The sequence below is a fragment of the Emydura macquarii genome, unplaced genomic scaffold (genome assembly GCF_026122565.2).
Source record: "Emydura macquarii macquarii isolate MOO-44397 ecotype Brisbane River unplaced genomic scaffold, CSIRO-AGI_Emac_v2 contig_1253, whole genome shotgun sequence".
Lineage (NCBI taxonomy): Eukaryota > Metazoa > Chordata > Testudines > Chelidae > Emydura > Emydura macquarii.
In genome coordinates this window covers 98191103-98335281 of record NW_027131390.1, presented here as the reverse complement: position 1 = coordinate 98335281, position 144179 = coordinate 98191103, and the positions used below count along the sequence as shown (strand labels likewise).

Below are 144179 nucleotides of genomic sequence, written 5' to 3'. Positions count from 1 at the left end.
TCCCTAGCAGCAGCTGGGGGCTTGCATAGGCTTAGTCCCCAGGTGGTTGGTGGGGGGGTCCCAGGAAAACTCCCTCCTTTCACTTGGAAAGTTGGGGTGGAGGTGGCCCCTCTGTGCAATGGGGGGGACGTAGCTGTGGGGAGAGGAGGGGCTCACCTCATGGGCAGTGCAGCCAACCCCGCCAGGGAGAAGGGGGAAAGATCTGCCCCCTGCCTCTCTGGGCTCCTGGGCCCTTACAAGGTGGTGGGTCAGGACTGCACGGGGCAGGGCAAGGGGAACTAAGGCCACCAGCTGATTTACTGCTGGGAGTTGCCGCAGGACAGGCACCGAGTAAAGAACCCAGTGCCAGCACCTCTGCCTCCAGGTGACTTGGGGAGTAGGGCTTTATTACTCCCCGTCCCCACAGCAGCAGAGGGAGTGAAGCCACCTGGAGGCTTTCCTCAGCGCTTTTCCTGATCCTGTGGTGGTTCCCAGTGGTAAATCAGCTGCTGGCTTTGGCTTCCCCCGCCCCACGTGGTCCTACCCACGTGGAGAGCCCCTCCTCACCCCACAGCACTGTCCCCCCTCGCGCGGAGGGACCAATCCCACCCCAGCTCTCAGGGGAGAGGGTGAAGAGGCACGAACGGCGGGCAAGGGAGCCTCCAACCGAGCAAGAGCGGGACTTGGGGTGGAGAAGGGGTGTAGCATCGGTGGGGTGGAGCGGGAGCTTCCAGTGGCGGCTGTTTGGGGAGGCTTAGCCTCCGCAGGCTTATTACACCCACCGCCTGTGCATAATCCTAACTACAGCTATGAAATGATGGAGTCTATATTCGCTATTACCATTCAAGAAACAAATCTTGGAGTAATTGTGGGTCGTTCTCTGAAAACATCTGCTCAATGTGCAGTGGTGGTCAAAAAACCGAACCAAATGTTAGGAAGCATTAGGAAAGGGAAAGAAAAGATTGCCACTATGTAAATCCACGGTACACTCACACTTGAAAACAGCATGCAGTTCTCGTTGCCGCACCTCAAAAAAGAAGTATTAGAACTGAAAAAGGTACAGAGAAGGCAACACAATTGATTAAGGGTATGGCACAGATTAAAAAGATTGGGACATTTCACCTGGAAAAGAGATGACTAAGGAGTTATATAATAGAGCAGTAGTTCTCAATCTTTTTGGGTTCAGGACCCATTTGTAAATGTTTATGGCCTATAATGACCCAGTAAATAGTGTGGGGGTGGAGGCCCGGAGGTGTTTTTGATCACATCCTGTCCCCTGGGGGGTGGGTTGGGTCCTCTCCGGCACTCATTCCACAGTGGTGGCTCCTGCAGCTCCTGGGCTGTGGGGCTGGCTGGGCTTGGATCTCCGCTTTAGGCATTGCAACCACCACTGTTGCAGCACTTCTCAGGTTTGGCCCCACCCTCCCTACTGGACCAAATTAGTGTGAGTGGAGTTGTGACCTGGCTCATGGGGTTGCAGTGCCACTCAATCAAATCTGGCCTACCCAAACTTCCATCATCATGACAGCTAGGCTAAACCTGTGTGGTGCTGGGACCCCAGAGGTTGCAGTGCCTGGAGCAGGGAGAAGAGCCCAGCCAGCCTCATAGGATAGGCACCACAGGAGTTGCCACACCACCCTTTGAATTATTCTGGCAACCCAGTTTTCAGTCCCAACCCAGGGGTTGAGAAACCCTGTGACAGAGGTCTATAAAATCATGACTGGTGTGGAGAAAGTGGAGAAAGAAGTGTTATTTACTTCTTCACATAACTCAAGACCCAGGGATCACCCAAAAAAATTAATAGGCAGCAGATTTAAAACAAACAAAAAGAAGTACTTTTTCACACAATGCACAGTCAACCTGTCGAACTCGTTGCCAGGGGATGTTAGGAAGGCCAAAACGAAAACCGGGTTCAAAAAAGAATTAGATAAGCTCATGGGGGATAGGTCCATCAATGGCTACTAGCCAAAATGTTCAGGGATGCAGCCCCATGCTCTGGGTGTCCATAGCCTCCGACTGCCAAACGCTGGAACTGGACAACAGATCACTCAATGAATGTCTGCCTTCTCTCTGAAGCACTGGGCATTGGCCACTGTTGGAAGACAGAGTACTGGGCTAGATGGACCATTGGTCTGACCCATATGGACATTGTTATGTTCTTCTGTCCCTAGCTATTAGCTCCTCACTTTCACTTGCATAACATTTATATTAGTCCTTTTAAAAAATGCAAGTGTCTCCCTGTGTCAGATTCACTTTCTTGTTGATTTGCTTGCCCAAAGCAGAGATAGTCCAGAGCTTTTTGTGTTCTGGTTTGGATCTATCATGTTTGAAGAGAGTCAGATGTAACAGATCCAAGTCAGAACACAGACAGCTGTGGCCCATCCTGCACGAGTGAATGGGTTATGGGAACAGTTTATTCCTGAGATCCTTGAAGCAGCAAGTGACCACATATCTTCCGGTGCTCCATTGATTTGCCATACTTGATTGTGCAATGCTTCCACTGTATCCATTTTAGTGTATTTCTGTGAATTTGCAGTGATGAACAAGGTGTAAAAACCTATATAGATGAAATAGGTTAGATTCGATTCAAATTCATGAAGGTGAGCTACTGAGATTTTGAAGACTGGTGTTCTGCTATTTCAAAAATGATGATTTTATGTATTTTTAGTAAAGTATTGTGCAGTGCTCTGAGTACCTTAAAAATGTGGTTGGGGCCAGTAACGTGACTGAGCTTAAACGTGGGAAAACAGAGTTTACCCACTTCTCATTTGGGGAATGTGGAGTTTAGTTTGGGTTAGTTTATCCACTTCTCTTTTTACCACTACATCATTGAGTGGGTCCTTGTAAATAAGATGAATGCTGCAATTATTAAATATAAGGTATTACTGAGAGACTGTGTTGGAGCTAAAATGACCAGTCTGCAACTTGATAGTTATGGGAGCTATAAACTGGTGGAGTAAGTCAGCTGGTCTAGTAACAAAAGACATGTCTTACAACAAGGGTGAAATTTCCCCCTGTGCAAAAGGACAGCCTATGGCACATGCACCACTTCAGTCATAATTCGGCTTATCTAGCGCACAGGCCTTATACAGACACTCTGCGTAAAGGTGAATTTGTCTCCAGGTATTTTTCTCCAAGTGACCAGGTGCCATTAACAAAAAATTATTCTTACAATCAAACAGAAAGAAAAACAAATCAGGCTATAACCCATTCCTGTAGCGAATTGATGTGGTCTTCTGCAGCCTCAAAGACCGCTGTCCACCAGATAGCTGTTCTTATTGAGTTTCCTAGGTTCCTTCTAAATGTCTGATTGGAACTTCAGTCACCAGCCCTTGCCTGTACATGTGTGTGATCTCTGAGGAGGGAATTAACTTCTTGCTTGCTGGAAAGCAATTATGGGTTCTTCAGCCTGTTACAATGATTTATGTTGATTTTCTGAAGGCTTCGACAGATCTTATTTCCAGAATGATCAGAAATGTGTACAAGCCCGAATCTGTTTGTACCGGCATTTCTTCAAGAAATCAGATATATTTGCTTGACCCTTTGAGAATTTGGCCACAAGGATTTGGGACTGGAAAAAAGGAAAATCTCCCATTGCTACAGTGAACAAATCTTTTACATTTTAAATGGTGTGTTATCATTTACAACTTTATAAACTGCAGTTCTTCAGTTCAGAAAGGTGATGTGTGTGCTCACAGGGGTGGGGGCCATCTTTTTGTTATATGCGTGTGTAGGGCCAAGCACACAAGGGACCTCTAATTGCTGCTACTATTTCTATAGGACAGGATTGTGAACCCCTTAGTCACTTTGGTGAGCAGTTACTCACATGAGTAGTCTCCTGAAGCCAGTGCTCACCAACTGGCTCACCATCTGGCCCCTAACAAATAATTATAGTAACAAATTCCTGCTGCTATTTAGTTTTTCTAATACTTGTAAGGTGCTCAGATACTATGGTGACGGGTGTGATATGAAATACAGATAGGTTGGATTTGAAAATTAGATAATAATAATAGTATCAGATAGGTAACTATAGGATAACTATTTTGAGGAATTCAGATGTGATCGAATGATCCACCTTTCCATCCTTTAAAATTGCATATGCCATTTACAACCTCACTTGGTCAAGCGATTTCACTTGTTGTGTGTTCAGCTAAATGTTAAATGTGATGTCATCCAGCACTGCTCCATCACTGGTTGAGAACCCAGCCAGAAAGACATATGAGATTTTTCTTTGTGACATTTCCATCTATAGATATGTATGAATGGGTAGAACTAACCTTTTGTAATACCCACAATTTTCTGTAGTTCTAATTTTTATTGTGCCTGCTGCTTGAAAGATGATAAGACTTATTCATAGAATTCACACTCCAGTGGCTTGATAAATATATAACATGCTGAAAAGGTGTTTCTTGGTGCAGTGCCTGTTATTCATCAGGTCTCAGTTTTCCTTGCATTTGGTACTGAGGTGGGTTTTTTATTATTATTATTATTATTTGACATTTTTGGCTGACTTCTTTCATCCTTCCCCTACCAATAGCCACACACACAAAAAAAAAAAAAAAATGCTTGAGACAAGTGAAACTAAATGTGGCATGACAAAAAATAAGTTTATATTCTTTTATTATATTATCTCTTATTCCCTATCTGACAAATTAGGAGAGAACATTGTCAAGTGATATTCTATATCAAGCGCAATGCTTATTCGTTATTTTCCTTTGACCTTCTGCCTTAGAAAATTAATTCACTTGAGCTGTTCACACATAGAACATTAAGGAAAAAATAATGTTAGCACTCGTGAATATAATCTCTGCTGGAAAGCTGGGCAATTATTCAAAGGTCTAATCTTATCTCTTCTTTCATTTTTATATGGCAAGCCTACATTTAAAAGCACTAGATATACCATGCTACTGCCTTGCACTTCCAAACCACAGTAAATAAATGATGCTAAGTGCCACCAAGAGTGAAAGAGCTTATAATGAGAAGTGTGAGTAGACATGTGCCCCATTCATCATTCTGTTCAGTCCTATATTGGGGCTCTTTTTATCAGCAGTATTCATAGCAATGTCATCACCTCTGGTATAAATCTTCTGTCAGTGTCTGTCGTCCTGATGCCCCATTAAACTCATGCTTTCACATAATCACTGAATGACCTTTGGATGTCTTTCATTAACCTCTGACCTGAACCCTGCTGGCTTCTCGTTGGTAGGTAAATCTGTAACATGACATTTGCTTATGACTCTACATTTATCCTTGCTTAATATTTGGGCCTTTCATATTTTTGTTCTGAAGCTAAGATATAGTTGGTATCTCAGAAAATAATGGGTCTTTTTCTTGGATCTAAAGCCTTGAAACAAAATATTTTCAGTAATAACATGACCTAAGTGTCCACTAATAGCTTTTCTGACATTTTCCACTGGTGGTTACTGAATCCGATTAATCCTATTAATTGTAAATTGAAGCAAGGTTTTAGTCTCACAAATAATATGCTCTTTTCTGACAAAAGTTCATTTTCTCTCAGATATTTTTGTCTTGCTTTGTTCCGCTAATGAGACTCGGAACTGATTAATTAAAACTAAATTGTGCAGCTGTGACACAGCTCAGCCTAAAAGTTCTGCCTTTAAAAAGAGGAAAGTCTGCCTTTTGCACAGTTCAGTGATTTGGGAGGAGAAAAGTTTTGATCTACTAAACTCAGCATGGATTTGTAAGCAGGACCTCCTGAGCTCTCATCATCACTCTGCCACTATTTTGGTGTCTCGGTTATCCCATCTGTAAAATGGGGTGTTATAAAAATTATTTACAGTGAAATTCTATTCTATAAAACGATTACATAGAAATGGAATCTACATACTCAGCAGATCTCCTCCTGTTGTGTATTCAGATACATGCAGACAAAAATAAGCTTTAACTTCTTTTTATTCCTATTAACCCCCTAGAGCCGGCCCAGATAAGAGTGAGCAGGATTCTATTTCTTCTTGTATATCATCAACAGAATGGTTTACTAAGGGCAGGTCTACATTGGGCACTACATCACCATAGCTTCGTCTCTCAGGGATGTTGAAAATTCACATCCGTGAGAGACGTAGCTATGTGGACCTAAGCCCCAGTGTATACAACGTTAGATTGACTGAAGAATTCTTCCATCAACCTACCTATCACTTCTTGGGGAGGTGGATTACCTAGGCCTAGGGAGAACCCCTCCTGTCAGTTTAGGTAGAGTCTACACTGAAGTGCTGTAGTGGTTTAAGTGTAGATATATCCTTAGGCCCAGATCCTTAAAAGATATTTAAGTGTCTAACTCAATTGATTTCAATGAGATTTAGGTGCCTAAATACCTTTGAGGAACTAGGCCTAAATTCCTAGCAATTACATCTCTTTGAACCCATTGAACAAAGGTACCCCCCATCAACTTGCCTCCTGCAAGGATGGGAGGGGAGTGGCTATACTATGTGACTGTCTGGAGGCAGCATAATTATGGCCCCATGTGGCTGTGGGTGACTTTGACACTGGCTATCAGTGACTGTGAGTGGTACTGGGTGAATGTTTTTAGGTGCAGTTTCTCTGTGGGGATGTAGAAGAGAGGGACTAGATATTGCAGCAGAAGCAATGGGAATAGAAGACATGGAGTATGGGGAAAGGGTGAAAGAAGTCATGTGGGGGGGAATGGAGTTTTGCTTGAGGGCCCATCCACAAGTCAGTCTGCTTCTGATATCATTTTTTGAATGTCCATGGAACAAAAACAGGGCGCACAGAGGGCTGAAGCAAATTCATTTAAAAAGCTGAGTGAATATTCTTAGAATGACTTTTGCATTTTTTTTCTGCTGAGAATATAAGACTGTAAATCATCCTTTGAGCAACAAAATAGGGGGACTACCAACAAACTTCTAAGATTATAGTCATCCTTCTCCCTGCCCCACCCTCAGCTCTGAAAGGCACCTGTCACCGTGAGAGCCAAGCAGGTTTCAATGGAAGATAGGGTTGTTATTTATTATAAATTATTATTTTGATTTATTCATTAATGTATTTGTTTAGTTCCGACAATGTGCCCTGAAATATATAGTGCACACAAAACAAAAGAGTCCATGTTATGCATGTTTTACAGTCTAGAAGGTTAAAGGGACATACCAATAATTTTTTTGCATTTTTCTCTCTGTTTGTACTACATCCCCATAACGCAAATAATTTGTTGTTTTGTGTTTTAGTGTGAGGATCTCTGTTCACAGGTAGAGGGTACATTTCACTTCAACTCATGACTAAGCACCATCAAGATGCTGGAGGAGTCAGGGCCTGGGATGGGGGAGATGATTAATGATGGGGTTTTTTTTTAGTTTACTGCATTCTGTTGTGACTTTTTTGTCTTTCTTCTCTGTGTTTTCATCATTTCTACGTTCTTTCTCCTTTTCACCCATGCTTGCATATTTTTCATTTCACATAGGGTCAATAGTCCAGTTTAAATATTCAGTACATAATAAAATATCGGAAACAAATTATTTAGATGTCTAGAATAATTGTCATGAATTGTGGTTTGCAAACAGACTTTTGTCAGCAGACTGACAAAAGCAAAAGCCTAGTTCCCTACCAATCAGCTAAAGGAACAATTCTGTTAACACTCTGTTATGCAAAAACCAATTAATGCCAACTGGCAAGGGGGTGCAAAGGGGTTAAAGGAATCTCCTGGGTCTGGCATGTACACTCTAGTTCACCAAAAACTCTCATGTGAGATCTCCAATGAAAGCTGGTGTCACATTGGTCATCAATATGTATGAAATGGAAGAGTTCTTTATGTATACTGAAAATATGTTCTTCGAGTCTGTATCTGGAGGATTTCATCACCCAAAAAGGTGAAAACAGGTTTTCTGTCAGATAAGAGATGTTTATTCCTTTATCTGTTTACATGTAAATTGAATATTATCCTGTTCACAGTGGGTCACCAATCATCAGTCTGAAGTGAATGAAAAGGAAAGATTGTGAGGACTTCAGGGGCAAAAAAAAAAAAGGAGGAGAAAAGCAGAGGGTGCCAGGGAGGGAACCCTATCTAGCTGTATACATCAAAGGCCAAATCCTTTTCATACAGGATATACTATATCCATACAGATATACTATATGCATACTGTCCACACTAACATCAGTGAGAGAGGATGTGAGTACATCAATGCGTACAAAATTTGGCATAGGGGCTGACACAGTCCTGAGCTTCTTACTCATTCAGATATTCCACTCCCTAAGTAAGGAGTTCAAGATTGGGCCATTGTTAATTATTGGTATTATTTTATTATCCAGTGTTACTGGTGTGCTAGACATGTATGTAAGCCAGATTTAGACATCTACTGCAATTGAGTTTACTGGCTAGCCAGACAATGCAGAGACATAAGAAACATCAGGAAGTCACAAAAGCGGTGTGACGGAATGGGGAAGTTTAGCACGTGTCTTCCTAGTTTCATGGGTTTTATTCGGATTAAAATATAAATTTAGCTAAGATTTTCAATTGTCTAATTTGTACACCCTCATCTGAGATGCTAGATAAGTACGGAGGTGGCTAGCCTGAGTCATCACGCGTGCCACTGTGGGCACATTATTTTTAGTGTGGTAGCTCAAGGAAAGTTAGCACGTGTATGTTTACCTGGGCTGGGAATTTGGAAGAAGTGTGTTTTAAGGAGGAATTTAAAAAGTGGAGGCATGGCTTGGTGGGGGAAGGGGGAGCGGGCTGATCTCTTTGAGGTCAGTGGAAAGACACCTATTGACTTTAAAAGGCTTTTGAGTAGGCTCTGAGGGAAAGAACATGTCTTGGGATAGCGGGTGATGGAGAAGAAGGCCTGGAGAGGAGAGCAGAGACACAAATGGGCGGTTAGTAATGAGGTCCACAGTGAGCAGCTGAGCACATTAATGGGAATAAAGACATCATATTTCCATAAATGACCATTAGTTTTCTGCAAATGTTTTTTGAAATGTAAAGAGTGATTTTCACCTTCCCAAATCATCTTGGAAATCCTCCTTTGTGTAATCTTGAAAACGCTCGAGACAACTCACTGGCAGCAAATGTTGTCAGATGGCCAAAGTGGCAGAGAACTATGCTGTCTAAAATGATTTTGGGGGGCATAACTGAAGGGCAAGTCAAGAACACTGCACCAGCATTGGAGCTTTTCTAAAAGAGGTGTTGCCAGCCTCTGTAGGGAGAACTGGATAATTTATAGGTTAACATTTTCTTTTTATGTGAATAGCATTTTTTCTCATTTATAGTTAATTACGTTAAGCATGCATAGGGAGTGAGAGAGGAAAGTCTTTCAGAGACGATCTAAATGATTAGTAATTTGAATAAAGTTAAAAGAAACCTCTAAAAGATGTAGCTCTGGCATATATTAAATATGTCCCTGTAACAAGCGTATGCATCAGATAGGAGTTTTAAAGAATCTTACATTAATTATAACACCAACATAAAAAGATGTAGAGCAGCTTTTACTGATTTAGCCTGTTCGTTCTTTTAACAAGTAACTATTAGACTTTTCTAGAACAGTAGAGGATTTTTTTCTTCATTTCTCAGGTTTATATATTTTGCACACATTTCCAGTCCCAGGCATTGTAGCTCAGACACAGGATCAGTTAAGGTGAATTGCAAAGCAAAGATGAAATCTTTGAAATCCTCTTGACACTTCCTGGTTTGTTGAACATATTTCAGATTGATTCTATGGCTCAGTCTATGCACTGGTTTTACTCATATCGGTTTACAAACCAATGTATTTAAACAAGGGTAAACTCCTGTATGGACACTTTTATATCAGTTTATAAATGGCTTATAGCAGTATAGCTTGTGTTGATACATTTAAATTGATTTGCGTTAAACCAGTACAAATTGTGTGTGTGGTCAAGGTCTATGATATTAAAAATGCATGGATGGTGTGGGTTACAATGAGACAGTATTTCAGTGGCATGTTTTGGGATGTCTACAGTCAGATAGGAAGCACCAAGCGAACTTCACAGGGGGAGGGGGGGGACTCTTTTTAAAAAGTTAGTTAAAACATATTTCTGTGCCGAATACCCTCCAGAGACTGATTAGTGGAGATACTCAGCACAGAAATCTTTAATTCTATTTTCATTTTACTCTGCAATTCACCTTTAAGCCACAGTGAGAGCAGCAGCCTATCTGAGGAACCTTAGTGCAGGCCTCCTTTCCCAGTAATTAAAGCTGAAATCATCCCAGCTGGGTCAAGTGGATAAGCCCCCAGAGCAGCTCTGGCAGCACTGGCCTGCCAGCATCTTTAGCCTTCTCCAGCCTCGGCTAGCTAAGCTAACTATAAATGGGAAGGTGAGGAGGAGGGCAGAGGCTGAAATGCACCAGCCACTCACTGCCAGGAGAACTGAGCTTCGGACTATAATTAAGGCACCTGATGGAGGGAAGGGAGGAGTCTTACCTCATAGAATTTATTGATTTATTAGCTGCTAGTTTTCTCAAATTCATTCCCTTGTGTCCCACCCTCCTTTTCCCCCCAAATAAAGTTCTCTATTTTTTTTAACCCCTGGACTCGGTGTTTACGAGTGAGGAAGTATTGCCCATCAAGATGGTGTGTACAGTTTCCCAGATTTCTGGGTGGGGACCTGAGCCAGTGTTAGTTAAATCTTTAAAGAAACCCCTAGAAAATTGAACCCACCCAGCCCTTTTTGCTGCCATCAGCGCCTGGCAGAAGGGTTAGGAAGAGGTGAGTAAGAACGATCATCTCTGTTCTACTGATGGGGACAATAAGGTACAGAAAGTTTGAATGATTTGCGCAGTATCACACAGTGAGGCAGTGGTGGGTCTGAGAATAGAACAGAAGTCTTGTGACTCGTGGCCAAATCAAACTTCTTCTCTCAGAAGCCAAATATCTCATAACTTTAAGCCAAAGAGATATTTTCACACATAGTTGTTCAGGAGGAACAATGGTGGATACAATGCAACCTGTTTACAGCAAGCTTGGATAAATATGTTGTGATCCAGTAGCCTGAATATAGGACCAGAAGCCAGGACTTTCTGAGTTCTGTTTCTGGCTGTTTTCCTAACTTCATTGATGGCTGTCAACAAATCATTTAGTAATACAACAGCACTTTTCCCTCTCTATTATGATCCTTGGGCAGTTCTTTAACCCATGTTACAGCCACTGTACTTGGAGAACCCACACCCCAAAAACCCTGGGGCAGGGGCAATGCCAGAGGTGAGGCTGGGGCCAGGAAGAGGCAAGTGTGTAACTACAGACATTTTCTGTGCCATCAGCACCCATAGGACAGCCAAGGGAGGTAGTCATAACTGGGCAATCCTGCTTAAATTACACCGAGGGTCATTTCAGCTCCCAGAGCAGCCTGGAATCAGGAAGGTGTGAAGTTCCTAGAAGGGGAACTTTGCTGCTGTGTAATCCTTATCCGTTATCTGGCAGCCCTTTCCTGTGATGCAACCTGGAGAGAACTGAACCAGGTCAGAAGAGAGGGATGGCTCTGCAGTTAGATGCAAATGCGTTCCTGATTTCCCCAAGCATCTCTGCAGATTGGGTTCTCTGTCCCCCTCTGCTACAGCTTTGGGGTGACAGCAGCCCATAAATCTCCTGTGCTGGTGTGAGAGAGGGGGGAACAGGCTTGGCAATCCTCACTGGTCAAAACAAGAACAAACTCTTGGTGGAGGAAGCAGGGGAGTTATGCTCAGTCACTCTCTTCCTCATTTTTGCCCCAATAAGCTTGTCCTCTCCATGGCTGATGGCCCCCTTACCAAGCTGTCAGATGGAACATATCTCTTTGGGACAGTCAGCCCAATTGGTTTCCCTGGCCGTCATTGGGTTAGGAAAATACTCTAGATTTGGACTGTCTCTCCTAACCACAACCCCAGCACCCTGAGGGCCTTGGCAGCTGAAAGTGTGGGGGTGGAGTCTGCCCACAGTGATTGGCACTCCAAGGCTACCTCCAAGGGCAGTTCTTCATGGTACCATTCCCCAAATGGATCTTGCAGGTCCGGTGGAATCCATGCCAGCGGATGCACCTGGACCTGTCTCATAGTGATATTTTTCTGTGAAAATAATGACTTCACTGTAAGAAGGTGCCAGCATATTAAAAAAGTAAGAGGGAAAGCATTTTTCATGGTGAACACTTGCTGTCAATATGGATAATGAGTTACTTGCTGCTAGTTCCTTTCTTTTCTGGTACTAAACGGCCCATAGACATTTGTGAAAAGTAGATATTATTCAGCTATTTGTGAGCAGCTTGCATACACTCGTAGTGCAGGGTCATTGCATCTCTAATTTTTTTTTCCTTCGGGCAGGTGGCCTAACAGCATAGCAGCTGATCCTCCTTTTTAAAATTTAATTTTAATTGAATGCACTGCTAGAGATGCCTTAAATTGACTCTTTTTGTTTAAATTTCCTAGGGGAGCTTGCCCCAAGACCTCTATTCTAGTGATAACTTATTCTGGCCAATGGAGCCAGTGTATATTTATTGTATATCTCTTCACTCTTTCTCCGGCTTCTGTTACTATGAGCACTGCGGTTGCTCATGACTAGAAAATTACTCAAGTGTGAACTGTTTCACTGTCTGTCACTTTCCTCATTAGGCTAGTGAGAAAATGTATCTATGACTCTGTCACACAGTCCTCATTAGGTTAGCAGCATATTGGGCTCATTTCTTCTTTTAAAGAGGGTTGCAGGAAAATGGTTGTTTAGTTGATGCTCCTAAGTAATAACTGTAAATAGCAAAAGCAGGGCTCAACTTATTCCTCCCTGAAATAATTGTGGTGTTTGCACTGTCTGACTAACGGAATTGTCACTATTAGAGGGTTTGCGGGAGGATGAGTAATCTCATTTCTTATTCTGAGAGGACGTAGAGGTAGATGCTTGAAGTAAAGGGTATTAACTGAGCATACAGGACCAGAGTAGTACCTACATTTGGCATCTGCTTCTCCTTTTTGTTTATACCAGAATAAATCTGGAGTAACGCCACTGAAGTCAATGCATTTTCACCTGTGGTAGATTGATATGAGTGAGACGAGAGTCAGGCCTAACGGGTGTAAATCTAGTGGAGCCAGGAACTGCTGAGTTCTAAGCCCCTGTTTCACTTTGGGACAGATTCAGCCAACATTGTACAGCCACATATAATGTACAGTTCTCTGCATCAGTTGTGCCCCAGAAGGAATTGTCCCTAAAAGAGGACTGGATCGAGATACTACTGCCGCCAGACATCCCATTGGGTTTCTGCTGGGAGAGGTGATGTGCTGAATTAGCACATGCCTTCTCTCTGACTAATGCTCCTTACTTTTAAGAATATTTTGGCTCCTTAGTTCCCCATCAAAGTAAAGGTAAACTTGCTCTGCTGTCCACCTTGGGGAAACCTGAGCTGAAATGGGCCCAATGATTCCTGTGTGCTTTAAAAAGATGCTTAGCTATCGCTGTGCCTGGATTTCCTTAGTTGAAAAATTGGGAAAAGAGCAATGCTAAAGTCTTGTCTACAATTTTAGCCCTCAGAGCTACATCAACTTATCTCCACCCATGCAGGCACCTAGGATGGACATGCTGCACTGGTGTAAACTGTGACTTATACCATTTAAGCTGTACTTGTTCAAATCACAGTTTACACTGGTGCACTATCTCAACGCTAGCTGTTCGCTCTGGTGTAACTACAATGGTAACTAAAAACAGCAGTACAAACAAAGCCTATTTTACCAAGTTTCTGGCTGTTAGGATTAGTAAGTGAAAGTTTGTAAAGCATTTGGCATATGAAGGATATTAAGCTGCCATTAGGAAACTTGCTTTTGTGATTTCCTTTTGATGTCCCATTTATGATTTCTATATTTTCTAATTTTTATTCATGGGGACAAAGAAGTGTAATCTAGATTGCACAATGACATATGCAGTCTTGACACACTTGATAAAAACATGTAAGGCAATTTCAAGGTGCCACATCAGACTTGCACTGTTGATGATCCATTTTTGTTCTGCCATATAAACATTCTTTCATTTGCATTTATGTAGAGCACTGGTGATACACTGTGGCTGACTAAATTCATAGCAGATGTGTGTCTCTTAGAGATAAGATTATGATAAATCTTATGGCCTCTTTCCTTATTTAAAGTTGATATTAGACTCAAAATTAAACTGGATATCAAGTATTTGACTTGTTCTGCATATACTCTAATACTTTATACATATGAGTCTTCTAATTATCTGCATTTACAAATTCAGAGACAATTAGCCCTGAAACTGCTAGAAATGTGGATAAAATTAAAAGATCCTATTTCCTTCCTAGTTTGAGTATAACTCCCTTTGTGATTTGAAGGCCAAGGTGAACAGAACAGTGAGATCAGATAGTTCAGGGTACTATTACTGGGAAATAGAAATTTACCTCCTAGACTGGTGGTTCAAACATTAAATCTGTAAGTGGTTGATTTGTGTTGGTGGGATAAATTTCTGTGCAGATCAGAGGGAATGGCTATCCACATTACAAGAAACCCCACCATTTGAAGAATTGGTGATCTCAGCAGAAGCCCTTCACTGAATAGGCATGTAACACAAACTCCTTCCTAACTAGAGCGTGTTCCTTTATGTGCCAGTTGGGGTATGTTGATGAATAGGGAAGTTTGCATTGCCACCATCTGCTCTGTACCTGTAGTGTGGATAACTGAGGTGACTTGTCTCCATCTGCTTTCACTAGCGCTAAATTCACTGAAGACTGGGCTATGAACCCACTCTGGTGAACAGTTTCTCACATAAGTAGTCCCATTCCTCACCAATGTGAGTAAGAGGTTCACAATCAGGTTCAAGTTCAGAATAGCCTGAAATCAAACTTTAGCTATTACTTTTCCTGTAGGTATAATTCTGTTTCAAACACACAAAGTTTCCAGGAAAATAATTCATTTATAACAAAGTTATTTGCTCCACCCATCCCCCCAACTTGCTACTCATTCTTTATTAATGCCTAGGCACAGAGAATTGGGTTTTCTCCATTCTGACTGCTAGTTAAGGGGATTCTGGGAGTCTTTAGAAGCAATTAGCATGAAAAGAACTTGACTCCTGTCCAGAGGTGACATCATTAACACAAAACAAAAAGTGCAACTCTTCAAAATGCTTGTAAGGTTACATGCTTTTTCTTTATTCATTAAACAATGCATAATTAACCATCACCCCAAATGTACACAGTGGTAGTTTAAAAAAAAAAAGACTGAATCACTTTTTCCTTACAGGCTTATACAAGTTAATTTTGATAATTTTCATGTAATTAAAGGCAACCCTGACATATGATGGAAGACCAAAGAAGGTTTTCCCACACAATGATGCCTCCTGAACTAATTTTTTCTATACAGCAACATTCTCACAAAGAGATACTGGTTTTCTGGTCATAATTACCTTTGGACTAGACCATTCAAAGGACTGCAGACAGTACCAATCATTTTGTTTTTATTTTTTGTATTACAGCTAGGAGGAGCCAACAATAGATAATTTGGACTGTTAGTGTGTATAAACAATCAAAAGCTTCTGCAATAAAAAAAGTAAATAAGTAACAGCATAGCATAAAGATGTGTACAAAAAGTCTTGAACTGTCGTCCCGCTCGTGTGTATGTAACCTACTTTATAGAACCATATCTTTAGCCGACTAAGTAATTAATTGTTATTGATTAGCTCTGCCCACTGTTCCAATATCAGACATTATTGAAATAATCTCCATATCCTTCATTAAACATGCATCTGTTTTCTTGGGAATGCATTTTTAAACAAGAAGTGTTATTTGAATATTATTGGTTTCACTGGTTGTTCAGGCACTTAGTACTGTGGTTGACCAATCTGTCATAGTTAATCAACTCTCATCTCTTAACACTGGCTGCAGTTATCAATGAGGTGAGGATTAATATTCTGGGCGAAACAGATGATAAATCATTTGTATATAATTAGTGTACAGCAAGGTTACAGCTGACATGAATTTTTATCTTAATTATGAGAGAAATTTGTTCCATTAATTTAATTTAGTTTGCATGAGTGGCTAGACACCTAACAAAGTTAATCTTACACCTGTCATTACAACATTAAGGAGAGTCTCATTTTCAAGCTGTAGACACAGATACTCTAAGCATATAAGGATAATGTTGCTCATTCTGATTCAAAAATAGATGATTGTAGACAGAAGATGTAGAGGCTTCTCTTTTTAAAGTCATCCCAAAGGATTTATGTGAGAATACAAAGGAGATTCAAATCATGTTGCCAGTGTGTTCAATATTACTTCTATTCTTCCTTCTAAACTAGGCACAAAGCACTTACACACAAGAAAAGAGGGATATTTTGTTTTTTAATTACATATAAATAAATAAACTGGAGGATATTTGACATTGTGAAATACCGTTGTATGACATGATATGTAAACAGATATTTGTATTAAAGGCAATGGATGAAGAAATATGAACTGCCTAGTCTCTAACCCTCATGTTTATCTGAAAAAGAATAATTCATAACTTAATCTACTGGTAAATGGTAATTATGCAGGCATTCCCCAGGTTTCAGCACATTGAATAAACCTAAATCCTGTACTAATTATCCAAGCAACTATTAAGTCTGATAAATCATACATGATTGATAGATAAGATGGGGCTTTTTGAGTAGCAGGATATGGAGTTAGTTAGTTATTTTGCTAATAATTTACCAAGAACATAAATGAATAAAAGGCTAGTTTTGGTGTCCCTTATGAGAATGTTTATCTTTATAGATTTGTTGATTATAGTTATAATCAACTTGGCTATATGAGTTTGCAAAAAAGAAAACTCACTACCTAAGTCTTTTATACCTGATGAGATGATACAAAGCAGATGCTCAAATGTAACTGAAAATGGCATTCTGCACCAGCACAAGTACAAAATACGTATTTGTAAGACAAGCCACAGTCTCCTTCACATTTGCAGTATAAAAATAACCCTTGAACAGAAACATTAATTGAACAGTAACTCAGATTAATGTTTTGTAATATTAGTTCACAATTATTACTCTCAGGTAGGGTCAAGAAGTATATAGTTGGATATTCACAAAGAAATGACTGATTTAAAAACAAAGAGCTCTAATGGAATTCAATAGTGCTTTTCAGTCATTCTACTTGGCATCTCTATTACCTGAAATGATTCACAGTCCATTATGGGAGCTTCCATGCTAATAGAATGTCTATCTTCTGTAATACAGACACATCAAGGCACTAACTGAGAATCTGTCACAATGAATTTCATCTAGATTTCACTTCATCTCTTCATGGACTGTAAAATTTGCTCTTGTACAATGCCTAAATTTACTGTGGGTAATTGAGAGAGATCTATAGATGCAGCACTAGTATAAAGCAGTTTTCCAAAGATCTATTGTAAATTGTGTAGATTTGGTTCAGTTGGGAAAAGATTATGAAGTGCTGAACATCAGTCTTTGATAATTAAATGTTTTGGTGAGCTCTGAAAATATTTTGAATGGATCATGGTGGATAGAAAAGTCAAAATGTATCTTTCATAGCTGAGAAGGTAATGCAGAAAGTTTTCTGAAATTTAAGAAACTTAAAGGGGCTAACAAATGAGTTTGAACACAGGCTTCATTACCTTTTGTAAGGCTTATGAATCATATCAAGCAGACATATGATTTCTTTTATCTGTCTTGCGTTTATAAAGTGCAATGTGGGATATCACCCACAAAATCTGGCCTCCTATAGTTCTTTGGAAAATCTTTCATCAAAATTGAAGGTAACTCAATTTTGCTTTTGAAATTGAGATTATTACCCCTAACTAAAGATGCTGCTATTAAGTTATGTGCATGGATTGTTGATAAAGAATTAAAATAATATTTAATGCATGGCTCATTTTTTTCCCAATGAATACTTAATACACTGCTCATAAAGTATATACATTGAGCATTTTCAAACCATATTTTTTAATTTTACGTGTTCCCATCAAAAACTAAACCGAATTATTGGCTGCCCTTAACAATCATAGACTTTAATATTTGTTAGCCCAATTAGAATTGTGATATATTCTATAGCTTTTTTCCTAAGCCACAAACTGAATAATAGCATCATGCTTCAGTGCAAGTGAAGTGATCTCAGCCTTTACATTAGGAGAAAATCAGAATGGTATGACTGCAGTTCATTACTGAAATAGGTAACTGATGAACTGAAAAGACAAAGGGCATTGTTAAATGAAATGTCATTATTAGAGCTGCTCATGTTTAACAAATGTACTGCAAGTTAATTCAGTGGTGTTTTCTACAAAGTTCTCTGCAGAATATTCACCATTCATTATTTTTACATTCTTTGCATGTCTGACATAGTTTTTAATTTCTTTAAGGAAAGAGTCAACTAAATACTAACTAAAGAGCAACTAAAGCAATGCAAGGAATGTCCAAGGTTTAATTCCCGCGCTGATGTTATTTTCACTTAATAGGCCCCAAAACATGTGCCTGGTTTTTTACTGTATTTATTTAAGGATTCAACAAACAGAACTGTTTTAGGGCCCAATCCCATCTGCACTGAACAAAATGGAAGTGTTACCACTGGTTTTAATGGGAGCAGGATCCAGCCTTTAGACTGCTGTTCAGTAGTCCATTCCTGTTCAGCAAAGCACTGAACAAGGTGCTTAACCTCAGGCAAGCATTTAAGTGCTTTGTGGAACTGGGGCCTTAAAGTCTAAACATAAACTTTTACCTTATATTTGGAGATGTACAAATGTGATATTCTAATGTTCAATACAAATTCTATTACACCTTCAGCATCTGTAGGAAACGATTTGCATTGCTCTGAGGCTGATAAAAATAATTTATGGACCTCAATATTTTTCACAATAAGAAAGGACCTCAGCTTTTGGTAGTCTCGGGTAGTTAGCGAAGCTTTTCTGCTACATTTATGGATTTACTTGAGCTACATATTCCTCAACCTGGATTTTAGATTTATTGGCAGATACATAAGTCACAGTAAATAACCTAAAATGCAGTTGAGGCTCTGTACATTTTGTGCATGGGCTGATTGACAGATTAAGAAGAGCTGCTCCTTCACAAGTGATTGAAACTGGATGCGCTGCTTGTTATAAATATGTCTAGCAGCATGTCATGCACATTTTTTAAACAAAGATACTCCTGTTACAGCAAGATTAAAAGCGTATACGAAACATGATATGTATAGATACAAACTTGAAAAGAAAATATGTAGTTATGCATGCTAAGAGAAGGGCAATCAAATCTTGAGAGTGATGCTGAATCCCTTACTCTTGCAAGCGGTCCCATTGGCCTGGGACTTCACTCAGGAGTAATGCTGCAGAATCCAGCCCCTCAGACTTCAGGGCAAAAAATGATCCAAATAAGGGTCAAGAAGGATTTTTTCTGTCCTGTCTAAGCATTTACACCATTTTCATCACCATATCATCTGAGGGCCTGATCATACCCCATTGATGTCAATGGGAGTCTTTTCATTGACTTCAATGGGTTTTAGAAACAGATCCCCAGTGTCTGATCTCCATAGTATCTGAGTCTCTCAGCTGCAGTACTGCATAATTATCTAGGCGTATTATGGGGGTAGGATAGCGTTCAGTTTCCTCTTCATTATTAGGTACTGGCCACTAATGTATGCAGGATGCTGAACTGGATGGGCCAGTGTTCTGAATTGAACTATTGTTACTTATATATCCAGTCGTACCAATCTGTAACTAACATACTAATGAAATCAAGCAGGATTTCAGCATAGTGATCGATCAATCAAATTACCTTAAAGGGAAGACAAAATCTGACTTTTTCAGTTTGGATTTTAAAAGATTCAGAATAATCTCATTGCTCTTGTTGTTTTAAATCAAGTTGTTAATTTTTCTTGCACTTTTGTGGCTTTAACCCAGTTCTTATTTGGCATCTTAAAAAAGGTTTATAGCATCCCAGGCCGATAAACTTATATTTTTAAATACTTATACAGATAGTACAAACTATTTGAAAAATGAATTGAAAATGCACTGTCTTGAAACTGAGCTTCATCCTAACATGGTCAGATATTGGTTTAAAATGGAAATATTTACAGACCATTAACAGTATCCCAGTCAGAAATGTTCTGATGGTGCATTAGCAGAATAATATGACTCTGACTAAATGACTTTCCATTAAGCAATACTTGCTGGTACTATCACATGCCTACTTCATCCCAGTGATGATCAATACACTGGACATGAACTTTTTACTTTGTGAATATGCATCAAGATCTACTCAGGGTACGTAGCAGCAGTACAATTTAGAAGGAGAAATAAATTTGCTTTGTATTTTCATCCATTTGCTTAACTTCGGCGCCATCTGTTGTTGACACAGAGAAATAATTCAACAGAATCTTAGAAAATGCCATGGCATATGCAAGATATGACAGAATTATTTTTAAGCTTCCCATGTTTAAATGTCATTGTAAATGATGGGATAGAAACTCTCTCTCCATATGTATTTGTCCCAAGGCGCACTGTGTGACTGCTACCGTTATTAGATATTTTTAAAATAGCTTCAGAGACACTAAGAAATTGGGCCAGCTCCCTATTTCCAAGGAGCTGATAGGCTAAGTGAGACCATGTGTCTGTTGCTCTTTTTTGTTTGTTTGGTTGGGGTTTTTTTTGAGGCATTCAAGCACACTTTGTTGTCTTGAAAAATATAAAATGTATTATTTCCATTGCCTCAAATTTGTAGAAGGATATGCAGAATAGACAACAGTTAGGGTCAAATGAGAAACCTATCTAAAAAGAAATTCAAACTATCTGGTTTTCAGCCAAGAATATGAAAGCGGTCCTAATGGTTAAAAGTATTCTGTCACCTTCAGGTGCAGTTAGAGACAGGAAAGAGACTGTAAAAGTGATCCTTCACTTCTGCTTCATGTGTACGTTCACCCTTCTCATCTGATGCTTTATATATTCTTTGACCACATTAAGGGCCTGATCCAAAGCCCATTGAAGTCCATAGAAGTGTTTCCACTGAGTTCAGTAGGCTTTGAATCCAGCTCAAAGAACTATTGTTGATGTGCTAGCTAAGACAATGCTATAAGACTAACCAAATTCCAAGCTTGGGAGATAAATCTGATGGCCTGCAACGGTGTTGAAGGTTTCCCATTACCTCCCCCTTAAATGACAGCATTACACAATTATTTACAGTCTTTATTGGTATTTTAGTCTTCCTCTGCGACACCAGGTGTGGGATGCTACCAGAAGCAAGTTACTAGACTAAATGAACCATATTGAGCTCACGTGGTAACTTCTACTACCTGTTTAATTTACTTAGAAATTTTAGATTCTGAAGAGCTTAATAGTCAATAAAGTTGTAAAAAAGCAAGATATACTCTATCCCACCTCGTGCGCCAGCAACAAAGCTGTGAGCTCATTCCTGAGCTCAGAATCTTTGTCACCACTGATGATAACTGATGAGCTATAAGGCAGAAAGAACAGAGCTTGATTTTCAGATACTATGTTGTGCCACAGTACTGGTAGAAAAAAAATTGTTTTGCCTTGTAAACTGAGAAAATTTTATATGGAAGTCAGTGAAGACATGTAAATATGGAGCACCAACATCTTACTTTTCCTACTAGAGTGACCTTTTAAGAGCAAGCAACTCTTTATGGGAAATTACACTGTGATTTTGGTTCCTCCTTTGCCCTGAGTCATGTTCTGATTGGCAAGCTTCAAGGGGTTTATTAGAGATCATACTCCTGTTTGGATTCCCTACAAGTTCTTTTACACCATGATACAGGTCATTTACAGAACAAAATACATATCTTAGATATGTTAAATGAAAGAGGTTAGGCCTCTCTCCTGATCCCAACCTTACCTTCTTATTTTCTTTAATTTTTAATTTGGGTTTACAATAGAATTGTAGCTCTGGCCCTAATTCCTTTGGTACATTGGGCAAGTCAGTTAATTTCTTCTGTGCCTCAGAGTCTCTTGCATGTCTGGAAATCCACCTCTTCTGGGTTATCTACCCGGCATTTATGTAGGCAATCTACACAACAGTGACCTCCTTAGTCTGGTACCTGACTCCAGAAGTTCTGCCTCCACTGACAAGTTCACAGCTAGCCCCAAAGTTTCGGCTCCCCTTCCTGGCTTAACAGTCTTTATCGCTTAACTACTTATGCCTCTACTGACCACTTCATTTTGGAGCCTTCTAGTCCTCTTCATTTGCCCGCTGCTGCAGACAGATGCTATCTTTCTCTCTTGCACATAGCACCGGCCTTTTCTCTCTGAACAACTGAGATCTTTCACGTCCTGCTCTCAGCACAACAGCACCAGTTTTCCCCGCTGCACGTACTTCCATGTCTCCTTAGGCTGCCTTCTGGTTTTTAGGTTTGCTCTTCCCTTTCACTTCCGAGACACCTCCTAAAGTGGTTCCTGGACGGGATTCTCACCCCTCCTGACATACCTTGTGGAAGTAGCAGGTACAGCCTGCTCTCTCCTGCTTCCCAAATCCAGTGCCAGTGTGGATGGCCCTGCCCAGGCCTTCTCCTACCAGTCATGGGAGAAGCACAGCAGGAGAAGGACAGACAAAAGACAAAGACAAAATGGGTGGTCAGAGTCCTGAGAATATATGCACTGTTTCTTTAAACCTATAGGAGGAAGGGGTCAGAGGAAGGTTCTAGTCAGAAGCTCTACAGAGAAGCACAGAGAGCATGTCTCTAAGCTTGGTAGAACAGTAAGGAGGATAAAAGCATATCTGTCTGACCGTGGAAGGTATAGTCTGCAAATTAACTGGTGCAACTGTATTTTCCTCACTAGAAGAAGATATTGGATTCCAATTAGTTCTGCTCCATGCTGACTGCCAACCTGACAATTTATATAATGCCATTGGAGGATATTGCTTTCATTGCCTATCCTCTGGCTTCCCAAACACACCAGAATCCTTCCGAATGAAAAGGAGTGAAATTCTGCTAAGCATCCCTGCATGCCGTAGAAGTTGATATGTTTGGCATTTTCATTTATGGAAAATCTAATGGAGAAAAGCAATATATGTATATGGTAGCTGTCAAGCTGTCAGGAGTGGCTCAAGAGCATGAGGACCTCAGGGCAGACTCTTCCAAACCCAGGGCACAAACCCCGACATGGTTGTAAGCTCTATACTGAGATTTCACCAGCCTAGCATGAAGTGTGAACTCCTCAGGCACGATAACAGCCTTATCATGGAGTCACAGGAAGTCCCCTTGGGTACTTCAGTTTATCTTGCCACCTACACAAGCTTGCTTTTGTGATAGATGGTCCCTTAGACTAAAAATCACAATATTCAGGTTACTCCCAGTCCCAAAGGAGGAGTCAGTTACCTTAGGTCAATTGCACCTTAGATCCTACATCAAAGACAATGCTTGTAGCCAGTGCTACAATGAAGTAATTAATGATTTAGATACTAAGAAAAAGAAATGAGTTATTTACAAGGTTAAAGCAGGCAAACACTCACACATAAATGAGTTAGTCTTAGGTTTCAAAAAGTGCTAGACTGTTCCATAATAAGAAAGCTCTATATGTCCTTTAGAACTACCCAGGCCAAGCACTGGGGATCTTTTGTTTATGCTTAGTAATCCTTGCCTTTCAGAGTCCAAGCAGCATAAAGAGGCAGTTTCTTCCTTTCAGGGATTTTTATTTCCTTCTCCCAGAGTTCAAGCTGATGGGATGAGTCCTCTTGCATGTCTCCTCTTCATGGATGGGGTGGGGGGGAAGCAATAAACAAAGTCTTTTATGCTCTGATGTTACACAATGGTTTGTCTGGTGTCTATGAACCTTCTTTTGTTGGGCAGAAAACAAACTAATGGCAAATATTTCACACTTGGTAATGTGTCTCTCCTGACTGTAGGGGTTACAGTTTAAAAGCAAACATTTTTGCAATCATAGAGCAAACGCATAAATATTACCTTATAACATGGGATATAGATATAAGTGAGATTACCGTATGAAGCAATTTACAAGCATTTCATAAAGTCTAAACACATCTCTATAAAACTATTACCTATTTTAACAATACTAACACACAAGTGTGCCAGACTGGTTTCCAGTTATGCATTTGTCCGTGTTCAGCTGAGGCCTCGGGACCTTGGCATGAGCATCTTCTCTTGCTTTCCATTATGTACAAAGGTAGAGGTGATTTCAAATGTGGAGGCTGGAGTGGGTGGTTGAGTTCTTTTCTATACTATCTGTCCCCGTACAGCCTTCCCCCTACCTATCACTACCACAAACAACAAGTAAACATATTGGCTGGATATCTCTGCTAAAATAATCAGCAGTGAAATAGCTGATGACATTTTAATTGACATCATTAGACCTCTGAGTTATCACCCACTGAGAAGAAGAGGAGCAGTTCACTCCACTCCACTTTCAGGACAATGGTTTTATATTGTTTGAACACTCACAGACATCATGGCACAGTCTTATACTGAGTGAGAATCATGTGGGTTAATGACTTATTTTATTAAATGAAAGCTTAGATTCTGGTCCAATATCATGTGATAACTAAAAAAACCTGGCAATTATGGGGCAATTTTTATGAATGTTTGGTCACATTATACATAGAGCCTTAGTTAACACCCAGATAAGGAACTTTTTCAGTTCACCTGTTTCGAATTTGTACCCAATTTTTGGCTGGTTTTACTGAGATGAAAAGACTTGACAAAACTTTCAAATCCACACAAATCAAGACCCATGAAAACCAGTCCTTTGCATGAACCAAAATTCCACAAAGTATTTTCTTAACTATTGGAATAATTAGCTCTACATTGATTCTTAACTAAACTCAAGTTAGTTTGATGTTGAATGGGCTGGAGTATCACAGTAAAAAAAAGAACCTTTTCAGGCAAGCAATGTATTTTATTTGTCATCAATACTCAGTTCAATTTATGCTGAAATTAACTATGATTTGCAAATAACTGTCAGTTCGGCATCTGTCCTTATTTCCAATGTCTGAATAGACAGGGTAATGAAAGTTAATTTGTTTTTCTTAGTAATTGCTTCTGAAGAATATGAGAGTCTTTGAAAAGAACATTATGCCAAGCTTTTCAAAAATCACCAGAAAAGAGAAGGCTTGGATCACAGGCAGAAAATCCTTGATATGTCCAATATAATGAAACTTGGACTTCATTTCATGGAGCCCATAAAATCTGTTCCATTGTCTCAAAAAAAAAAGAAAAAGGCCTACAACAGTTCAGAGAACATTTGAATCAAAATTATGAGAAGCATTATCCAGGATTTTCCCAGTGATTACAAGGAAGGGATGGGGTAAGGCCAACCTCAATGTAGGTATTTATATTTAACAAGCACACCTGCTCACTCCTCTCTGTGCATTGCATATGTAAAGCCTCACAGTTGTATCACAAACATATCTTAAAATAAAAGCTGTCTCCTGAAAAAAAACAGTCCCACTCCAAACAGAACCAGTCTAATCCCTGAAAGCAACAGCATATTGTCATGACTGGGGCCATCAGGTAGACTGATCCATGGCTATTGTTCTTAGTGGATGAGTAAGTTTTGACTCTCAGGAAGACATGCTGTGTTGTTATCAGTTTTGGGTTCTGCAAGATTCTGTGCAGAGGTAGTTGCAGGAGCGAGGATGCTGTGTGAGCTGCAGGGTAGTTTGCTCTCTGCCTTGGGCTCTGATTAGAGGCAATTGTTGAGATAGAGTTACTCCCTGGTAGCCAGGAATTGGTGCTGGGCTGAGAGTCCTAGAAGGACGGATTGCCCTACATACTTTGGGATGGTCTCATGTCGGGTCTGGTATATATGGGTAAATAAAGCAAGTTACATTTTGAGTAGGCTCAGATTCTGCATCACTGATTTCTCCTTCATTGGGAAGCTGACCTTCAAGGCCCTAGGAGCTCTGAAGAAGTGACACTGGTGTCAAAATAGGGGACTGGAGTCAGAGGAAGGACAAACAATATATCAGTGCTAATATTATCTGCAAAGAAATTAAAACATGAGTGAGTGAGGAAAAGGATGAACCTAGGTAAAGTCTAAACCCATGTCTCTTGTTTAAAAAGGTGATAATATGCATATCTCCTCTACTTTTAAAAGCTTAGTTCAAAGCCACTCAATGGCCTATTGTGAAATCTAGCTAGTATTACTTCCTCCTCAGAGCTTCAGAGAAATCTTAAAGTATTATTCTGTTTGGAAAAGTGACCAGAAAAATAGCACTACGGGGTTCCATGTTTACTGTCTTTCAGTGACTCTAGGTCAAATTTGCTTAGTCTAAAAATAAAAAGATGTTTCTTCTAATTGCCAGCACCATACACTCAGCCTGGGACCAGGAAGTCAAGCTGGGTTCTTTCCGGCTTACATAGCCTCACCATTAATCTTGACCAAATTGAGGTGGACTATGGATGTAGTTATGGTGCAATTGTTTTAGTTTTCTACAACCCTGTGAAATTCCTTCAATTGGGATTTAGATATTTGTTTTGTGGCTGATGTGTGAGTGAGAAAATAACTTATCTCACTTTCCCATAGCTGTATTAGCTCTTCACTTACAACAGGCAGAAAGGTAATAACTTATTTTTGTCACTAGAGTCAATAGGTGTCATGCTGAATACCCACAGGGAGCAGATCCATTGAGTTGCTATTTTTACCACTTTTCTGATTATATTCATACTTTAAGGTGAAACATTAACAAGGATTCCACCTTGACCATGTGGTCATTAAAGATCAGGTAGCACATTTAGAAGAGCAGGTGTATTAACACCAGTATCCTGAACAAATTCCAGCATGGATAATTACTTTGGAACAGAGCATACCTGAAGCAGGAACTCTCTGGGGATGGATTTAAGTGAAGTACCATCTCCATAACACCCACCTAACCTTATACCCAAAAGGAGCCCCTCAGCTGTGCAGCAGAGAGGAATGAAAGCCAACATTTTCACATGACTAGAGATGTTGGATGCATATGGTTTTGGGTGCCCAGCTGGAGACTCCTTAAAGGGGGCCTTAATTTCAAACAGAGGACACAATCCTTCCTGAAAATCAGGCCCCTCTAAGGTTTCTTCATTTGGGCATCCTAAAACTGAGCCACCTGAAATCACTAATCACTTGAAAATCCTGGCTGTGGCATTTAAGTGACTTGCCTAATGTTATGCAGGCAGAACCAGGAATTGAACCTATATCTCCTCAGGTCTAGTCAAGTGTCTTAACTGCAAGAACAACCTGCTTCTCCTGCACCAGCCAGGCTGCCATGAGATGTGAGCCCAATGAAACCACATGGAGAGTCAACCATCCATGGGGATAGTTATAGCTTTCACAGACCTGGATGAGGTGGGTCTCCTTCCTAGCAGAACCTCAAGATCTTCAGCTATATGCTGGCTCAACCACTGTATAGTCTGCAGGCCTTCAAGACACTCCAGCTTTCTAGGCATCCAAGGAGATCCAGATTACTGCACCTGCTTAAGGAAGGAGTCATCCTCTCAGCCCAGAGCTGGCTATTACGATCACCCCCCTCACTGCAAAAAGAAGCTTCTTTCATTCCCCTTTCAGTTACTTCCTTCTCCTTTATCTATGTTTGTCTGATTGTGTCTGATCTGGAATAAAATTAACAGCTTGGTGCCGGATCTAAGAATGTTTGTGTTGTAAGCCAGTTAATGTGTCCATCTTTAATAGAAGGATGCAAAAAAGGGTCCAGTCTCGACTGCACCTCCTGAATGCCACTGATGGTTGCTGGGGTAGTCAGCATTTGAGGCCATTTCTGATTCCTACCAGGGCACTATTGCTTACAACACTTACCAGGCTGCTTGATGGTATGCGCCGGTCAGCTGCAACCTATAATGCAGTCATAACCATAATAGGTCTGCAGCTTTTTCATTTTACAGTGCACAGAGTCCTGATCTCCCAGATGGGAATGTACATCATAGCATCTGGATGAATTGAATAGCTGCACACCAGATAGGATGCCTAAAATGTTATGAGACAGCAAAGTCGTCAACGTATCCATGAGGAGGCTGGAGACAATTATGGAGAACAGACATTTCTCAGAGTTGCAATTCAAAATGACAACTGAGTAGCAGAAGAGGAAGAGGAGTAAATGAGTGGAAGGGAAGATGATGCTGTATCTGAGAGCCCTCCCCATTCCAGAAATCCAGTTAAAACCTACCGCAAGAATCTGGAAGAGTCTGGTAGAATTTAGGGAATGAAAAGAGTTAAAGTGATCTCTGCTGATGTTGCTACATTATCAAATATAACAACAGGCTCATTTGGGGCCTGACCCAAAATCCACTGACTTCAATGGTTTGGATCAGACCATTACAGCCTGATCCAGCTTTGACTGAGATCAGTGACAAAACTCACTGGGTATAATCCTGACCCCTTTGAAGTCAATGGCAAAATTCCACTAACATCAAAGGGCCCAGAATTTCATCCACAGTACCTTCAGTGGTACAGGGTCAGGATTAAACACTAAACAAGCTGGGGGGAAATACTACTATAATTTAATGCTAAAAATGAAGACGATTCATTTCATGTGCAGATATAAAGGGCCTGATCCAAGCCCAATAAAAGCACGGCAAGTCTTTCGACTGACTTTCATTGGATGGTTCCCAAAGTGTGTAGACATGACATTTCAATTTATATTATACATAAAAAACCACTGTACAGTGTCATCAATAAAAAGCCATTGTTCTGGGCTCTTATGGAGATTGTTCCCTTTCTATGTCTCACATCGGCCTATTACTGAACACTTTATAGCATCGTGCACTTTGGTCCCATTCCCATGAAAATGAATCTCATGACAATATCATGGCTCAAGAACCTGTTTCCAGCTTGATGTCTCATTTCAATAGCTAAACTACAGCTGCGCTGGCCATTGGCTCGAAAGGCCCAGTTTTAACCATTTGTGTTTGTTTTGTTTTTTGGTTTCAATGGTTTTACCTATAGCAAACAAATTACAGCTTTCCATGAGTAGAAAAAAGAAAGTTTGTATTACTCTGGAAGCATGTTTGCATCTGGGGCTGCATAACAGTTGTCTGCAGCTCTAATTAAAGCATGACTTGTGCTTATACCTGTGCTCAGACTGAGCCAGTCTGGCATATTTTTGCTTTTATTTGTATAGTTTTGATCACTCTGTCATGGCTGTAGTCTTTATAGACTGCCTTGTGTGTACAGCATTGTCCTCTACTGGATGAAACAGGGCAGGCATAATCGGTTTCCACTATTGCTACTTTAGCTACCTGCACATAGAAGCCTGTTGTGTGGGGTTTGTCTATAATAATGTGATGTGTATGCAAAGCAACATGAAGGATCAGGGACTTGGGCGGGTTTCATTAGAAAGGAAATATCATTATCACTTATTTTGTTTATGAAGATCCTAGTTGGCTGGGAAAGCCACACCAAAGTCTCAGTATTGTGGACTGGATTAGCACCCCCACAGGAACATATTTTAGATGCGAGTCCTGTAAATATTTATGCACCTGCTTAACTTTACTCCTATAAGAGTAAGTAATCATGTCTCAGGAGTAAAGTTAAGCAGATGAATGCTTTCAGCACCAGGGCCTTAGATATCAGTGTTTGAAAGCTGTCGCGCAGTCTGGAGTGGCTCACGACTATGAGTGCCTACCTCAGGGCAGACTGTTAGAAACCAAGGGCAGATACCCCAGAATGGCAGTGTGTTCTATAATCAAATTTCACCAAGCCAGTGACAAATCTGAACTCCTGGATCAGTGTACCAGTCTTAGCATGGAGTCACAGACAGTCCCCTTTGACTCTCCAGTCTATCTTACCATCCAGACAAACTGGACTTTGCGATAAAAGGTCACTAAAACCAAAAATCATACCACGTTAGGTTGCTCCCAGTCCGAAGAGACCAGTCACTTATCCCAGATCAATTGGTATTCTAGATCTTACACCAAAAACAACGCTGGTAGCCAATTCTATAGTAAACTAACTAAAGGTTTATTAACTAAGAAAAGGAAATGAGAGTAACTGAGAGGTTAAAACAGGTAAAGTATATGTACAGGTGAGTTACAGTTTGTAATTCCAAATGATGGCAGTGGTATAATAAACTGCCGGTTTTACAAAAATCTTTTCAGCATTCCCAGATTGTCTCTTTAAAAAACAAAAACAAAACAAAAAAACCCAAACAAACAAACAAAAAAAAACAGGGGATCTCTGCTTTGCATCTGGTACACTTCCCTGTAAGTCCAAACAGTCCAGAGATAAAGGATCTTTCCTTCACTCCATTCTTATAGTTTCTTCTCACAGAAAAGAAGCAGACAGTGTCACTATCTACATGGGCTTTTCCTTTGATGACAGAGAGTGAGGAATGCATTTAGAGTCTTTGACCTTCATCAAACACAATGACCACTTGCTTTGAAACTAGCACTTTTCTGTTAAAGTTCTTCATTTACATTCCACAGGCTCTCTTCCTGTTGGATGGGTTATTCAGGGTAGGTCTACATTAGAAATGAAAAGCGACCTGTATTAGGTCAACTTACAGCCACCACAGAAATGACTGTGGTGGTTCATGTCCACTCTACCCTCCTTCAGTCTGTGATGCGCATCCTCACCAGGAGCGCTTCCACCGACTTAAGAGGGGCAGTGTGGGTGGCTGAGAGCTCTGCTGGCAGTTCTTCCTGGGAGTCCGGCTATCTTACAAGCTCCTGGGTTTCCAGCGGGCTGCCCCTCCACTTCCTGTTCCCAGAAGAGAATGGAGGAAGCAGCCTGGGCTTCTCATCCCCAGAGAGCAGAGTCTAGCTCACAGAGCTGTGAAATTGACAAGGTTGGGGGAAGGGCCACCTAGGCTTCTTGCCTGGAGGGGTCTAGCTGCCCAGCTCACCAGGGAAGCACCTTGGCTTTCTTGTCAATTTCACGTCAATCTAAGGGACAATATCTACAGAGACACTGTGTCCATCCTAACTACACCAACATAAACCTTACATCTCTTGTGGAGGTGGAGTTATCATGTCGGTGTAGTAGGGCACTCATATCAGATGGAGGAAGGCTGTAGTGTAGACAATGACATAATTAGGTTGACATAAACCGCTTTATGTAGACCTAACTGTGTAGGGTAGACCAGCCCTCTGTTACAGGGGTATACACAATGTAAATTGTGCTCTTATAACAGGATACAGATAAGTGAAAACAATGCAACTAACATCCCATTAGTTTACATGAATTTTAAACACCAAATACACTCTTATACCTTTGATAATTACTTTGTTCTAATGTACAAGTGAGTTGACCTGGGGCTTCAGCATGAGCTGGCTGGTCTGCCAGTGTCACAAAAGCTACCTTGTAAAGTCCCAAGCCTGCATACACAAATTTAACTTTACTACCAGGAGTAAATCCCATGATTTCAAAGAACTACTTCCGATAGTGAAATTAAGCAGGTGCAGAATCAGGCCCTAAGGCTCTAATTCAGCAAAATACTTGAAAGTAAATTTAAGCACGAGTAGCCCCATCCCTGTTAAAAAAAAAATCACCTAACCCTGTGTTAAGTACATTCTTCAACCCCACTGAAGTTAAGTGCTTCGCTGAACAGGGCTGGATTTAAGCAGGTACTTAGATATTTTGCTGCTTCAGGTCCTAAAGCCCCAGCCTGCAATGAAGCTAATAGGTGCAGTGGTTTCGAGCACGGGGCTTATATTTGGGGAAGAAAATCGGTGGCACGCTTTTAAGTTTTAAACTCCCATTGGTAATGTATTAACTAACAAGACTACATTACTGGCAATGAACACTACGGCGTAGCATTACCAGCAGCAACAGTGAGACACACTTGGGTTCGGGGAGCTTTTGCACCAGACAAAAAAATCGGGAGAAGCAGTTGTGTTTACAAAAAGATGTATTTGCACTGCTTTCCACACGTTCCCACAAATGCTTTTAAGCAGCAACGCAACCCGCAGCTAAATGCAAAGCGGAGGGAAACCCCGGATTCCCCAGAGGCTGAGGCTAATGCACACTGAAGGGGCAGGGAACAAATAACATGGGGGAGGTGGTTCTAGCTCTCCCTACGATTAACATGCCCTCTGCGGCAACCGTGCTCAGCAGGATGGAACCCTCCCTGGCTCCGGCTCAGCTCGCGCAGTAACCGTTCCAAGCGATCACATGACACGCCTCCTCGCCTGGCTGTCACCCCTCAGCGCCCGCCCCCTCTCGCAGCGAATGGCACAGCCCGAACGTGCTTGCGCGAGCCGAGGCGAACAATTGGGCGAAAGCGGGGTGGGGGGGAAGGAGCAGAGGTCGTGGAGTAGGGGCGGGGTGGGAACGGTGGAACATCCCGCCCGTGGCAGGCAGCCTGCGTGGGGGCGGGGGTTGGCTGGAGGGGAAGGAGAGGGGGTGACAGGAGCAGCAGCCGCCGCCGCCGCGAGCCGGCTGGAGAGCCGCGGCGATGAGCGCCCCCAAGGGCCACGGGTACCAGGCTCCACAAGAGGTACGGCCCGGCCCCGCCCCGCCCTGCCTGGCGCTGACGCCCCCCAGCAGCGCGGCAGAGGGCGCGGGGTGCCGCCCCTTGGCCCCCTGCCGCCGCGGCTGCAACGGCGCGCCGGGCTGCGGGGCCCAGCCCCGGCGTGGGCTTGCTCCCTGTGGGGCCACAGGCGCAGGGCCTCATCCGGCGGCCTCGTTGCCCGCGGGACCCCGCCCGCCGTTACGGGCCGGGCACAGCCCCAGCCTGCTGGGACGGTTTCTGCCTCCCCCTATCCCCGAGGCCTCGGGGCTGGAGGCTCCGAGCCTGGCGTGGCCGGCCCGGCGGGGAGCGCTGGGGTTTGTGCTTTGGCCTCAGGGCCGGGTGCTGGGGCGTGGGGGACGAGGGGCTGGGCACTGGGGAGGTGTCTGGAGGGATGGGCTGGCCCAGCTCAGAGGGGCTAAGGCCCGCCCTGGCTAGGTTGTCCCCTGGCTCCAGCCCTCTGGCCCACCTATGGTTAGATCTCAGTAGTGTAGGGACGGAGGCTGGGCCCATTTCTGAGTGTATAATATACAAATTAAGCACTGGTTTATAGGGTCCCAGGGCTGAGCCCTAGCATCCACACCAGTTATGAAAGTAAAAAAATGGTTTGAGCTCTGGCACCTCTTTCATTGCAAATTCAGCGCTAATATAAACATAAAATATTAAGAGGCTTCCAGACTGTAAAGAGGTTAAACCCTTATATTGCTACTAAAATTGAACACTTGGAGACACTTTGGCCTTGTAGATTGTCTTAATACTGCAAAGGCAGCCACGTCCAGCTTTGCTTCCCTTTTCTTGCATTAAAAAGAGGCAGGATGTTTCTTGCCATTTGAGCATAAGGCATGGAACCAAATTAAGCCCTTGGGAATTCTAGTCCTAGCTCTTTAGCAGATCTTCTGTAAGGCTTCGAAAAGTCATGGAAATTCTCGTTGCTTCAAATTTCCTACTTGTAAAATGGAAGTAACAACATTTATTACACAGGAGTGTTGTGTGAATTCATTAGTTAATGTTTGCACAGTGCTTTGGAAATAAAAAAGCTTTGTATAAGTGCTCAGTATTAGTGTTGTTAGGGTCCCACTCTGAAAATTGTTTTTGTTTTGTTTGTTTTAAAGAAAACTGTGGAATCCCACACAGATTTATTTGTTACCATCTTCATACAAAGTTTGTGAAAACATACATTTTGTACGAGCCCTAGAGTTGACAGAAATATGCAAAACACAGTATGTTACCTGTGCTGTGGCAATAGGTACCCAGATGGTTTGCATTTACTTTAAGAACAGTTGGGACAGGGAGATCAAATGAAGAGCAGGAACAGAGGTAGGCTTTCTCAAACAGGACAAAACATTTCACATTAAAGCCATCTAGAAACACATTAAGTACTTGTCTAATGTTTTTCCATGTGGGCAACTGCTGTAATTGCCGTAAAGATGTTATCAGATTGCAAATGGAATGGAAGTGTGCGAGAGAATATCTCTCTATTAACATACATGTGGTCTATATTAAGAAAAAAATTGGGAAAGTTTATTTGGAGTTCTAATGTTGGGTGGTTGGAGAAGGAGAGTAAATACAGTATTTTAAAATTAGGGTTAATTTTGTGTTGTCTGTTTGTTAGGTTGAAACCAGAGAAGATGAAGAACAAAACATCAAACTGATTGAAATTTTGGAGTTGCTGGTGGCAGCTGGGTATTTCAGGGCAAGAATCAAAGGGTTATCGCCCTTTGACAAGGTGAGACTATTAATTAATTGGACATATGTTTAGTAAATACACTAAACTGGTTTTCAAATTAAGCTTAATAATTCCAGGTTATAAGGAGGAGGGGAGATCAGCAGCAAATAGTTATTTTTATTATTTATATAGTGCCACTAATGTAGTGAAGAAACCAGCAAAACGGAATCTGTATCCCAGGGAACTAAGGCCCCCAGTCCTGCATTTATGCATATGTGTAGTCTTGTTGACTTCAGTGGGACTATTTGCATGCATAAAGCTAAACACATACATAACTATTTGCAGAATAAGGACCTAAAATTCTGAAGTGGGTGTGTGTGGAATCTAGCTCCATGTATCGCTCCTGACCACAACTAGAGTTTCATGGCTAAATTTGTTTAATATAAAATGTTTGTCTTGTGACACTATAATTGTGAAAGGTACTATTCATTCTGAAAATGAGGAGTAAAGGGGCAAGTTGAAAGAAGGTTAAGGAAGTTATTTAGCTGGGGGTGTTTCATGGAAGAATGGAACAACTTATCTGACCCTTCCCAAAAGATTTCCAGTGACAGTCCAAAAACAGCTTCATTAGGTGATTCTGTGGAAAGGCAATTATAGGGACCTTCATGCTCAAAGACGGAAAGTAAATCATGCTGTACAGAGTATATGCCTAAAGAGGTCTCTTGGTTGGTTTAACATTTGACTTGATGATAAATCCCTGAAACATGCTTTGAAAATGCATCCCTTGTGGTTATGGCAGAGCCTTTGAGAATGGGCTCTTTCATTTCTCTCAATAGTTTGCTTGTACATAGTATAGTCATACTGCCCTATAAACCTTTGGCTTAGTAAAACTGCAAGCTATTATATTTATAGGACCTACGGTGTTCAAAACACTTTATAGGCACAAACATAACTATGCCTAACTAAGGGAGATTACCTAAGGTCCTGTTCCTATAACTGGATCTGTGGAAATGGACATTTCAATGCTACTCACAAACATCCAGTTGTTGGACTGACCGCTTATATCCTGATCTTTCTATGGGGTAACTTACATACATAATGTTTGCAGGCTGTTATGGTTTGGAAGACTTTTTGTTAGTTGTTTGGTGGTTAACAAACAAATACAAATTAATAAACAAATACTGTTGTTATAAAAATACCTCCCCTTCTACCCACTGTCACATTGGACAGTCAGCTATGAGAAACAAACCAGGCACTAATATACAAAGATTATTTCATAACCATGCTGTGTGTTTATTATATTAGAGAGGCAGTGTAGTGTAGTGGAAAGGGTACTGGACTGGAAATCAGGAAACCTGGGTTCTATTTATGTTCTGCCGCTGACCTGCTGAGAGACCTTGGATAAGTCACTTCACCTCTCTGTGCCTGTTACCCCTTCTTCTCTTTGTCTGTTGTGTGTTTAGGTCGCAATCTTGCAAATGCCTATACATGGTTAACTTTAAGTATGTGAGTAGACCCTTTGAAATCAAAGAGACTGCCCTGGTATATGAAGTTGAGCATGTGCATAAATGTTAGAAGGATTGGGGCCTAAGATTGAGACTTCTTTGGGTCAGGGGCTTTCTGTCTGTTTGTGTAGTGCCTAGCATGTTAGGGGCTTTTGTGTGCTACTTCTAATGCAAATAATAATCATAAAAGAATAACAGTGGAAAAACTTGGATTAGGTAAATGAGGACACATATTTCAATCCTGGTTTGTTGAGTTTTTACAGCTCATGATCTCTAAAACAACCACTTCATCACTTTTTAAAAATCTTTAATCCGTTCTTCATGGTTGACACTGTGCTTGGGTTTTCATCTACTTGCATGTCAGAGAACTCTGTGTCTCAAGAAAATTAGGAAATTAAGTTTAGAAAATAATATGAAACATCACAAACTGTGATCCTGTGTTTCTTTTCTCTTAACTATATGCTGATAGGATATTAGATGGCATTTGAATTGTGCTGGATTGGAGGTGAAGAGCGAGACCAAACATGGAGCTATTGATTGGCTTTATATAATATTTATTTGAAAAATTCCTCCCTTGAACGCACAGTGAAAATAACCATATTTTTGTTCATTTGTAGGTGGTTGGGGGCATGACTTGGTGCATCACTACTTGCAGCTTTGACATTGATGTTGATCTATTGTTTCAGGAAAACTCTACAATTGGTCAGAAAATGTAAGTTAGTAAAGTAGGAACCATGGTTTGGTTTTTCATATTGTAAACAATTTGATATAAATCACTGTCATGTTTATACATATGACACCTGTACAAGGGATTAGTTTTACTAAGGAATTTCCTGTTTTAGGATACCACTTCCCAGGGAATGTGTTTAGTATAATTCAGTTCTCTGTCTCTTGGAAGACCGGTTAACTAGTTGTCTGTTGCTGAAGACAAATTTAACTGTAAATCGCCTTTGGTCCTCTTTTGTGGTCTCAAATTCAGAATTGCAAACATTAGCCAATAAAATCTACAGCATGACATTGTAGCCTAAGCCTTTGTGAGAGGGAAGATAGACACGAGTACTCCGAACTGTGGATGAAGGGAGGATGGAGAGCATTCACATAGTAGACAGAGCCCAAAGAGCCCTCCTTCCTGCTGCTACCACCTTGTATAGACAGCACTTGGTTGCCAGCCAGCTAGTCCTTGCATCATGGAAGGTTGTAAGTTTAGTCAATGGCAGCTCTCCTTAGAAGGGGAGTGCAACGTTTCTAAAGTGCAGTATGTTTCTTGATAAGCCTGGGGTATTGTAGACCACAGTTTAAAACTTCAGGAGGTGACTAAGGAAGAACAATGCCAAATTTAAATTGCATTAAAAGCCCATTTTCCCATTTCAGATAAGTGGAACATAGCATCAGCTACTGTATCTGCCTTTATGTTCCCCTGTTGATTTTAAGTGATGTTTACAATTATGTTTTACTTTTAAAAACATATTATTTTTCTCCCCTGTTCCTAAATGTCTACACCACCAAGGGAAATGAGCTCTCTTAAGTACTCTTAAGTGCACAAAAGAAACAGAAAATAGAGATGAAGATATTTTTTCCTCTATTCTCTGTTATAACAATCTTAGGTGTTAGTTTTGATAATAGCAGGTCAAAAATTCAGTTGTGTCTTTAAAAGAAAATATCACACTTTATGCATTCCTTTTAATGAAAATATTTTAGCTGATTTTTTTTCAAATATTTTAATTCAGAGAAAGACATTTGAATTTAAACATTCCCCTGGAGTATTTGGAATTCAAAAAATAAAGCACTGTGCTAGGCTACAAGAATCAAAGTGAAACTTAATGGTCTGTTTTCATTGTTCCAGCTGAAGGAAATGCAAAAGTTAAACTGAGAAAATTACAGAAATTGTTATAACAAAGTACTATTTTGATGTTTAATAATCTAAGGTTAGTAGTAGCAAAATAAGGGAATTTGTTTTTAAAATATATTGAGGGTTTTTTTAAACTGTTAGTATCTCCATGCAGATCTCAGAGTGATGATAATAGGATTTAATTAGCAAGTATTCTCTTGATGTTGTCCAGTGCACATTTTGCCAGCTCTTTAATTATACAATGTTCTAATATGAAATCTTGGGTCAACTGTTATAAATGTTATCAAAATAAGTATGGAAGCATAATTAGCATCACAGTTACGTTTGTTACATGATTTCTTGACACTCTGTGGGACAAAAATACTTTAAACGGATTGCATGTGCTCTTGGTTGTGCAAAGAAGGAATACTATTGCATCCCATTATCACATTGACATAGTGGAAATTACATCATATGGTGAGTCGTCTATAAGAGTAATTACAAAATTTTCATTCAGCTATTTCTCTTCTCATCAACATTGGCTGTTCAAGCACTATCCCCAGTTTCTTGATCTTTTCTCTCTTCATCCCCTTCTCTCCCATCCTTCTGGGCAATTTTCCTTTAAAACATCAGCAGCTCTTTAGGGTGATAATCTACGTCACTGAAATCAGTGTCTGGACACTTTTTCTTTGGGGAAAATAATTTTATCACATCAGTGACTCTCTTAAGTTATCTGTAAAAGTTGACTTCCTGAGCATCAGCACCAATTAATTGTAAGTCAACTTAACATTTTGTGGTCAGGAAAGAATACTTTATTCTGAAATCCATGACAAAACTCCTGTTAATTCAGTGGGTATAATATTGAACCCCGGGAGAGATATCCCCATGCTATCTTTCACTTTAACAGCACTTTTATGAGCTGCAGAATGACATGGTTTCTCAGCAAACTGGATTATATATACTCCAGCTGATTGGACATAGTACATGTAAAGCAGCATTCTTGGTAGCTGTTTCACTTTCACAATATTCTAGCTACTTCACTGTTTTTGTAGGAGCAGGCTCTTAATTAGTAACAGCAGCAGATCCATTAAGCCACTTTTAAGCTCCAGATTTTTCATCCTGAAGTTGAACTTTGTTCAAAGTTAGTCTTTCTGGCTTTGAGCAGTTAAACGTATGTGCATGGTAAACAGAAACATATGCATAAAATAGATATCCGTCATGGGTATGCGTGCACTCCGTCTGATCAGCTTTAAGATATTTTAAATTTTGATACTGAGTAATGGTCATTAAGAAACAAGCAATAGGCTTTTTTTATTTTAAAAAATACAACTTCACTGCTGTGCTCCTGGGAGGTTGACTTTTTTCCAGCATGTTATATCCAATTTCAGCCACTAGAGGGCACTTTCAAACTACTAAGTCTTTTGGAAATTAGAGAACAGAGGTGGGTGAGATAATCTTTTATTACCTCACCCACCTTGTCTCTCTAATATCCTGGAATCAACATGGCTACAGCTACATTGCATATTTAGGAAATGTCATTCTTTAAAACTTAAACAATTACATTTTATACACTTTGATATTTTTCTTTTAAAATAGTGCCTTAACTGAGAAAATTGTATCGGTCTTACCAAAAATGAAGTGCCCCCATCGTTTGGAGCCGCATCAGATCCAGGGACTGGATTTCATTCACATATTCCCTGTTGTACAGGTAAGAGTTTTGCTGTGCATCACTTTTTTTTTTTTTTTTTGAACAAAACAAAAACCTTAAAACTCACATAGTACTGTTAATACCTCGGTGATTGCTGGACTTTATACCTTCTGCAAGTTTGTTCTTCTTGGGAATGAAGTAGAAGGTTAAAAACTTTTTTTTAAGGGTAAATACTTTAAAAGACCAGGACATCTTTATACAAAATGGAATTCTAAAGCACACATGAAGAACAAATTGTCTGGATTACCTACATCACACTGAGCTGGATTCTGCTCGCAGTAGTGTCTGCCAGTTGGAAATCTTGCTTTAGGATCGGCTGGTGTGTGTATTTGAGCCCATACAGGGTCCTGGTGAAGTCAGATATTTCTTGCAAAGTGTAATAAAGATATGGAATAAATTATGAGCAAAGTGACTAAAAACAGAGGGTATAAATGAGATCAAAAGACACCCAGTTTGTTTAAAAAAGAAAAAAAGAGTGGTAGGGATCTGAGTAGTGTGAGGAGAAAGAGGAAAGGAAAGATTTAAAAATGGGGGAGGGGAGGAGTCAGCCTGCTTCTGTTAAGAAATATTTTAATGATGAACAGCAAAGGGAAAATAAGGGCTGGTGTACACTACCCAGTTAGGTCGACATAAGGCATCCTGGGCAGTTCCTACTTCCCCTCCCTTCCACCTCGCTCCCAACTGATGGCTGGGACAAGAAGCCCAGGTGTCTTCGGACCCTGCTGGGAGCGGGGCAGCTTTGTCAATTTCACGACTCATTGAGCCATGAAATGAAAAGACTGTCTGGATACTGGACAAGGGGGTGGGGAGGGGAGCAGCCTGAGCAGCTGGGACCCCACTCCCAGTCGGGAGTGGAGTCATCATCAGGAGTCATGGCAGCTGGGACTCCGCTCCAGACCGGGAGCTGGGGGAGGCGAGAGTTGGGGGGCAGCTGGGCAGCAGTCCAGCCCTGGCTCTCAGTTCTCCACACTGTCCCTCCTCAGTAGGTGGAAGTGCTCCTGATGAAGATGCGCATGGCCAACAGAAGGAGGGTAGTGTGTACCTCAACCTCCATAGTAATTCCTGCGGTGGCTGTAAGTCAATCTAACATAGGTCCACTTAGGGCTGTAGCATAGACATGTCCTAAGAAACTAGTATCAGCAACAGTGATGCCTTTCTTGGTCAGCAGAGGAATTGAGATAATGCAACAGGCTTTTAGTGGAAGAATTTAGCACTAAGGGTTTAGTCCAAAGGCCACTGTATAAAGTGGAAAGACTACTGTGGACTTCGGGCATTGAGTCAGGTCCAAACTGTTGTTGATGCTGGTGGGTATGGGAATTCAGGACCTCAGTCTTTCTGCACAAGATTTTATTTCCACCAACAACCACTTTAAAATAATGATATTTGACACAGACAATTGGATAAGCTTGTCTCCATGAGAAAACAGAAACTGTCCTCTTAAAATGAACAGTTGAGAAACAAACCTCTTTTTATTTCTATACATATATGTACAGTACCTCTGGATTTCAGTGTATTTCAGAATTATGTGGCTACTAGGGGTGTTCCTGATCAGTGTTTAACCAAGTTTAAGAAAACTTTCTCATTAAAAAGAAATGTTTTTTGTTTTGCTTTGTTTTTTGAACACACATGCATTGATTTTCAAGCTTGTGCATAGTCCCTTGTGGACTTCTGGCTACTCTGAATACCAATGTCTTTCCATCACACACAGCCAGGATGCTGTACCCTTTCATCTCACATGGGGATCTAGCTGTCTTTTATCTCTGGTGGACTGCTGTAGGTGAGATCGCATGCCAGCTACAGTTTCTGTGTGGCCTGCCACCTTGCTTAGACAAACTGTGTAGAGCACATCTCCTAGGCACTATACATGTGATAGTGACTCCCTATCCAGTTCTCTCAATCAAATTCAAAATCCTGATTCTTGTCCGTGAACCCCTGAATGGATCAGTCCCTAGTTATTTGAGAGTCAGCTTTCTTCCCCTCACTTGTGTTGTGACAGCTATGATAGATGAGGATACAACAGGTGACAATCTCAAGGGTTCAGTGGCAGGGAATTCTGCAGCCAGGGTCCTACCAATGGAGATCAGAATGAGTCTGCCTCTTTCCTTGTTCAGGATGTAGTGTTTTTCTTCTTCTCTGAAAGGGATTCAAGCAAAAACCTGGCAAGCAGAAATCATGCTGTTCTTTCGAATAAGCACATCTATGTGTGTGTGATGGATGCATTAGAAATGTACAAATAAGGAAAAGTAGATCTTGTTCTGGAAAGAATGTTTAGGGTTAAAATATTTCAACTCCCTCACCAATACTTGGCCAACTTGTTACCTCCCACCCACCCTCATAGACCCATAGTTGTAGTATCACACACAAAACTATAGTCCAGACAGAGTTCTGGACTCCTTTTAAAATCTCTGCTTTCAGTAGTTTGATAACACAATTGCATCACCTTAAACTGATCTGTTGTGCAGACTCTCAGCTGTACCCAATGTTTATCCTTTTAAAATGTTAAAATCTATTTATTGTGTGCATATTTAAATGTCAAAAATAGATTTAATAGCTTCAGTGTTTTTACTGGCACTTGGTCCTTCGTGAGCAGCAGTTGGGGTGAGGGTACATATTTACAGCTGAGTCAGAATTCCTGTAAAATGAGGAATTTATGGTGGAAAATCTGAAGTGCAAAAAGTCCACATAGTGCAGAGATTGCTAATGAGCCTGTAGTTCTCACTTTTGGCAGTTGCAGGTTTGGGGCTGCATCCCTGTCTCAGCTAATAGCCATTTGATGGATCTATCCTCCATGAATTTATCTAATTCTTTTCTAACCCATTTATACTTTTGGCCTTCACAACATCCCCTAGCAACAAGTTCCACAGGTTGAATGTTCATTGTGTGAAGAAGTACTTCCTTGTGTATTAAATCTGCTCTCTATTAATTTAACTGGGTGATCTTTAGTTCCTGTGTGTTATGATGTGGCAAATAAAACTGTTCGTTTTTCTCCACACCAGTCATGATTTTATAGACTTTGACTAAGGGGAGATACGATAGTCTCGTTTCTAAAATGAACAGTCCCTATCTTTTTAATCTTTCCTGATATGGAAACTGTTCCATTCCCCAATGACTTTTGCTGCTCTTCTCTACTTTTTCCAATTCTAATGTATCTTTTGTTGAGATGGGGTGACCAGAACTGCCCACAGTATTCAAGGTTTGGATGTACCATGGATTTATATCGTTTCATTATGGTATTTTCTGTCTTTCAATCACTTTTCTAATGGTTCCTAATATTCTATTAGACTTTTTGACTGTCACTGTATGTTGTGCAGGTATTTTCAGGGAACTATTCACAAAAGATCTTTCTTGAATGGTAACAATTAAAATAGACCCCATCATTTTATATGTATAGTTGGGATTATTTTTTCCAGTGTGCATTACTTTGTACCTAGCAACATTGGATTTCATCTGCCATTTTGTTGCCCAGGCACCTTATTTTGTCAGATCTCATTGCAAGTCTTTGCAGTCAGTTTTGGACTTAACTATCTAGAGAATTTTGTATCCTAAGCAAACTTTGCCACATCAGTGTTTATCCCCTTTTCCTGATAATTTATGAGTATGTTGAACACCACAGATCCCACTACAAATCCTTAGAGGACCCTGCTATTTACTTCTGTTCATTGAAAGAACTGACCATTTATTCCTACCCTCTGTCTCCTATCTTTTAACCAATTACTGATCCATGAGAGGACCTTCCTTCTTATCCCATGACTTCTTATTGCTGTGTTGACTTCTCCAACATATCGTGTTTATCTGTGTGTCTGATATTTTTGTTCTTTACTATAGTTTCAACCAATTTGCCTGCTTTAACGCTTACCAACCTATGATTGCCTCTGGAGCCTTCTTAAAAATCAGCATTACGTTAGCTGCTCTCCAGTCATCTGGTACAGAGACTAATTTAAGTGATAGATTATATACCACAGTTAGTTTACAGACCTTCGGTTAATGCATCTGTTTGTAAGAGCTAATGCAGTCTTTTAGTACAATTTCATTCCTTAATGATAGAATTATTATTGCACCATCAACACAAGCAATAGAAGAGTTTTCCATTCCACCTTTGGTCTAGCCATAAAGCACTGAGACTTTTGGTCAATGCAGTGCAGAACTTGTAGGATCAGAGCCTTAGATACTTTAAGGAGTAACCAGTGTTAGTCATGTCACTTAATGGATTACTGGAAGGTACTTGGACACCATGGTGATAAAGTTGGTATAAGAATCTATAGAGAATAGAACTTACTATATATCAAATGTTAATTTTTGTGTACTAGGCTTAGATAATCAAGAAATAGGATGAGTAGGGTAATTCGTTAATATTTTCAAAGCATTAGATTCTTAAATCTCATTGAATATTATATGGAAGGTTGGTTAGTGTACCAACATGTCCTTATGGTGTCCATCAAATATTGCCATCATTTCTAAATCTAAGACACTGTGTAGATATCATGCTGTCTGGAGAGGCTCATGACTGTGCCTACCTCAGGCAAACTGGTGGAGCCCCAAACTGGTGATATGTTCTATAATTAGATTTCACCAACCTACTACCAAATGTGAACTCCCAGAATACTACAGTAGTCTTATACTGGAGTTACAGACAGCGCCTTAGACACTTTAGTCTATCTTGCCACCCAGGCTAGCTGGACTATTATTTCTTAACACAGTGTACTGTCAACCTGTGGAACTCCTTGCCAGAGGATGTTGTGAAGGTCAAGACTATAATGGGTTTCAAAAAAAAAAACAACAGGTCCATTGATGATGATTAGCCAGGATAGACAGGGATTGCTGTTTGCCAGAGACTGGGTCTCAGCAACAGGATGGATCACTTGATAATTACCTGTTCTGTTCATTCCCTCTGAAGCACCTGGCATTGGTCACTGTCGAAAGACGGGACACTGGGCTAGATGGACCATTGGTCTGACTCAATATGTCTCTTCTTATGTTCTTATAAATGGTCACTTACACCAAAAATCACAAATATTCTATGTCACACCCAGTCTCAAAAGACCAGTTGCTCACCCAGGTTGATTTGCAACCAAGATCTCTCATCAAAGACAGTGCTGGTAGCCAATTCTACAGTAAACTAAAGGTGTATTAGCTAGGAAAAAGTAATGAGTTATTGAGAGATTAGAGCAGGTATAATATACGTGAGTCAGTCTATAATTCCAAATGATAGCAGAGACGTAGTAATCTGCCAATTTCCCAAAGGGGTCTCAGGGCTACTCAGAATAACTCTCAAGGTATGTAAACACTGGTCAGATCGATTTATCCGGATCGACTGAGCAGAAATGAAGACCCGCACAATCGATCTGGAAGTCGATTCAATTAAACCACCTCTTCAAAAGGCGTAGTGCTACGTTGACGGGAACACATTTCCCGATGGCGCAGCGCATTGGAGATGGCGCGCTAAAAGGAAGTTATGAAGTCGACAGGAGTTACACAAGCTACTCTGTTACCAGGGGACATACTAAATGTTTGCTATTACTTTTTAACAGGATACAGATAAGTGAAAACAAGGTATGTGCAGCATCCCATTAATTTTTACAAAGTTTAGACACAAATGTATAGGAATGTACTTAGCACAAATCCAAGTCATTGTTTAATACACAAGTGAATTGGTCTGGCTTCCAGCTACGAGTTTGTCAGTTCTCACTGAAGCCTAGGTTTTGTCCAGAGTTGGAACTTCATTTGCCAGCATGACAGTAGATACAGAGGAGATGGCTGGCATAAAGGTACTGGCACCTCAGAAAAACAGGAACAGCCAGACTGGATCAAGTCTGTGGTTCGTTTTGTCCAATATTCTCTATCTCCTATGATCCGCACCAGATGCTTCAGAGGAAGGTGCAAAAAATCCCACAGTAGGCAAAGGTGGGATAATCAGCCTCCCCCACCACCCATAAAGTCTCATTCTATCCCATAATAGTTAGAGAGGGGTTTAAACCCTGAAGCATGAGGCTATGTATCCCTTCCAGTTTTTTTACTACAACATTAGATATTTTTGTTATCCACGTGAGCCCTCTTTTGAATCTTACTAAGAGGTTGTTCTCAGAGACATCCTGTGGCAGTGTGTTCCACAGTCTAATTATATGGGGTAGGGAAAGAAAAGCCCACTCTTCCATATCTTAAAGGTGATCCTCTGTACTGGATCTGGTGTTGAACAGATTGCATGCAGGGTCTTCCATTTTAGTTTGTTCCAACCTCCAGCAGAGCTTGGTCTGATGTATACCTCAGTCATGCTAATCACAGTGGGGTTTGGAGCGGCCTGAGTTTGCTTGTAGATTTGAGTTCACAAGTTGCTGGCTGGTAAAACTGAGATCTGGTAAATTGGTGCAGTTTCCTGAAAAACTTGGGAATTGCCATACTAGAGGAAAAGAAATCCTCTCATTACAGACTTGACTAGCAGTACAAGATGTGGTGCTGATTCAAATTAAAAGATGGTCAGAAAGGTAGTTTAAGTTCCATCTCTTTGTATTGTTGTTGCATTGTTGTCTATATATTTTTAGCATTGTATCAAACATGAAAATGCGTTCCCTATCATATCATTGTTTTCAGTGTTATAGCATGTTGGTCTCAGGATATTAGAGAGACAGTGTGGGTGAAATAGTATTTTATTGAGCCAACTTCTGTTGGTGAAAGAGACAAGCTTTTGAGCTTTCACAGGGCACAGACAACAGACTTACAACAAAAGCTTGTGTCTTTAATCAGCAGAAATTGGACCAATAAAAGGTATTATCTTATCCTCCTTATCTGTCATATTATTAGCACTGCTGGAGACCATATATATGTTAGTCTAGTGATATGTATTTGTTAATGTTTATTTCTGTCTCTAACATTGTAATTTTCCTCTCCTTCTGCTGAATTAGTTATAATCCTTGCATTCTAGAATTTTTGGGGAAGAGTATAGAGAATGTGTTTTAGTTACTGGTCTGTTTTAGCTTTTTATACAAATCAGTTGCTAACTTGCTGCCTTGTGTTGAAATTGTCACATTATTTTTATTTTATATTTTGCTTTTTGGCCTGAGATTTGCAGTGAAATCTAAATATTTGGATTACAAAAATAAGTCAATCCAGGCAAAATTCCATTGAATATTCCTAGTAATTGTGTTGACTTTCTTGGCTCTTTCAAAATAAACTTTGACAGTTGGCTTTTCATCTTGGATGGGAGAGGCAATGGGATTTTTATGTGGAACTCTGATTTTTTTTCAATAATTATCACTGATTTGGAAACTCCATGAGAATAAATTTACAGTGAGAATTTATAAAGTTCTTCATGAAATAGGAGACACGAATATATCGGACAAACCATACATGAATATAACTAGTTCTGCAGTGCATTGTTTATACAATAACATTGCTCAAGAATGTGCTATGTGTCTCAGAAAACCTAGGAAGGTGCAGTCCTTCCCTCAAGGAATTTACAAACTAAGGCTCTGGTTCTGCATTGTGATCCACGCTGGGGAACTGCTGCTCCTGAGCAAAGACCTGTTGCAGTCAGTGAACCATGTGGTTTACAGTGTAGGATCAGGGCATTAATTCTGTCCCTGCTCATTCAGTCATGCTCATCTATAGGGAGTGCATGTGACTGCTATTAGCAAATATCTCCAACAACCAGAGGTGGAACACTAGAGGGAGAGGGGTCTGAGTTACTACAAAGAATTCTTTCCCAGGTGGGTCTTGCCGACATGCTTGGTCTATCTGATCATCATATTTGGGGTTGGGAAGGAATTTTATCCTAGATCAGATTGTCAGAGTTGTTGGGGGTATTCACCTTCCTCTGTAGTGTGGGGCACAGTTCACTTGCTGGTTTGAACTAGAGAAAATGGTGAATTCTCTGTAAATTGAAGTCTTTAAATCAAGATTTAAGGACTTCAGTAACTCAGCCAGAGGTTATGGGCATATTACAGGAGTGGGTGGCTGAGGTTTTGTGGCCCGTAATGTGCAGGAGATCAGACTAAATGATCATGAGGGTCCCTTCTAGTCTTAAAGTCTGAGTCTATGGGGTGTGGGAAGTCATGGGTTACAGACACAGTTATGTATGTTACTTAGTTTATGTCCTTTCTTGTTTATGTTGAGTGTTTAATATGTACAAAAATAGGGAAGATGAATATAATAAAATAGCTATGTAATTGAGCTATTTATGGAGTAAATCACTGAGGTGTCACTTCCATTAAAAACTTTCTTCAGTTTTGAAATATTTAATTCATTCACATACAAAAATTCTTAGAAATAAGTTGTATAACAATATCAATTTTCTCTTTAGTGGCTGGTGAAACGTGCAATAGAAACTAGAGAAGAAATGGGAGACTATATCCGCTCCTACTCCATATCCCAATTTCAGAAAACTCGTAGTCTACCAGAGGTACGATCTAACTAAATCTTTTTGTTTTCTCTTAAAATGTGTCTCTACATATATGGGGCTTTCTCCTCAGCTGCTGTAAATCTGTGTAGCTACATTGAAGTTGATAAAACTGTGCTGATTTACCCCAGCAGAGAATCTGGCCATGGTTTTTGGTCTATAACTGGATGGGTCTAATTATGAGGATTATTGTTAGAAAAGCAAATAAACATCAGGATCCAAATTGAAAGTCCATCTGCATTAATCATGGGGAGATGAATTCTTAATGACCCCAAATTGTTCATAAATATGATATTATCAGCCTTTGCTTGGAGCCACCTCTACCCCTGTTTCAACCCTAAAAGAGTCACTATTAAATTGTTATGGTTGTAACAGCTCTGGGCACACGGTATCTATGGTAATGCTGGTTATATCAACCTGGAGGTTGTGGTATGTAATACGTCCTTTTCTGAACAAATCCATTGGGTAAATGTTTTCTTTGGGTACATTAGGTATCTCCACAAAGGCTTATAGAAACGAAATATTAAGATGAGTTTACAGTTGCGTAGCAAGCTACTTTTGCTTAAATTGTGTGGAGTAGAATTCTAGTTTGATAGGCTGATTTGCTGTGCAGTCCCTTTTCATCTGCTTTTATCTCTCTGCGAAACTGCATTTCTGAGTATGTAACTGAAAACTTTGTACCCTCTTACCTCTCTTCCCCCACTTTTCAGCTGAACTTGTTATGAAATCATGGTATTCAGTCGCATTGTCTTTGAAGAAGCATGAGTTTACAAACATCTGTGTACCCCTTTCACCTGCTCATTTTAATTGGTTGCCTGAAATTTTACCCAGGTTACTGTTGTGTTAGCTTTCCATAGGCCGTTTGTGCTAGGAATATGGCCACCTAGAGTTAGAACTCCTTCTTCCATTTTGGGCAGGTGCACTTGCTATATCAGGTTTGGTATGGTTAACCAGTGAGACTGCTGATGCAGACTGCTTAAGGCTGAAATTTTCAAAGGACACTAAGGAAGTTAGGTGCATAAGTCCCACTGAAGTTCATTCAGACTTGGACTCCTAAATCCCATAGGTTCCTTTGATAATCCTGGGTTATCTGGTGAGTAGTAACAAAAGAGAGAAATATTAATCATTCTCAAATGTCTAAACTATAAAAATAGATTCATTTCCTAAAACAGCTGTGTTTGAATCAGAATTGTGAGAGGAAAGGATGGCCCAGTGGGTATTAGGGTGTTTGGCTGCATTTGGGGATACCCAGTTTCAATTCCCTGCTCTGTTACAGGTACTGAATTCCTATGTGACATTGGGCAAGTCATTGAGCCTCTCTCTGCCTCAGTACCCTCATCATTAAAATGGAAATGATGATGATGACAACCCTTCTCCCCCCCAGTGGAAATCTAAGTAACCAGTACATTTAAACACTTTTTTTCCTCTGCAGTAAGCCCATATTAATTGGCATTGCAGTTGCATCAAGGGACCCCAGTCATGGATTTAGGACCCCATTGTACCAGGTGCTGTACAAACAGACTATTCTTAATGCAAGTGTAGAGTTAAGTGTACTTAACTGAATAATCAAGCAGCTCATTTAGGAACCAGTTGGGAAGTCTACTTGATAAATGCATTAGTGTTGTTGAGGTTTAATCTTAATTTTTTTGGTATTTTTAATTGTCAGTTAATTTGTCTTGCAGGATGACGAGTTCATGCAAAGGAAAGAGAAGGCTATCAAAACAGTTACAAATATCTTTGTAAGTACAATATATTGAGCTTTTATGATGAAGCTTCAGAACATAAATTTTTAAAGTCCTTTTTTGAGAGTAATGAAATGTGATATTTAATTCTAATTAATGCAACTGCTACTGGGTTTTCTCATGAGGAGGTCCCAATTAGGTGCTGCATGTCAGATCTCATTCTGAGAAAGGGTCATAGATGCCAACATTTCACATTAGAAGCCTTTAGGGGTATAATGTACCGCTGGCATAAACCACATCAATTGCCTATGCAGGGAGTGTCTCTTTCCATGCCATCAAACAAAAGTCACAAGATGGCACATATGCCATTAAAACTCTAGGAAACTAAAACATTCATTTGAAACTGTCAGAAACAAGAATAAATTACCCTTAAAATAATGAAAATGAAAAAGCCCCTGAGATTAAATGTTTTTAAATGAATATAAATCTCAAAACTTGTTTTCAGTTTAACTACTTGCTATAACTAACAATCAAAATATGAGCGTTCCTAGTAAGTTATGCCTACTTGGTAATGGTTTTTCTCCAAACATTCAGACTCTTGAGAATTGATAGTCTTACTTTTCTCCCTCTTTTAAACATACAGCTTCAAACCTTTTAAATGTCAAAACTGTGAAAAAGAAGCTGCTGCTATCAGAAAGCACATTTGTGCAAATAATGTGATGAATCAGATAATGACACCAAGGGTTATTATATTCTGTGAATTTTAATTGTCATTCTGTTTTACCTGAATTAAAATGTTTAGATAGCAGGTCTTTGCTGAATAATTTATATCTCTAATCTGACTATCCATTTACTTTCAATGTCAGCAATTTGCTTTACTTTTCCACAACAGTCTTCAAAAATTTGGCCTATGAATTTACAAAAAGTGACCAGTGATTTCGATGGCCTCCATTTTGGAGTATTCAGATATACCCTGGAAAGGCCTGATCTTCAGAAAGAGGGAAATATCTGCCCCCTGGAAAAAATATTCCTCATTCATGTGGTTGGAGCTGGGTACCCGGAAATTGATGCCCCCAAAATGACAGCTAGCTTTGAAATTCTTGGTTGTAGATTTTAAGGCCGCTATGTTCATTTAGTTGACAGCCTGAATAAAACAGATCAGAAAAATTCACACAGTAATTCCTGCTGCATTGTTGGGAATTATTCTTCCCCACTACATAAGTGAACATTACAGACAGAACATGTATTTTAGGAAGAGATCCAATCTAGATTTAAAATTAACAGGTGTTAGTCATTGTATCACTTTACTGACAGTTTGTTCCATGGTCCTCTTCCTTCACTGTTAAAAATGTTAACTACATTCTGCCTTAATTGTCACAGTCAAGGCAGCTATGGTCGTATTGAAGTAATGGTTGCTTTTGGGCACCCAAAGAGCCACAGTATATATAAATGCCTTCTTCCAAAATACGAAGCCCCATAATCTTTAACTGAGACGTAGTGAGGTTGACCAATGCCTTAGTTACTCTCAAACTAGACTCCTGCAATATGCTTAACTGGGGCTGACTGTAAGGGTGATGTGGAGCTACGTTGGGCCACTCTGCCTCTTAAATGGAATGAACTTAGATGGAAAGAGTACATCATTCTTATACTCACAATCTGCACTGGCTGCTTGTACAATTCCAGACCCAGCTTGAGGTGCTGCTCTTGATCCCCCAAATTGCTTAGTTTGGACCCATCTCAGTGACCATCTCTCATCTACTACCCTTCATGGTAGCTGTGATCAACAAGGCCACTGCATCTCGCCCCCTTGCCCTCTTTTCTCAAGGGTGAAATTTCCAGGTATCGTGTGCAGAGCGCTTTCAGTAGAAAGTCCTGGAGTGTGGAACTCCTTACCACCAAAATCAGGAGGACCCCAACTCTTTGTGTGGTCTTTGTGAACTTAGAAAGTACCATGGATTATTCAAGGCAGAGATGTGTTTATGTTGCTAGGGGTGGGTGATATGGGAAGGAGGGGAGGCTTTGAAGAACTCGGGAGCTTTTTGGAGTAGAACTTTAACTTATTTTATATGTGTAGATGCTATGACTATAGGTGTGTATATTTTTAACTCTTAGATATATGAAGAGAACTGTTTTTTATCATGGCAGGTGGAAAAACGTTTTGTACCAATGTGGCTGTAGAGAAAGGTTTCATGGGCCATAGATGTTTTTTTGTACTGATCTTGCCTGATGTGCTGAGGTTGCTATGGTGTATTCTTGAGAATCAAATTTGGAGAATGTTGATTTTTGGCATTCTTACCAGTATGGAAAGTAGCTCTAGAATATGCACAATGTTGCTCATTGAACCTCAGTATCTGCTTTGTTTAAACCAGAGTCTAAAGTTTAAAACACCATAGTTCTATTTTAGTCCTGTCTTGTCCCTTCTTTCTCCCCCAATGTATAAAAACTGTTATTTTGAGATTAGACCCTGGCTGTGTTTTTTAGGAAAAAATACGTGTGAAGTACGGTTGTAAAGTGGAGTTTTGAGCTATATCATCTCATCTTCAGGTCTAAAAACTGACAGCATTCAATACTTTTGGCACTAAAACAAGGACATCTGGCTGGATTAACTAATACCCAAATAATAATTGCAATCTCTTAATGTTAAAGGGGGAGCACAGTGGTTAGATGGGGGGATTGGAATCCAGTTACATTGGGAGATGTCTAATTTACATTTTTACTTCAGCTGTCTTTTTTTATATATATAAGAATTGGTGTAAACCAGTTAAAAATCTCAAAAAGGACAGTATTATACTTCTGCTGCATCTGGACAACTGTTATGAATTGAAATGGTTTCTATGGCACTTGCACTTGATACCCAGTAGCTTTAATAAAAAAAAAAAGTGTTTCCTGCTGCTGATGCTCCTCAAAACAGTTAAAAAAGAGAGGGGAAAAGAGGAGGCTCTGACATACTTTCATGATACTGAGTGAGCAAAGCTAGAGAACAGATTTTGGGAGCACCAATGTTCTTTGGCGGTGTATCTGTATAAGAGTAAACTGTTTTGACAATGCATCAGGAGAAAAATGCAGAATGTCATAAAAAGCAGCTCAGATGCAACCATTCTACATTGACGGATGATTGTTTTCATTTGTTCTTTTGTTTAACAGGTCTGAGGTTTTGTTCTCATCTTGATACTGTATGATGTAATGCAGAAGATACTAGGTATTAAATTTGGTGTGGTTTCTTCCTTTAACAACCTATACCTTTGATCTAAGCAGATCCAGAAATGCTTTACAAGTTGAAAAAATGGAGATACATACTCTGCAGAGGGCTCCCATTATCCCTTACAGAAATGCAGCCACCTCTGGTGTGAGAAGTAGTAGTTGTTTAACAGAGCAGAAGTGATGCAAACCAACCATTTAAGACAGCATGTCATGAAGAGTGCTGTATCCAATCGATACTGTATAGGGGAGGCAAAATGGAGCTTCCAGAAATTAAATTTGGCCAGGGCACTGGGATACCTTCTGTGTATTAGTAAAAAGAGCCATAGGATCATTAGTGATTTCAAATCTTCCAGGGCCTTGGTTTTATGTCTGATCTGAAAGATTTGAAAAGTAGGGCTATTACTTCTGGAGCTTGCAAGATTACTAGCAAGATTGTGAGTAGAATATTTAGATATAGAAATAGATCATAACACTAGATTATGTTGCAGAAAGGATTTTTACGTTACCTCACCTTTCAGAATTAGGTGAGGTATTTTTCAGATGGTTTGATTTTTCGGTTGCATGAAAGTTTCTGATCAACAGTTCCATTGCAATAAAGGACTGTAGTTAAGCCAATTTGGGTTGGAAAGTGCTTCTTGAGGTTTCCCCAGCTTGGAGACTAAATGTAATTCATGGCATCAGGTTACATTTGGGTGTGTTTGAAACCTAGATTAGTATGTAGCTGCTGAAGTGCGTACAGCCCATTGCTATAGGAGCTAACTTTTTATAATGAAGATTCTCCAGACTCTTCAAGCTTCCATTTGCACCCCTTCAGTTCCTGTGAAAAATCTCCCCATTTCAGAAACCAAGGTTAGATGAGATTGACTTCAACTGCATTTCGTTGCATAGAGCCAACTCTGAAAAGACATACTTTTCCAGACAACCACAACAACTAAAGTGAGCTCTTTTGTGGCAGGCTGATTTTGTGTGTGCGCGCTTTTGTTCAAACAGTCAAGGTCTGCTCTGCCTGCATCTCTAGAAGATTAAGAAAGGAGGGAATGTTACTCAGTTTGGGTTAGCTTGCTAATGCCCTTCTTTGGTCATAGTCCTTTCAAATTGTTGTAACAGCACAAGCATGCAGTTTTGCAATTACAAAATTATCCTGAATGTACATTACTTCATTTAAATTTACATAGCGCTTCTTAAAATACCATGTACACATTACTGCTTATGTCCTTCCAGTTCATCAGTTGTAAGCTCTTTGGAACAACGGCTGTGGGATTTCTGGACAGTATCCACCAAAATGGGCCCTCACTGATACATATTGACTCTGTATATTAAATAACTGTTAAAAGTGGGGTTGATAGCAGTAACACATAGCTTGTCATTGTCTTTCATTTACTGGGACAAAATTTACTTTCTGTTACAAGGGAGTAATTTTGGAATAAGTCCACTGGCTTTGAGTTATGCTTGATTTACACTGGTGTAACTGAGAACAGAATCTGGTCTCCTGTGTTCTCTTATACCATGGGCCACTTTATAGTTTGGATGGGGAGTGGAAGTCCCTGTTTCTTTCTGGTTTTGTTCTGTGGGTCTGGTTTTTGCAGGGTGTTTATTTAGAACTCAATTTACAGAACTCAGTCTGGTTTTCTTTGTGCACCTGCTCTTAGCCCAATAATTGTGGTGCGAGATCAAGTGAGCTGTCTGAAGTCGCACAATGCGCATGACTGGCTCAGCTCAAAATTGCCTATGTATTTGAACTCCACATCTTCTTGTTTCTTGCTTGTTGCTGTAAAAATTAAACAATGATTCTTCATTTCTCCCTCCCACACGCACTGCCAGGCAGTGTGGTCATTCCAGGATTAGTCATTTTACCAGGCTTCAAATGACCTGAAAGAGTTATTTCGTTTTAGACACTAGAAATCTTAAAAGGGATATTAAGCTTGTAGGCAAGGCTAAAGACTGATTCAAGCTTGATTAATAGTTATCTAGGCTGGTGAGGAATCTTGACAGCTAACAAGCATCTTAAGCAGAGTGGTTTAGAAACCTTTTCCCTCTGTCAGTGGTTGGTTTTCATCATCCTGCTGCTTGTCATTTCATTGGTTCTCCAGTTACCATAGGCTGAGTCTACATAGTATTGCCTCCTTTACATTGGAAATTGCCCTGGTTCCAGCCATTAGTGGCCTAGTATGTAGCTACTTCTTGGTGTAGACAAGAAAAGCCACAAAATATAAGTTTATACTGGTAAACTCCGCTGGTGCAAACTGTAGCTTTCCTTGTCTACGTTAAGCTACTTAAGTAGTTGGAATGTTGGTGCATTCCCAATGTAGACAAGACAAAGGAAAATGGGGATCTGTAACTTTCCATCTGTGCAACTTCACAGTGGTTGGGGGGAGTCTATCACTTTTGCGGGTTTTTTCCCTGCTCAGGGTAGCATTAAACAACCCAGTAGTAAAACATACCTGAGCTCTGCACTACAGCATCTGCTGTTGCTGCGATCAGTGTTGTTGCTAGGTAGCTTATAGAGAAAAAGCCATAGAACCTTGCAGGACAGACAAGACATGAATTTCTAATGCAAAAAATGAGCAGAAGAACTCTTCTTCCAGGGAACAAATCCTCCCAAACCTTCATTCTACCTAATGAAGTAGTGGGAAAGTCACCTTTGCAGGTCACTCTTACATCGCTTTGCACTGGAATTTGTAGGAAGACATCCTCTTCTCTAAAAGAAGATCAAATAAATATGAAAAGATTATTCTGTCATCTGGATTAATTATTAAAACTGTGGCCTAAGGACCTACTTGCTAATCTCCAGGGGCATATGAAATGAAATTTATGGTTATGGCCAATGCTGAAGGCTAGCAAAGGGAATATTAAGAATTAGCAGTAATGACTGGAACTAGAGCTGCTACTGATGAAAGATGAATGTGCTGTGAATTGAGATTCTTAGTAAGTAGTTTTACTGTCATCTACACAGTTATCTGATGCTAAAACTAACATTTATGGTGTATTTGTGCATGCTATAATTGCTTTTATGAATTCCATTCCTTAGCATCAGTCTAGACAGGGAAACATCTGATTGTAGAAAGTTCTCTAGTCTAGCAGGCAAAGGCATATAACAAGTGGCTGGAAGCAGAAGCTAGACAAATTCATACTAGAAATAAGGTGTAGATTAAGACGACAGTAATTGGCAATTTACTAAGACTTGGTGGATTCTCGCTCACTTGAAGTCTTTATAAATCAGGCTTTTGAAAAAGATACGTTATACTTTATCAAAAAGTTATGGGCTTGATGCAAGAGTTGCTGTGTGAAAAGTTGGTCTGTGTTACACAGCATGTCAGACTAGAAGATCACTTGTACCTTCTGGCCTCTTAAAATCTTTGAAGCTATTGTCCCACATGATAAAATACCATGTTCATGAGGTTTTCTGAAATTGGTTAAGTATAAGCTTTTCCTTATGTTATTTAACACTTTGTTGCATTACCAGTCCTAAGCATTCAAACATCATGAATCGGGACTCTCTCCCCCAAAACATGAGATTGGCTTAAAATTTGTAACATTTAAAAAAAATGGGAGGGGGAGTAATTACCTTTCTGTTTTTGGAGCTTTTAGGGTTCATGTTTTCAAATTTCTCTGTAACCACAAGGCCTAGAAACATGTTTTCTTTTGAGAGAGAGAGAGAGAGAGCTGACTCACACCTAGTCTAATGATTTCTGGTAGCTGGGGCATTAAGAAAAATACCAAACATTACAAAACTTGCAATAAAATCAGAGGAGTTGACAACACTACTCTTGATCTTTTTTCCAGTATATTCACTGCCAGTAGTACTAGTGTATCTTCACTTTTAATGTTTTTAGAGATTTATCCATTATAAATCACTTATTAAAAACTACTATTCCAGTTGCAGAATGTCTAGTTTGTTTGTGCTGATCAGGCTCATTTCTGCACTGCTACAGACTGGGTACCAATTGGCTAGCCAGCAGTTCTGCAGAAAAGGACCTGGGGGTTACAGTGGACGAGAAGCAGAATATGAGTCAACAGTGTGCCCTTATTGCCAAGAAGGCTAACAGCATGTTGGGCTGCATTAGTAGGAGCATTGCCAGCAGATAGAGGGAAGAGATTATTCTGGTGAGGCCACATTTGGAGTATTGTGTCCAGTTTTGGGCCCCTCTATCTGCCACACAGCTACAAAATGTGGACAAATTGAAGAGAGTCCAGAGGAGGGCAACAAAAATGATTAGGGGGCTGGAGCACATGACTTATGAGGAAAGGCTGAGGGAACTAGGCTTATTTAGTCTGCAGAAGAGAAGAATGAGGGGGGATTTGATAGCAGCCTTTAACTACCTGAAAGGGGGTTCGAGGGAGGATGGAGCAAGGCTGTTCTCACTGCTAGTAGATGACAGAACTAGGAGCAATGGTCTCAAGTTGCAATGGGGGTGGTCTACATTGGATATTAGGAAAACCTTTTTTTATCAGGAGGGTGTTGAAGCACTGGAATGGGTTACCTAAGGAGGTGGTGGAATCTCCATCCTTAGGGATTTTTAAGGTGCAGCTTGACAATGTCCTGCCTGGGATGATTTAGTTGGGGTTGGTCCTGCTTTGAGCAGGGGTTGGAGTACATGATCTTCTGAGGTCCCTTACACCCTTAATCTTTTATGATTCTCTTCTCCCCCATACCGAACAAATGACAAAAATAACCCCCTTAAAAGTGCTTCTTATCCTGGTTCCGGTTGCGCTTTTTTGTTACTTCCCTGAAGTACTCTAGTCTTTCTTACACATAAAAGTTGTATTGCTTCATTATACAAGTATAGTTTAAGTAGCATAGCGCCTACCCCTTTCCCCCCACCTCCCATAGTGTAGTATGTTTGTGCTGGTATAGCTGTTCCCATATGGGAAGGAGAATAAGCTATTCTGGTGTAAGGCACCGTCATATTGGTATAACTAAATCCATGCTAGACGTTGTACAGGTATAACTGCATCAGTTAAAAAAATCACACCTCCTGTAGTTACACTGCTACAAAACTTTGTAGACGTGGCCCTTGTAATTTTGCCTGGTATTTACTGGACTTCTCTCCATCTAGTATTTAATTGCATTGGAACATTCTTTAATTTAGCTACAATATGGTGTTGATTAATTTTGGTTGATAGAATGCTGGGAGTTTTTTTTTCTTTTCTGAATGCTTTTTTAAAAAGTATAATAGAATCAGTCTTCGCCTTCTGCATGACTGGCTAAAGGAGCAGTAATTAAGTAGATAGTAATTAAAGTTAATTATTCAATTAAGACATAATTCTCAGTCACTGAAGCTGTCTGTTTAATTACAGGTTTTTTCATTTAAACAGGCATCTGTTTTGTTGGTTTTGACCATCTTTTCAAATATGCTTCAAATGGCAATTTGAATTAATTATGCCTTTTGTGAAATATTTATATATAATATTAGAAACGAAGAAGAAGAGGGAGAAAGAAAAGGGGTCCTGAAGCAAACCTTTCAGGTCTAGCTTGGTCAAGGTGTACCAATCTAATTGCAGAAACAGAATTCAAAGCCATGTGGTGTGGCTAGAGGAGGCGGGTTGTAGAACAGAGGATTGCTCATTATCCATTTAGAAAATAAAACCATTTATTTTGGAAAAGTCCTTGACAATCTTTGTATCATTTATGGTCTTGCAGGAGGTTTATAAACCCCAGAGAAAATACAAACGTCAGGCTGGAGCAGAAGAGCTGCTAGATGAGGAGTCTAAGGTTCATGCCACACTTTTGGAATATGGCAGGTAAGTGGCTTATGTCAGTGTTAACTATTCACTTATCCTGATGTGGTTCAAATGCTTTATATTGTATAAGACTAGCAATCTAGGTTTTATTTGGAACCCTTTTATTTCATGCAGACTACTCAAGTTTAAAGACGTTTGTTTGATTTACCCCCGTTTGGTTTTACTTTTTAAGTTTACACTGTAAACACTTTGGGACAAGGACTGTCTTGGTGATAGGTACAGTGCACTGTGTCTAGCACAGTGGAGCCCCAATCCCTGATTAAGGACTGTTAGCACTACCACAATACAGATTATGATAGTTTATTGTACATGGTTGGTTGCTCTCTGCATCTTAAAAGAATGGTCTAGATTCCTGACACTTCTGACAGGGCTGAGACTTTCAGCAATGATCTTTAATTAATGTTGCCTTTCAGGAAGTGATTTCTGGAAGTCTGCAAGAAAGGGGATTGAACTGCAGTGGGGTTATCATTTTGGTCTGAAATGGTGAGAATGTGGTTAACTCCTTAGGAGACTGAGTTATGGCGATAGCATTGATGTTGCCTGTGCTATGTGAACATTTTTCCAGGTGAAGAGAGAAAAATCTAATTGAAAATAAATATTTGTGAATATCTGTTGCCTTTTGAAATCTTTCCAATTTCCCAAGAGACAAAAGGAGGGAAAACATGTTCTTGGGAAGAAGGAACTGGAATTACTAATAAACTTTATCTGTTTCCAACTATTTCTAATATTTTCTTTTTCTTAGATTAGTAATACTTAAGGTTCTCTTAATGGATGGCTTTTCCACTGTGATCTCTTTCTAAGCGCTTCAGCTTATTGAGTTTTATCTTTTTTCCTTCCTTTTTTGTATCTTTGTTCATCCCTCCTCCCCCTGCCATAGATTTACTGACTCTTTACTGTGAGTATTTTCCTGTTTTCCTTTTGATTTTATTTTAAAGCAACAACAGTACCCTGAATTGCAGCATGCTTTATAATGTTTCCTCTCATTCTCGATATATTGGGAGATGGCAGCATGAACTAATTAACATTTTCCTTCAGGCCTGTTGACATTAAAAGTGGAATGAAATCTGCAGTATGTTCTTAACTGAACAGAACTATCGAGGGATATTTGGAGTGCAAATATGAATGAGAAGACTCTGCTTTCACTCGCACACATTCTTGCACCTTTGCATAAATTCTATACATAAACTAATCAAAGAACATTATTTTTCAATGGATTTCAGTATAGGTATTTTAAATATTATCAGGTTGGTGCAAAAAAAAAAAAAAAGGGGGGGGGGTATTTGCCATTGAGGATAAGTAGTTCAAATGGGATCTTTTGATCTGTTTAAAACACTAGCATCACAGTTTCTAGTGCTTCAAGAAATAAGGTGCCTGTTCTGTATATAGTAGCTGATAATTCTGTATTGAATCTAACATTTACAAAAACTGTGCACTATAATCATAAAATGACACAGCTGCATATATATATATCTAACCGAAAATCGGTAAATGTTCCTTAACTACTATGTTGAGAAATCTTGCAATATGCTTTGAAAAAATGAGTGATAAAACTTTTTCCCTTGGCAGACTTGAATTCAATGGGAGTTTGTCCAAAGGCTGCAGCATTTTGCTCATTACTAATTGAAATATTCCTATGAATCTACTTTTATTTTTAATATAATCTTGACTGAATAAAATTCCTGACTTCTCCCTGAACAAATTTTTCTTCATTTGGAAAACTTTGTCTTCAAACATATTTTAAAAGGGCAAATTTTTGTTCAATTTTTTATTGGAATTAATTAGAATTGTTTTTAATTATTTGTGACTTGTAGCCACTTCGTTCATATTAGATTTTCTTTTTATTTTTATAAAGATACATTTATTGTTGGGAATGTTGGCTCCATTGCATTCCAGTAAACATCTATCTCTGCTGCACTCAATTCACTGTTGGAGAGTATTCTTTACAATGATCTGAGCTAGAAACTTTTTCATTTAAAAAAAAAAAAAAGACTAGATTCTGCAGCGGTTGTGGCACTCTGCTGGGAATGATTTCTACTTGTTATGCACTGGTGGATTTTTTCCTCCCCTGTTGTTAGGAGTACCAATTTAAATCTTGAGACACTTTCTGGTTTAGATCAGCAGATTGGACTCCAGCAGGCCAGAATAAAACGGCAGAAACATAAAATTCTGGGTAGTTTTTATTTAAAGGAAGGTTTTGGTGTCTCTTCCATTGCCACTATATTTAAGAATCTGAATGTTCAGCTTGAAAGGTGGAATCATCAGGAATGATTTTGGCCTAAACGTTGCAGCACACTTGCAGGCACAATCAGTACACCTGAAGAAAGAGGAACCAAACTGGAGTAGAAAGAACAGATAAAACTTCAGCATAAGGACATTGAAACTAGGACTTCAGAGAAAAGGGCAAATACAGAGAGAGCAAATAAAAATAGGAAAGGATAAATGGGAAATGCTCCTGTAGTACAGATTCAGTCAGGATTTTATGGGCACCCGTGGGGGAAAAAAATGCACTTAGACAAGGTATGTTAAAGAGCTCATGTACAAATTCAAGAAACTTCAGTAGGAAAATTAAGAGACTGGAAGCATGTAGTTTGCAGGTTAGCAGGCATGACTGGAAATTGATCATTTGAGCTGATCATATTAGCCCCCTTAGTTATTAAGATGTGTAACATGCTGTTAGGAACTGAAGAAATTTAGGCTGATTTATAAAAGTGAAGGGAACTAGGAGAAAATGAGGAAATAGGAAGAATGCTGCAGAATTATAATGGATTAAGTATGGCTATCTTGCATAGCATTTTATAGCAACAACTTCTGACTGGGAGTACCATTTTGGATACAGCACAACAAGAAACAAATGAGAGCGCATGTGAAATTAACAGAATAATGATTACAGAGAAGGTCTGAAGCTCTGGCATAAACTGCTTTGCATTCAATGGGAGAAGAAAAAGTTTGAATGTGATCACAGGTTTGCATTGCGCCCGCCAGCCAAAAGTGGTGGTAGTCAGAGAGGAGGATGATTGAAGATATGGTATAAAGTTGTTGGGGAAAATGGGAAGCAGAAATCACAGTTTAATAGAATAAGGATGACTACATAAGCTAAAGTGTTATCAAAAGGGCAAACATTAAAGTTTACACTGGTATAATTAGATAGAATGTAGGATGATGTAAATTAAAATCAAATAAGGAGCTGTACTTAAGGAATGAGTCACATTCCACACAGGTATAAGTGGCAACCTTAAATATTTTAACTGCCATAATAATATTGGAATGGACCATTGATCCCATTCAAACAAATACATATCAGACATAGTAATAGAATAAAGGTTTGTCTACATATTACCTTAGTCCGCATAGTTGAGGTGTACATTCTAATTCGCACCAGCATGTTGCACACTAAGTGGCCCATGTAGACCCTATTGATGCACAGTAAAAGTTCTCTAGTACACATTTAATATAGTACTGTTTGTTTGAAACAGGACTACATGTACTGTGTAGACTGGCCTTAAAACTTCTTCACTGTAATTAAAGCCCCTTCAGTTCCCTTCCTCCCAAATGCCCGGAGAAACAGATAGACCTTACTGTGTATAGTTACAGTGTGTGGCATAATATGGCTATAGATACCAAATGTCTGCTGCCATGTTCTCACTTGTCTTTTCTGCTGCTAGTCTCTGTCTTTAAAACTGATAGGCCAAAACTGTAATCCAAAGCCCAGTGAAGTCAGTCGGAGTCTTTCCATTAAGTCCTGTGGGCTTTGGATCAGGGCTCATATCACCACCTCTTATTTTCATATCACTAAGTAATTTTGGGGCAAAGGTTCTAAGATACCAGTTTGTAGTACAGCACATGCTATAAGGTATTGAATGCGCACAAGTTTTGTACTGATGTAACTGTACTTGTTATTTATTTATGTATTTTTGCTGAAATAGATATACTGGCATGCCCTCTAGTGTGGATACAGTTATATAGGTGCCTTTTATAGCTTATTCCACTTCCCATATGGGAATAGCTATGGCAGTATAAAGCACCTTTAAACTGATACAACTGCATCCAGACAAGGGGGATTGTATTGCTTTAACTCTACCAGCATAGTTAAAGTGGTACAACTTTTTAGTGTGGATAATGTTGTTAAACTTAGGAGTTGTGTTGGCATAATCAAAGGCTGAATTTGACCCCGGAAGTACAAAGGTTAAATAGATAGGTGGGCAGTTAGTGGAAAACAACCTTGATGTCACTGAGCACCTTTGTTTAAAACTTTACTACTTTATTCATATGATGTTAGAAACTCCTTCTACAGCAGACACCACTTTAAACTGTCTCTTATCTCCAAATAGGAATCTCAGGCTTGTCCTTTCATACTTGTTTGTGTGGATGTGTGTGCGTGCGCCTTTCCAATGCTGAGTTTGGTTCCTCATTTGTGACCTAGTAACACTTGGTTACTTGTGAAAAGTTGTGCATAATAACAAAACACACTTCTGTTTAAAAATGTTGGTTACCATGGTATAAGCTTCTCTTTCAGGAAAAATTAAACCAAAAGCACATCTGTGTAGATGTATTTAGAGGTGTGAGAATTTAAGGAAAAAGTTTTAATTCAGGGAAGTGCTTAAGCGTGTCCCATTGACTTCAGTGGAACTTAAGCACATGCTTAAGTGCTTTCCTGAATCAGACATATATAATTAACTACTAAGGTTTACTTTCCTCCATCAATTCTTCAGCCTTCCCTAGGTAAGAGCATGTTGTTTCCCATACATCAGCTCTATAGAATGTTGATTGCAGCTCTATGGAATTACAGTATAGAAAGATTGGTGGGGAAATGAAAGTTAAATTATAATTATTCTGTAATGTCTACTTTTTGAGGCATTCAGCAACTAACCCAAAGCTGGCTTTTTTTGTTGTGTGTTACAGAATTTGCTTCTTAGTGCATTTCTTATGTGCAGAAAATTAATATGTGTATTTATGAAATTAAGAAAGTTGGTTGTTCCAGCAACAAATTTCCTTGACTTCTTTCATGTGTGTTTTAGGAGGTATGGATTTAGCAGACCAGCAGGCAAAATGGAGAAGGTAAGGAGTAACGTTGATTACTCACATAAATTAAGAAACAGTGCGGTCAAAGGGGAAGGAATTGTATTTTTTTTCCTCTAAAAAAACCTCAACTTTGGAAGATCTTGAAGGAATGCTTTAAAGTCAGCAGGCTTCTGTGTCGTTGCTTTTTTAAAAATGCTAAATGAAACTAAAGCTCTGCAGGCCATGAAAGATCTAATTGATTTCTGCCTCTTTTTAAATTATCTCCTTATATTGAAAATACCCCTCAAAAGGTCACGTCATGCTGATTTCACAATCAGTCTGTTTGACACAAATCCAATAAGAGGCTGCTAAAAGTCATTTGATCAGATAATATTTTCAAGCAATGACCATGCAAAGGATAATATGCTGTGATACAAATGTATGTCATGCCATGAACAAAACATTGTAGGATTGTCCTTTATTATAGCTAATGTGACCATGCTTTGTTTTTGTTTGCCATGAAATAATGCTCTTACTAGTATTGTTCATATAAAATTTTATAATTTCAATAAACCCATTAAAATAGAACATGTTACTGAAAAAGTAATATTGTACCGCAACAAGATATTCTTGATATATATAATGCATCAAATTGTGAGCATATCCTGTTATAGGTTGGAAAGAAATCACAATATGCTTAGCAGTGTAGGATACATGAAGAACCAGCAGTGCTTCAACATTAAATTTAATATTCAAGTAATATAAAAAGAGATATTTCTAACTGTGGCTGAGAGTAAAAAATAAACCAGTCTGCAGCTATGACTGAGGTGCAATCCATAAAATATGACTGTCTCTTCACAAATTCCTATTGGCTTTGTAAGCCAATATGTCAGACTATCGCCATTTGTCATCTGAATTGAGCCACTAGAAGAAAGGGGACTTAAATGTTTGGGCAGAGTGATGACGTGGTGCCCTAGAAATATAGTATAAATTTCTGGGAATGCTACTTACCTTAACAGAATTAATTGTTCTGAAAGTGGACAGTCCCCCTATAGGTTTATATCTTTATATTTTAAAAAGTGTTTTCAGGTGCACAGATTTTAAACTTCTATTTTGATCTAGATTTAAACTTTATTTATATTAAAATACACTTATCAAAAATGCTGCTTTCTTATATTTGATATGCATAGCATACACAGAGATGGGAACTAAATACCCATCAGTCTTGCACAGGGTGGTTTCCCATGAAATTCCAAGTGGGTTGTACCTGCTTGGGCAGTGCCTGAACTCTGACGATAGGCAGTATATAACAATATACTTCAGTTATTTAAATATAACACCTGAATTACAGTTTCCTCCTTGTTTTACTTTCCTAACCCTTTGACTGCTGGTATTAGCTGATCGTGTAGCTATGTGGTGTGTTAATTTTCCTTAAATAGGCAGAAGACAAGAAAATGGTTCTACCTACAGGACTTGGAGCAGCAGGAAAGGCTGAAGCCTATGATGAAGATGATCTTCAAGCTGCTGAAGAGGTGTTTCTCTTTCTCTCTCCTGTGTGTGTGTGTGTGTGTGTGTGTGTGTGTGTGTGTGTGTATTTATATGTATGTGTATACACACAGGAGGGCTTAGATATTAATAGCTTGGGGATAGGGTAAAGCACAGCATGTTCTGTTCCCTTTCTACAAAGAAAAAAGTTCAGTAACTTAGCTGAACAGAGAGTTCCTTTCAGATAGGGAAATGTGGGATAATAAACAGATGCACAAAACGTAAATGTTCACATAGGATTTTCTGTGTAAAAACCTGGCCAACATTTTGTTTTGGAGCCACAGGAGTTATTTGTACTTAAGACCTGCTCCTGTTAATGCCTTTTTGGGGAAGGAGTAGCTCAGTGGCCTCATCTCCCATTGACAGTTATGGGAGCCGAGAGCCCTGAGCACTTCATGAACTCAGCCTTTACTGTAATAAGAGAATTTCCTGTGTAGAATAATTTTAGCAACTGCCCCACCAACTTTCGTAAAAGTTTTTACTCTTCTGTTACCAGTATTAAAATAGAATGCAAATTGGATTGATTGGCTGAATGAGAACTCTCATTGAACAGAGCTATGCTAAGTATTTAAAGGCGTCTGCTAATTGTTTTGTTCACATCTTATCTTGCAAAAATGCCTTTTTCATTAGCTTCGCATTAAAACACTGATGACTGGAATGGCTGCAATGGCAACAGAAGAGGTAAGCAATACTTGAAATTGTAGCTTCGCTTTAACACTTATATGCATTGATATATCTTAACCATTAGAATTCAAACTGTATTTATCAGCAGAGAGAATCCCATTGACTTTATTGGGATTTGGGTTGAGCCCAAAGTGCATTCAGACTTTGCCAGTCAAATAAAAGGACTGTTGTATACTTACAGGGATTAAAATAGAGTGCTCCAATCCCAAGAATCTGTGTTCTTGCTGTATAATAAATCAATTCAACACTTAAATTACTGTGCCCTCTGTATTTCCTGTCTGTAACTGCCATTTGCTTTGAAAGCTGTCATTGTTCCTGAAATAGGGTTAACTGTTATTTAAAATGGATACAGGGAAAGGTAATTGAATATGAGACAGTATTTTTCATAAGACTTCTGATTTTAAAATCTTTCACTCTAAAATAATGATTGTGGCCTATGCATAAATCTTAGTGCTGCTTAAGTGGTTGCTACGGAAATAATTGCATAAATAAATAAACATATTACAATGCAGCTATCCTTGAAATGGCAATTAAACATATGAAGCCTTTGTGTAACCCAGACTCTCATGCTTTGCAGAGCTAAGGTAGGGTGTTCCTCTGAGTGGAAAAAATGTTGTGTGCATTTCATTCCATTCATCAAATCACAGCTAGGATTTGGTAATTGTATTACAAATTGTAACTTTTATATAAAATCAATGTTGCTTGTTTGCATTATTTAACTTTCCCTACAATTCCATAGTGATTCCTGACATATAAGTAAACAGTAAACATTGTTTACTATTTTGAAAATCCTGATATCTTTCACGTTTTCTGATGTAACAAGTGGACATAAATTTGTCTGACAAATGAAGAACATGACTGACTTGCCTTGTGACCAAATGCCTCCTAGAATTCTTAATCTTAAATGAGAGATTTGGCTTCCCTGCAAACATGATTTAGGATGCATACTTTCTCACAGCTATATGGCATTAATTTTGACTCAAAAGATGGTGATCCAAATTGATTCCTGTTACGGAATGTGACCAGATACACAGGGCAAAAATATGTATTGCCCAGGAGTTAAAGCACTTTATGATAGTTGCACACATTTGCAAAGGTGACTTCAAATTTAGTTGAATTATTGGTGCTATTTGCTAAAAGTTTAGGAATGAAAGAAGCCCCAGTAGTTAGATTTCTCCATGGAGGGCATGTTAGAAGCTTCATTTGTTTACTGAGCGTTCTGTGGAAGATGAAGTTCATTGCATGCTGTATTCTTTTATAAACATATTTCATTATGTTAAAGTAATATTGTATTTATATACTTCTGGGGGAGGGGACGTGCTTAACAAACAAACCCTCAGTTTATTACTACAGATTGTCCTAATGTTTCAATAAATGCTTCTTGGTTTAATTGCAGGGCAGGTTAACAGCTAGCACAGTAGGTCAGATTGTTGGACTCCAATCTGATGAGATCAAGCAGATAGTGTCGGAATATGCTGAAAAGGTATGTTCTTTCCTGGTTACATTTTATCAAATCATATATGATAATTTAGGCCCTGTTACTGCAATCTTATTGTCTGGGCTTCTATGAAGCAACTTTTATGACAATGCTAAGTAGTGAAGACACGATTCAGGAAAACATCCTTATTCAGGAAAGCATATAAGCACATGCTCAGGTCTTGTTTAACTTGGAAGTCAATGGGAATTATGTGCTTAATAGCTCTCCTGAATAAGGGTGATCTTAAGTATGTCCTTTAGAGCTTTGCTGAATTGGGGCCTGAATGAGCACCCTGTTGCATGGCTAATAACAGAGCCAGTGGAACAAAGACCCTGATCGTGCTGATACCTGCTTAGCTGGTTGGCTTAAGCACACATGTAGCCCTGTTGGCTTCAGTGGGACTGCTTATATGAGTAAAGATAAGCAGAAGCCTATGTGTTTGTGGGACTCGGGCATTAGTCTCATTGGGCTCCCATTACCAGTCATACGACTGGCTGCTGATTCAGTAACTAGCATTGTCAAAACCAAATCCTTGCTGCTTCATTAATCAAGGCAATTAGCTTTGTTTGTTAGCTCAATTCATTGTGTTCTACTGGAATTGTTTTTTACAATACTGTGGAAAGAAAATCTGGCTCTTCGACCAATTAATATGTATAATACATCACTGCCAAATATGAGTTATAGGTCGCTCTTATGTCCAATAGTCATCTCATATTTCTTCCTTTTTGTTGACACTTATGAGGTATGGAGCTTTCCCACTTATGAGATAAACCCTATAACTCAACAGAGGCTATGGCAAATTCCCTGCCTTTCTCTATTATAAAGGATTGGAAGAACAGAAGCCATAGGGTCATATTTCAATGTTACATTTCTTCTGCTCTGAAAGAAGGCAGCAGGACCTTGACTACTACAGTAGAACGATGATTAATAATATAGAAAATAAGAACTGATTCAAGTCAGATGAAAATGTATCACATTTTAAATCGAATTTACTGGATATTACAGGACAGGATCCTTCCTCATGTGCATGTAATAGAAGAGGAAGTTGAGGGTATTATCAAACACAGCTCACTGAGGCATCAACAACTTCCCACTTTCCAGAAACCTCTATTTAAATGCCAAATTAAAGGGTGATTTGTAATGACATCCCTGCCTCTGATGAAGTTGCTGTTCTTTCCCATCCTGGTTTAATGCTTGATCATTCTTGCCAGGGGTGACTTGTCCCTAAGCCCAGAAAGAGGTTTTAAGAAATGTTTTTGCCTTTGGCATGTACCATATTGTGCCAAGAAATAGGTGTTTAATAAGAATTTTAAAAACCTAAACAAATTCCTCATGGTACCCTCTAGAAGGTGGTTCCATCTTCAAGGCCTCCCTGTACCCTTCTTAACTTTGAATTTCTCTCTCTGTTTCAAAGTATATAGGTCATATTATGTTCTCAATATACTGCACATTCCCAGTGAAGTTACTTATAATAAGATTATTTGCAAAGCAGGGTTGCCACCTACCATTGCTACAAGATGGTGTTTTTGTTTAAGAAGATAAATGACTGGATTCTATAGTTATGTACACCTCCTTTGTGTGACCATATGAAAGAGTGGGTTTATCACAAGCTTGGAAGAGTCCTCTATTTTTAAAACCTTGGCAGAATGTTGTTACAAGGCATAAGTTTTTCTGCCACCTTTAAGGGCTATTTGTACCAAATTAGGTTTGTTCTCACTATGGTGTGAGAGATTCTTCTAATGTGAAAAAACCAAATGGAGCCCCTGTCAAGTGAGTACCCACTTCAATATACAGAAGTATCGTTTGCATTAGGAAAGCTTTTTTGCTGTTTCTTAGCAAGGAAGGATAATTATACAAGAGACAACTAAAAGAATTGGATGAGTTTATTGTCAAAAATACCACTTCAAAAAAATACGTAAAGGGGTGTTCTTATCAGTGCCAGCAATGACTGCTGTCTGCAGAGTGATTACGCAGTGATTACGCAGTGAAAGAGTTGTTCAGTCAGATATTGGTAAAGGCTTGTGTGGGTAAGAATGTGACCATTTCTACAATATTCTATTAGAAGCTAACATGTGCCATATGAATTCAGTTGGAAGAGCAAAAAATAAGCATATTAATGACTCAGTGTGATTAATGACTGTGTCAGTGAAATAAAATACATAGATTTTTTTTGCATACTTGAACCTGAAATGTATGAAGGTAAGGAGAAATGCAGTGTACTAGCATTGTCTTCTGAGTACGAAAAGCTTTCAGATAAAAGTATTGCCGATTATATCACTGTGATGGAAATGCACAGCACATCAGCGCTCCTGTTAGAGTTCTTCTGATTGAACCTGGCTTGAATGCTTCACTTAACTTAGTTTATTATGAATGTATTATTTATCATTTATACAATATTTGAATGGGAGAACAGATGACTCAAGGATCAATAATACAACACAAAGTGTTCCACCTGTAGGGCACTGGCTCTAATTGATTGTGAACAAAAAATGACCTGTTGTGCATTATTTGTATGGCCTAAAGCAGGGGGTGTTGAACGTCTGTCCCGGCCCCTGGCGGCAGTGTGCGCTGCCGCGACATCTTGCGGCATTGTACTCTCTGGCAGCGTTGCGTGCTGCCACCACGGCGTCAGGCGCTGCCACGAGATCTGTGTACTCTGGCGGCAGCATGTGGAGCGCTGAGTGCATGAGACACAGCGCTCCACAAGTGCCTAGTATTTCGATTTATGGTATGTATGACCCACCTGAAGTATATTTAATTCAAATCTGGCCCGCCATAGCAAATGAGTTTGACACCCCGGCCTAAAGAGTGCTAGGAAGGGGAGCTCTGTGAGCTGCCATAGCAGTTTGTTAGGTAGGGTGCTCAAGCCAGGTCCCCAGCTCTTTAATTTTCTCCTCCGCATGGGCCTCACAGAGCTTGAATTCAGTGCCTTTTAGAACAAGGTTTATCTCATTTCTCAGACTTACACAAGTGACTGGGCTGTTTTTAATTTGTCTTGGGGCTTATCCAGACAAAGGCAGATGTGTTTGATTAGAGGGCCCACTACCATGAAGTTCTGCAAGACTGGAAGCTTTGATGAGTGAGGGCTACAGTGACTTCTTAGAATCTCCAACTGCCCCAGCATAAGGACATGCAAATTCCTTCTGCTGATTGGATTCAGATATGGACTTTTGCCATGATCGCCACAATCTTCTGTCTCCTTTTCATTGGTTGAATGTCATTTGTGATGTGCAGTGATTTAAGATGGTGAAAGACAGTGAGAGGGCAGCTTATGGCTTTGGATCGTGCTGGATAGTGGATAGTGTTAAATGCTGGTGATTTGAAGATGATCTACCTGTTGTGAAGAAGTTAAAATTTAAATATCACCCTTGCTGGTCATTCAACAGTCTGCATGAAATGAGTTGTTGGTTTTAGTCTAACTCCAAGAGGAAACTGGCCACAAACATACCATTATCAGCCCATGATTTTGTCTCTCTGAGTCAGTGGAAGCATGAAGTGTGTGAAGGAGTAGTGAGGCCATCATATAGGAAGGAATCTTTCACTGCCACTAGCTAGGCTGTAACTAACAGGGCTGTCAGTCTGACCCTTTTTACCAATTTTAAGTTCATGCAGAAACTCTGAAGAGAACCTACTAAATGACATTTTTAAACCTTCCTAGTTTCTTGCACTCTGCTATTCAAATAGCAAGTAAAAAAAAAAGCCTTGTGTCAAATCCCTGTGCCCTTTATAGTACTGAGAAGATAATGAAGAGTTCCAGAGAAAATGGAATCAAAGGGACCCCCTCCAATGAAAATGCATGTGTATGGTGTGACAAAGCTCTTGCTTTACCTCGGTGGGTCCAACGCCGCCTCCTAGCAGTAGGTCAGGGAACTGCTTCACCCTTTAGTGTTCTTCCACTCTCTAGTGGTGGGAGAGGGTAATACAGTCTCCCTAAGATGGCCGCTCCCTGCTAGCTTCCGGTCCCGTCTCTGGTTCTCACAGGCACTTGCCTCTTTGGTGGGGCTCTTGCCACTCCAGTGAGTGGCGGTCCGACTCTCAACTCCGGGCCCCAACCCAGGGACCCTACAAGTAGCAGCCTTGTGCTATGACTTCAAGAAAGCTGCTAGTTTCCCTGGGTTACTTCCCTGTGCCCCTTGACTTAATGTCCGTATCCTGCTCACACAGGGGTCCTTCCTGGTCTCCTTTCCAGGGAAGATTCTTGACCCCTGACAGTGATTATGGGAGACTTTAACTTCCCAGATATAGACTGGAGGACAAGTGCTAGTAGTAATAATAGGGCCCAGATTTTCCTGGATGTGATAGCTGACTGATTCCTTCATGAAATGTTACTGAACCAACAAGAGGGGATGCTATTTTAGATTTGGTGTTGGTGAGTAGTGAGGACCTCATAAAAGAACTGGTTGTAGGGGACAACCTTGGTTCGAGCGACCATGAGCTAATTCAGTTCAAACTAAATGGAAAGACAAACAAAAATAGATCTATGACTAGGGTCTTTGACTTCAAAAGGGCTAACTTTAAAAAAATAAGGGAATTAGTTGAGGAAGTGGACTGGACTGAAGAACTCATGGTCTAAAGGTGGAGGAGGCTTGGAATTACTTCAAGTCAAAGTTGCAGGAACTATCTGAAGTCTACATCCCAAGGAAGGAGAAAAAATTCATAGTCTAGAGTTGTAGACCAAGCTGGATGAGTAAGCATCTCGGACGGGTGATTTAAGAGAAAGCAGAAAGCCTACAAGGAGTGGAAGATGGGAGGGATCATCAAGGAAAGCTACCCCTTGGAGATCAGAACATGTAGAGATAAAGTGAGACAGGTCAAAAGCCAAGTAGAGTTGGACCTTGCAAAGGGAATTTAAACCAATCGTAAAAGATTCTATAGCCATATAAATTGGAAGAAAACAAAGAAAGAAGTAGTAGGACTACTAAGCTCTGAGAATGGGGTGGAGGTTAAGGATAATCTAGGCATGGCCAAATATCTAAACAAATACTTTGCCTCTGTTTTTAATACGGCTAATGATGAGGTTGGGGATAGTCGTAGAGTGGCTAATGGGAATGAGGACCTGGAAGTAGAAATTACCACATCTGAGGTAGAAGCCCAACTCAAACAGCTTAATGGGACTAAATCAGGGGGCTGGATAATCTCCATCCAAGAATATTAAAGGAACTAGCATGTGAAATTGCAAGCCTAAGCAAGGATTTTTAATGAATCTGTAAACTCAGGGGCTGTACTGTATGACTGGAGAATTGCTAACATAGTTCCTAATTCTAAGAAAAGGAAAAAAAGTGATCTGGGTAACTACAGGCCTGTTAGTTTGACCTCAATAGTATGCAAAGTCTTGGAAAATTTTTTGAAAGAGAAAGTAGTTAAGGACATCGAGGTTAACGGTAATTGGGATAAAACACAACATGGCTTTCCAAAAGGTAGATCGTGCCAGACGAACCTAATCTCCTTTTTTGACAAATTTTTTTAGACAAAGGGAATGCAGTGAATCTAATTTACCTAGATTTCAGTAAGACATTTGATACGGTTCCACTTGGAGAATTATTAGTTAAGTTGGAAAAGATGCAAATTAATATGAAACTTGAAAGGCGGATAAGGAACTGGTTAAAGGGAAGACTACAGCGGGTTATACTAAAAGGTGAACTGTCAGGCTGGAGGGAGGCTACTAGTGGAGTTCCTCAGGGATCAGCCGTGAGACCAATCTTATATAACCTTTTTATTACTGACTTTGGCACAAAAAGTGGGAATGGGCTAATAAAACTTACAGATGACACAAAGTTGAGAGGTATCGCGAATACAGAGATGGATTGGGATATCATACGGGAAGATCTGGATGACCTTGTAAACCGGAGTAATAGAAATAGGATGAAATGTAATAGTGGAAAGTGCAAGGTCATGCATTTAGGGACTAGTAACAAGAATTTATGGGGACACATCAGTTGGACGTGACAGAGGGGGAGAAGGACCTGGGCATATTGGTTGATCTCAGATTGACTATGAGCCACCAATGTGATGCGGCCGTGAAAAAAGCTAATGCGGTCCTTGGATGTATCAGACAAGGTGTTAGTATCGTTATACAAGGCGCTGGTGAGACCTCATCTGGAATACCGTGTGCAGTTCTGGTCATCCTTGTTTAAGAAAGATGAATTCAAGCTGCAACAGGTGCAGAGAAGGGCTACTAGGATGATCCGTGAAATGGAAAACCTGCATTATGAGAGGAGAAAAGATCTTGGTTTGTTTAGCCTAACGCTTTTTTGGGTGTCTGGCTGGTGAGTCTTGCCCACATTCTCAGAGTTTAACTGATTGCCATATTTGGGGTTAAGTAGGATTTTTCCCCAGGGCAGATTTGGCAAAGGCTCTGGGCGTTTTTCGCCTCCCTCTGTAGCATGGGGCACGGCTCACTTGCTGATGGATTCTCTGTACTTAAAGTTTTTAAACCATGATTTGAGGACTTTAATAACTCAGTCATAGGTCAGGGGTCTATTACAGGAGTGGATGGGTGAGGTTCTGTGGCCTGCATTGTGCAGGAGGTCAGACTAGGTTATCATGTTGGTCTTCTGACCTTAGTCTGTGAGCCCCATTGGGCGTAGTAGTGCCCAAACCAAATGTCCAATTCAATCTTTCCCTTCTTCCCTTAGGCCTCTTCGGGCAGGGTTTTTCCTTCCCCCAGTCCTTGTACCTTCAGGGTTCTCTTCTGCCAGCATTCTGCTCCTTCTCCAAACCCTCCTGGCTCTTGACAGTATCTTGCCTGCTCACACACTGTGGTAGCTCGCCTCACTCTCACAACTCCAGCCACACCCCTTCTCTGGAGGGGAGGCTTTTAACAAGTCCTAGGAGGGGTCTTGATTGGCTCCAGGTGTGTGAATTAACCTGGAGTAACCCCTGCTCAGCTACCAGGGGAAAAGGTACTTGCTGAGCCTGGGACTGATATATTGGCCTTCTAGCACTCTCAGATAGCCATCTAGTCCGACTCTTACAGTGGGCATTTAGTCTCAAAGGATGGGTATTATTTATACCAAAGAACGAAGTTCTGCCCCTGCAGCCCATCAACCTAGTAATGTCTAAATCTTTAAACGACTCAGTGTAGACCAGGTTTATATTTGACAAAACTATTCTCTAACTCCCAGTAGCTTGTTTTCAAGAATATCAGGTGGGAGTTGTAAGTGCTCAGCAACTCTCAGAATCAATGCCATTTGTATGAGCCAAAAATGGAATTATGCTAATTTCTTAACCGCAGCTGCTACTCATCTACAACAAAAGCTCTTAGGGGATAAAAGAACTTTTCAGTTCTTCACTTTAATGAGACGCTTCTGTGAGGATGCACTTACTGTGGCTATTCCATCAGATTGTACTTCTGGATGTACCTCTTGGGAGGAAAAAATATGGTCTTAGTCAAGATGGAGCCAAGAATAAGTTTTAAAATAAAAAGGTCTTTCGTGGCTACTGTGATGCAGTCCAGTATGAGTGCAAATATCTAACAAACTTCTTGAACTCCCTTCCCCTGAAGTCAGTGTTTAAATACTAGACTGCAGCTAGCTGAACGTGACTGCTATCCAAAGCCGTTTGTTGCCCTCTCACTGCCTTTCACCATCTTAAGTGACTGGCGTCATAAATGACATTTAATGAATGAAAAGAAGATTAATGAATGAAAAGATTCATTAAATAATGAATGAAATTTAATGAATTAATATGATGATATTTGATATATTTGATGATAATGAATGATATTTAATGAATTAAATAAAGATTCATTAAATAATGAATGAAAAGAAGATTAATGAATGAAAAGAAGATTGTGGTGATCATGGCAGAAGTCCATATCTGAATCCAGTCATCAGCAGAAGGAATTTGCAAGTCCTTGTGCTGGGGTAGTTGAGATTCTAAGAAGTCATTGTAGCCCTCACTCACCAAACTTTCATAGTCTTGCAGAACTTCACGGTAGTGGGCCCTCTGATCAAACACAACTGCCTTTGTCTGGATAAACCCTGAGATAAATTAAAAACAGCCCAGTCACTTGTATAAATCTAAGAAGTGAGATAAACCTTGTTCTAAAAGGCACTGAATTCAAGCTCCGTGAGACCCATGAGGAGGAGAAAATTAAAGAGCTGGGGACCTGGCTTGAGCACCCTACCTAACAAACTGCTGTGGCAGCTCACAGAGCTCCCCTTCCTAGCACGATTCCAGACTTAACTTCCCTGCATCATGACAAGCTGATCTGCTGCTGCATAGAAAAGATTTCCATGAGCTAAGCGATATTTTTCCAGCTCGATGGATGCAGTACCAGGAAGAAGGAGATAATAGTACTTCCATCAGCCAAAGCTAAGCTGAATGGGTCAGGCTCTGAAAGCTGTGGTGGCGATCTGTTACCATTTGCAACTGAAACCTTTGCCCCACTGGTTAGTGAAAACAAGTTGGGAATAATTAGATCTGCTGTTTTCAGAGAAAGACCTTCCTAAGGGCAGTATAGACAATCTATAGGCTTGGCAAAATAAGAGATTTTCATTTTTTTTATAGTTCTGGCAGGCATCAATGTTTGTTTTTAAGCAAAACTCGTACTTTTCTTCAGGACTTTCTTCTCACTATTAAGTGAAACTGTGACCTAAGCTACATGTTCTGGCAAACAGGGACCTGTGATTGCATCCATTCATATAAACCACTGTAAAATTGAGAGAGAAGCTAAGAGCATGGTTCCACTTGCAAGGTACTTGTCTAATGCTGGTAGTGTGATATGCTTTTGTGGTGGCTAATCATCATCTTGTGGTTCATTCCCCCTCTCCTCTTATATAACGCAGCATTGCTGTATCTGATTTAAAGATATCCCTGGTTGGGTCATCAGTAGGGGCTGAACTTGGGCAGCTCTGGTTATAAAAACATCAGCCTCTACTATTTAAGCTGAAGTACCAGGGTGAAATCTTGGTTCCGCAAAAGTCTGAGAGTTGTAATATTGATTTCAGTGAGTGCAGGATTTCACCCTAGCTGCCATAATTTGGAGTCAATAGCTGACTCAAATCTCTGTGGGGTCTCTCCATTAGAAGAGACAGTGACACTATGGTAACCTGAGTTACACAATCATGCCCAATATGTTTTTCCTTGAAGTTTTTAGGACTTTTATACAAAATTGAACTTTTCTCTAGGTTGTTTTAATCTTTAAGGATTTTAACTCATCGTATTAGGTGTGGCCCAGTTAAGGTGAATGGATCATAGGCAGTCACAGATGAACATTCACCACAGTTCCCCAATTTATTTTCTTTCAGAACCTTAGGGCTTTGTCCCCACTGTACTCTTCTTTCATGTTCTTTTTATATCTTTGTTTTATACGTCAGCACTGCACATAGGGAACAGCTGCCTTTAAATCCATGACAACAGTCTGTGTGAAACGAAAATGTTCTGAGTACAGGTGTCACCGATTGAAACTGACTTTTTTTTTAAAATCATACACACGCAGTATTTCCACAGTTGCATCAGAAAAAGAGACTGAAGCGTGGACATCATAACTTTACTGAAAGATAAGAGATCAAAATCCTTTCTAAATACGGCACTACATATGTTGAGTACTAGACTAAAATACAAGAACTGCAGAATTCTTAGTATATGGGGCACAATTTGCAAATTGACGCATCGAAGCATTTGTTGTCTCATTCACCAGTGTATCCTCACTGCTTTTTTTTTTTCAATACAGTTGCACTGGTGTAAAACTGGAGATGCACCGTGGTCAATCAGGCTCGTGTTGAGATTTCTGTTATCTCCTGATATTGATGTTGCTGTTTGCAGAGTCAATACTTGGCTGAAACTTAGAGCAGAATGAGGGCTGCTTTTTCTTATCCTGTTTACTCACAGCTTCAAGATAACCACACCTGTTGTTTTGTATCACAGCTAAGGTTGGCAAATTATAAGTCAAATAAAGGCACCGTTGATAGTACTTATATGCTGCATTGATTCTCTTTGGATTCATCCTCCAAAAGTTGCATAGTTGCCACTACTCTTGAGATGTTAGAGTATGCACCAGTCGCAGGGAAAATAGATGCCATTCACTGCATCAGCTTCTTTTCCTTTATGACAGAGGTTTTCAACCGGGGGTATGTGTACCCCTGGGGTACTTCAGAGTATCATGGGTACACAAGAGGATTGAGGTGACGGCCCCAGGCCCCTGTGTTTTGGGGGGCCCTGCTCCAGAGCCAGCAGGAGGCGGGCGGCTGAAGCCAGCCTCCGGGCTGGGAGCAGAAACTAGGCAGAAGACTGTAGCCTGCCTCCCAGCTGTGCGCTGGATTGGATGGGAGCTGGGCAGTCACATACTGAGGGGCCAGGCACCTGGGCCCTTCTTGGCATGCAGCTAGGAGCCTCCTGTGCCCCTCGTCCCTGCTGTGCGTTGTGATGGGCTGGCCTGACGCCGCCCCCCCCCCGGGGGGGGGGGGGGGGTTATTGCCCTATCCAAGCCGGTGCTGGGCTGCGGGGCTGTTGGGCAGGAGAGCCAGGTGCCACGTAGTGGGTAAGTGGGGGGGGGGGAAGGAGGAGGAGAGGTAAGCAGTATGGTTCTCCCCCACCCCACAGGTACAGACCACCCCTCCGAGGGAGCTGGGAGACAGTGCTATCTTGTGGGAGCCGGGGACCCCTCCTGCGCTGCGTGAGGGGGTGTGTGAGAGGCCTGGGGGATGGGAAATATAGGCTTGGCCCCCGGGCACCGGAGGCCCAGGGTATACCACTGGAGCCAGGCAGGAAAACCATGAAGGGATACTTCAGGTGAAGCCTTGAGATCGTAGCGGTACAGTTGTTTTTTTTTTTTTTAAGAAAAAGTTGAAACCCCCTGCTTTATGATTAGAAATATGTTCCCGAAAGTCTATGATGTCTGCAGCCCGTTCATTTTCCGGAGCTTTCAGAGCAAAATCCATTGCACATATATTTTGATAAGACAGAATGATATATTTTGTACCATTCACAGTTTTATTGTTTTCTTCTTGTAGAAATCATTGTTTGTTTTCATAATTGTACATATTTTAGCAAACTATTAATTTCCACCCACATAGGGCATATCAGAAGTGTTCTTCAACTGTTGGTTACAGGAACAATGATAGCTACTGCTGCTAAGCCTGAATTTCCTACAGAGAAGCAGACTGAATTATTATTATTTTTAGGAAACTGCTCAGTCTAATGATCCTGTTCTGTTTCTTCTACCCCTGGGGGATTTACAGCAGTAATATAGCTGTGTGAAAGAAAAAGTACCTCATTATGAAGGAGAGAACTCATTACCTCCATTTCTATCCTCTTTCCAATACAAAATCCTTTTTCTCTGAAAAGGGGAGACAGGTTCATAAAATCCATAAGTCGCAGATTTTCCCTACTATTCCTAGGTTTCAAGTCACAGTGGATTCTTGATCATTATTTACTTACTATATTTTGCAAACATAATATGTTGTTTTTAACTGTGGATTTTTTTGTTCAAACTTCAAGTACTGTATTGCAAAATTAGGCCAGTCCCAGTATTTTCATAACAAATTAATTCAAAGTAACGAAATCCATTTGGGGCAATGGAACAGTCACAAAAGATGTAGAGTGAGAATGCAGTGGTCCTACATCTTCCTGGAGAGGGACATGAACAGGGTAGTAAAAAGTTGAGGATGTGTTTCCACGTCTTGTTTTGAGTTAATGGGACAAAAATTGAGTAATCACTGGGAAACTACAGAGTGATGGCTTTTTGGAGGGAAAGCTCTGAATGATGTGTGGTGTCTGAAGGGGCAAGAGCCAAGAAGAAACAACAAGGGATGTATGTAGATGGGAAGGTAGTAATGGCTGATGACAATCCAGGTGTAGGGTTCAGGCAAGAAGAGCCTGAATACTGGTGAATAAAGAAAACCTTTTTTGATTGGACAGCTGGTGTGGAGGCACAGGTGGGGAGGAAAAAATGTAGCTTGTGTGCAACAAACAAAAGGGAATAAAACCAGAGAAGAATGTGTAAACTCTTTTAATTCCTTTAAGATTTACACAATTCATAACAATAAATTGTGCAATTCGTTAATGATCACTTGTCAATAGCCTTTCTAAACTCGTGCATATCAGTTTATTTAGAAGTATTTCTATGAAGTTGATTACCTAGAAACTGGGCGTCCACAATTCAGTTATCAAACACACACTTCCTTTGTAAAGAGTAGAGCAGTGATACTTGGACTTGTATATGTGGTTTAGGAGCCAAATTAGCAATCAGCATTACCCAAAAGAGCCACAGTAGTGTGAATTCATTGTTTCATTTATTATAGTACTATTCATATCAAAACAGTATGACAGAGGAAACATTAGTTTTTGTGTGTGTGTGTGTGTAGTTCTCACAGCAAATGAGTGACTTAGTGCAAGTTGATAACTTAATTGGTTAATAACTGAGGTCATACATAACTTGAAATATTGTGGAAATAGCAGATTCCGCAATATTACACTGTCACTGCAGTTTTGATGGGGGAACGTCAGGTGGGCAACAGAGAAAAATCAAGGAAAAGTAATAATATATCTTACCACAAATAATAAGGTCTATTTTTACCCAGGGTTCCTTAACCCAGTAACATTTTGTCTCTGTGGGTTGGTATCAGGAAATAAAACAAGGAAACACAGTACCTCTGCCTGCTATATGGCTGGCACAGACAAAAGCTCTTAATGTAGAGCTTTACTTTATTGATCTCCAGCAATTTCCATTGGAATGATCTTTACCAGAAGTTTCCACTCTACTAGTCTTAAGCACATACAAATACAATAGGTACCCCAAAACTTGATAATTACCCTACAAGTCTGAGGCAGTCTTTGAGTGAATCAATCGCAGATTTCTGGATGGTCAGTCCTTCCATCTGTGCCTGGAAATCAATGTGTCCATGAAGCGATCCACCTAATTCAGACTTGCTACCTCCCTCTTATACCCCTCAAAAGTTACAGGTATGTCAATCAAAAGTATTACATAGCTGATCAAATGGAAACAGTTGTCAAGCAAAGGTTATAAGGAACATCAAAACAGGATGCGATTATGTGGTTTTGACTAGTTAGTCTGGCAGGTGTGCTGACTACCTGCTTTTCACCTCCGCACATCATGAAAAGGGCACAGAGTCAAGTTCACCTGTCCTCCTTCTGGCTTTGTCTTAGCTGAACTAGGTCACACAAAAGAAAATCTACTAAATGACTATTTCTAGAAATAAACCAAATAATTGATAGTTCATCTCAATAATTGGCTTAGGCACCTGGTGATTTGCTAAAATGCCCCCCTTCACTATTATTACTTTTCTGCAATTTTCCATGGTTTGTCCGCAACTCAGCCGCAATTGTTTGACAATCATCCTGCAATTCAAGTAGGGCCTTATTAATATCCTATTAACTAATCAGCATTCTTTTCCTAACTTGGGTTGCTTAATAATTAAATCACAGCATTTTGATATGCACTGCAAAGAACTGCAGGGGAGATATTAAAGAGCCATTTGCGGCTCGTGAGTATCAATGGAGTAGAGTAAGGAGTTGTATCATCTTCTAGAGTGACATGTAAGTAAAATATCACTGTGCTAAACACAGAAATCAGTTTACATTTCCAAGAAGTAATCCGTTGCAAAGTTACGTAGCCTTTAGAACATCATTTTTATCTGACCTTTCTTCCTAGACATCCATACGTATCCACTTTCCTTCTTTCTTTCTTCCTCCACTCCTTTCCTTTTGAAACTAGTTTACTTTACATTCAAGTAGCCACTTTAGTGGCTCACCCAAACTCAATAATGATGTTGTAAACATATTTTACTGTTGTTTTGCTATTTTTTCCTTTTTATATATAAAGTGTTTTTTTTTTCCTCAGTCAGCTTTTGTTAATGCGTAGATTATACATGCTTCCTTTTTCTTAAATTGTTTTGGAAAGAAATAGGATTTGGAGATTTAAATCTAATTCCAATTTTCAACAGTATAAAATAGTGTACCTATTGAATTTTAGGAGTGAGGAAAATGTTTGCAGAACACTTGAAATACATAATCGCTTTCAAGTTGCCATGGATATTACTTCAGTTGGATAGCTGTTGGGTAAAAGGATGATCTCTCTGCAGACTATTAGCGTGTGCTTGCATTGTACCTAGTACCCTGAGACCATAATCCGAGTTGGGATTTCTGGGGGCTATGGGATTACAAATGTACCAAATTTTTGTCTTTGTGCCCAGAAAATTAAGCATTAGCATCCCTGTTGTCCATGAGAATTTGCAACTTAAGTTCTGGTACATATAGCTTATAGAAAGTGTATGGTGAGCAGTACAGTTTAAGATCTGCCCTGGTTTAGGAAAGCATCCCTGTTCAGAAAGATTGTTTAAGCACAAACATGTGCTTACTCCCCGAGGAGGTTGATGGGATTTAAGCACATACTTAAGTGCTGTTCTGTATCAGGGCCTAAGTGTGGAAGGAATTAAAATTGAATTCTTTCTCAGGAATCAGACTGTTGTGTGCAGCAATGATCACAGTTACAGTGGCAAATAAAACAAAATAGAATTTCCCTTAATTGCTAGGAGAAATCAACGCAGATAACAATAGCATTGAAGGCAAATATGTTTCAACAATTGTTTTTCTTCATCCTTCTTTGAGAGCTGGTTATGCAGTCACAGTTTTCCCACTACACATAGGGCCTAATGCTTCAGTGGGTTTTGCTTAAGTAAGGACTATGGGGTTGGACACTCACGAGCAAATCCTGACTCAGCATGGTCTCAAAGCTCTGAAGTTGACATGCTTTTTACAGTGTGTGTAACACACATGATTCTTCAGAAGGATTGTTCTTTACAAAAAAAAATTACCTTGTGACTATTTTCCCCATTCAAAAAACAGAGCCAACAGACGGTGACTTGTGAAACACAACCCTACCATAACAGACCATTAGTGTGCGCTGAGTAAATATTTTCCTGAGGATTCTGATTTTGCTTGCTGAAAAGCATTTTAACAATTTACTAAAAACATGCACGTCTTTTAAAATGTATATTAGTTAGAGGGGAAAAAAATTCCATTAAAAAACCTACCAAAGTCTGTCTGCCTTATAGTAAAGAATCTCAGTTGAAATTGTTACATGGCTTCATTTACAAGTGATTTTTCCCCCCCTTCATTTGTATTTTGAAAATTATTTCTACAGTGAACTATTAAATTACACCAGTATTGCTTTATGACCCTTCGATTTCTAGATTCTTGTAAGGTGATGAGTTGCCAATTATTTAGCAGCTTGGCATTTAGTCAGAGAACAAAAATAGGACTTCAGGAGAAACAAAACATTCTCTCCTGATGCATCGTGTAATTAAGGGCGAAAGATAATCAGACAGGAGAGACCATAAGGAAGAAATCAAGCATCCTGGCTTAAAAAGCAGAGGTTATTATGCAATGTAGTTTAGAATAAATGACCACAGGAAACTTTTGACAGTGCTAGCCTAGACTGAAAATTCTGTGTTTTCTCAGGATTGCATTGATTGTATTACTTTATAAATCACACCTGCCTGTTCAGTATTAGCAATATTTTGGGTACAGGAAAGTAAAGGTAAATTGATGTTTGTGGTAATAGGCATTGTTTACCATCTTTCGTTCTCATGGCATATATCCTTTTAGTGTTTGAACTGTACTAGGACTCCCAACACTGCAGTCCAAACAAAACCACAATTAACAACTATTGTCTTAAAAACAGCAGACCATCTAAATTTAAATTCTAAGATGAGTCAATTACCCTGAATTTTGCATAGAAAAGTCAAGTGTGTCTCAATGGTAAGGGGTGAAAAGACAGTGTATGTGAGCCATTATGCTGTTCATTTTGAGAGAAACATAAATCAGGAGACCGTATTTGAAGACCAAAGTTGTCAAGATGGCATATATTTTGTATAAAGTTCTGCAAGCAGAGGGTGTGAATCAACTTCACAAATAGATTTGTAGAAATAGTGTAGAAATACAGTGTAAGTGGGCCAGTTTTGCAGTGGCCTGAACTTCCATAATTGCTGAGAATTCACAGTTCTTAGGTGAAGTCAGTGGGCATCTGCAGATACTGAGCCCCATTAAATATTAAAAAATAAGCTTCTAGAACAGTCGTTCTCAACCTGTTTACCATTGTGGGCTGCATATGCAGCTCTTGTGTGTTATGTGGGCCGCATCAACTCAATATATATACGCTACCTGTATAACTCTGAGGATGTCAAATGGGCCTGAGCTGTGTACTGATTAGGCCACGGGTTGAAAGTCATTGTTCTAGGATGCTGCCCTCTGTTAATGTTAAATGTAAGTTACCAAAGTTTGGACACTGCCTTACCTGGCAATAAAAGAGAATTTTAAAAGAATCTGTTCATGGAATTAGGTGTGAATGAGAACTTCACCAGCCTGTCTTGACAGATGTAGGCAGAAAAGAGAGTGGTGCCTTTATGAAAAACTCTTGGCAATTGAATAGATAAAGCCTGAGATACTAGATTTCCAGCTAGGATTAACCCCAAAATCTCAGGTTTTTGTAGGAGAGAAAATGTTCTGTCTTCTAGTACTCATTTCCTTGATCTCTACCACCTGGTCATCCATTTGTCTAGGCATGTTTCATAGGACAGCTTCATTTTGGGAAATATTCATTTCAAAATATTCTTAAGTATTTTTGGCCAGCCGTGAAAACACTGTCATGAAACTTTACTAGCAACTCTGAAACAAAACCTAATTTCCCATCCTCATCATGATGATATAAACAGGAGTAATAATCTATACCCAGCATAAATAATTACTATAGAATTACAAGGATACTTAGATCCTCACTCCGCTCCCGCTTTGGTCTTTCTTTTGTGCCTTCACTTATGCTTGGGACCCACTCCCTCTTTTTGTGTGCCAGTTGGACTTCTTCCTCTCCACATCTCTCCTCAAAGCACACTTCCTTCAGTGAAGTCTTACAGTGGTAATCCTACAATGGTGTTAGCATTTTTATGAGGAATTAGATTGGTACTTTAATGTATTATCTGTGGCTGACCTAGACACGGTTTCTTTGATCAGGAATCACATCATGTAGTTTGTACAGCTCCACACACACTGGTGCTCAGCAAATGTTTGAGAAATGTTAACACTTTCTGTTGATACTGGACACTTATGATTAGTGTGAATACTAGTGAGACACGGTATGCTTAATTTGCAGATTAATAAGGTTTAACGTGCAAGGTTTTTTTTATAGATATACTAGTTGAATACAAAGCCTAAAGTTAATTGCAATATATCATACTTACTAAGCCTGGAGAGCTAAGCAGTTACTCAGAACGCTGTATACAGGAAAGGTTTTTTTTTAGGGGCTCCGCTAGGGAGTCAGTGGATGCTTTGGTCCGACTGGCAGCACCTCTCGCGGAATCACCTGTTGATGGAGCGCGCCCCTTTGTCTAAGTAACGACTTTTTTTTTTTTTTTTTTATAAATAACTTTTATTTAATTACTTTTTTACTTATTATATATACTAATTAATTACTTTGGGTTTTTACTTTTAAATACATTTTATTTTTACTATGATAACTGAGGTCGTTAAAACAACATCTGGTGATAGGAGGGGCAGTGTAAAAATATGTCCTTTAGCAATGAAACAGTATACCCCCAGACGTTCAAAGATAACTTGTTCCCATCCCCGTTATCTATGTGCAGCTGCAAGCATACATGTTGTGTATTGTGTCTTAGTTTCTGCATACTACATCACATAATAAGATACCTGTAAAGTTACTTAGTAGGCCTATTTATTTTTGCCAACTGAAAAATGTCATGCTATAAAAGACAAAGTAGCCAAGCAAGCAATTAAAGCTATGCTAGGCCTGTAAGACAGTGGGCAAGAAACTCAAATTGTACTGGGCCTCCAACACTTTCAAAGGAAGAGAACCAGAGAGTTTAAAAATTTGTAAGTAAAATATTGAGTTTGGAGTGTGCTCAGGATATAATTAAACTGGGGAGCAATAGTCATCTGGATAAATTTTTATTTTTATTTTTTACCCTTCCCTACCAGGAAATAGAGAGGGAGGAACCAGCTGTTGTGGCCTTCTGAATTCTTCCCAAACTGAAACTTGTTGGCTATGTATATCCCCAGCATGTATTTGTTACCTAATGGCTTCAATGTGGAATGGAAGGAGGAACACATATTTTGATGGCTCAAGACTGTTGCCGGTTTATCTTAGAACTAGAAAAAACTGAGGGGGAAAATTAGTGATTGACAGTATGTGGGATATAGAACTCTGAATTCACTCTAAAATAATCCAGTAGCCATCAGCATACAGGGACAATCTAGAGTATGTTTCAGCCATTTTGATACTAGTTCTGTTTTAATAGATACAGGGTCATAAAAACATTTGGCAGACACATTCCTGTAGTGTAAATTGAACATATCTCCACTCTCCAAGGGACAGACATAAGGAGTTGACACAACATCCAACTGGACAGTGCTGATGCCCCAGGAGCATGGCTTGGTCAGCCAGAACCAACAGGGATTCAGGGGTGCCCACCTTCTGTCATCAGACAGATCTCCTTTGGAGCCATGTGGCAAATTCAGTTTACACTCCCTGTTGAAACTCTGGGCAGGGCAGAAGCAGCAGTACTGCCTGCTCTCCTCAGACACTGCTTTCTTGGCCAAGGATATATGTTGGACTCATACTTCACACCGGTGTTTGCCAGCTTTGTTCTGTTTAGTCCACTTGATTCAACAGATAACTCCTGAATCAAAAACCCACATAACACATGCCAAGTTCTTAATCTCATAAAAGTTTGTTGTTTTACTGCCTTCTTGATCAACATTTTTTTTTTTGGTGGACATCAAATTTGTAAATATCTTCTGTATATTTAGTTTGTGACAATGTTGGCATTAACATGGTACACTGCAAACAGCAGAAACCAGATTAATGAGAACAAATGCATCCATTGCTTCTTTGGGAAACACAATATTGCTACTAGTACAGTACTGATAGAATTCAGTACAATTAGTTGCTGCTATATTTCCCTCCCTCTTGAGTTTCTTCATGAGACAAGAGACCATCCTTGCTGCTTTTCCTGTTACTGACTGATATACCTTCAGGCAATAATTATAAAACAATCTATAAAACAAATGGATGTAATTCTCTTGTTGACAAGAGGGCTTCTTTTAATTGCAGTTTTCACTCTGTTTTAAGTCTGGTGAAAATGATTGTTTCTAACTATGAGCTCTCACTTAAAGAAAATAAACAAGCTAAAGTCATCTTGGAACAGAATGGTAAATGATCCACCAAATATATTTTATTTAGAGTTTGTAGTTTTTGATAAACTATGCTAGAGAGCTAAAAAGGAAAGGGTGGGGTGGGAAATATAGTTTCCATTTTCTAGCAATTCATTGATCCAGTGCTTTACTACATAATTAAACTAAATGGCAGTATGTTAAGGTTATATGTCATGTCAGTATTTCAGCAAATCTAGCACATTAATTGAATGTTTAGGAACAAAGTTTCTTTTGTATGGCGATCTAAAATGAAAGTTAAAGTTACAAGAAGTCTTCATCTGTCATTATGTTCTATTCCTCTCTGGAGAGTGAACAATTTTCTAGTGTTTGATAAATGTCTGTAACATTAATACTGTTATAGAGTAAGTTAGAGTGCCTTGAGTGTTGCTTGAATCCACTAGAAAGCTAATGTTTTTAATAAGTTGCTTTATAAGTTACCTTTCAAATTGGACTTGGTTTCTGCAATGGTCAAGACATTCTAATAGATTTTGTTCTGTAATATTGTTCCCTGCTCAATTTTGAGTGTTGAACATTGGGTATAATGCTGTACTTTAGGGACTTAGGGGGAAGGGGGAATGGACTTGATGACCTCTAATAGGTTTCTTTCATTTCTCTATTCTCTGATTATATGAATGAACTAACTAACCAACCCTTAGGAAACGTTCTTATAGGTAAGGTTTTAGCAATGCAGTTTTGGTAAATTTGCACCATTGCTGCTTGTGCGCTCTTCTTTGGAGAAAGGGGTCTTTAGCTCCTGCGGTTAACAACTCCCATAACCTTTCACAGTCACTAAATTCACCAAGTAAAGAGAGAACCAGGATAGAATGAATAAATTGTGGATTGAACTCACGGTGCTGCACAGTTCTTGTACTCAGATAAAAATAAATTTTTTGAGCTTGATTTGTCTTTAGACTTCAACTGGTATATGATCAGTAAATGCAAAGGCAAAATCTTACTTTAAAAGACCTGAAGAGATTCTGATAAGCAATGGAGAGAGGATATCCAGCAGAATAATGTAAATTGTTCTCTCTTGTAACTGCACTGTCATAAATGGTCATTTGTGTTCTGCAGTTGAGCTACTAAAGGGGATTAAAGTCAACACTGCTGTTGCTGCTGCAAAGTCATTGGTTAAAATTAAGTTCACCTTCAGCTATTTGTATTCAGACTCTCAAGAGCTACAGTCTAGATTTTCACTGAGCATTATTCATATATGCATCCTAATTGAAGGATGCATGAAAGAGTAACATTGATAGTTACTGGCTGTATGAATGTTGCAGTTTCTACAGAGGAATAAGTTAAAAGCTCTATCTAAAGTGGTAATGAATTGTGGTTGTGTACAGTTGATAAAAGTCTAGTCTTGCATAAATCACACACTGGCAAGACATCAAAAGTCTGAATAGATACACAAAAACAAGATGCTAAAATTGAAAGCTAAAAAAGCTGTTACAAATGTATATTGAACAGGAATAAGCCATAAATTGAAACAGCCGAGTTCAGGAACTCAATATATCTGTTGTTTTGTAATCTTAAAACTGAGAATTAATATGGCTGATGCTAACAGCATATTGTTTCCTCCATTCTTCATTGAAAAATGTTTTAAATAGTCAGTTTCTGTAGAACAAAGCTTATATAGTTTGATTGTAAATATCTTACTCAGAACGGTTGTTCATTTTTTGGTAGTTGAGTGAGGAGCAAGAGATTAATAGTTTTGGTTTTTTATATTAGGCTTTCATCTTCACAAGATGTAACAAAATCTGAGTTATGCACAAGTTTTACATTATAACTGTTATGTTTATCACCGTTTTAAGCTATTTACCAAATCAAATAATGTGTCTGCTTATCGTTTCCTAATTTTAGCATTAATTTTAATGTCTATCTGGATGAAACCACAGCAAACTTTATAGCTTCAGAATAGTTTGTACAGACATGGTTACCTAAATTTGTTTTTATTTTTCAAATGCAGTCCTAATCAGTATGTAAGACACTGAGTAGAATGAAACTTATCAGTAAAAATTTTATTTTATTTATATATATATAATTTGTCAGAAGGGCATGTCCTAGCTAAAAACAGAGATTACTGATGACCAGGGCTTCAAGTAAGTGCTGTCAGGACACACAGGTTGGATTTCTAGTATGTTGTGGGAGAAGAAGCAATGACACTTGGTGAAATCCTATGCCAGGGTGAAAGGTAATCAGACTGAGAAGACCAAGACTGGGTAGTGGTGTGTTGTGACACTTTGGGGTTCAACCCACACTAGTAAAGGCTTGTCACCACCTGCTGCAGTTCTGGGTGCCTTTGATGCTATGCTGCTGTGGTACACAGTCTTGACACCAACAGGCAGCATACAAGCATGTAGGTCACACCTTAGCTTCCACCACCCACTTATTTTTCAGAGTGACCCCACCGATCTCCCAGTCCCAAATTTGTCACACTGGTAGATGGTTTTGGGGAATCTGCTGGGGGTCCCTGGGAGTTAATGTGTTGCCCCTCTCAGCCTCAGTTTTGCTACAGCTAAGCTATGTGACAACTCCCTGACACACCAGCTTGTCTGCTTTGCCACCAAATTCTTCAGGAATCTGCCAGTCCAAACTGTGCCTTGCAGGTAATAAACTGTGAACCCCAACTCCCGAGTTCCCCAGTGATGTCTTCCTGCAGTGTCCAGCTATCTCCTGGAACATTCACAGAAGTTAAGTTTGTTGTTCCTTTAAAGAGACAATATATTGCAGTTCCTTAATGTAGGTGGGATTAACAATCACTCTAATTTCAGTCACAGCCCTGAAATGGTTTATGGTAAAAGTGTTTTAAAAAAAATTATTTAACAAAAGGACATAGGGTTAAGTGATACCAAATATAAAAGATAAAGATAGAAAGCGTTACAAGCAAACAAAGGTATAAATATCCTTCCAAGACCAGAACTTAATTTCAGCAAGTTAATCTTTTGCCTAAGCAGATTTCTTACCTAAAACTTCAGTCCCCTTAGTTGAAGGATCCAACATTCTGTGGGTTTTTTGTTTTTTGTTTTTAAAAGAGCTCTAGCTCCTTTATCCCCCAAGTGATAGATAACTCAAATGTCTTTTTGCCCTCCTTATATGACCCCCATAGTTCATTGTGTCTGTTACAAGAGGCAGGAAGCTTCTTGTTCTTCCCCCTCACTGACTTGTGTGTAAATGGGGCTCCTAGTGTTTGGATTTCATAATGCTTAATTTACATTGAAGACAGGTTGGTAGCTCCCTTCCCTCTTGTCGGGGAGAAAACCTGTTTCTCCTTGTGTTTGGTCAAAGTCTTTGAAGCATAATCATTGGGTATCCATAGTTCCTCATATAGAGTTAATGCATACATTTCACAAAGATATTCATCACCAGTGTCTTATGGGCTTTCATAAGACCTTACTCGATACACATTTATAATACAGCAATATTATACTCAATCGGTTGATTCAACAGCTTATCATTAGAGATACAGACCCGTGTCTTTATAGTTAAGAGGTCAACTCCCCAACTCACTAGGTTGATGGCTTTGTTTACCTTTCATGTAAATTTACCTTCATTGTCTCTGCCTGACAACCAGGCTGGTCAGACAAGCAAATATACATTCCTTTGTCTAAGGCAGACTGGGTTTATACATTGCTTGCCAAACACATTTTAATAATTTAATTTTAGCACATATTTATAACTCTGTGTTTGCATCGTGTACAGACACCACCCAGTAATATTAATGATCAGTGAGTTATTAGTTTTCAGATTATATATTGCTGGCTTGTTTTATGTATTTATCATGACAACTGTGGATTAAGTGTAGTGAATATGGAAAAAGTTAGGAGCTGTCTTTTGGCTATGTTGTGCCTAAGCTGGAAGTGAACCATCTAAGAAGATGACTTGGAAAATCAGTTACATTTGTAGGACTGGACACATTTCCCCCCAGAGTTATCTTTTGTTTTTGTTGTTCATTGTTTAAATTCTGCTTGTTTGTTTTGTTTTTTTTAATTATCTTAATATAGTTCTATATCTCTAGGGAGAGAATTATTGTCCTAATTTCCTAAGCAGCAAGAACTTTTGTTCAGATTTCTTTAATGAGACAAAACTCCTACAAGAGTAAATATGGGAGGCAAATGATCTCTTACTCTACTTTCTATGAGCTCTGTGCTTGCACTGTGCCTAGAAGCCTGAGACCTTAGTCCCTGTTGGAATTTCTGGGGGTAATGGGGTTACAAATTATAGCAAATTTTTGTCTTGTGCCCAGAAAATTAGTTATTACCATCCTTATTGTCCATGAGAGTTTGCAACTTAAGTCCACAGATCCCATACAAAGTAGGATGAGAGAACATTTGCCTTCCATATTTAGTTTTGCAGGAGTTTTGTCACATTAAAGAAATCTGAACAAAGTTCCTTCTGCTTAAGGACAATAATTCTTTCCCTAGTGATATAGATCTACTCTTTACCTCAGGAAAATCCTGTGGTTTTTAAATACAGTTCATATTTTTGGTATCTAGGGAAAATGCCTAGGATTTTTCATTTGTTCCTCTGCAGGTTCTGGCTTGCATTTAAATTTACTAGTGATATTTTAAAAATTGTTTCATTACTTATTAACTGTGTGACATCTGCACTTCTTATTGCAGTTCTCAGATCTTAGGCCCCAGCTCAGTCAAGTGACCTCATTAAATTCAATATACTGATACAAAAGAAGTCATTGGAGCTTATGAATGTGCTTAAATGCTTTACTGAGTTGAGGTCTTAATCAGGATGCTTGAACTACTCTGCATTTTATGGATCATAATACTCTTCCAAAGTTCAATCTCAGACCATTTGTTGATGTAACTTTTTCGTCATGAATTACCTGGCCATTTGTCTTCTGTTCTGCATAGAAATTAAACCAGTCATTTGCGTATTTTAAAATACATTGCAATGTTGTTTGCCCAGCTGACTGAAAAAACAAAGTCACATTGAAGTGTGTTGATCTTTTAGTGCTGCAGAGTTGCACTGTTTTTTCACAACATTCTCCCATGTAGAAGAAACATTCATGGCTTTAAATATGAGTTGCTGGAATGAGATGCCAGAAATTAACCTTTTCTTTCAAAAGAGACAAATATATCAAAACACAAAACTTCTTTTCTGTGTTAATTATGGAAAAATATGGCCATTAGGGAGAGGAGGGGGAAAGGAAACGTCTATCTCTACTTTACGTCTAAAATTAAGCTGTTAATGAAGACTTGTCTATGTAATCTGTCAAGGGCAGATCTCGGAAGCAAACACATGTCAAGAGTATTGAGTTTTTTCTCAATAATATTTTGCCTATATAAAGTTCAGTAGCTACCAATATCAGGTTATTATGGGGAATGGCCTATGATAGAGTCCTCATTCCTTTGACAGACTCCATAAATTAACACCTAAATGAGTGGAAAGTGGGTTATTTTGCTGATGAAATGTCAGAAGTTGAGTGGAATGAGAAGGGAGCCTGAGGTAGATGAAGCAATTAAAATTTTTTGTCATGATAAAATGACAAATAGATTATCAGGGGAGATTTTCAAAGACACAATTGGTCATTAGGTGCCTAATGCTCAGTGAGGTGCCCAACTGCCATTTTTTGCCTTTAAAAAACTCCTCTTAATCTACTGTAAATATACTCTCCCACTATAAATATTATTGCTGGTAAAGAATATTTGTCAATCCATCCCTTAAAGTCCATAGTCAGTAGGAGATTTGATCTAGGTTGCTTTAATCATTCTCTTTCTAGAAGACCATTGGAAATGCAGGCTTGACTGAGCAATTGACTAAGGCTCAAGCGTCACAGGAATGGAGAGGCTTTGAGAAGAAAATTAACTGATCCAGGATGTGGGATCAATATAGGGATAGACCTGAATCAGTATTCCAGATCAGAACACCCTAAAGCTTGTGGATGTTCAACTTAAGGATCAAACATTGGGGCTTTGGGACTATGTCCCCTTCAAAATAGCATAAATAGCATAAAGCCAGTCTACCCTGGGAAACTATCCCATTGCTAAGAGTGGTTTTCCAGGGAGAGCTGTTTGAAAATTTTTCCCATTTTTTTTCTACATCTTTTTTTTTTTTAACCAACATTCATTTCAGCCACACCGCCCTTGAACTGCTATTAAAAATAGGTTCACTGCTGGAAACTATTTCAATAGGATAAAGGTTCATCTCATTAGAGTATAAATGCAAGTGTTAACAACTCTTGTGTTGAGGTGTATTATTTTAGGTCATTACTGTAGAATACTACAGGTATTGTGTTTTAGAAGGGCTTTCAAAAAGACTTAATCCACTTTCTTCCAACTCTTAAAATATACGCACTCCCAAAAGGGACCCATCCCGTGCATCTGTTATACAATTCATACATACAGTTGCCTACTGATCTCAGTGTAAGCCCCATGCAAAGATGAAGCCAGTGTAGTGGGAGCAAATTATCATATATCTGCCTGCTGTGGAGTTCTTACGCTTTCCTGTGTGGCAGTTGGTGTTGGTCACTCTTAGAGACAGAATACTGATGGACCATAGTTCCTATCCACTGTGTCTATTCCTGTGTTCCTATGTCTCTGTAAAGCAAATGCTAGTTATGTGCAATTCAACCATCTGTTTTTGTTTTTTTTTGTTGATTTATATTTATTTTCAGCAATCTGAGCTTTCTTCTGAGGAGCGTCCAGAAAGACTCGGAGCTGCCCAGCAGCACAGAAGAAAAGTGGCATCTCTCAACAAGCAAATCTTGCAGAAAACAAAACTTTTGGAAGAGGTAGGCTTTGTGTGAGTAATGAAGAAAAAGCATTGATAAATGTATTTGACCACAGTACTTTTGCCATTCATAAAATATTTGAAAACTAGACTCTGCACCAATAACTTGTCATGCTGAGCATTAGTTAAGTATTTTTGAATATCTTGCTTTCACATTTATTACTAAAACAATTATGTGACTATTATGTTAAAGAATAGAATAGAATACCCCTGTGAATATGATGCTGAATGCAAAAGGCCCTTTCATATCTAAATTGCAAATTGATAACAGAAATGCTTCCTAATTTTTTTCTCCACCTCAGCTGTTGGAGTGTGATGTTGAAATGGTGACATCCAGTATGTTCAAGTAACAGTTGTGATGGTCATTCAGAGATGCTTGGTGAATGCTCAGCTTCTCATGTGTCTTGCTCTTCCCACCCCATATCTCTGTACCTGCATAAAGATCATCCACAGTCTGGTTCAATAAGATCTCATGATTACTTGGTGTGCATCTTGAAGACTTATGTGTAGGGGATTCAGCACTTTTTATGGGTAAATATATGGTAAAGTGATCAATGGAGTATAGGTTTTTGAATATAGCTCAGTTATCTGAATCTAACATTAACCTAACACAAGGTTAGAAGAACTAAGTCATGGAAAGAAACCCATACATACTTGTAGGTATGCATTGACAATTGGAAGTACTAATTAAATGTATCTGAAATTAAATTTATTTTTATCCTGCTTCCTACTCTCCCCTGCCCTTGTTTGCCCAACAAAAAAAGTTAGGTTAAAGCTTTTTGGCTAATGTATAAATTTTTGTAAAGAAAGTTGGGTTATTTTATTTAGAAAACTTTAATATGACAGCTAATTAAAAATGCTAGTAAATGTTAGATTGTCTCCCATATGGAACACACGGAACTGGATTAATTTCTTTTTCTGTCAAAGCTAATGCAGTTCCACATCTTTATTGCCTTCTGGCCTACCCCATCTGTCATAAACTGTAGCACTTTAATAGATATCCCAGTTTATTTAAAACCAACACTGTATCTCCACTATAAAAACCCTATAATTTATTTTCATCATACTTCCTGGATATTCTTATGCTATTCTAACATTTAATGTGTAAAGTGTGGTGTGTGGGTTTTGTCTATGTCTTTGCATATAATTCATATTGTAACAGGAAAAGACCCTTGACTTTATCTTCACCTTACTCTCAAATTAGGAAAAACCAAACAGATAAATAGGAAACACCAAACAGATTAAATGCTTTTAAAGTGTGCAGCAAAATTTGCGTGTTATATCAGTAAGTAGTAAGAATATAAAAATATAGTAGTGCTGACCTCCAATACTCAGAATTCAAGAGTAAAAACCAAAAATTAAGAGAGTGGCTTAAAAATCATAACATCTTTTTTTTAAAAAATAATTGAGGTTTTTGCCATCAGGATACACTCACTTCATGTTTTGTCTCCAAAATCATGAACTAGAACAGTAGATTTCAACCTATGGTCCGCAGACCCCGGGTGGTTTGCATACTATATCTAAGGGTCCGTAAAAGGTTGTTGTTACCATAGAACAGCAGTTTTCAACCTGCGGGTCTGCAGACTGTGTAAGATTTCCAAAGGGGTCCACACCTCCATTTGAACTTTTTTAGGGATCCGCAAGTGAAAAAATGTTGAAAACCACTGAACTAGAAACTTTTTTTTTTTTTTAAATGAAAATTGAGATTCTCATGCAATCTCTTTGTCCCAGATGGGGCTTTAAGAAATACACCAAAATCATGAGCTAGCAACACTGTGTACAGTGTGTGTGTAATTCTTCAGTGTGCCTTACAAACAACTAATCATCATAACACCTCATGAAGCAAGTAAATATGTGTTGACCTCATTTTGTTGTCTTAGGGTGAGGCAGAGGGAAATGAGGCAGAGGGGGTGTTTCTTGCTCTCAGGCATGGAGGGAGTAAGTGTCCACCAGCATTAGAACTCAGTGGTCCAGTAGATCCTTGCTGCCAGTTATGTGCTAAGGCTATTTGATTGTACCACAGTGTGTTGTAAATATATCCGCTTGTGGGACATGTGCTTCCACTTACACTCATGCATGCAAAATGAAGAGTGAGACAAGGAGTGCTGCAGTTTCAGAGGCAGAGAGTCCATAACACCAGACTCCTTGTCCCTGGCCTGTGGATTAGGAGAGGTGTTTTGGAGGATAATCTCAAATTGATATTTTTGGAATGCTGGGGGGAGAGGGTGGGCATGTGCTCTAGCATAACTTGAAGAGGTCTTGGGATTTCTCTAACCTACTTCTGCTGACACCGGCCCCTGCTATATGGCAGCTGAAGCACACTGTGCTCTAGTCCTGCTACTTCTCTGTCCTCTCTACTGGGCCTAGCTGAGCAGGGAAGAAGCTGCCACAGATGCCGGCTCTGTGCCAGCTGAGCACACCCGGTGCCAAAGGAATTCTCAGCTGGGAAGATTTGGCAACTTTGCTGCTCCGATGGTACATGGGCTGGAAAGCAGGAGATAGTCTGGCTCTGTATTTTTCTCCTCCCTCCTCTTCCTCCTCCTCTTTCTCCTCCTGCCCTTTAAAAACAATATTTTTTATGTTAATTAAACATTTAAGTGATAAACGTGTGTCTGTCACCTGCTCCTGTGCCAGTAAGCATGAGCACGATATTCAGAAGAATCCTAGTGGAACAGATGGTCCATTTCTTCCACAGCTCTAAACACCAGCGTGAGCATTGGACCAGTAGTACAAAAATAACCCTTTCAGCTGGTGTATATTAAATGTATTGACTTTTCTCCCCTTAGTTTCTATTCTGAGACATTCCCTTTATCAGTTCCCCTTGTTGTTTGTGTGGGTCTTTCACACAGCAACAGGGAAGAGAAAAAACAATTTTAAAAAATATGAAAATGTACTTATGAAACCAATAATGCCACTTTGCAAAACTTCATATCCCTAGTGTTACACTTTTGCATATTCTGGAGCCATGCTGTTGACTCTCGTTTGTAAGATAGTTTCCTTAAAAACCCAATTTATAGCTCCTCTTTTAACTTTACAATAAAGCTCTTTTCTTAAATTTCTTATTACCTGTGGCCAAAGGAGATTTTTGATTATCCTTGGGAGGTTTGAGTGGGAAGAAGTTTTAAAGTTAATTGGTTGCAATGTTTTTGAGAGGCAGGTTTTGGGTTGAAGTCTTAGGTCCCAATGCTGCAGTGAGCTTTGTTCATAGTTCAAAAACTGCTTGGTTTTAAAAAAATTTGTAAATTTGTCTTATATGTTAATCCTGTAGTGAGAACTGGCACACCAGGGTTAAAGGTTAAATTCTAATTTTTAGAACTCCAATTCTGAATCCTCAGGAACTCCATGAAAGTTTCTGCAAATGTTATAAATTCTATGTGAAGTCTTGCAAAAATTAGGAGTTGAGTGAATGGAGAGTTCAGAGCCACAATTTTAGTTTATGAACAGCAAATCAAACTCTAGAAAAAGAAAAAAGCAGAATTCTTTAGATTCATCAATAACTAACTAAGGCGACTATGTGATCTTTTTTTTCACATCATTTGTCCTCCCGTCTTCTCACCCCAATCCCATTTCTGCTGACACTATTTGTAGTGTTATGTGTAAACTTAGATTGTATGGGACAGATTTTCAAAGATATTTGAGCACCTAACTCATTGAAATCAATGGGAATTAAGCACCTAAATTCCTCTAAAAAACTAGGCCCAAGTCTTTTGGGCAAGGACCTTCTTTTTATTTAACTGTAAAGCACTGTATATCTCTGTTGTTTCATATGTTATCAGAGGAGCTTGTAAATTCTGAGTGACAAGGTGAAATAGCCAGTGGAGTTTTCCTTGCTGCTGTCATCTTAGATTTTTGTCATAGGGTTACTGTTAATAATGACATAATAGGTTGATGCATATTAAGAAAGTGCCCTGCTGCTGCTGCTAAATCTTTTTTCCTCCTGACTGTTACTTGAAGAAATCAGTGACAATGATCAGAACAATAACATACAACACAATGTCTTCCAAGTTTACCAAATTGTCTGGAAGAGTGGACAAAACTTGTTAACATGACCTGTGTTCCAATCTAGCTATGAAAATTAAGGTAAGGGTCTAGATTATTGTTAAAATCTTTTTGGAGTTCCATACAGCACAAAGATTCCATCCCCCAAGTCACCAGTCCATTGACAACTGTCTTTTTTTTTAAGGCGAATGCATCTGGAGAATTCATCAGTAAATGTCTGACATGTTTATTGGAATTTTTCTGCCAAAATTCATTTAACAGAATGCAGACGAAGAATCTGACAGGGAAGACTATGATTCTGACAGCTTTCCTATTGTGTAAAAGACAGCCATTGTGAACCTCAATGTAAAAAATAACTCAATAGCTCAAATATTGCCATTCTCCATTACAGGTGTAATTAATATGAATGTGGACTCAAACTCTTCTTTTTCTTTGATAACAGTTGCAGGCTAAATGTGCTGACCTGCAAGCAAGCTGTAGTGAAGCAAAGAAGACATTAACTGAGGTAATCTTTCTTTTCCTTCTGTAAAAAAAAAAAAAAAACATTTCCACTGCTTCTTTCTTCAGGGGACATATCATGCGTATGAAAGGATGAAAAGAGTGAACTTAAAATGTGTGCATATGTGATAGTAGTAGTAATATCACAGCTGTGACACTGCTTTTCTCATCCTTTGTTTTATGCAGTTAACATGTAATATTAGACAGAAATAAGTTGTATTTCTTTGAAACTGCTGTTAACCAGCTAGATCCCTACTTTTTTTATTGCTGCATAGACAAAATATACATGAAGAGTTGGATTTTGAAGTTTTCAGCATTGCCTAACTCTGCTCCCACTGAGTAATGTTTTGAAAACCAAACCAGAGATATCTGATAGCATAAAGGGGATTTCTTTCTGATCGTATTTAGGACACTGAGGAGAGCACTTCTGGTGGAGTGTGAAGTGGGAGCAGGAAATAGGCATATATTGGTGTACAGAAACTACTGGAGTTGTGGGTCATGAAACTAACTCAGCTCATTTTGTTGAAACTAGGTGTAGATATTTTGCTGATGCCAGTCTGTTGGTTCTCTGCATTGTTTTGGGGAGATAAAGTAGTAGAACACAATGGATGGTCACAAGCCTAGGTGAGATTGTAATCTCCTTTCAGTTCCATCAAAAATAAACATGTTTTAAAAAATTGAATTTTGTCGGGCTGGCTGCCTCTCTGGGTTAGTAATAGAATATACAGAATCTTTCACTTCTTGGTCATCGTTTTGAATTTAGCCCAGTTTGGTCAAGACCAAATATTGTTTTCATCTGATAGCTGCTTGATATCTAGTTTGACGTGCATTCCAAATAGATGGATATCCATGTCCCCATCCCAAGTGACTAACTCAGCAGTAAGGCTAAGAATTAAATGGGTAGAGGAATTAATGGTTGGTTACCCATAGAAATGATCCTTCCACAGCAGCATTGAGGCATGTTGGTGGAGAGGGAAACTTGCATTTTTGCTGCTGTGGAAGAAGGGGTGGGAATACTTAGACTTGGTAGAACTGCTAGTACAGTACCATGCTGGCTCAGTTAGGCACTTAGTCCAATACTGATTAATCTAAATACTAGAGCTGGTCAGAACGTTTTCAGTTAACTTTGATTTTGCAAAATATGCTCTTTGGTTGAGGCCAGAAGCTTGTGATAAAGTTGTCATTGGGACAGATTTGTTAGTGCAGGGGCTCTCTTGTCACTGAGGCTTTCATCTCTCGAAAACCTAAGTTCTGAAACAATTCCATTTCATGAAAACATTCAAAAGATTTCAGTTTCATTCCCATGTGGAACAAAAACAAATTTTGAAAGCTGCCGCAAAATGGAATTGTCTTCTGGATATGAAATATTGTGTCCGTTAACGCGCACGTAAGTACTCATCATCTCTTCGGTAGGGGACTCCTCCCTCCACGACAGTCAGTGGGTATGTCCGCACTGCACATTAAACCCGCATTTGTGGGACCCTGTGAATCCAAGCCTGTGCTTGAGCACAGTGCATTATAAAGCTGGGTTTACAGTTACTGGACCTGGATGTCTCAGCCATGTTGTGCTACACTGACCTCCTGATTTGGGCCTGCATCTTGAGCTGCATCCATCCTGCAAAATGACAGAGCTTGAACTTGAGTCTTAGTGGGACTCTGGCTCTGACCGACCCCACTAGCAGGATCCTTTGACCTGGGTCCTGAGTGCTTACTCAGATTGTTTTGTGTGTGGACATAACGGCGGCTTAGGCTCAAACTTGAAGTAGAGCCCAGGTTTAGTGTGCAGGGTAGACATATCCAATTTGACATCTTTTGTGAAAGTTACATTCAAAATAAGGGAAGGAAGAGAATTACTGTCAGAAAATCTTATTTTTTAAGGCTATTAAGTCAGAAGAACAAAGGCAGCAAAGTACAGCATGTTCTTTCAGAATTTTAAGACTGACATGCAGTGCAATTTTAGAAATAGTCATTCTTCTTCGAATGCTTGTTCATGTCCATTTCACTGTAGGTGTGTGCACGCCTCTGTGCACGGTTACCCGGAACTTTTTTCCCCTTAGCAGGCCACATAGGGCTGGCTCCAGCGCCCCCTGGAACTCCACGCACATGCTGTGGTATATGAGGCGCTGCCAGCCCTACGTCCCCTCAGTTCCTTCTTTCCACCTGTGACGGTTGCTGGAACTAGCCTTGCTCTCAGCAAGTACTATTCCCCTTGTTTGGACTTGTTTGATATTCTAAGTTAGTTTTAGTTAGTTAAGTAGTTGTTAAGCGGTGTTAAGAGTAATTAGAGATAAGGCAAGTCCCTGCGGGGACTTAGAGCGGCCGGGCCATGCCCCGATCGCTGGGATTCAAGCCGTGTGCCTCCTGCGGGAAGGCCTTCCCGCTCAGTGACCCCCACGACCGCTGCCTTAAGTGCTTGGGGGAGGCCCACAGGAAAGAGAAGTGTGAGATCTGCAGGGCTTTTAAACTGAGGACTCAAAAGGACCGAGAAATCCGGTTGAAAGCCCTATTGATGGAGGCAGCACTTTGCCCAGCATCCGAGCCGGCCCGCTCCACCTCGGCACCGAGTGTGACCTCGGTACAGAGTGCACTGCTGGCACCGCCCTCAACTCGGCACCGTGCAGCATCGCCAGCACCGAAGAGGAAGAAGCAGAGCGCAGACACTCCCCTGCGCCATCGGTACGGGCAGGGTCGAGTACGGAGATGCACCGGACCCGGCCCGTCGAGTCTTCTCTGGTGCCTGCATCTCCAGTCTGGGAGCCTCTCCTGACTCCTGGGAGTGGGAGAGTGCCCCTGCCAACGCCATCGACACCGGAGGCTTTTCAGGCGGCAAGAGCCTTGTTGGCCTTGCCTACGCCACCTTCTCCCCGCCCGTCAAGGGAGAAGGGACCGGTGTCACGGGCGAAACGCATGTTGGGTCCCCCTGAATGGCAGTGGAGATCCCTGGTACGGGGAGGAAGATCTCCCGCCAGACAGTCCCCAAGGGTAGAGCAGAGCCGCTCACCCAGTAGTCGCTCCAGGTCGGTGGTGTCGAGCTGACCTGCTGCGACACAGGATGTGAAGTCCCTCTCTCAGTGTCGACGTCGATCTCCTGCACCAGAGGCAGCACATGCCAGGAGGCAGCCCTTGGACAGCTCCCGTTCCAGATCCCCGGCACCGAGGAGTTCGCTTGTACCTAGGTAGCACAGATCCTGGTCGCTGTCGGAGGACCCTGCTCCAGCTAAAGCTCCAGGGTTTGGCGCTGGCCTCATTGAAGGTTCACCTGGTGGCCATTTTGGCCTTCCATCAGCCGCTAAAGGGGAGATCGCTGTTCTCCCATCCCATCTTAGTCAGATTTCTCAAGGGGGTGGGGAGGCTTTATCTGCAAGTCCGTGACCCAGTGCCTCTCTGGGATCTCAACCTGGACCTCTCAAGACTCACGGGGCCCCTCTTCAAACCCATGGCTTCATGCCCTCTGCTCATGCTTTCGTGGACGGTAACCTTCCTGGTGGCCATTACCTCAGCCAGAAGGGTCTCCAAGATTAGGGCCTTGACCTCGGAGCCCCCTTATACAATATTCTATAAGGAGAAGGTACAGTTGAGGCCGCATCTGGCCTTCCTACCAAAGGTGGCGTCCCAATTTCATTGTAATGAAGATATTTTTCTCCCCGTGTTTTTTCCCAAACCGCATGATTCGGAGGAGGAGAGGAGATGGCACTCGCTGGATGTGAGATGAGCCCTGGCCTTCTACATCGGGTATACAAAGCCATTCCGGAAATCGACGCAGCTCTTCATCTGTGGCCGACCGGATGAAAGGCTCACCTGTTTCCACCCAGCGCATCTCCTCTTGGATTACATCATGCATCAAGTTCTGCTACGGGCAGACAAAGGTGCCGCTTTCGGGAACCATTACAGCGCACTCAGCCAGAGCTCAAGCCTCATCTACAGCCTTCCTGGAGAGAGTGCCCCTGCAGGACATCTGCAAAGCTGCCACCTGGTCGTCAGTGCACACCTTCACTTCCCACTACGCCATTGTCCAGCAGGCAAGAGAGGACGTGGGATTCGGCAGAGCAGTGCTGAGGCAGCTCACTGGTAACTCCAACCCACCTCCAAAGGTATTGCTTGTTAGTCACCTCTAGTGGAATGGACATGAGCAAGCATTCGAGGAAGAAAACAAGGTTACTTACCAGTAACTGATGTTCTTCGAGATGTGTTGCTCATGTCCATTCCACAATCCACCCCCCGTCCCCGCTGCCGGAGTTGCCAGAAAGAAGGGACTGAGGGGGCGTAGGGCCAGCAGTGCCTCATATACTGTGGCATGTGCACGGGGCTCCAGGGGGCGCTGGAGCTGGCCCTATGGGGTATGCTAAGAGGAAAAAAGTTCCGGGTAACTGCACGGAGGCATACACACACCTATAGTGGAATGGACATGAGCAACACATCTCAAAAAACATCAGTTACTGGTAAGTAACCTTGTTATATTTAGCAGTTGGCATTAGGATCTGTAGTGTTAGTTTCATAATCTGATATAAATTTGCTATAATATATAGAGCCTATTCATTTTGTATATAAATCCACACATATCAACCTCAGGTTACCAAGGAAATTAGCAGAAATGTAATTGTAACCCCATATTAAATGTAGGGAGCAAAGAAAGAAATAGTCTGATGCCATGGAAACACAGTAAAAATCTGATTAGATGTTAACTGTAAACATTTTTAAAATGTCTTTCCTGACTCTTTCTAAATTCTAAGATCATTCTGAATTTAAAGTGTTTTTACGTATAAAAATGTTAGTTTTATTTTGTCGTTTTGGGTCATTGTAGTAAACTAATTGAAGGTCTCTGTCTGTCATGATGCGTGTCTCTCATGACTGAATTATCAAAGCTAATGGAGTTCTTTTCAGTAGAAGAGTTTTAGCTGAGGGGTTGGAATATAGGCCACTGCTGGAACCAGGTTATTGAACAAAGTATGCCACTTGTGTGATCCGGTATGTCAGTTTGTGTTCCTTCTTTTTTGCCACTTGTCCTGTTGTTTTGCAGCTTGCGTGTTCAAGTTTGATTTTCAAGACTTCATAGTATTCAGCTCTTGCTACAATCATTGGTGGCATGCTGGTTCTTTGATATTAGTATTATTCTGGTAGTGCTGAATCTCAGGTTTTGAGGGTGCTGGAATACTCACCCTCCCTTAGAGTGACAATAAAGATCCCCACCGCCAACAGATTCAACACCTCTCTGATAGATTTTAACAAACCTTGATACCTATGGGTCTAACTCCCAGGTAGCAGCCCAGGCTGCTCTAGAACCTCAGTGAGTGGAAATGGCCAGAACTCACTCAGAGAGGCATTTGGCCCTTTCAGACATAGATTCGGCGCCATCGGTGCAGCCCTTCCCATCTGAATCTGAGCAGTTGTATTCTCAAAAGAAAGTCTGGATGCTTGCTGCAGCAGGAAATAACTCCATGGTCTGTCCATGAGATTGCATCTTGGAATCTTATGAGTTGTTTACTTTAACAAAAGCTTTGTGGTTCACCTTTAAGGTTGTTCTCTACTCAAGCTGTTCTTTGTTGAAACTTTATCATGTGTGCATGAAACCCTGACAGTGCCATGATGAACTAGGGATGGATTCTCCATCTTAATAGGTTTCCTTGGTCTTGGGTCTTTCAGTACCTTAACAGGGACAAAGTGATCCATGTTTATAGTCTGTAAGCCCATCTGTGTTGCTCAAACATGTAAGTTAAAGGTAATGTAAATGTAACTTTTTCCTCTTCGGTTTCTGTTCCCATGAAAAGTAAAACTACGTTGTAAAATTACGTGTTATGGGGGAATCTGTAAACCATATATGTAAAATTCATATTAACAGGAGAAAATCTTTAATATTCAACATCCAGTCCCTTGGTCTCTGTCACATTGTATAAGAATGTAGCACATTTACGACTATATTATTGTCTTGAAGCACAACTCTGCACATGCGCAAGGGGTAGCACATAAACTGCACCACTCAGAAGTAGTCTTGCGAGATGATGTGACTCAGAGAGACCTCACTGATGAGATCTTCTCTAGGTTAGATTTAAAAGGTGGGAAGTTTACACTGTTGTTAATTAGTCCACTCTTCTAATACTCTAGTCCAGATCAATCTGTTGTACTTCAGCATGTGCTCAACTAAGCTGAGCTAAAGCCTTGGCTCCCTTCTGAGCTTTAAGCTGATCATTATAGTTTGTACCAATGGTCATACATCCCTGTCCTTTCTCTTTGCTACCTGGGGCTAGTAATTTACTGTTGGCCTCTACTAGCAGCAGAGTACAACTCCCTCACACTGGTTCAACTTGGACCAGTAAGAAGGGGAGGTATAGCAAAGACTTCCCACATTCCTCTGCTTCTCCCTGTCCATGCCCTGCAGGGTTAGAGTAAGCACATAAATAGCTCGCCTTATTCCTGTGTGCCTGCACTTGAGGTGCAGGCAGCCCATACAGGTGTGTAAGGCAGATTCTGGCTCCCCTGTGTAGGTATATAGTTTGAATCACAGTTTTATGCTTAGATGGCTGGCTACAAAAGTTCATTTGAAGAAGAAAGAGAACAGAAGTCTTGCATAAGTCAATTAGCATATTCCTTTTCTACAATCCCAAACTGATTTTAATTTTAAATAAGATTTTTTTTTAAACAACACGATCTGTTGAACTTTCACATTCCGTTCCAAGGCAAGGTTTTTATGGCTGAATCATACAGCTCTGAAAAAATGAAAAATGACAGTTCTGCTTCTCTGTAGACAGGTTCCTGAATAAAAAAAGAGAGGAGCTTTTAAGAACATAAGAATGGCCATACTGGGTCAGACCGATGGGTCATCTAGCCCAGTATCCTGTTTTCCTACAGTGGCCATGTGTTTCAGAGGGAATAAACAGAACAGGTAGTAATCAAGTGATCCATTCCCTGTTGCCTATTCCCAGCCTCTGGCAAACAGAGGCTAGGAACCCTTCACAGCATGGTTTTGCATCCCTGCCCATCCCGGCCAATAGCCATTGATAGACCTATCCTTCATGAACTTATCTAGTTCTTTTTTTAACTCTTTTTTTGGTACAGTCTTGTGAGATATAGAATTCATTGAATCATCTTGCTGTGGAACAGGGATTCTACATATTGATTTGGGAGGTAGAGGGTAAGTGCAATGGTCACTAAATTGATCATGTTGGCAGGACTCATACGTGATAAGGAAACTCTGCTATCTTGGAAAGAATTCTTACTTGATGATGATGGCTACGAAATAGAGTTAAAGATCCTAGGGACTTTTCTAAAGCTTTAATTTGGAGTAAGCTTATCTCCTTGGCTCCATTGTATTGGAAGGCAGAGAAACATGAATCATTCTATATGTGCAAATGTATTGACATGTTTTATTAATTACAATCCTTAGGTTAAGAGTTACAGTGATAAATTGGACAAGGAGCTGGCAGCCTTAGAAATGGTCGAATCCCAAGCAGATTCTAGGTATGTTCTCTTCCTTTATGTGACTTATGATCATTGGAAACTGCTGGCTTTGGCAATGTAGCATTCAGTGCTTATTTCTTATTCAGCCTAAATATATAATTAACATATGGTTGCAGGGAGACTGCTGTCCACTAAACTGAAAACAGTGTTAGTTAATTATACGAAAAAAAAGCATCCAATTTATCACTACAATGGACTTAAATTCTATATTTTTGTCTTGCAAAATGCTAGCATAGTTAATTGACAATAGCCGGTTTTAGATCTCAGCTCATCTTAGGGTATGTCTTCACTGTCAGGGCTGCACAGATCAATGCAGCGGGATCGATTGAGCGGGCTGTGGAAACCCACACAATCGATTCTGGAAGTGCTCTCCGGTCCATGGATTAAATCCACCCCCACCCCCGAAAAGAGTAAGGCTGCATCAACCGGAGGGCATCTCCCTTCAATGCATTGCAGTGGAGACGCCGCAGTATGACAACATAAGTAAGTTGACGGGAGATTATACAAGCTACATGATGTAGTTTGTGTATCTCCCGTTGACGGCTGGTGAGGAGTACTATTCATGAATGAGCAGCAGAATGAATTGACTGTTAAACTTCCAGTTGCTTGATTTGTGGTAAATGTGGCTGGCTGGTTTATTTGATCTTTAATACTCTTTACCTTGTAATAAATAAATGGCATGTTGCTCCCTTTCTCTGGAACAACATGAAATTCTAGAAGTCTGATAAAAAAGCTGAGTTCAGTCACCATTTAGAGTGCCATTGGGAGGGAGGGGGGGATTTTTCAAAGCTATAAATGGAAGTTAAGACCCCAGCTCCAGTTGACAGTCAGTAGAAGTTAGGAACGCCTATATGAGCCTTTAAAATTTTCCCAACATGACCACAATCTGTGATTAAAAATGAAACTATTCCTTTATTGGAGAAGTTTAGGTATGAACTGCAATCAGAGGGCCCCAGGACTCATTTGACAAGAGGACAAAGCCTCCCTATCCATTTCCCCCCCATTTAAAGCCCCAGTCTTGAAAAAATTACACTATATAGCCAATGGGAGGCACTCCTAGAACTTTTTATAAGTAATAGAGGATTGGAGGGAAGCATCATGAAAGCATTACAATCTGTGCAGTACCAAATTTTTATTTTTCACCATGGCACCATAGTGATACTTGTTTAGTTAGTTTAGCTCAGTTGCAGGAAAATTAGTTGAAAACTAACCTTGTTCTAATAACTTAGTTTTTCTTGTCTTTAAATTGAGAAACTGAAAGAATTGATGTAGTTTGTTGGGTCTTTTAATTTAGCATATTGCAGAAGCTACGAGCACTGGTGACTATGAATGAAAATCTCAAAAGCCAAGAGCAAGAGTTCAGAGCACATTGTAAGGTAAGTGTCTCTCTCTGTCTCTCTATCTTGATACATGAAGATTGATCAAAAATTGGCGCTGCCACCTGCCCTGTAATCTGTTTGTTGGCATTTACTGATAATGTCAGATCCGGTCCGTGGCAGAATTGTGGAGAATCACCTAGATCTGCCATCTAACATATATCTCTGAAACTAGGCTGGACAACCCTGCAAGTCAAGCTTTGGGTTAGCCAGAAGTGCTCGCCATTGGTCCTTAGATATGAATGAATAGGTGGTGGTGGTTGATTTTGTGTCCTTGCAAAAGCATATCTAAATTGTGGCATCCCTCAAGGTTCTGTCTTATGTCACATGGAATTCAACTTGCATAGTACAGGAAAGGCCTGTTGGCAGGATCATTTCTAAATGTAGGTAATAATGTCCTCAGTATATTGATGCACAGTTACGTGTCTTCTTACTCCATGAACAGAGAGCACCATTGAAAAGCCTATTCAAGGTTGGGCTAGCTACATTAGATACCCATCTATCTCATTCACTGAGACAACTTGGTCTCCTCTTGGATTGTGCAGTTAACAGTGCCTTGTTACCTACTTCTTGATCCGGGGCAACTGGCTTTGGAGCAACCTACCAAAAGAGATAAGCCCGAGATCAAACCTTAACCCTTTCAGAGTATGTTTCAATTTCAATGCCTAATTAATGTGCTTGCTGCTTAGTTTGCTGCTATGGTGATGCACACCCTGGAAATATGATGATAAAGCTGAGAGAGAGAATTGCTTTTCTTTTCTAGTTCCTAGTTGAACAACAGCTGAGGAGATTTTGTTTAAACATAATGGAAAAGAAATGTCACCCCGAGGCATAGATTTAACCATGGAACATTTTAGCTCCAAAGATGAATAATTTGAAAAGTTGAGAAAACAGAGGGTAATAACAGAAATAATTTTGCCATTTTTAACATGTCTTGGGTGCAGTTGTTATGGTGTCTACATATTGCAGACCAATGTCAGAGTGCTGGTATTTTAACATACCTACACTTCTCCAGTCCTGCTTTTTCCTGTGTTAGTTGCTTAAGATGCATCCATAGTATATATTCCACAAGTAATTTGAAAAACAATTTGAAAAACAAGACATGCCGTTTTACATAATAAAGAACATTGGCCTCCTTCTTCTCTTAGCACAGAATGCCATTTAATCTTACCAAACATGTGCATCATGGAGTACTGTCTAATGCAGAAGTTATTTGGGCTTTCTTTTCTTTTTTCTCTTTGAGAAGGTAACTCTGACATTTTTAAACATAATGTTTCTGTTGCTTTTAAAGGAAGAGATGGCACGCCTACAGCAAAATATTGAGAGTTTGAAAGCTGAAGCAATGGAAAATGGGGAAGAAAAGGTAAACAGCAAATGTCAAAATGTTTATTTTTAATTAGTATTTAAAAGTATTCATTGGATAATTTTCTTCCTTTTTACACCTGTTGTATTAAAAAATCCACCACCTATTTGAGACATACAGCCGCTAACCATGCATAACAGATTGACTATCATGCAGGTTACTGGGGTTCAGGAATAGCCTCAATAATAGCTAGCTAGCAAACAATAAAAGCATTGGCATCACCTCTCAAAGGAATTATGTATTCATTATTTATTTTTTATTGAGCTATCTATTGTCCCCAATCAAGGATCAGGCTTTCATTGTACTAGATGCTGTACACATGTAATGAAAAAAGACAAGTCCACCACAAGGAGCAAATCTATGTTAAAAACAAGAAACCAGTGTATGCAACAGGTAGGGAAGGACCAGGTTGCAGTGAAACTTATTAGTGTAACAAGTAGCAATCACAGTTAAACTTTGCTACTGTGCATCTGTGCTAATGGGAGGGCGGATGAGTTATAGTAGAGAAAAATGGAGGCTCAGATTATTTAGTTTTTATATACTTTGAGGTGACTAGAGCTGCCTTGACACACTCCCTTCTTCCAGAATCAAGTGGGTAGCAGCTCCCATAACTTTATCCTCCACTGCCTGAACACAGCATGCATGAAGAGGAATTGAATCTTCAGACTTCTAGGTTAAAGTTTCACATGAAAGATATGATTTGGAAATCCACAAAAGCAGGGAAATGCAGAACAAATATCTCTCTGTAACATCACTTATTCAATGAAGTTAATGAAAATGGTTTAAAGAGATGAGAACAGAACAATCATAAATGTCTGATGTGTGCTGTACCTCAGTATTGCAGAAGATATTAAAAATTAACAGAACTGAAATTCATTTTAACTAGTCATTTTAGGATCTGAAAACAGTTTAAGAACAAAACTTCCACCTGCCTGTCCCCATGCAAAGCTTGAACAAACGCTTGAGTGTGGTTTGCAGCTACTGGTGCCGTGTGAGCATTAGGGCAGAGGGAGATGAGGGGGAGGAAGAATAAAGGGGCTCATCTTATACAAGGATATATAGGGCTAATGTGGCATGGAGGACCTTGTACAGGACATCTCCCAGAGCGTGAATTTCACTTGAACATGATTATGGTTGATGTAGCTATTATTGTTATGGTTATTAGTGGTGGTGGTGTGATCTCTATTATCGTGATGGTGATTGGCTAAGTGCTTACTTGTGTGCTTGGCACCAAACAAGCCCTCTAGATAGTCCCTGGCCTATGAAGCTGAAAGATGAAACCTAAGGACAACACAATGGAGACTCAAAGGAGGATGTTGTTAAGTTGGGACCCCCATCTTGTATAGACTTATGCATGTGCTTAATTTAACACAGATGAGTAGTCTCATTGAAGTCCTTGATCACAAGCCTATTGATGTCAATGGAGTTACTCCAGATTTCCCTGAGAACATAATCTGACTCATGACTTTTATGTTTTTTAACTGCCTGTTACTGTACTTTGCGATTGTCTCTTTGGAGGTGTTACTCTCCGGTGAAAGCCTGCTTAACAAACTAAAAATTGAGCTGGTAAATAGCAAAGGCCTAAAAGCTAGCAAAATATGCAATTATTTATGTAGTGTAAGTGACATTCGAAATTTAAATTTTGTTTTTATAGAGCTTCGTTGACCCTTCTCATTAAAATAATAGAAAAATGTTGACAATATTTTAGAAAGCCTTAAAAAAAGTGAACAAAATAAAGAATCAACCTACGTATTTTTATAATTGCTGACCAAAAGCCTCCCCTTCTTAAGAAAATGCTTAAGTTCTATTGATTTGCCTATTAATCAGAAATTATCTTTGGTTTCTCAAATTTTAGGAACCTGATAAGATTATAGACCAGCAATACAAAACTGAGAAAGATAAGTTTCAGAAGATCAGACTATTACTGGTGAGTACAAAGTGGTTTTGTTTTGTTTTGTTCTTTTGGCAAACTTACTAGGGCAGAATTTTTTACGCTTTCTTAGCAAAGCACTTAAACATATTTCTGTAAATTTTCTTCAACATTTATAACTGTAAGCAAGTACCTTGTAATTAGTGTTGTGAAGTAAATCGTGAGATTTAACTAAACTTAACAAACATATTGACTCTTCCTTTGTGCAGGTACTTTTTGCTTAGCTTATTTAGCAGGTTATTTCTAAATGTTGCTATTTTTTATCCACTTAAAATGAGAGCCTGGCTTTTTTTCCCCTCCCTTCCTTCCACTCAGGCCCGAAGAAATAGAGAAATAGCTATTTTACAACGCAAGATTGATGAAGTACCCAGCAGAGCGGAGTTAACACAGTATCAGAAGAGATTTATCGAACTTTATGGACAGGGTACGTATATCAAATAAGAATGTACTCCTGAAGGCTAACCAGTGGAAGGAGGGTAATCACATTATAGGCTTATGGTGCATGACAATAGCACCTGCTAATTCTTCTCTATTTAAGGGTCATTGGACATTCACATTGAATATCCCTCTTTCCAAGGTTTTATAAACTGGCTATAAAAATTCCCTTGAGATTGAAACTTGATGCTCAAGATGTCTGGAGTAATTGTTCTTTTGTTTGCAGTAGGTTCAGTCTCTTGGATCAGTGATTAGTGTTTAGAAAGCTCTTGATCCACCATTTACAGGGAAAATCTCTGTCTGACTCACGTTTTATTAATAACAGTTAACATTGGTTTACCATTTTTTGTATGACGTGTGTGTTTTCTTTGTATGTGTGGTTCTGAACCAAATGATGTCAAGAAATCCATAGTTAAGGCTGTCTCTGTTACACACCTCATGTCCCCTTTATTGCTACAGGTTGGAGGCTACAGACAATTGTCAGGTTTTAAAAATGTGCTTCGATATCTAGGCAGAAGCAGTGTGAGAGCCTTGTCTCTAAATTTCTTCCCTATCAAGCTTTAATTCAGGTATTATGGCCCAAATTTTTAGACGTGTGTGCGCTGTTAATGAAATTGGGCTTGCAAATTGACCAGTCTGCATATATGCTTCTAAATTTGCTCCTATAATCATGATATCAGGAAAGGAGGAACACATGCTATGCATTTGTTGGTGTGTATATATGTGTGTGTTTTATGCACAGATATGCCCAGTGCATAATCAGATGTATACACAAACAATATATAATATTGCGCGCACACAACTATTTTAAAAGAACATTCAGGTTGCTTTGTAAAGAACTCAAAAGTTAAGAAATGCCAGAATTAAGGTTGCCAATCCAATTTAATTTGGCTCCCTTGTGCCATATGCATTGTAATAGCCTTTCATTACATGATCACATTGGTGGTTGGGGGGAGTGGGCACACCGACCTTGCCTAATTCAGTGCACAGAATGAACGGTGCTCATTTAGTCAGCAGCTATTCAATATTTTGTTTTCTCATCATTGTTCAGTGTGTGGCCCCAGGACCTATTTGCTGCACGCTGTTCAAACCCTGCTCTGTAGACAGAACAATGAATTTCCTCATGGGCTTTTCTGTGGTGATCATTCTTGTGGCATCTGAGAGCTTGATAAATATTAATTTTATTTTCACAACACCCCTGTGAAATGGGAGGGTATTATCCCCATTTTACAGATAGGTGCTGAGGCACAGAGAAATTAAAATCAGAATTATCCACTAATTTCAGTGTACAAAACCTGATTTTTCAGAATGCCTATCACTATATGGTACATAAATATGTTCAAACCTGGGCTGGAGCATACTCATGGGGAATTAAGCTGTGAAGCTTCTTCCGGACCTGAAGTAGAGCTCTGTAGCTTGAAAGCTTGTCTTTTGTACCAACAGAAGTTGGTCCAGTAGGAGATACTACCACAGGCACCTTGTCTCTGTAATGTACTCAGTATACTTTTCAAGGTCATAATGTATGTGTCTAAGAGGTGTTGCCCAATTCCTTCACTGGGGTTATGAGAAGCTGTTCTTGTTTAAATTAATAAGTTCTTCAATCCCACACCTCTCCTTTCTGGTACACAGAGTTCATCATAGACTTCTGGGGATCATTTTTCATGGATGTCCTTTACTAAAATGTTTGCTATTGGAATTTGAATTGCTGTTGGTTTTAGTTTGAGCATGTTACATAAATCACCATTGCTAGGCTACTTTGAAGGATGTTAATGTTTATTTTGTTCAGCAAGAACTTATATTAATAACCAGAATATTCATTACACTTACGTTATGGGTCCCCCTCCCCTGCTCTTTCATTCAGGTTGTATAAATTAAATGGCTGTGAATGGCTTCATTTAGCACAGTGGTTCCCAGCCTGTGGCCTGGGAGCCAAAAGTGGCCTGCAGGGGCTTTCAAAGTGGCCCGCGGCTCCTCTCCTTCTGGTTGCAGAATGGACGCAGGCAGAGTGCATTTCTGCGGGGCTAAAAGACGGGTGCGCAGGCTCCTTGCTGCAGCCAAGGGGATGGGGGATCAGCGCTCCCCTCCACCTGGCTGTAGCAAGGAGTACGGCAAAGCGCTTCGCCTAGGTCCATAGGCACTGGGGTCTCTGCTGGAGCCAGAGGGAGGGGAGATCAGTGCTCCCCTCCCCCAACTCCAGCAGAGAGCAAAGTGCTCTGCCTAGGTCCATAGGTACTGGGGTCCCTGTTGGAGTCAGAGGGAGGGGAGCACTGATCTTTAGTCCCCCCGGCTGCAGAAGGCAGCCACTGCCTAAGGACCCAGGTGGAGCGCACAGGGCTACAGGATGCCTGCGGTTTCCCTGCTGCAGACAGGAAGATGGGAGATCAGCGAGGAGGCAGCCTCCTTTCTGAACTCCTTCTGTCTGGCTGCAGTGGGGAGGGGGAGGCCTGTTGGCAGAGAATGGTGGCCCTTCAGGGTTGTAAAAATGGTATCTGTGGCCAAAAAGGTTGGAAACCACTGATTTAGCAGCACAGCACAGTGCATCCATTCAGTAAAGGTCTTGCCTCAAAGAAGGCAGCTCTGGTTAGCCCTAGTAGACTATATATAGTAACAATTATTTAGTTAAGTGGACCAAAATGACTCATGATCTTTAGGGTCATTCCTGTCATTTGATTTAGCTGTGTATTTTAACATCCATATGTCTCATCGGCTTCACAATGGCTCTAGACAGTTTCATCTGTTAACCATAAACTATGTTGTATTATTAGGGCAGCATCTGGGGGCCCAAGTCATGTGTCAGGGCCCTTTTTTGCTAGGTGCAGTACAAACAAATAGCGTAATAGTAGCATTAAGGGTGTACTTTTAAAGCACAAAGGCTTCCACTTTAAAGCTGAATTTCCATCTTCATTTCATGAGAGATCTCAGCACACTGTGTTCTTGCTATTGTGTGCTGCAGTATTTGAATACAGCTAGATAACTATGAAGGGAATTGAAGGTTAATGTCATTTTCTTTAATTTGTTTGGCTCTTAATTAAAAGTCCTCAATGTTGTGTGTGTCTATTTTTGTGATGGTTTAATTTTCACAAGCACCATTGAAACTTATTATGGAAGCAAACTTCTCAGCTCAAAATACCACGGGATGGAAAACAGGCAGACCATCTTTCTTTGCAAAGATGCAAAGGATTGAAGCTGGGATTCCCAGTGGATCTCTGGGACTTGAGTACATGAGGGAAAAGCCTGCGGTAGTTAATGCACGCTAGCTAGTGAACACTAACTACTCCATGCTAACTCCCCATGTGGACACCCTTACTGCATACGTCAGTATGGGGAGTTAGTGCGCAGCCAACTGGGATGTAAATCTGCAGCACTCTAGCCTCTTGTATATTAACTAGCTGTGTGTACCCAGCTACTGCACACCTCAGAAGTACACTGCAGAACTTCTAGGGCATGGCAGCAAGGTCCTTATGACCCATTAGTGCATGGCAGGCTTGAGTGCTGTAGATTTTACACACCAGTTTGCTGTGCACTAACTCTCTCTGTTGACAATCCCTAAGAGTGCCTTTGCACCCAGTAGCTGAAAACACTTTAGAAGTGTGTTAAGCTAAATGGTCAGAGGGCACTCTTCATGCACAGTAAGAAGTATACAGGGAATTAATGTGGAGTAGCTAGTGTGCTTTAAATGTATGACCTAACTTACTGCCCATTAACTTCCCATGTAGACAAGCTCTTTGTCTTCTTAGAACAGCTAACCAGGCCGTATACTAAACCCTTTCAGCACTGGCATTAATTCCAGCTCCTCTCATCCCCTATAATCTGAGAAGATTATAAAAAGGCTATTCAATTCTTCACTCTGATTGTCATGAAATCCCATGATACAACCATCTTTGGATTGTTAGCACTGCATGGGAATACCGAAATGCCAAAAGACTGTTTTACTAAGGATTTTAAAATAAGTGAATAAAAAATGTTTTTATTAATACTAGGTTATGTAAACAATAGTAAATCCCCCTAAACATATTGGAGGGGCCAATGTCCTTTATGCTCTTTTCATTGCTCTACTGTTTTTCTTTTGTTTGCAGTGTCAGCAACTCTCAAAGAAACCAAGCAGTTCTTTACCCTCTATAACACACTGGATGATAAGAAGGTATATTTGGAAAAAGAGGTAAGAACATGTTTTTAAATGTTTAGCCCCCCAATAGGAGAATAGGCAACTGCTGAGTTTCTGTGTAATAGACACTGGACTAGGTCTTGTCTGTGCAGGGTAATTATCTGGTAAGGTCGGAACTGAGAAGAAATTGACTGGGTCTTAAACTCTGTTTACAGAATGGTTTGTGGAAATCTTTGTTCTTCGAGTGCTTGCTCATGTCAATTCCATTGTAGGTGCATGTGTGCCCCCGTGCATGGTTATTGGATTTTTTTCCCTCTAGTTCCTAGAGTTTTCCTCTAGTGTTTTAGTTTTAAGTGTTCTTAAGTAGTTATTAAGTAGAAGTAGTTTAATGTATTATAGATAAGTAGTTGTAAATGATTATGGTTTAGTCCCATTAGGGACCTCCTCCTGGCAGCGGCACATGCCCCGATCTCTGGGCTTCAAGCCCTGTAAGACTTGCGGCAAGCCCTTCCCGCTTAGCGACCTCCCCGATAGTTGTTTGAAGTGCTTGGGGGAATTGAATCGGAAGGACAAGTGCCCTATCTGCAAAGCATTCAGGCCAAGGACACATAAGGAGTGGAAAATTCGTCTAAAGGCCCTACTGATGGAGGCCGCCTTCAGACAAGCCTCGGAGCCATCCTGCTCCCTCTTGCTGCCAAGGACCGCGTCAGTGCAGAGCGACCCTCTGGCACTGGAGCTTCCACAGCACCGGTCTTCTGCATCGCCGTCAAAGAGAAAGCAGAAGAAACAGTGCTCGGAGAGGGATCTCTCCCCCGCACCTAAGAAGGCTAAGGAAGCAGGGCTGTTCCACCATCAGGCCGAGCAGACTCCGCAGGAGCAGAGCTTGCCGCCTAGAGCCCTCAGTCCTCTGAGGGATCCTCCTTCAACTCCAGGGAGTGGAAGAGGCCCTTCGCATCTTGTGGTGCAATTGACGCCAGAGGCATTTCAAGTAGTGAGAGACTTAATGGCGCTGCCTTTACCTCTGATCCCTTTGCCCTGGATGGGGCAAGAGAAGACAGCACCAGTGTCAAAAGGGAACCCCCTCGATGGCTGCAAAGCTTTCCGGAGCCTCAGCTTGCCTCCTCACAAGCCAGATCACAATGGAGATGGTCCCCTCTGTCCATGCACCAATCTCCAAGGGTGCATTCCCCGTCACCGGTCAGACCGCCAGAGAGGGAACGCTGTCAGTGGGGGGCATTCATCATCATTGTCTTGGCACTGTTCCCGGTCACCAGCACCAAGGACCACAAACTTGGCTGGGCAGTGCCAGTCTTGATTGAGGTCCGGTAGACAATCGCCACCGAGGAGTTGGCACTGGTCATGTTCTCTGGCACTGTTGAGTTTGCCTGTGCGCTCACGGCTCAGAACCTGATCTTCAGCACCAAGGCACTCACCTGCGGTGCGGTGCCACTCGCTCCTGCTCCCAACAGAGGGCTTCTCCAGCTTGGCACTGGGCTGAGGAATGCCGTCACCGGTATCCCACTCCCCATTGCCAGGGCAGCAGTCACTGGAGCACCATAGGTCTTGGGAGGTCAGATACCAATCCTTGGCACTGCTCTTCTCAGCACCGCTCAGTGGGAAAAGGATCAGGATCGGGCTGTCATTGGTTGTTAGGGAGCAAGTCTTATTCCACAGGGGAGGGTAAAACATCAGCACCCCACCCTAGCCAGCCCCATCGACTTGAGGGTCAGGACCAGGGCCCCTGCCCAGTTCCTCCAGGATGGCTTCAGGGACAGTGGCCGACTCAATGGCCCGTTTGGAATCCCTGTAGCCACAGGCCTTATTCCCTCCAATCCTCGGGGGAACAGTCTGCGGCCCTGATGCCCCTGGCCGAGAGTCACAGAGGTCTCTGAAGCACAGTCAGACCCGCTGGAGGAGACATCTGCTGCGGTCTCCCAACAGCCAAGGGGGATGCCACCATCCCCTGAACCAGGTCAGTCATCTTTCTCTTCTCCAGACAAGGGGGTCGCGGCAGGGCCCTCAGCTCCTGTGGACAACTTTTGTGCCCATCAGGAGCTCCTCAAAAGGGTCGCATCAAATTTGGGACTAGAAACTGAGGAGCTTCAAGCAACATCAGGCAACCTCTTTGATGTTCTGGCAGCTGCGGCGCCGGCCCAGGTTGCCCTACAAGTCCACAAAGGGGTTCTCAAGGTGGTAAAATCCCTGTGGCAGACACCATCCTTCTTGCTGCCATTGTCTAAAAGGGCAAAGAAGATGTACTATGTCCCCGCTAAGGGATTTGAATACTTATTTATTCATCCTTCTTCAGGTTCCCTGGTGGTGGCAACTGCCAATGAGCGGGATGGGCAGGGACAACCCAGCATGGCTCCCCAAAAACAAAGATAACAAAAAATTGGATTTGTTTGGGAGAAAAATGTATTCTACCGTGAGCCTTCAATAGCAAATCAGCAGGTGTGGCTAGCAAGGTATAATTATAACCTCTGGGACCCCCTCAAGCATTTCGGTGAGGCTGTGCCCCAGGAGCAAGCACCAGACTTTACCACCCTTCTTGAGGAGGGCAAGACAGTGGCCAGGGCTGCCCTGCAGGCAGCGTCAGATGCAGCTGACTTGGCTGCAAGGTCGATGGCCTCCGATCTCCATGCACCGCTGCTCGTGGTTACAATCGTCTGGTCTGTCCCAGGAGGTGCAATAATCCATACAGGACCTACCATTTGATGGGAGTGCACTCTTCTCAGAACAGACGGACACCAAAATACATGGGTTAAAGAACTCTAGGGCTACCCTGCGTTCGTTCGGCCTTTACCTGCCAGAAGCTGCAAGGAGGCAGTCCTGTCCACAGCAGCAGCATCTGAGATACCAGGCTGAGCATTTCAGGACCTACTGGAGGAGAGACAGCAGAGAGAGAAATTTTAGATGGCGTAGGTTGGGCCCGTCTTCTTCAACCAACCAGCCGACCCACTCCCGGCGCTCCGGTGGCCAGCACCAATCGTTTTGATTGTGCTTCTGAGGATGGCCTTCCAGTCTCACACCAGGAGCCTGCTTCCCTGCCATTTCGAAACTGGCTTGCTTTTTCCTCCCAGCATGGACCCATATAACTTCAGACTGTTGGGTTCTGGGGACCATTGAAGCGGGCTATCCCATGCAGTTTTCTTTCCCCCTCCAAATACACCCCCATCCCTCTTCAGGGACTCCTCTCACAAGCAACATCTTATGCAAGAAGTGGAGAACCTTCTCGCACTGGAAACTGTGGAGGAAGTTCCAGTGAGCATGAGAGGAAGAGGTTTTTATTCCTGCTACTTCCTCATTCCCAAGGTGAAGGGGGGCCTCAGGCCTACCTTGGACCTGCGTGGGCTAAACAGGCACATCAAAAGTTGAAGTTCCACATGGTCTCCTTAGCCTCTTACCATCCCCTCCTTGGATCCAGATGGCTGAGTATGCCACCCTCAACCTCAAGCATATTTTCATATCTCAATATTCCTCTGACAAAGGCAGTTCCTCTGGTTTGTGGTGGGAGGTTCCCACTACCAGTTTACGGCTCTCCCTTTTTGGCCTGTCATTTGCCCCAAGGGTATTTACAAAATGCATGGCGGTGGTGGCAGCATATCTCAGGCTTCGAGGGGTTCAGATTTACCTGTATCTGGACGATTGACTGATTAGAAGCAGGTCATGGGTCCGGGTCCAGGTCCAGACCAGTATGGACTTCGTTCGGGCCTTATGTCACCACCTGAGCCTGCTGGTGAACAAGCAAAAATCCACGCTGATGCCAGTACAGAGGATAGAATTAATTGGGACCATTCTTGATTCTATGTGGGCAAGGGCATTCACGCTGCGGTCTCGATTCAAGACCAAATCAAGCCTGATTATGGGCCTACAAGCCTCTCCCTTTATGACGGCACGAACTTGCCTGCAGTTACTGGGGCATATGATAGCGTGTACTTACATGCTGCGGCACGCACATCTGAGATTCAGGCCACTCCAGCTGTGGCTGGCCTCTGCGTGTGGGTGGGGTTATTTTTTTTAACAGAGGCTCAATACCAAAAATAGATATCTGAACTATTCAATTTAGGCTCAAAAGTTGAATAAAATTAGGATATTGGTGCACACCACTTCAATTTTGGCTTCACAAAATCAATTTAATCTGAGTTTTACCTATCCAGTGTCTGCATTAGTTTACGGACCAATGCCACTGCCAGTGACTTCAGTGACCACAGTCAAATTGACATCAGTGGCAGCAGGATCAGGTTCTTAGGAATTGATTCTGTTCCCTTTGAATTCAGTGACAGAACCTTCATTAACTTCAGTGGGGCAGGACCAAGCCCTTATTTCTCATGAAAAACAGGCTCTTCAGAGTTCTTCTGCTCCTACTGCCTTTTCCTCCTTCTTCTCCCAACTAGAAGTTAAAGCCAAATGGACTTATGCCAACAAATAATTTTGCCCACACCCTTCTTTGATACAAATATGATAGACTTGAGTAAGGAAGAATAAACAGGAGCAGCAAATACATTTCGGATAAAAATTTTGGCTTCATGTGAATGTTTTTTCATAATAAAGGATTTAAAAGCATTTCATAGTTTCTAGTAAGACATCACCAATCCCTTACTGATTACTTTTAAGTAACAGAAGATGTTGTGGTGTCATGAATCCTACATCAATAAATAAAACAACACCTTAACCAGTAACAATTGTTTTAACAGTTCACATGGGTTTTTTAAACAGTTCTTTTAATGATGTTATGGTGAGATTAAATTATACATTTTTCTTCAGTAAAACAGATGATAGCAAGACAAGAATGGCATTAGCTGATAAAAGGAGAGTCTGACAGTACGTGCGTCTCATTGCATTTTAATTAAACAAGAACAGAACATTGTTTAAACAGCTTTACAAGGGCAGCCACTAATTGCTTTCTTTCTAGATGAGTGATACCTATGCAGTACCATTAGGAAACCACAGTTTCTGCTCTCTAACAGGAGTGGTGGTATAGAGAACTGCAATTTAAAAATCTATCATCTTTGCCCTGAGTAGTAGATTCTGACAAATATACTAAATATTTGAATCAGCTGAGAGAATTAGGAATTCAATTTCCCTTCAAAGAAACAGTTGATTCTGGCAGTCTCTTGCCATGGAACTCATCTGAAAAAACATTAAAAATGAAGAACTCAGATGTATGTGTATGTTATACATGTAACATGTTCCAAAATGCAAGACCTCTTTCATTCCTTCACAGTTGGTTTACAGTGATCTAAGACAATCCCTCTCTACCTGCCCATGACAGCCCAGGAAAGTTACTGTAGGAAAGAATGGATTATCAATTAGTGATGGGCAAGTGTCTAAAGGTTTGCAAATGTGGGTTCTGTTAAGTATCCAAAGTTCAGAAGTGGAAATCCTGGTTCTTTTGAAGTCAATAGCAAAACTCATTGACTTCAGTAGGGCCAAGATTTTGCTATATGCAAAGTTCATTCCGAATTACCAACACTTCCTTGAGCTGGCAATCCTGCAGGACTGGGCTTTTTACAGATTGCTTGAAGTTCTTTGTTTCAGTCATGTGGGAAAAGCTACCAGAACAAACTTCTGATGTTGCTATCATGAACGAGATTAATTAAGACTACACATTTCCCTTTGTTTAAGAGATGAAGACAGTACTGAGGTACGCCCTGCCTATGCCACTATGGTGAGCGTTCTTTGTAATGCAAATGTTGAAGCTTAGATTCTGACATTGGGATAACCTAAAATTGCCTTCTGTGAAATTCCCGTTCAGCAAAGCACATAAGGAAGTATGCCTAAATGCAGTAGTGAATTGAGCAATACAGCTGAGAATTTTTTTTTTAATCATCAAAATAGAAAACAGGATGTTCTACCTTGCCTATATTGATAATTATGACCTGATCTAGGAATGTCATTTTATGGAGGATATCTACAGTGAATTTTATTATTGAATATTTTTTTTCTGTTTTTCTCAAATATATTCAACATGATAGTCATTTACATAAGATCAGCAAGACAAAACTATCATGGCAGCATAAGTGTAGCTTATCTCTTGGTCTGACAAAATTGTCATTAAGGTTTTGCCTTTCTCAGAAGCTTTTAAAACATCTCCTTGTGAGATCTGATATTTAATTTTACTAGACAAAGAATTGAGTCAGCTGTACAGATTGATGTTTACAGTCAAATCTGCGTTTATATATTACACGTGGACCATACCGGCAAAACTCTTTGCATAGGTCCTGGGATATGAGAATTAAGAGACTAAATAAATCTCTTAAGAGTTGGCATCTGTGTAAAAGTGGTAGGGGGATAACGTTACACTAGTAATGTTAGGCTATAAATATTTATCTAATAAATTCCAGAAAGATATTACCAAACGTTTTGCTTTTATTTGTTTACAATATATCCATTTTCTTTGCCCGAGTGATTGTATTGTGTGCTATTCTAAATGAATAGACAATTTGCAGATGACATATTCTTTATTTAGCATGGCACATTAAGTAGCAGCTACAGAACTCATGATATTGCTTTAATGTCTTCTGTGGATTAGACTTCACTGCAGATTTTTGTAACCTTTACTGAGGGTACAGGCATACAAATTAATCTCTTTTCACTGATTGCTTCTGAAATATAAATGGACCTATTGAAGACCGAGGTGGCAGATTTCAGAACAGAAGTGCTTGATTGTTAAGTAATGTACATCAAGGCAAATAGTCTCTTTTCTTTTGTAAAAATATTGAAATGAAACCTGAAGTAGTTTTTGTCCATAGTAACTCAATACTTATTTAAGAACAGGCTATGAGAAGAGTTTTACTTTTGCCCTAATTATATACTTATGAATGTAATTTAAAAAGGCAGCCATAACATACATCAAGGGTTTCTGATGGATTATGCTAATCTTAAGAGAGATGTTTGAGTGGCTTTTGATGTCCAGAATATACAGTATGGTTGCAGTTGTCTTGTGTTGATTTTACTTCAAAAATAAGGCTTTAGTAAACAAAAATTTTATATTAGTATCAAATAAACTAACCCTCTACCCTTTTGAGTCTTGATTTTCTTAAGATTCTTTGGAAGGTATTATTTATTACAAAAATAAACCAAAAAACCTTGAAGTATTCTGTGTATACAGTGATTTCAAAATAGTAATGGAATTAATCATTGCAGGGGTAGAATTGTGACATCAAAGGTATCTATGTTCATACGATTGATTTTTATAAAATTTGCACAGCATTAATTTTTAAAATGCTGTGAAGGTTGGGAATCCACTTTCAAATTGTCATATTTTTCCACTGATTTTGTAGGTCTGAAATGTAGCCACATAGCTCTCTGCCATGGCCATGAAATAGTGCTTTTTTCGTCCACTTGATATTTTGCAGAATACATTAATGTATGTTATGTAACAGCATGGCCCATCCTTAAGGATGTCCTGGTTAGTATTGATAGAAGTAAGCAGAGATGGACTATATACCTTTTTGCACAGTTGGATAGATTATACTATTTTAGTAGTTATATCAGAGAGAGAGGAAATTTACACAATAGAAATTGAGTAGAATTGGGTGGGAAATGGTTTTTGAGATTTCATATATTTTCCTGTTCTACACTGGGACAAAAGTGAAGTTTTTCAACAAAAAATGAGAGAGAGAACCACACACACCCTCCAGAATAGCACTAGTCTGGTTATTAAGATACTCACTTAAGAGATCCAGGTTGAAGTCTGCTTTTCCTGATTTGGATTAGTGGTTTGAACCAGCATCTCCCACATACCAGATGAGTACCCTAGCCACCAGGCTATTTGTGTCTCCCTCAGTCTGATTTTGACCAGAAATTCTATCCTGGATCTGAGAAACCTTTCCCAACAAATGTTTTGTTGAAACTGGCACATTTTTGCAGAAATATAACCAATGGATGTTTTCTGCCCCCTTCTCCCCCCCAAAAAAAATTTGTCAAAAAAAATTCTGACCTCTCATTAGTACTTTGACCTCTAAATAGTAAGAACAGGAGTTCTGTGTACTAATAATACTCTTTGAAATCTTTCATTTAAAATCTCTGGTTTGGGGTTGGTGCCTGATTGTGCAAGCACTACCATGCAGTGTGCTTTTCGCTATGCCATTGGGGATGTGCACAGTAATAAGCACTGAGTACAGTAGTAGTTGCAGAATTGGACCCTTGCAATATAGAGGACACATTTTCAAACGTTCATCGTCAAAAGGCAAAATTGTACCTGGGAAAACCTCACAACTTGTCCACTGGAGACTGATATGAACTATTCAACGTTATGATAAAGCATCCCATCAACTATTACTCTGATTTTCTTTTTCTCTAAATGTATGGGAGAGAAAAATAAGATTCGCAAGCAAGTCTCAGTTAGCATTTTGTATGAAAGAGCCATTCCATATGCTTTAGGTAAAGTCTCACAAAGGGCCTCTATAAGTGTATCAATAAATCAAGTAACTAGGGAGGAAATTTTCAAAGGCACAAATGATGGGTGCCTAATTCTGATTGAAAGTCAATATTCCGAAGTGTCATTTGTGCCAGCCAGTTGCCTGGTTTGCATATCCAAGTGCAGGTTTTTCACAAGGAAACTAATTCTTTACCAAATTTTTTTAATGCATTTTTTCGTTCAGGCCCTTTGGAAAAGTGTGGGTCTGCTCTGAAAATGGCATTGTGGAGTCCCATGTTTAATGGTTTCCATGTCAAATGTGCTTAGTTTATTACTAAAGATGTTTATTCCACTGCAAGGACTGCAAACACAGTCCAGTCTTTGTGAGTCAAACCGGGGTCCTTCCATGTAGCCCATTATTTTCAGTGATATAAGTTCTGCAGGCCATACAGTGCCCCTTATTACATCTGTTCATATCAATTGTGTTATACATTAAGCCCTCATTGACATTTGTACAAACCTCAAGTGGTTTGGTTTGCAAAGTCTGCCTATATAGGAGAATTTTCACCAGTGTAATTACATGGATATAGTTAGACTATAATGTAGATACGCTGCATTATTGCTGTAAGCCTCACTTTACATTGGTGCAGCTTCTCCACCAGTGCAGGTTTCTCTAATGTTAACAGGTCGTTACCCCTGTACCAACCAACAGGAGTGAAAAGCAGTAAAATCGTGTTCTTGTCACTAAAGTAAGCGGATTGTAACTCTCTCAGTACATGCAGATAGCCTCGTGCTGCTCTGCAAAGCAAGAAGGTGGTGTTTTTATAAAGTTGACTTTCTGAGCTGAATCACATTTTTAAGTAACTGAAAATCTGTGTTGGTGTGGGAGAGGTGGATGTACATTTTCAACTTGTGTTTTTGTCTTCACCAGGTTAACTTGCTGAACTCAATTCATGATAATTTCCAGCAGTAAGTAATTTGAGTCATTATCTCTTGGTATCTACTTTTGAGTCTGTAGTTGGTTGGCAAAACGGGGGTGGAAATTGTTCAAAAACTGTTGCAGAAACATTTTTTTAATATTAAAATGTATACATTCTGAAATTTATTGGCCAGTTCTGAAGAAAATCCAGTACTTCTTTTGTAATTTATGATATCCATATGCTATAAGTTGGCACACATGAAGTAATCCTAAAGAACACGTGGAATGTACATGTTAATAAGTTACTTGTGCTATTGTATTGTGATAAATTATGTTTAAAAATTGCTTGATAACACTTTTCATATTTCTAACTTACTGACACTTTTAGAAACCTTGTTTGACACATTTGTTAAGTTGGGCTTGTATTATATAAAAGTAACTACAGACTCCACAAATTTCTTAACTATAATCTAGGCATATGTTTGTCATAGCCGAGAGTTGCTATGATAAAACTCTCTTTAAAAAGTGATGGTTCGATCACAGACGTCTTGGAGTGAAATCCTGGCCATTGACTTCAGTGGGACCAGGATTTCAACCATGCTGTGTTTACAGCCTGCTGAGCAATACTCCGATATGAATTTTTACAACTGTACTTCTATCTTTGTCTAGTAAAGTGAAGTATGGAAGAGAAACTAGGATGTTAAATAGTTCTGAACTATTATTCCATTATTATTAAATAGCTGATATTTTAATAGATGACGTATTTTGCTCCACATAATGCAATCGTGACTTTTTAAATTTTCCCATGAGTTTGTATCCTTTTGCTTTTGTTACCCTGATAAAACCCTGAGTGGGCTCTAAGCATTTTCTTGCCATGACAAGCAACCATCTCCACTATAACAGAAACGTTTTTAACTCGTTAATTGTAAAAAATCCAAATTAAATATATTGGATACATTCCACTACAGTAAAGATCTGTTTTGTTCAGTGATTAGCTCTCCTTTGTAGTACTCTCTAGTCAATGGGAAGTTAAACTCTTGATGGTTCACTTGGGCAGTTTATACTTAAAGGTAAAGTGGTTCTCTAAAATTACTACAGTTTTATAGTTAAGCATTGAATAGAATAACATTTGTACTTTACACCAAAATAATTTTTAAACAACTAAAAAAAATGCAAATTATAACCACTAAAACAAAACTCTGTTGACAATTCTTAGTGACATGCCAGTCCTCCAATCCATTCCTGCTTTTGCCATAAGCTACTCTTTTTAAACACCTTGAAACCATGCTTTTGGTCCATTAATAGCTATTATTGCTGCAAAAAACACTAGCATAGGGAACAATCCTGTACAAAGCAGGGAGACGAATTGGGTGATATAATAAAATTCCAAATAGATCCCAGTGGACCTACACCAGCTGGAGGATCTGGCCCTTTATCTTTTTTTGGATTGTATGAATTTACTTTTTATCACTTTAGTCCTACATGTAGGATAAATAAAAATTGGGGAGGAAACTTTTGTTTTGTCCAACTCCCTCCCCTCTCCATCCGTATCCATTTTTCTTCCAGAGCAATGGCCTCTCCTGGTGCTCGTGAGCAGTTTCTGCGGCAGATGGAGCAGATTGTAGAAGGAATTAAACAGAATCGAATGAAGGTTAGATTATTTTGTCTCGTTTTCTTTGGCAGAAGTGTGAAATTATTTCAGACAAGCCTGCATGGTTTAAAAGAATCAGTGTGATGAGGTGCAAACTAATTAAACATCTGACAAGTCTCATCATTTTTAGTCTTTTCTTTTCCCTAATAAGAGCCTATAACTAAAATTTTAGTGAATAGACCAGAACTGGGTCTTTATACTGTAAAGCACGAGGGATTCTTTCTCCAAGAATCAGGCAGCACAGAAAATACTGAAGAGGTTTATTCACGGTACCAAGAAGTCTGATAAATCAGCTTCAACTTCATGGTGTTCCAGTTGTCAATTATATACGGTTTCTTATCGATTACATATTATGTTTAAATTCTTTATCTATTCACTTACAAAATACAGACATTGTTCCATCCGGAGAGAACAGCAGTGATAATGGTCGTTACATACATGCAGAGACGCTTTAACTACTCTACTTGCACCAAGGATCCTAGGGCTACACTCGGGGCAGGGGTAGGGTGGAGAAAGAAGGGGGTCCTTTCAGATAGGAGAAAGGCAAGACAGAATTTCTAAAAGAAAATGTGCTGTTCTCATTGGAATTAGAATCACTAAGAGGACAACTGGCTTCCTGAGCCATCGGATGTTTACATTAGCCATTGTCCTTGAGGCTCAGGTATTCTTGTTAGACGTTTAAGTGAGTTTTCGTCCTACAACTTTTTAGCTGAAAACTGCCTCAAGCCTTACAATACCTTCTCTTACTGCAGACATCTTGCAGCATTTCAGTTAAATACTGGTGTTGCAATATGGTTCAGTCGTAGGGACTCAGCCTGATTCAGTGCCACTGAAGTTGAGAGTTTTGCCTTTGGCGTCCCTGACAGTGGGATCTGGCCCTCAATGGACTGGTCTCGTGCATGTTTCTCCAGTACATTTAAGGCTGTTCTTCAGTGGCAGCAACAGCAAAGCTGAAATTGAAGAGACCACAGGCAGGCTGTGCACAGGAGGATGGTCCCGAGTATATTTGGTGAAGTTGCTTGTTCCTTTGTAAATATAGTGTAATTATTGCCATTTGAGCATCTTCAGGTTTTTTTATTTACTTTGTTTGCTTTATTCCTTAAAAAAGTATTCTTGATTCCCCCCAAATAATATTATAACACTTGACATGGTGTCATTACTTAGGCTAAAACTGACAGCTGGTCCTAGTGGATGAACCCACTGAAGTTCCCTATTCTTAAGAACTAAGAATCATGTGTGATGTTAATATTAATATGATATGATGAAACCTATGTATAGAGAACATGGATACAGTTTATCATGAATTGAGTTTAGCATGAAGCTGTTCTGTGAAAATGGAGAATTTATTATTAGCCACTGTACTGGAGGAGATAAGTGTGTCAATATTTAAAATTTGCAGTGAACCATCTCTTTACTTGTTTGGGGGGTTATTTTTTAATAGAAAGGACAAATACTGCAGTGGTGAGGTTGGTTATTTGCTTTGCTTGATTTTCCATTAGAAAGCCCATCGAGACAATTTGATTTGGAGGCGCTTATTGAGATTATGGAAATATTTCAGAGCAGCATGTTTTTTACTGATGGAGATGGCAATAATCATGCCTGCTTGCTCTGGAAGGCTGACAGACTGTTTAATGATACTTAATTGCTGCAGCAACAACCGCAGCAAACTCCAAAACTGTCAACAGTTGTTCGGAGTTGTTAGTCTTCCTCCCCCTCTGCTACTCCACAAATTGTTTAATTGGCGACAGCTGAGAAAATCTGATATTGGAGGGAGAGGGGGAAGAGGAGCCTTCTTGAGTCTGGGGAGAGAGGCAAAAATGGCCTGTTGGTCAAGCAGTAGTTTAATAGGTACAGAACAATGGTGAGACTTCTCTCTGCCGCTGTAGGCATTAATAGATATTGGGCATGATGAAGGGTCATTGCCTGTCTCCGCATCTCCAGCTTCTCCTGGCCCTCATGCCGAGCCAGGTTTGCGGATTCTTTTTTTGAGTAGTGTCCCTATCAGTGCTCCACTGTAGGTGTATGTGCACCTGTGATTTACCTATGGGCAGGACCATTACCAGTACAGAGTACTTCCGTTCAGCTTCTCGTATTCACCCAGCGTATTCTGTAAGGTCCTCTCCGTTATAGCGTTGCATCTATCAACATTAGGTATCATCTACCCATATCTGGATGACTGCCTACTCAAGGCTCATTTCTTCGAAGATGCTCTATGATCCACCCAAAGAACTATGCACATATTTGAGCAACTAGGTCTACAACAAGATACCGAGAAATCAACCTGGACTTCAGGACAGTGTTTAGAGTTTATAAAGGCTGAACGCAACGCAATGCAAGTGAGAGCATTCCTCCTAATGCACAGATACAAAATCCTGACCAGTCTTATAGAAACAGTTCAGGCCAACCTACAAACTTCATCTAGAAATTAGATGCAGCTTCTTGGGCATATGGTGGCATGCACGTTTGTGACATCTCATGTGTAATTGGGCATGAGATGTCTGCAGATATGGCTTAGATCTGTTTATACTCCAAACAAGGACAGGCTAAACAAGCTGCTGTCCATACCCTCCAGGTCAAACATTCCCTGGAATGGTGAAAAGACCCATCCAATGTCTGTACAGGGATCCCATTCAAACAACCCCCACCAGCACTGATTCTAACAATGGACACATCTATGATAGACTGGGGAGCCCACCCAAACAATAGTAGAGTTCAAGGCAAATGGTCCCCCATAGAAGCTGTACTCCATATCAGCCTTTTGGAGTTAACTAGACCACCCTTTGAACCTATGGCCACTTGCTCTCTTCTACACCTGTAAATGAAGACAGCATTTCTAGTGACCATCACCCCAGCACAATGAATAGGGGAAATAGCAGCATTGATGGAGCACCCACCCTCACAGTCTTCTTTAAAAGACAAAGTCACTCTGAGGCCACACCCAAAGTTCTTCCCCAAGGTATCTTTGTCCTTCCACATGAACCATCTCATTCACCTCCCCACCTTTTTCTCAAAACCACACTGATAACAAGGAGGCAATACTGCATATTCTTGATATGAAGAGAGCCGTAGCATTTTATTTGGATAGGAAAAAGGGCTTTAGGAAATTTCCTAAACTCCTCTCCTCAATTGTGGACAGATCCAAGGACTACACGATATCAGCTCAAAGGCTCTCCAAACGAGTCTCAAACTGAATTAACTATTGTTATCATGCCCATAACCTGCTATCTCCATCAAGAATTTGCATGCATTCCATGAGATCTGTTTCCATCTCAGTTGCATTTGTTAAAGATGTTCCCATCTCAGAAACCTGCAGGGTAGCAACATGGGCCTCTGCTCATACTTTCATGGAACACTATGCCATGATTACGCGAGACTCAGCTTCCAATGCCATCTTCGGCTCCACAGTATTATCATCAATAATAGACTCCACTCTGAAACCCCAGCCCTCCATAGGGGATATTGCTGTGAAGTCACCTACAGTGGAACACCCATAGGGACACTATTCTAGAAGAAGAGGAAGTTGCTCACCTTGTGCAGTAACATCTTCGAGATGTGTGTCTGAGTGCTCCACAACCTGCCCTCCTCTGCTCTACTTCGGAGTTCACAGCAAGGAGATCTGTGATAGAGAAGGAACTGAAGGCAGTTCGCCCAAACAGGGCTAGATAGCGTCGAGACAGAGCACTAGGGAGGGAGAGTGCATGTGTGTGCTGAACGGACACTGCTACCTACAAGCTCCGAGCAGAGGCGCAGGGGCACAGATACACCTACAGTGGAGCACCCATAGGGGGACACATCTCGAAGAACCATCGTTACTGCACAAGGTGAGTAACTTCGTCTTAAAGCCTACCAGCGTTCCCGACTGGCTTTCAGAGTGCCTCCCTGAGCTGAGTGTCGGCCCTAGGTTTTCTACCTGCACCTGAAATAACAGGGTACAACTGAGCTGACCTAGGCTCAGTTTTAAATAAATAAATAAAATGGTTACATTCCTGCCATCTTCCAGCTCCTTAGTCTGCCTGCCTACCATTTTAGGACCACCAAAGCAAGGGGGACTGTGAGCTTGGCTAGGAGAGTGGAGGAGCAGGGTGCATGGAATGGCCTGAGAAACTGAAGTACTGTCTAGAAAAGAATGGCACAGGCTGGTGTAGGAAATGCCTGCCATGCAGAGTGCCAAAGGCCCACTAGAGTGAGCACAACTTGTGCTGGATTTAGATGCCACACAATCAGCTCCTGCAAGCCCCCCATTGACACAGTACTCCAGCACCTTCTGCCCTGCTGTCCTCCCTGCTCCATAGGAGAGGAAATAATGGCTGTATAAGATTTTTCTCTCGACAGTTTAAGCAAACTGTCATAGGCACAGAACTGTAGAGGAGACAGGAATATAATCTTTCTCAGAGCGGAAATGGCTGGGGGACCTTAATGAGGCACCAGAAGAAGAGCATAGTCCATTAAGAGATTGTGGCATCTGACACAGCTCAGCCTCTGTGTGGCTTTTGTTACCAATGGGAAAATGAGTCCCTCCCAGCCCCTCACAACTAAGTCGCCAAACTTTGTGTTGCTCAGGGCAACCACCCATTCTGTCTAAAGGGCAGATATGCAATTCCTCATGGAATGTCATTTAGGCATTAAACCAGTGACAAGTCTGCTTATACAATAGGGGGAGCATACTACCTTACCAGTCTTCTGTGAAATCACTCAAGAAATGAGAATTCATTGCTATTTTCAAAGTTATTTCAAAGCCAGCTATTTTCCTTTTAAATAAGAATTATTGCACATGATTTCTCTAAAAGACAAGACAAGACATTGTCTTAATCCCTATTACTAGCCCTGCTGTTTCCGTTGTAATTAGGGGTGGGGTCATGTAAAAATGTCATGCCATTTTGTAGAACATTAAGTACATTGGCTCAGTGACTTGACTAAATCTGCAGACTTAAAATTCCCCTGTTATGTCTATTGGACACTATATTCTTCACATTCTGACCTGAGCTCAGTGTTGCTTTTCACCCCAGAGATAGCTCCACTGGGTGGGAGGGAAGAGTGATCTTATCGTCAAACCCAGAGTTTGTCATTTGTTAGTTTATAAAGTCTTTGGGATCCTTTTGTTATCATGTTTATATAACACCTTTCAATCAATCATCATTACAGGAAAATCCATATGTGGATAGGGTACAAAAGGAGGACACAATACTTGCTGACCAGTGGGTTACATATGGATATGTTATCTTTCAGTTCCTTCCTCACAGTAAAAGATTGTGGCATGTGATAACCTAATCAGAAGGATATGTGTAGGGCTAGCAATTAGAAACCATTTTCGCCAGTTACTTTTTATTCTGTGTATTTTAAAAAACGTGAAAGAATTACCGGCAACTGGTGCTTCTCAGTTCCCCCCTGCAAAGGGGATTATATCTTTAGAACAGTCTGTTTTGCTTTATGATGTTAGACTGTGCACTCAAGAGTAGCTTTGGGTCTTCGGCTCATGACTCCATTACAGAATGTCATGCTGATTGGCCTCGAGAATAGAATAACCTTGTAGATGTTCAGAGGATTAGCAAGCTTATAGGTCGATAACAGACATTTCTTTGAGCAAGAATTCATTCAGATAAAGAAGTACTGAGGTGGCAAAACACTTGTATAATAATCTTATATTCTTCACCTCTTGGTTTTTATACTGATTCCCTCACCTAGCAGAAGCTTCTTGCCTTATTCCTTTGAGCAGGCAGATTAGCTGCACACAGAAGGGGCTTCACTCTCTCTTTCTCTCTCTCTGAGGGGTAAACCAATTTCAGCAGATTTTCCTGCCTCCTGAACTTTTTCACCCCTTCATCCAGTCAGTGTTTCCCGAGACTCTGAAGTTAGTTTTTCCCCAACTCTAGCTTGAAATAAAAGGTTCTTAACGTAAATATGTTGGGCCTGATTCTTGCTTATGCTTAAGCCACTTTAAGAGCAGGTACAGGTGCCTTAAAGTGAGTGTAAATACCTTATTCCTATTCTAAGGAGTCTTTACACTGCCAGAGCACTTTAAAGGGGCCTTAATGTGAATGAAAATCTCACTTATTTTTTTGTTGATCACCAAAAATATGCTTGCTATACAGACCATGCATTAGTATGCATTTGTTAATGAGCATTTGTATGTAATGCCATAGATTTTCATGAGACCCTGCAGGTATGGTCCCTGCCCTAAAGAGTCAAGTTTAGATTTGACATGACCAGCCACAAGGAGAGGTATTAGGCAAAGGAGGGGTGATGGCGTTCATATCATATTAGTTTCTTATGGTTTTCATTAATACTATAATTACATTAAATTTTCAAGGGTTGATGAGGGGGGTGCAAGTCCTTGCTGGTGAGATTGAGGAAAGAAACAGGTTATGAGCAGGAGAGGGATAGACACAGTCCATGCAGCAGGTTTTTTCACTTGACTGAATATTTTTGCCCCCTCTTTCCCCCTCTGTTAAGAGATGTACTTTGGAAGATCAGCAGCAGACTTCTCCATTGCGCTGATGGCAGCAGGAGCTTTTTGTCTTCCTCCAGTGGTACTCCCAGCAGAGGCTGTCTACTCTTGTCTGTGTACACCAAGTGCCAAGCCACTAGCACTGATCCTCTTCACTCTGCCTTAGGTGCTGGGAACTCAGAGTACAGCTTTTCAATATGAACTACCAGTGTGTTTTGCTTAGAAATGTGTTTGATAGGGTGTCTCTTCGGGGAGCATCCTGGTTCTTTGTTTTGGAATAACAATACCACAAATTACAGGTGCTTCCCAAACAGCTCACCTTAATGCTTTGTAACAGCAGAAAGTGCCTCTGTGATGAATCTCTCTAAAGGGGTATTCTCCATTTATAGGCACAGTTCTCCACTGCCTGGCATCTTGTGTGATCCCTTTATCTCTGTGCAAACTGCTACCAAATCAGAATGACAGCATTGCACACCCACTTTGAACAGGGATGTATGACTACATTAGACAGTGGAGAATCACCCCCATAGTCTCCCACAGAAACAGACAAGATAGAAATGCTATATACAGGCTATATCTGGAACATGAAGAATGTTATATTTTTAAATGCGGGTTCATTTTTTATTTACAACACACCATCCTGACTCATCGGATGGAGACAGGAAACATCAAGTAATAAAATACTTGCATTAAAAACTTCAGAATACTTTTCTAAAACTTTTGTGTAGCCTTAAAATGAGGCTAATTTAATTTTCTGACTAAATTTGCCAGACTCGTGTATGATTTTCCAAATGTGATAGATGATGGAAGCAAATGCCAAATCAAGCCTTCTCTACTGCATCAATAATGTTTTTGTTTTAAAAATATTTTTAGTATTCTTATCTGTAATTTTAATGTCAATAAATTGTCTCCCATATCTGAATGCTATTCAATAAAATAAGGTCCTGATCTCACAAAGACTTACGTATGCTCAACATGTGCATTGTAAGTAATTCCATTGACTCAATACAAGTCTTTGTAAGAACTGGGCCTGAATATTTCTTCTGTTGAAGAAATCAGCCAAGTACATAATGTCTTTTGTGAAGCATCTTTCTCTAATGTCTACTTGGAAATGTATTTGATGTTTCTAGTCCTTATTCGATACATGGACTTTAATTCTTTGTGCGCATTAAAAACAGATGGAAAAGAAGAAACAAGAAAACAAAATGCGAAGAGACCAGTTGAACGATGAATATCTGGAACTGCTAGAGAAACAGAGGCTTTACTTTAAAACAGTGAAAGAATTTAAAGAGGTAAGAGCATTTTTGTATTGCATAAGAGCAGTGGGTAGAGAGAATTTGAGCCAGTTAAACAGCTGGTGGGTTTAAGAAAAATCTTAAAAGCCACCCTGCTCAAAAATAGTCATTTTGAAATGGATCCGAAGCCTTCTGAATGTTAATAGGCAAATGTCTAGTTGTGTTGGCTTGCCAAGAAACACTTTCAGAAGCGTCCTTTTGACTATCTGCCTCGTAGTCCAACCACAGTACAGGTTGAAGCTCTCAGGAAACCTCCAGTCATCTCTCCAATTAATTTTCTATTACTGTAGAGAACTAGTCTTTATTACTGGAGCTCCCGCAGTACAGATGGAGCTAAAGATCTTCCTCAGCAGTGGCCTATAAACTGTGATTTTTGAAAAGTTCATTATTCAGATCTTTAAACTCTCATTGAGAAGAACCCTGGTAAAGGGATGCAAATTAGTCTACAATTAAAAATATTTTAATTAGTTATTAGAACAGACCTGATTTGCTTTTAAGTTAAAGGCAGATTTACTGGCTAGCTGGAGGTAGTGAGATTTTCAAAAGCACTTGTTGGCCTACTCGGCTCCTGTTGAAGTCAATGCGGTTTTTACCATTGTTTTCAATGGGAGAAGAGTTAGGACAACACTTACTTTTTGAAAATCCTATCATGAAAAGTTAAGTTTTAATGGTGTACTTGTTTTAGACACATGCTCATCATACTGGCTTGGTTAAGGTTTGTTTTTAACGTTCAGTTAAAACCTTAAGGTAATCAGGTTGTTTCACTATTTATCCTGTCTTTCCCTCATAGAAAAAGATACTTCTTTTATCCACCTGTTATTGTGTCATTCTATGTGTAGATTGTTGTCTCATCCTATATGTAGATTGTAAATTCTTTGGGTGCTGATCCAGGATGATATGCTGGAAAGACTTATCAGATACACAGGAATGGATGCTGTGAGGCATGGCATGGTTGACGAAGTAGATTACTGAGTCTTCCATGTAGAGCTGATTGTGGACTAAGGTATAGGTTTTCTTCAGCACTTAGCCCTTCTGTAAAATTGGTATAGTATTTAGCTAGGTCACTGAGCTGCTGTGAAGCTTAATTCATTGTGAGTTAATATATTCAAAGTGCTTTGAGATCCTTGCATGAAAGCTGCTGTAAAAGTGAAAGTCTTATATAAAAGTAGAGCAGTGAACATGATTTCTCTATAATGGAACTTGGAAATTCTAAATTATGAAAATGGAAGGTGAGGCAGTTCAACATTTGTTTGCATTCTCTTGCATGTCATACTTTATTATTTTCTCAATTTACATAACATTTCTGCAGGAGGACATGCCATGATCATCTGTACCAGATATGTTCAGTGTTTCGTAGTTGACCAAGATAGGGCATCTTGACCTCTAAATGTTCTTGGATTTGGGGATTTCTTTCATAGATTATAAGGATTATATATATTACAGAGGATGGTTTGGAGTATATTTCAAGTACTAAGCAATTTTTAACCATTCAGTATAAGAAATTTTAATTATGGACTAATAATAAAGTTTTTAAATCGACTGCACTTGTTTAATGGAATCTTTTTGGAAACCCGTGAAAGGGACTCTAAGTAGTGGAAGTGATGAAGATGTGTACAAGGAGCTGTCTCTGTATGAAGGGCACAACTCTTGTCTGTGTTTCATGGTGGCAGTTGTTACAATAATAGAATAGGAATATTGTTAACATGTAGCCTTTTATGGTATGAGAATCTGACTTTGAAGAAAGGAGGGGAAGAGTAGTAGGTTTTTGTAGGGGTTCTTACATTGGGTGACACTGTCTGCACTGTGTATATTTTTTTCCTAGTAAAATAGTAGAGGAAATGCAGAGTCTTGTCATCTAAACATTGCAAAAGTACTGTTAATATTTCATCGATTTAGCCTTCCCAATGCTTCTGTTAATTATTGCCTCTTTGATAGTCAATGCCAAAATAGTACTGCCATGCAAAAGATCTTTGGGGTTTGCATGTTAGAAAAGGCAGCTTTCTCTAATTTGTCCTGGTTTCTTGGGTTGTTTTCTCCTGCCTTGCATCAGGTATCTGGGAGACCGACGAGCATCTTAGCCACTTTTATTACTATGCTATGCATTTCCATCCTCTCTTTACCAATTAGATTTCCTTGGAGAGTGAACAAGCCACATCCCTCCTTATTACTTGGCTTCTGAGGGAATTTCCACACCAGGGCATGTCCTGTTTTGTCTCCTGGAAGATGATGGTAACCTTCCTAGGAACAGAAACGTGTTCATAATGCTTGACCTTGGTGTAGTAATTCTCTGAAAATGGATTCTATGCAAAATGGCATTGCAGGGTTCCAGATTAGGTATCAATGATCTTCATTTCAAATTAGTTCAGTTTATAAGCAAAAAGATGGGTTTCATAACTACCAACACTATACACTCGGTTTGGGACTGACCATAAAGCTAGATTCTTTCTGCCTTGCGCATCATTGCCTGTAGTAATGATCCTGCCATTGGAACCAAGTTGTTAATTCTGTTGATTTCATGAATCAAATCATGAACCAGCTCACTCTGAGTTGCCGTGGCTTGCAGAGCAGGCAGGCACAAAAACTAGTAAAATCATTTTTGTCACTTAAAAAAAGAAGGCTTAGAAACACTCAGCTCTGAGTCAGATGATGTCATTGTCACTTAATGACTTCATAAGTATGGTTATAATTATAACCATACTTTGGGCGCGACCCTGACCCATGTTGTTACCTTTTTATGTCACCAAAGGAGCACAAACAAGCCATAAAGTTGCCCTAAAGAAACAAATGGAGATTCCACTTGCATTCCTCCATGCTGGCTCCCACAATGTAGGAGGCTTTGTCGTCTTGATGATATAGGTACCATAACTATTATAATTAATATTTAATAATCTGTTTACTTTTATCAACAGGAGTGCCGTAAGAATGAAATGCTGCTATCCAAGTTGAAAGCCAATTCCTGAAGAACTCCTTTACCCAGTGAATTTTGTAATGGATTCTTCAATCCATATATGAATGCTTTCTATGGTAACAGTGATAACTGCGATGCCTAGATACATGTATACGGATATAAAATTTTGTTTTTCAGTCTGTATTCTGTTTTACATTACTTCATCTAGTGGTTGTTTATTCCCGAGCGCCTCCATTATGCATTAAAGAGTTAATGCAGTATAGTAAATTAGGAATGTTGTCTAATTTTATTTATTTGTTTTTCACAATGAGGAATATAGGATTATTTTGTACTTTGGATTTGATACTGCACTAGTTCTAACTTCCAGAAAAATATATATATGTATTGTAAGTTTGTAACATACTTGAAAAAATAAATCCAGACACCATGAGGAGAGAGTATAGTAAAATGTAGTGATTTGATAAATTTAGCTAAAAGTGAAACAGAAAATGTGTTTTCACTTTTTTCACCTGCTAAGAAACCAGATTTCACTTTAATTTTACATTGTAGCCATAGATAAGATTCCAGACAATCAGAAATGTGAAGCCTAGTGGTTAAGACTTAAGAAAATGGAATCTTAACTTGCATAATTCTCTAGTGTAAGATTGTAGATTTTTATATTTTTATGTAGTTATTGTATGCAACTTTCTTTGAAACTTCAGCATTATGTAGAGTGTAATTGCTGTTATATAACTAGTTTCAGACAAATTACATTTTAATCACCAAGACCTTCAAATGTCACTGATTGGGTTGAAAAATGCATCTATCAACACAAATTCTATGTCAGTTGTAATTTGAAAAGAGCGAGGCCCAGATCTTCTGCTGGTGTAAACTGGTGTAGCTCCTTTCCAGTCAAGGAAGCTCTGCAAATTTACATCAGAAGGATTTGGCCACCTTGTGTATTTTTATATAACATCTGCATACAGTATTTTATAGATCAAACAGCTTCATTTTGTACAAAACAGCAGGTTGTTTGGACTAGACTTGCTAATGTAAAAACATCTTCTTTGGCTGAAAAACCCAAGTTCTTCATTATGGTCAGTAACATGGATGACAATGCTATTAAATTCCTTTCTATGGCAGGTGAATATGAAATAAAAATGTTTGGAATCCAATGATCTGCAGCTGTTATATTTAAGTATATTTTCTTTAGAAGCCTTAATAGATTTTTGATAAGGAATGTGCTAGAGCATTCACTGGCTTGATGGGTATATTTTATTCCAACTGTGGCACTTCTGTACATTAACTATCTGAGCTGCCACCTTTGTGTTTTGGTTTGGTATTTTCCTTCTCTATCGAATTTGTAAAAATAATAAAAACGCACCGTATATGTAAAAGAGGCCCATACCAAGATAGATTTCCTTTTGTAATCATCAATGAAAGATGCAGAATTGTGTATCTTTCTCACTGAAAGGGATACTTATAAAGCCATCACCATGTAAGGCTCGATCCAACTCCCATTGAAGTCGGTAGCAGGATTTGACCCTTAGTACCTATGAACACTGCACTGCATTTCAAGTGAGAAATCTTTATAGACCCAGGGTGGGAAGTGGAAGCTTATATGTAGCAAGGTCATGGAAATTCTGCCTGGTAAATTGTTTTCAGCTTTTTTCCAAACCAGAGGATACTATGTTCAGTACCACATATTGACCCATCAACAAGTCTATACCTTTTTGTGACAACTTGACACGCTTTTCTGCATTCCATCAATGTAAAGAAAAAGTAAGCATTTTTACTGTGATAGTGACAATTTGCTTATATTGGTCATACTTTACTCCCCCATACAGGCAGATGGCTGAGAATATAGAGGCTGCTCTTGTATTTTTTTTTAAACATTCATTCTACCTAGAGCTTGCTGAATAATGGAAGAAAATGAATTTTAAATATCTGAAGATGAAACTTTGCAATGACTATTAGTTGCAAACATTCTTCCAACTATCTTAGCATAGTGGTATATTAATTTTCATTTTATAATGTTACTCATTTTTGAATACTTATAAATATTTCTCACTTTAAATGCAGTGCAGTGTCCATAGGTACTAATACTTTGCCATCTTTATGTAATATCTATGTTTTTCCCTTCACCAGTTCTAGGTAGAATGATTTCTTCCCTGTGTAGGCCCAGATTACATTGGACCATTGGGTCCTCAACACCATATCAACTGGCTACACCCCACAGTTTTCCTCATTCCCTCCCCTCCAACCCTCTTCCCTGTCCCTCTTCAGGGACACTTCTCACAAGCAACTTCTCATTCAGGAGGTGGAAATCCTCCTCCAGGTGGGGGCCATAGAGGAGGTCCCTTCAGAAGGGGGTTTTACTCCCGTTACTTTCTTATCCCCAAAGCAAAAGGGGGCCTCAGACCTATCCTAGACCTGTGCCGCCTCAATAAGTATCTCAAGAGGCTGAAGTTCCACATAGTCTCCTTAGCCTCCATCATCCCTTCCTTGAATCCTCCCTCGACTGAAGAGATACGTATTGCCACATCTCAGTTTTTCCTGGCCACAGGAGATTCCTCAGGTTCATGGTGAACCAAAGCCATTATCAATTTACAGCACTGCCCTTTGGCCTTTCATCCTTCCCAAGGGTCTTCACAAAGTGCATGGCAGTAGTGGCCGCTTACCAGAGATGCCAGGGGATACAGATCTACCTTTACCTAAAGGACTGGCTCATCAAGGATAGGTCGCAAGCTCAGGTCTAGCATAGCCTCGATCTGGTAAGGCCCCTGCCAGCGTCTGAGCCTATTTGTAAACGAGCAGAAGTCAACTTATCTCTGGTCCAGTGCATAGAGTTTATAGGTGTGGTCCTTGACTCCACCCAAGCCAGGGCCTTCCTTCCAGAGTCTCAGTTCTGAGCTGTCAGATCTCATCATGCGCATTTGACTCTACCCTCCCACAAACACATGGACACCCTCAGGCTGCTGGGGCATATGGCAGGCTGAACGCTGTACATCAAGCACGTCTACATCTCTGACCTCTACAGTCGTGGCTAGCCTCAGCACACCCCGAGAAAACACAGTTTGGACCGTGTAGTCATAGTCCCACTACACTGGTGGATAAGCCCACATTCAGTGATGGAGGGCATGCCTTCACGGGGTTATCCCCCTCGGTGACACTGGTTTCTGTTGCCTTGGACGTAGGATGGGGAGCCCACCTCAACAATCTCAGCACACAAGGGATGTGGTCTCAGGAGCACTGTAGTCTCCACATAAATATCAGAGTGTTCAAGGTGATACGTCTGGCTTGCCAAGTGTTCCTTCCCCATGTGATGGGCAGAATGGTCCAGATTCTAACGGACATTACCGCCGCAATGTTTTACATCAAAAAGCAAGGCAGAGTCCGTTCGTCAGCCCTGTATCAAGAGGCTTTTCATTTGTGGGACTTCACTGTACAAAACGACATTCATATTGTGGCTTCACACTCCTGGGCACCAGGAAAGCACTAGTAAATCTTCTCAGCAGGTCATTTTCATCTCACCACAAGTGGTCACTCCACCTGGAGATATCCGGCAGGAACTTCTGAAGTGGGGAATTCCCCAAGTAGACCATTTCGCATCTAGGCAGAACAGGAAGTGCCGCCAGTTCTGCTCGATCTGCAGTCTCAACAAGGGCTCCCTATCCAATGCCTTCCATCTCCCGTGGGCAGGAGCATTCATGTACACCTTCCCTCCAATACCATTGATCCACAAGGTCCTGATAAAGGTCAAGAGCAACAAGGCAAATGTGATCCTAATAGCTCCCGCGTAGCCGCGACAACACTGGTTCGGCACACTACTGGAGCTATCAATTGCACCCCCATTGGAACTGCCACTATGGCATGACCTCCTTTCCCACAACCACAGCCATCTTTACACCTGGGCCTAACGTCCCTTCACCTGACAGCATGGCAGCTGAATACTGACGAGCAGCCTTGCTGAACTCAGATTCAGCAGGTCCTGATGGGCAGCAGAAAGCTTCCCACCAGAGCAACATATCTGGCCAAATGGAAGATTCTCCTGTTGGGCTTTGAGCCAGAAAAATCTCACTTTACCAGGCTTCAATGCAGTCTGTATTAGACTACTTGTTGTATCTTAAACATCAAGGTCTAGCCCTCTTATCATCGAAGGTTCACTTAGCGGCCATTTCAGCCTTTTGCCCTCCGGTCACGGCTAGCTCAATCTTTCCCACGCCATGACAGTTAGATTCCTTAAAGGCCTGGAGAGTCTTTACCCTCAAGTCAGGGATCCTATACCTCATGGGACCTGAACCTAGTTCTATCAAGACTTATGGGTCCCCCCCTTCGAACCCTTGGCTACCTGCTGTCTGCTGCTCTGTTCATGGAAGGTAGCCTTCTTAGTGGTGAATACCTTGACATAAAGGGTCTCCGAGATTAGAGCGCTCACTTTGGAACCACCCTATATAGTGTTTTATAAGGGACAAGATCCAGATGCGACCCCACTCAGCCTTCCTACCAAAGGTGGTGTCACAGTTTCACAATAACCAGGACATATTTCTCCCAGTGTTATTCCCAAGACCACACAGATCTAGTGAGGAACTTAGATGGCACACCTTAGGTGTTAGACGGGCGTTGGCCTTTTACATTGAAAGGACTAACCTCTTCCGAAGGTCCACACAGCTCTTCGTTGCGGTGGCGGAAAGGATGAAAGGCCTGGCAGTTTCCTTCCAAAGGATCTCCTTGTGGTTAACTGCCTGCATCAAGTTCTGTTATGAGCAAGCAAAGGTGCCTCCACCAGTGATTGTTACAGCCCACTCTACCATGGCTCAAGCCTCATCAGCAGCCTTCCTGGCACAGGTGCTGAACCAAGACATCTGTAGAGCCGCTACCTGGTCCTCCATCCCATTACCCATCATCCAGCAGGTCCAGGACGACGGCAGCTTTGGCAAAGCAGTGCTGCAGACAACACATCCATGAACTCTGAGACAACCTCCAGCAATACTACTTGTGAGTCACTTAGCATGGAATCGACATGAACAGGCACTCAAAGAAATAAAAATGGTTACTTACCTTTTGTAATTGTTGTTCTTCGAGATGTTGCTCATGTCCATTCCATGATCCGCCCTCAATCCCTGCCCTTGGAGTTGATGGCAAGAAGGAACTGAGAGGGCGCTTGGCCGGTGGTGCCTCATGTACCAGCGCAAGAGTGTGGGGCTCCAGAGGGTGCCAGAGCAGGCCCTGCGGATACTGTAAAGGAAAAAATCTCCAGTAGCCATGCACATGGGCCCACACATACCTAGTATGGAATGGACATGAGCAACACATCTTGAAGAATAACCGTTACAAAAGGTTAGTAACTGTTTGTCCCATTCCCCGCACCCCAGCGCGCACACACACACTCTGTGAGATCCGGTTGAACAGAGCAACAAGTTCCCAGCCTGCAGACCTATGAGTAAAGGGCTTGTTTTGTTGAACTGAACAGTCTCTTTGCAAAAATAGGGGCCTTAGAGCAGAAAGAGACCCCTAGAAATAATCCCTATGCTGAGCAGCTTCCTGCTAAATTGGAGATGCCAGAGCTAGCATATGTTAGCCCTGCTGTCAGCCCCTAATGTTGGAGGGTGGGGAGGGAAAGAATGTGTCATTCCAGCTTTTCTTTGCTTCCCATAGCCAGTGGGCAAAGCAGAGCATTTGTCAGAGAAATCCTGAGGCATCTTTGATTCTGGGGGCCATGATGGACCCATAAAGGGACCAGAATACAAAGAGCACAAAGGTAACTTTAAAGGCACTTTGGGTTACCGCCCTTGTTTTCTTCGTGCACTCAGCATAGGACAGACAAGAATCAGGCCACTCTGCTCATTCTGAAGGAACAAACACTTCTATAGGCTATGCTGCCATAATGAGGATGTAAACGTGTTAAGCTGAGTCCTCGATCCTGTTGGAGCTACTCGTGTGTAAAGATCTGCACAATCAGGACTCAAGATGCTTTGGTAGTATAAGGTGTTATATAAATGGAAGAGAGTGTTAAAAACAGCCATGTTATTTTTACCTTCCTTGAAAGCAACAGCTCATTTGCCAAACTGAAGGGCAAAGGTAGTAAGGAAATAGTCTAAGTGGGTTCTACAAACGTGGATGGATCATAAATAAATGGTTGACAATTTCCTTTGAAACAATGAGTTTCAATCTAGACCTTGCCTGTACTAGAAATTAAAATGTTAAAATCACTTTACACATGCTGTATTACTATTTCATCTATGGAATAAGGAAAAGTAAGTCAAGAAAGCACTGGGCAGTCGGCTGGGTATTGGGAGCTGCTTAAGCTAGTGAAGTGCTGATATGTAGAACTCTTCAGTTTTGTATGTGTGCAATGATTTTGGGAGTACTTGAAATTTTGTTACCCCTGCCTTCATTCCTGTGACACTAGTAATTGCAGAGGCTCCCCATTGAGCAAAAAATGCAAATGTGCAGTGAGAAGAATGAACTGTTTCAGTGCATGCCAAGATGAGCTTGGCCATGATGCCTTATCCTGCAAAGGACTGAGTGCCCTCTGCTCCCACTGATTAAATAGAAGTTGAAGATTGATCATTTACCTTTCTGGATTGGGCACACAGTCCAGTTGTAAAACGCTGACTTCAGCAGCTGCAGGATCAGGTCCATAATTATTATATCAGATGGGAACAACCAGTTCACTTAAGTGCCTACACCTGTGACTAAATTTCACCAGTGCAGTGGTGGGGCGAGCTGCAAGTTTACATACATTCGCTGCTGGCCAATGATGGAGTTGCAGTGGTGAGGTATCAGATGTACATTCCCCTGTTTGTCTAGATGGATTAAAAACATTTTTGTCCCAGTCTAATCTCAAAAGTTACTGTTTTATTATTCATATACTATGTGTCCTTTACTCACCTAGGGGAGTAATGGAGGAAATCCTCTTTTGGAGTGTCATGGGAAGATGATGGACTAAACAGCAGCAGTACTGTGTAGTTTCTGGTGTTCATGGGTTCAGGAAGGTTATAGGAGAGTCAGACAATGTACAAAGGACAACCAAACTGATAGGAGGCCTTGGTGAGAGAAAAGGAGTAAAATTATATTGTAGACTTTAAAAGAGAAGACCTAGGAGATGTGATCAGTCTATAAATATCTCAGAAGTTACAATATAAATGAAGGAATGAAATATTTTTAGTCTCTGAAACAGTAGGAAAAGGAGCAATGGTCTGAAGGTAAGGAAGGCAAAGTTTGATTAGACGTTAAAGAAAAGATCTAAACGGTAAGATCAGTTGAACAGCCAGGCAGATTCCCAAGGGAAATGGAACCATTACTTTCAAAACTCAAAATCAGATTAGATAAAACTGTTGCAAGCCACAAGAAGCAGTTCTACAAAATGCAAGTCTGAATTAGATCATCCAAGTGGTTAATCAGAATGAGTAAAATCTGCCCTTATGTGGGGGTAGATTATCCCACATCTGCTGAGTTTTTAGACCTTCCCCTGGCCACAGTCAGAGGCAGAATAGGCTAGATCAGCGGTTCTCAACCGGTGGTACGTACCACCGGTGGTACTTCGCAGAAGGCTGGTTGGTACGTGAGCCGTACTGTGCTGCCGAATCCGCTGCCGGATGTGCCCACCCACCCACCCCCGGGAAATCCTGCCGCCGAAAAGGGGCAAACGACGGAAGGGTTTCGACGGAGGGCATTGTTCCCCCCATGTAACCCGCCGCTGCCGAAAGTCCCGCCCCCCTCCCCCGCTGCTGCTGCGAAACCCCGCCACCGCCACAAGTCCCCCCCCCCCCTTTTTTTCCCGAGTGGTACTCGGGGGAAGAAAGGTTGAGAACCGCTGGGCTAGATAGATCTTGGGCCTGTATGCCAATTCCCCTGTATTGTTTGATTTTTGTATGTCCAAAATGTTTAAAGAAAATGATAAAGTAAATATATATAGAAATACAAATGAGAATTGTAATGAACTTTATCAATGAGAGGAAATATTTTACGAAGCAGAAGTTGCTTCTGTTTAAACTTTGGTCCACATTTTATTGTCGGGGGGGAAATTTGCATTTTGTCCACTGAAAAGTCAAATTCAAAATTTCATTCTCAAAAGTACAAGCCTGTGTGTGAGAGAGTGAGAGAGATCTTAACTCAAACTAGCTGCAGGGGGTTTGGACCCAGTTCTTAACACTTTGCCCCATCATTCATGCTGAGGATTGATTCAACAGTATTAAAAATAAAAACCTGCCTTTGGATTCCATTAGGGTTGTATCAGGCTTGTGAAGTAAGATTTAAAAGATTACTAGCAAATCTCTTATACTGGTAGATTCCTCAAGGGGTTTAATTCACAATTCAGTAAATCTAATTAGTTTGGTCCACTGATGTATGAGTTGCTCTAGAATAATAACAATTTGCTTGTTGTTTCAGAAACTGAGAGACACTCTGACCCTTCAGTAAGACACTTATCTCTTAGACCATGACAGTAAAGGCTGTAACATGAGTTCATTTTATTTACTTTTTGTGGATGGAAATATTTGACAATCAGCCTAAAGAAAAGCAACTCAGAGCATGACAAAGTCTGAAGAATTTGTTAATTTCTGTGTGGTACAACAAGTGCATTAGTAAAACATGTTCATGTGATCTGAAAAAAGGAAAATGATGGGGAGGATTAAAATGTTATTTTGCCTCCTCGCTTTTAGCTGACTTCTGCAAGTGTTACTCACTTTAATCATGTATGTTCCCATAGATTAAATCACGTGTGAGGTGGGGGGAGGGGAATGGGTGGTTTTGAATGTGTAAAAGCTCTTCTCTACTTCTTGCTATCCAGGAATG

At 40.3% G+C, this 144179-nt stretch overlaps 1 protein-coding gene across 1 annotated transcript; it reads left to right on the top strand.

The window, feature by feature from the left end:
* Window positions 1-32153: 32153 nt before the first annotated feature.
* CCDC93 (coiled-coil domain containing 93) lies at window positions 32154-135582 on the top strand. The gene is made up of 23 exons (XM_067549558.1): window positions 32154-32297; window positions 33922-34035; window positions 36098-36192; window positions 38905-39016; window positions 47310-47408; window positions 49088-49144; window positions 57930-58030; window positions 63046-63085; window positions 64468-64560; window positions 65204-65254; window positions 66654-66740; window positions 92548-92664; window positions 97105-97167; window positions 104539-104612; window positions 105907-105988; window positions 107280-107351; window positions 109207-109278; window positions 109597-109705; window positions 113793-113875; window positions 123115-123152; window positions 124669-124753; window positions 132377-132490; window positions 135403-135582. Exons 1-23 carry the CDS (start codon window positions 32256-32258, stop codon window positions 135451-135453), a joined length of 1851 nt encoding a protein of 616 aa, XP_067405659.1. The 5' UTR covers window positions 32154-32255; the 3' UTR covers window positions 135454-135582.
* The last annotated feature ends 8597 nt before the right edge of the window (window positions 135583-144179 follow it).

Coding starts and splice junctions, on each gene's coding strand:
- CCDC93 (XM_067549558.1), top strand. CDS start 32,256: ATGAGCGCCCCCAAGGGCCACGGGTACCAGGCTCCACAAGAG. Junction 104,613..105,906: donor GAATCCCAAGCAGATTCTAG/GTATGTTCTCTT, acceptor CTTTTAATTTAG/CATATTGCAGAAGCTACGAG. Junction 132,491..135,402: donor CAGTGAAAGAATTTAAAGAG/GTAAGAGCATTT, acceptor TTTTATCAACAG/GAGTGCCGTAAGAATGAAAT.